This window comes from Stegastes partitus, unplaced genomic scaffold (genome assembly GCF_000690725.1).
Source record: "Stegastes partitus isolate 25-593 unplaced genomic scaffold, Stegastes_partitus-1.0.2 Scaffold668, whole genome shotgun sequence".
NCBI classification, from domain to species: domain Eukaryota; kingdom Metazoa; phylum Chordata; class Actinopteri; family Pomacentridae; genus Stegastes; species Stegastes partitus.
In genome coordinates this window covers 188,234-314,469 of record NW_007578399.1, presented here as the reverse complement: position 1 = coordinate 314,469, position 126,236 = coordinate 188,234, and the positions used below count along the sequence as shown (strand labels likewise).

General features: G+C 42.6%; 4 protein-coding genes and 1 non-coding gene across 5 annotated transcripts; 2 read left to right on the top strand and 3 right to left on the bottom strand.

Moving 5' to 3' along the window:
- Nucleotides 1-24,647: 24,647 nt before the first annotated feature.
- Nucleotides 24,648-49,179, bottom strand: cog6 (component of oligomeric golgi complex 6). The gene is made up of 19 exons (XM_008290367.1): nt 48,998-49,179; nt 48,399-48,542; nt 47,009-47,080; nt 46,729-46,787; nt 39,874-39,985; nt 38,677-38,759; nt 38,408-38,478; nt 37,312-37,405; nt 34,917-35,045; nt 33,213-33,304; nt 32,908-32,972; nt 32,724-32,815; nt 31,679-31,796; nt 30,712-30,843; nt 30,424-30,591; nt 29,810-29,917; nt 28,059-28,112; nt 27,892-27,971; nt 24,648-25,340 (listed from the first exon to the last, which is right to left on the bottom strand). Exons 1-19 carry the CDS (start codon nt 49,130-49,132, stop codon nt 25,193-25,195), a joined length of 1,956 nt encoding a protein of 651 aa, XP_008288589.1. The 5' UTR covers nt 49,133-49,179; the 3' UTR covers nt 24,648-25,192.
- Nucleotides 49,180-51,810: 2,631 nt separating this feature from the next.
- lhfpl6 (LHFPL tetraspan subfamily member 6) lies at nt 51,811-94,326 on the top strand. Its single transcript, XM_008290366.1, has 4 exons — nt 51,811-52,129; nt 53,127-53,646; nt 90,375-90,473; nt 93,446-94,326. The coding sequence occupies exons 2-4, from the start codon at nt 53,262-53,264 to the stop codon at nt 93,562-93,564; spliced, it is 603 nt and encodes a 200-aa protein (XP_008288588.1). The 5' UTR covers nt 51,811-52,129; nt 53,127-53,261; the 3' UTR covers nt 93,565-94,326.
- Nucleotides 94,327-106,746: 12,420 nt separating this feature from the next.
- On the bottom strand, nt 106,747-106,819 carry trnak-uuu (transfer RNA lysine (anticodon UUU)). Its single transcript has one exon. It is a non-coding gene; the product is annotated as a tRNA-Lys (tRNA).
- Nucleotides 106,820-108,746: 1,927 nt separating this feature from the next.
- nek3 (NIMA related kinase 3) lies at nt 108,747-113,977 on the top strand. Its single transcript, XM_008290365.1, has 13 exons — nt 108,747-109,008; nt 109,367-109,460; nt 109,569-109,666; nt 109,750-109,833; nt 110,195-110,262; nt 110,358-110,444; nt 111,299-111,353; nt 111,615-111,815; nt 112,079-112,193; nt 112,374-112,541; nt 112,630-112,761; nt 112,944-113,061; nt 113,560-113,977. Exons 1-13 carry the CDS (start codon nt 108,892-108,894, stop codon nt 113,624-113,626), a joined length of 1,404 nt encoding a protein of 467 aa, XP_008288587.1. The 5' UTR covers nt 108,747-108,891; the 3' UTR covers nt 113,627-113,977.
- A 9,507-nt stretch (nt 113,978-123,484) lies between these two features.
- lpar6a (lysophosphatidic acid receptor 6a) lies at nt 123,485-125,984 on the bottom strand. The gene has a single exon (XM_008290364.1). The coding sequence runs from the start codon at nt 125,195-125,197 to the stop codon at nt 124,103-124,105; it is 1,095 nt and encodes a 364-aa protein (XP_008288586.1). The 5' UTR covers nt 125,198-125,984; the 3' UTR covers nt 123,485-124,102.
- Between the last annotated feature and the right edge of the window lie 252 nt (nt 125,985-126,236).

Sequence of the window (126,236 nt, the reverse complement as noted above, 5' to 3'; positions counted from 1 at the left end):
CTCATAGGCCCATATGCCCTTCTAGTTGGTGCAAGGGCCCAAATGTTGAGCTCAAGTGATCTCAAAGTTGGCCCGAGCACCCATAGTTTGCCCACATGACTCTCTACTTGACTCAGGTATTTGATTAGACTGGTTGCTAAAAATGTCCTTCCGCTTGGTCAATGTGCCTTTTCTAATTGATCCCAGTATACCCCTCTGGTAAGCTTAAGCGGCCTTTCAGTTTGCCCAAGTGCTCAAGTTTGTCCACAGGCCCCTTTGGTTGTCCTAAATGCTCTTCCGAATCAAGTTCCAGTTGATGGCTCTAACACCCCCTTTGGTAAGTCCAAGTGTTGATCACCCTCTGATTGGCCCTTGCAGTGGACCTATGTGCCCTTGTAGTTATTCCATACACCCAGCGTCTTCCTACATGCCTCTCCAGTTCAACTGAGGATCTGTGTTGTTGGCTAAAATACTCTTTGGGTTATCCCAAATTCCCCTTTGGTCGGCCTTGATTCCTTTCTGGTTGTCTCAAGTGCCCTCTCGGTTGGTCCAAATATTCCTTTAGTGAGGCCAAGTACCCCTCTGGTTGGCACGGGTACTCTGCTGGTAAGCCCAAAGTGCCTCTGCGGTTTGCTCAAGTGCTAATCTATTGTAATCTTTGGACTAAACAAACCATAAACCTAAACACAAACCTGCCCCTGTGCACCACAGAGGTACCACTGTTTTCCCTGTCCTTAGAAAACCTGTACATGCCACTGATTAGATGATTAGCTGTACTCCAGCGCAGGACATCACGTCGACCTGTACCGAAGCGGCTCCGCTTTTGGGGCCAACGAACATCGCTACGTAACAGCAGATTTCGGGAGCGGGAAGAGAGAGACGGAGGGAGAAAGACACGGGGGAGACGGAGAAAGTAAAGGAGAAACAGATGTAGCTTAACTGTTGGGTAAGTTGAGAGGAGGCAGCCCAGCCTGGGGGTGTGATTTGTGTCCTGACTTGACCTCTCCTGCGGCACTGATAAGACACCCAACAGGCAGGACGCTCACACATACACATGCTGATCTGATTCTCTCTCTGTCCACCTTCTCTTTTTTATTTTTACAGTTCCTGCCCGTGCAGCTGACCGTCCCCTGTTCTTCCCTTTGTAATTTATGCATGGCTGGAACCGATTAGCCCCATATGACTTTAGCTTCCAGGTTAGTTACATTCCACATCAGTCTTTGCTCCATGCTGCCTTTGTACTGTCACACGCTCTCGCTCAAGCAGCCCTTGTTAACCGCCACTGACATTATTTTAGTATCTATCATCGCAGCGCTGGATTTATATCCCGGAGAGTTCTATTTATGCCATGTGATGTAAGCAATCTTGGGAAATGGAGCCAGACAGAGCAGTGCCAGTGAGTGTTTTGTCGAAGACCAAAGAGTGTCAAACTCGGCCCACTGACATCTCAAGTGAGGTTCATTAAGGGACTTTTTCTGTCAGGCTGTCAAACCCTGTGGTGCTGAAGGGATTGAAGTGAAAACGCAGAGAATTTAAAGCATTCACTTCTGATAGCTCGCGAATTGAACTTGACGGCCTGGTAATATCTCATGACTAACTTCCCGATGCACGGGAACAATAAGAGCCCTTTTCCCAGCTATACCACAGGCAATGGCTACTACAGTCTGCCTTTGTGTTGCTCAAAGCTGTTACTACATGCAATGGGAGTCTATTTGTGGCTCTTCGCTCAGCCTGGCAAAGGCTCGCCCACAGCCATATTCCATGATTTATATGAAAAATGCCCCTCTCCACCCAGCTTGGGTTTGCGGTTACTGTGACTGGCACGCGACTTATGGTATTTCCTCCAGAATGATAGTAAGAGAGTCACACACCGGCACTCTCAAGAATAAACACGGTCTTGAAAGGCGCACAGGATGTAAACAATAAAGTTTCTATGGTGAAATTACAAGAGCACAAAGAGGGGAAAGAAGAAGAGAAAAGCAGCAAAAGGGCACGGACAAAGTAAAACATAAACAGAGAGGAGAAAGGAGGAGTGAGGTGAGGCAGGTTTATTTGTGAAGCCTCTTTCAAACAGAGGTAGCCTCTTTATGTAAAGCATAAAAAATGTGTTAAACACTTCAAAAGACAATAAAAGAAAGGGAGGGAAAAACACAGAAGATGAATTAAGGTGAAAATACACAAGATAGTAACAAAAGATAAAAGTTGAACAGGCAAGACATTACAAATCACTTTAGGGAGAGATAACAATGCCTATTAAATCTATCTTAGAGAAACTACAGTACTTTAAATAGCTCTGATATTTCCTGTTTACCATTTGTAGATTATTCTGGTGATTCATTGAGGCAGGCATGTCTCTAACCGCAGAGCCAGGACCCCACATTCTTTGAATTTTACCTTTTAAATCCACTATTTCTACAGTATGTTATCTGCAACGCAAGTGAAACAAAAAGAAACACATTTGTTTCAGTTCTTCTCTATCAAGACATTCAGATTTTTACCAAACAGATCGCAGCTGCACACCTCCACGGGGACTAAAATACAAAAACCACAGGATGCTGTAACTGTACTTTCCTGAGTTGCAGCTTGTGGTACATTACAGTCCATTGGTTTGGAACAATAGCAATTATTTGCATGTTTAAGTGACAACTTCAGTCCACTAAGCCCACAAAGATTGTCTGCTCGCTCTTGTCAATGGAGCTGCGTCAGGATGTTTTCATGACTGACAACGATCAGTAGTGGTTCTATGGTTTTTCCACTGAGGGTGCTCATTTTAACAATGGCCGACTTTGGAATCTGTTGCTATCACAATCTCAGCTTTAATTAGTGACAGAGCTGCCTTTATTTTTATCTGTGAAGCAACATATTTTTCACCAGCCCTACCTTGGCATTAGTCGCCAGTTTCAATGACAGAGGATGGGACAAGGGATCCTGCTGCTGCAGTGGGTCATTCAGCCAGCGATGCACTTATTCATCAGTGTATTTGATTCTGTGTCCCCTCTACTCATGCGTGTCATAAGGTGTTTCAGGCTTGTTTACGTTTTATCCAGGAACATATCGTTTACCTGAGCCCCGGCCTAATAATATGCATCCAGGGTACATGTGGGCGAGCACCAAGTATCAGCAGGACATTTGAAAACAACACCATCAACAGCACTTCAGCGGCGGCTGACAAACACCGATCGCTGATCCTAACCAAGCAGCATGTGTGTGTTTGGAAAAATCTGGCCCCGAGCTGCAGGTGGAGGCAGTTCGACTCTGTGCTCAGACCACTGGATTTATCTCATCACTGTTGCGGTAAAAGATTTGCTCTTGATAAAAGAATCAACAACACCATTGTCTGGTTTCTGGTTTGAGGATTCCGCCTTCGTGTCCCGTATTACATTTGCTTCAGAGTGTCTTATCATGAATTCAGCTTGTTCTTTTATCCATACAAATTTAAAAAAGGGGATATTTTCCAATAAGCTACCTACATTATTCTGATTCTCTGCCTTTTTGGCTAATATTTTATCCTCCCAAAGCCAAAAAGGCGACATAATATAAGTAAAAAAACAGGCAATCACACAAAAAACCAGCAGTGATACACCCAGCGGAGAACAAAGGGAAGGAAATGGCAACCAAAACCCCCTTTTTAAAAAAAATTTATGGCATAGATTCCATTTTCATCTTTCGAGCAACCAAAGGTTTTGTGCTTTGTCTCTGCTTTGTTGTGGTAAACACTCTTGCATTTTAATCCAACTTATCACTTATTTTGTAACCTTCCCCTGAAATTTATTGTCTAAACTTGTGTTTTTGAAGCGCATAAAGAGGCTATAAAATGTGTTTATGTCTCGCTACGGGGATAAACATTGAGACAAAATGTTCTGTGTTTGTCTAAATTGTTCCAAAAACAAAATGTTCAGTTTCCAACTAAATGTATGACTTGATTACTGCTTGCTCTTTGACTTACTTATATAACACATCAGGCTCTTTTCTGATTCTGTGATTGTCCACAGCGAATAGAAAAATAGAAATTGTTACCACCTAATACTTAAACACCCTTTATTAACCATCATCATCATAATACAGATAGTGCCACCTACTCACTGGTGCTTTTACAGTGTTTTTGATTTGACCCAAAAATAGCATCACTAATCAAAACCCACATTTTTCATCCCTTGGCTGATAAATGTTAATGTTTATTAGCTGTGAGCAAACAGTACATCTTTTAGTGACTTACTGATAGAGGCTAAAGCTTAAAGGAAAAGAAAAAACTGTACTTGGGCGACTCTGAAACCAATAACTGTGAGAAAAACAATAAAACTGAGATTAAAAAGCTAAATAGCCTTTTCAGTCTAGACTTGAGAATGACCCAGAGACCCCTGCCTAAGAATCACACAGCGCAGCTCACAGGGGATTAAACAGTCCAGGATTGGTTAAACTCTTAAATCTTTCTCTGCATAACGCACGTGTTGCGGTATCGACTGGCAGCGTTCTTTAAATAAGAGCCAAAAAGAAAAAAAAAAAAATCCTGCCAATACTCTCCAAGTCCTTTTACTATTGCCTCTAACAATGTTATGAGGTTAGCCCTCTGCGGCTGGCCAAATGTGTGTGTTCTGAGCTCCTCCGTTATTGACATAGGGAGTTCAGGGAGGAGCTCATGTCAATAAGCTGGCCTGCCCCATGCTGGCTGCACCATATGGAGGTCTGGTTGTAATTCGTGGGACAGGCCAGGGCATAGTGCCAGGGAATTAGAGAGGCGGGTGGCAGGAGACATTTTAATTTGTGCTGCCATGTGCAAAGGCATGCACCTCTAGCCTGGGTCGGTTCCTGTGATTAGGCAAGCCAGCGTATTCTTAGAAGAGAGGAGGAGCAGAAAAACACGGGGAAATGAAACAAGACCCAGGGAATGCTATTGATTGCTTGACATGAAGCGTCTTTGATGTGATGCGGTCTTTCGGCAACAACCCGACTCCGCCGGCGTCGCAAACGTATCTGCTCAGGCTATATCGTCATTATATCCGCTTTCATTTGATTACAATCATCAAATTGTCTCATAAACTCATCTGCCTGTAAAGCATTTTGGTCATCGGCTGCAGTTAAAGACAGATTTATCCGATCTGTAATCTAAAGTCCAATCTGCAATCTAACATATCAGATCACATCAGGTTACGCAGGTTTTTGTGTAAAGAGGGACTCAGCTGTCGTCTGTTTTACACAGATCATCTGATTTAAAGCTCCATTGATCAATACTTTCATGTCAGCAATGTATAAAATCTTAAATAAATACAAGTCTGTTGGTTTGGTGTTTAAAGGGGGCCAATCATTTAGTGAAACTCAAAGAGAAAATCAGCCATTATTGCAGCTCCTTCAGCTCTATGAAGATTTAAGCACCTTTTACCTTATTGTTTTTACCGTACCCCCTCAGATTGTGGTTTCACTGAGCCTGTCTCCAGCAGCAGCAAAAAAAAACACCTACTGATGAACCACAAAGCAAATGTTCTTCCTCCAGAGTTAAGTCTCTGGCCACATGATGAATGTTAAGTGCAGCATCCATTCCCTTTAGCTCAGTTCTTTTTTTTTTGGTCTTTACCTACTCATGAGGAAAAATATCTGGCCTTTTTTTAGCTGATAAATGCATCACCAGTTTCACCACTTAGCCCGCTGAGTTGTATCCATCTGCTGTTTTGGTGGGGAACAGGTAGCGTACAGTGGGTTTTGAGAGCTTTTTCATTAAAAAACAGCTGTCTGATGTGGCCAGAAATGATGCTATAAGAGCAGCGACGGTAAAGTTGTGGGCCAGAGTTGTGTAAAGTTGAGGGGAGTTTTAGATCTGACTTCCTGCTGGTTCACATTGTTTTGTATTTGATAAATTGTGTGGATATATAGTTTGTAGCCATTTTCTTTTGCTGTTGCTTCGGGGGGTTTTACACTTTTCCTCCTCTGTGCCTGATGTATTGTGGTATTCTACCTAAATTTACTCAGTTTAGACTAAAACAATATTTCCTCAGCCATGTGTCGCTGCTTTCGGAAACATAAAATCCACTTTGCATCCTGCAGGAAAGCATTCATCCTGGGACAAAGAGATCCCATCACAGGTGTTTAACTTATTGTCATTGTTAATGAATGAGAGGCTATTCTTTACCAAATAACGGGTATTTATATGTAGTGCTTCAGAGAATGGCTTTGAAACTTTAGTTATACATCTTTTTCTCACATTTTTACGTTTTATTTCCTTTGCTATTTCCATCGTCGGGGAAAATTGTGCAGGATTTGTTAGTTTACTGGCGATATAACATGTAGCTCACCGCTCAGGCAAACACGAAGGACATGAATCTGTTTAAATGTTTTTGTGGTTTTTTTGCTTTCCCTCTCAGGAACTGTATAATTGTCACGGAGCAGTGTCGCGTTAAGTTTTACATCTCTGATTATCTCATCATGAAGAATGAACCGGTGTAATTCTGAGGATGGATTCGGTCCGGTGGGATGCGTCGCAGTCTCTGCTGGCTCTGGCAGTGAGGGAGCTCATTCACATCTCCACGGTGACAGACTCCCATGAAAGGAGCAGAGCAGCGAACTCAACAGCCACTTGACACGAAGACTTTCATTTCAGAAAACAAAATCTCATTATACCTATTGATCAAACTGTAGAGCCACTCAGACTTAATAATCAATCAACACACAGGATTCAAACCTGCACAATACGCACCTATTGGACGCAATTAAAAGTGTTTCACACACGTAAGCTACTTTGAGCTGAACTGCACTGCGACATCTGAGGGTTCCTGCTCTGAGCTATGATTTATTCTCAGTAATTCCGTGTGGCAACAGTGAGCTAAATGAATTCACAGGAGGTTTGTCAGGTATAAAGCCGTGCATTCCTCTGTTTCCTTGGCAATGGGATTATGGGCTATAGACAGCGAGATATGTCCAAACCTGGGGCGGCCTGGGTGTGAGGAGCAACCTCGGCCTCATTAGTGAGCTGGGAAGAAGGTAGCAATTACTCAAACACTCTGAGTCCCGCAGGAAGACAGTGGCAACTCTAAAGGGTCTGGTTCAGTGATACATTGTTTGTAAAGGTGATGCCTTGCCCTCTGTTAGAGAGGCTGCAGTTCGTGGTGAAGCGTGATATTAACTGCAAGATAATTCAGGAGACTCAGGTTATTTTAATTGTTGAGCTAAATAATCGGAACTTTCACTTCAGTCTCCAACTGTAACAATACAGAATGATGTTGTTGAAGTCATAATGAAACTCGATTTAAGTCAAGTACTTCCAGCCATGCTCACATAACCACATGTAAACGCACTCATCTGGCCTCACGGGAGCAAACTACAGCGATGCACATTCATCTTTGTGTACTGCTTCATTGTAAAGTGCTGCAAAAGTTTGCATTCAAGTTAATTGGCGTAACATTTAGGGCACAAGGCTGCAGCGAGTGATGTACAAATAAAAATACAATACGAGAGTTGCTATTTCTTGCTCAAGCTCGTCGCATCCCTTTACTGTCGTTTACAACCTGGGTGTTATTTTTATGCTCTTGGCCATCATTCACTTCAGTTAGGACACTGTGTTATTCATTACATTAATTGCTGGAGAATAAAAGATGCGGCATGAGAAAGCAGCAAAAGCAATCAGACAGGTTTGAACTTTGAAGTTACTCAGATATTGTCCAGATTAACCTTTTGCTAATGTCCATTAAATTTTACAACTACTCTGTGGTTTAGCATTGACACACTGTACCGCCATGTGTGGTAAAGACACTTCCATATTTAAATTACAGGACAAAGTCCAGGTAACAGGTAGCAAAGTCTGTTGTTTTATGAACTGATATCATAAAATAACAGAAATTTATCCCCCATAGACACAATATTAAATATTTGCAAATGTCTATTTATTTATTTATTTATTTATTTAATTAATTTAGATGTACAATTTCATAAGAGAAAAATGTAGATTTTTTTAACCAGTGGTACCCCAGCAATTTATAGACAATGTCCTGCTTTATTATTATTATTATTATTATTATTACTATTATTATTTGTTATTATTTTAACCATAGATATATCATTAAAATACAGAAAATGCCCTGTTTTCATATATATATATTTTTTTTAATTCACTGTGAACACACTGTTAACCAACAGAAAATGCTGACTTTTTTTTTTTAATCACTATTTTGAAATTGTAATATGATTATACATCATTATCTCCCAGTACCTCTTCTGTACTTTTACAGACTTTTTTTTTTTTTTTAATCTATTTATTTATTTATTTTTTACAGTGTACTCGACTGCTGCAAGCCTATCACCAGAAAAATCTTTTTCTGCTGCTGTCAACTTTCATTTGAGCGTGCGATTGATGGACCCTTCCTCCACCCCACCGTATTTATAGTATCCATCAGCATCCATGAGTGCTCCAATCAGAAGCCCTGCCTCACAGCTCATCCATCAGCTCCTCAGTCTTACTCTTCACTTCCACCACCAGCTTCTATCAGGGGGTATTTTCATGCAAATCTCCTTAACATGATCATGTCACAATGGGCTCTGATCACCAAAGGCTTTTCCTTAATTAGCCATTAGACTCATAAATGAAACTTCAAAAACAGCATAATTTCTGGATCTGTAGCGGTTTTTTTGTCTCAAACAGCACATTACACACTGAGGACGTAGAAACCTGGAGGTGAATTATATGAATGCTGCCTGAGACCCACTCGTACATTAGTGGTAGTGTATTAAAAATGTGTCCCCGTGTGCGTTCGTTTTGTGAGAAAGAGAGGCTGTGCATGTGTGTGAGTCGATTCAGTGTTGCTAATGACCGCCTTCCCTCGAGATTAATCAAAGATTTGTACATTTAATTGCTGTCAAGTCAGCGCTCGCCACCTGCCACGGCTTGCCACACGTGTTCACCCCCTCTCTGGGAGCATTTCCAGCTCCATCTATCATCCCTGGCTGAAGGCTGAGACAACACAGCCTGCTGGGCAACCTGTACTCAGCCGTCCAGCCGGGCCCGGCCAGGCCTGCACAGCATGGACCCAGTTAGCCTGCTCAGCGTGGAGGGAGGTCTGTCAGCACCTGGACCTCACAGTGCAAAACCATTCCTCACATTATTAAAAACAGACTTGCCTAAAAACTGACACCGAATAAAGTCAGCGAGATGTACAGTATGTTTTTGTTTTCTTGCCTTTGCCGAGGCATTCACACGGCCGCGCGCAACCTGGCCGTGACATGAGATACGAATCAAAGCAACCGGAGTTCTGTGAGGCGCCGCCAACCCAGGCAGGCCTCACACCTCACTCTCAGGCTTACAGCTATCGCCGTGCGTGTGAGAATCGGTGGTCGGCTTTGTCCCTCAGCGCGGTCCAGGAAGGAATGTGGGCTTGATCTGTTATCAGTCTCAGCTTGTTTTCCCAGCTGATGCCCACAGGGCCCTGTGTATCGCGGCCACCCCTCTTGTGCAAGAATCCGCCGCGACTGTTCGTTAATGCCTCGCACCTTTTGGATTTGTGGGACTATTACAGTTTGCTTGACAAGACATTATTAGTCCCCAGAGACCCGAGTGTCCCAGAGAGCTGCAATACAAGACAGTTTGCAGCATCAGGTGGATTTTACAAGCGTGGGAACAGTTCTTGGTAATGCTTTCATATTTGGAAGTCATTCGGAGGGTCACATTCACTTTTAGCGGATAAGAAATCACTAATAAACAGTACCACACTTTAAAATAAAAAAAATATAGATAGCAACCTACAACTAAATACATAAGAGACACTTGACTGTTGATTAAAAAGTAATAAACTTATGATGATTTCTACTTTCTCTTTGACAATCAAATTAAACACCAGAAAAAAATAGTGAGATTAGGCCGCGGAAACCAACGTGCGATCGGTTTCCACACATAACCAAGCTACCTACACAAGCTCACATAATGCACGGTGGTGGCTCAGGTGTTACAGTTAATCCAATGTTATACTCATCCTTGAAAGTTCGCTAATTATCCCATACAAGGCTCCAGGCCGTACACAGGAAAACAGGCCTGACCTGTTGGGTTGGAGTCAGTGTGACTGTAAGCCGGCAAGTCTGGACAAGGCTCTCGGCGGCCCGACGTCTCCTGGGGCTCCAGGGCTTCGAGCAAGGAGTGATCCGAACCTGCTCCCGCGGGTGCCAGTGCCAGGGAGCAGGTGGAAGGTTACAGCTGCCTTTCTGACTCCCTGAGCTCATTAGTGCCCCTGTATTGTCACTGACTAGAGGATAATAGGTCTTCCAACATGGTTTTATTTCCCTCGCATTCTTTCAATCAAGGGATTTCTTTGATGTAGATTCAAAGCTGTATTGAGTCTTTTATGTTCGGCTGAAGAATACGATTTTTTTCCCCCAGCAATAATAATAATCACGTTCACGGCCACTTTGCTGCTCTTAAGTTCAAATCGGAACTTTGCAAAATGAGCAATTGACCCTTGCATACCAAGTGTAATTTATTCTTTTTATTCAATAAAGCGCTCACCGCTCTGGTACGCAGAAGCGGTGGTACAGGAGTGTGTCTTAAGGGCTTATTGTCGCAGCAGCATGATGACGTTGAAGCTCATTACAGGGTTATGAATCAGATCGTTTGAACGCAGGAACATTTGATATCTGCTCTGAAAGGCACAGCAGTACAAAATACATTGAATTAGCCTCCCCATGAGAAGATGAGAGACTCTTGTTTATGTATACAGTGATGGAAACAATTATTAGACCACCCTTGTTTTCTTCAATTCCTTGTTCATTTTAAGGCCTGGTACCACTAAAGGTATATTACCTCAAGAATACAATGAACACCACAAAAATGAAGCTGATTACATAATACTTTATGTCCTATTTGACATGCTTAAGCTTAACCCCTTAAGCCCGAGAGGCCCCAGAAAGAAATAGTGTGAAACAATGCACTCATCATGAAAGAATATAGTGATGTTATACATCAAATTAAACAGCAGAACCTGGGCTACAAGCATATATCCGCCATTTCTACATGCCTCAAACACAACTTAAACACCAACTAAATGAATTATCAAATACGGACATCGCTATAGCGCCACCACGTCAACCCACTCGTCACATTTCTGGCTCTGTCGCTACTGTACGTTATGAAAGATGCACAACCTTCCTCTCAAAATGAAGCAGAGAGCCCCCAGATTCTAAACATATCCATCAAAGCTCTCTAAAACCAAAGCATCAGCGAGAAACAACCCAAAGAACAGCAAAAACCGAAACCGCTTCGTCAAACTGTAGTTGTAAAATGTTTCTTACCTTAGCTGTTTTGCCGTTTATTTTATCGGTAAATCCACACCGGAATCAGTTCGTACTACTTCCTGTGCCACAAGGAAAACACGTCACGTATCTCTGGGAGGCTGTGTGAACCGTAGGGCACTAAGACCAAGTGGACGAAGGAGCTGATTCTGATTGGCTAAAAGTGCTGTCAATCTCGTTTTGGTGGCATTGGCTATCTTCTATTGGCTCTAACGATTCGAAGGAGGGTTCAATCACCGAAATCGGCCGATCCGTCGCGGAGCTGGAGCCGCGCGTCATCGAGCGAACCTCACACCCCTCCAGTCGCCTTTACGCACAGGCTGCGTAAGGCAGACAGCGGTCTGTTCGGACTTAAAAAAAAAAAGTAAAAAACTGCTGTATTTGGATGTATTGAACACCATTAGTAATATACAAGTGAAATATCTAGTTTGTACATAAGTACACTCAGATGGTCACCAGTGTGCCAAAATGTGCCAAAGTGTCCAAAAATGTCACCTCGCCTGAACTGTCTGGATTAAAAATTTAGTAATTTTGTTCTACTTCACTTTTTCAGAGTCAACCTTTGCAGGGAGAATGTTCACATATTGTGCTATGATTTTGGAGAGGTTTAGAGCTGCAGCTGGATCATTCCAAAGAGATAATTATCCTGAAACTGCTTCTTTTTTTTTAGGCGAACCTGAAATTTTTTAAATTTGTGTGTGTGCCATCTACATTTACTTTTAACTAGTAACATATATACTGAAATGTACACATCTGAACAAATCTTACAAGTGTTCCTTTTATTATGACACAAGAATTATTCAAATAGACCTTGTGGTTGCAGAGATATACTGTTTTTACTATGGGTATGTCATTTTTGAGCAAAGGCCTGAAAAATAGCTCAGGGCTTAAAGGGTTAACTGTATTCCCAGGTTATACAAGAGGCCGTTTCATGTCATAAGCAGCGCTGCACATGCAAAGGCCTGGAGTGGTTTCCTGCTTATTATGTGAAGCCACAAAGGCAGCCATCTTGGTTCTGCTGGAAATTGGCATGAGTGAGAAACAGGTAGCGAAAAAACTGAAGATCTCCAAGTTCATTACACCAAGAAAAAACAAGCCCAACACGGTACTAGCTAGCTGGTGATGGCAGGAAATGTCTTTCTACCCCATGAGATGACCGTGCACTCATCCGTTCCTGTGTCAGGAATCATCGTCAGACCTCCAGGGACCCTAAAAATGAGGGGGCACTGTCGAGAAATGTGACTTGTTTGAAACCGACTTCTTGAAGCTGGTCTGAAGTCACACAGGACACGAAAGAAGCCCTTCATCAACGAAAGGCAGACGAAAGCCCGGTTGCTCTTTGCTTGAGGACAAGGGTTGGACTGTTGATGATTGGGATAACTTTCTCTTCAGTGATGAATCCAGTTTTCTGTTGATGCCCACTCCAGCCAACTTACTGGTTAGGAGGAAGCCTGGAGAAGCCTACAAACCAGACCGTCTTGCCCCTATAGTAAAACATGGGGGTGGATCAGTGACCATCTGGGGTTGTTTCAGTATGGGCAGAACAGGGCAAATGCAATTGTGTGACGGGCGAATGAAGCAGGTCATGCACAGGGCTACTCTTAAAAACAGTCTTCTCACTCTCACTCTTTCCTGCCTCGAATGACACGACAAAGCCAGTCACCTTTAGTTGTACCAGGCGTTAAAACGAACAAGAAATTGAAGAAAACAAGGGTGGTCTAATAATTGTTTCCATCACTGTATACAGAGCACATACAGCTGCCTGGACCCTGATCCTATGAGTGCACAAGTAGATTTCCGAGGATAGAGCTTCATTTTTATTTTTTTTTTAGCCTTTAAAAGCTGGAGCAACAGCCGCAGGAAAGGAAAGCGGTCCTACGACTTCCAAAAAACTGATGGATTCTCTGCAGGTTTGTCTAGAATCCAAAATACTCCAAAACACCGTTCAGAGCACTTTTTTAATCCACTCTATGAGACATCGCAGTGGGCAAAGGGCCAGATAAGACAGTAAAACATCACATATTTTAGTCTACACTGAGAAAAATGAATGAGTTCCAACATGACATCTGACATTTAAAAATAATTTTTCATAGATAAACGGGTTTGTCTGTCTATTGTATTGCAATCCAGTTGCTTCACCCGTATAATTTAAGCACCACAACTGACCCAAGGAATGCAAAAGTGTTTGAGAACAACATGCATGCATTAGCTGGTTTGTTGTTCCGCTAAACTCAAATTGGTTTTCATTTCTTCTTGTAATTAAGACTGAACCACTGTCCTGAACAGAGCAATCATCTCCCACTGGACAAGCCTGTACGACCGGTAAAAGAATCAACTAGTAGCTCAGTAAAATGTGTCACGTTACTCTTGTGTTTTTAATTCATATAAAAATAACTTGAATTACCACGTCCAGTTTGTAAACCTCCACCCACCAATTAAACCCCAGCTTTCATCCACTTCCCCCTTCTGCTGAATTTTGGCATTATGGCGTCACAGTGACCTTACAAGTGTCTTCACTTCATCTTTTTATCCTGTTGCACAATCGTTTGAGGTTTTGTCATGAATTGCATAAAAACTCTTGTCCAGAAATGTGTCGTGCGAGCTCACGGTGACCCTGACCTTTGACCTTTGACAACAAAAATTGAATCAGTTCATCATCTATCCAGGTTTAGAGAATCTGTCTGGAGCCGTCCAAGTGATATTCACCAGAATGGGACAAATTACTGGATGCACGACCAGAAAGCATAATGCCACGACTGCTGCCGACACATGAAAACAGAAAAGACCTCAAATGAAAAGGTGAAAAGCACAACACTTCAGCTCACACTGCTGCGCTAAAAACAGCTCCACTGATGTATTGATTGATGTATAAAAAAAAATAGAGTTTCATCATGTAAAGATGCTTCCTCTGTGCCCTACAGCGAAGAGGAAAGTCTTCTCGTCAGGACTGAAGTGGCTTCGCTTGTTGAAATCAGACATTTACGGGATTCTACTGCTCACCTTCTTCCAGAGAATTCAATTAGCAGGGTGCTATGAGACTTGTACGGCTGCAATCCAACACCTATTGTTCCTTCCTTTTTTACAAAATCCTTCCCTTTTCTTTTGAGCTAAACCTGAGAAAACCAAATCGGAGTTTTGAGGGTTTCACCAGCTGAAAGGAGGCTCGACCATATGGCCTCTCTTCAGGGAATTGAAAAAAAAAAATACATAGAGTTCACAATCTCTCATATCGTGACAGCAGATGCAATGTGAGTGGTCTATTTCGCTGACTCACATGTTTGGGCCACCCACGTATGAGAGCGCCAAGCTAAAATCACACACTGTTTCCACGACAACCATAATTTATACCTTCAAAACAACTTTTTCTTTCATCTCGCACAAAAAAGAAAAAAGTGTAATTAGAAACTAACTTCTGGAGTCACAATGTCATAAATACTACTTTTTTTTTTTTTTGCTCCATCTCAGCAGTGTAACAGAGTGTTCCTGCGCTCCGTCGGGCAGGAATATTCTCTGCATAACAGGTAACTGCGATGAAACGAAGGCCTTTGAAAACAGATGCTGGGGACAATTTGGCACGTCGCCTTTACAGATGTTGAAGCCAGACAAAGGCAAAGGCAACAGCACAAATCCTCATAAATCACGCAGCCAGACGAGTGGAAAAGCGGTTTTGTGACGGTTTGATCGTCCATTCTTGAATTTTTATCTGACTTCCTACCGTGATTTCCTACTTTGGGTCAAACACAACTTCCTAACTCTTGATCAATCCGGAGAATTTCACATGTCCGAGCCAAGATGTCACTTAAGAGAAAGTCAAGACCTTTCGGGCGAATGAATGGGAGGAAACGGCTGGAGAGTTTACCCACCGGGCCAGTCATTTGATAATAACACCCTTTCTTTGCTTCTGTGCACTCAGGTTAAATACCAAAGCTTGTTTTCTCTGCATGGATTTGATTTGCTTCCACGATTTGAAAGCGACCCCCCCTCCCCGCCTCGCCTCCCCTCTGTCTCTTTCGCAAAAACAGGGCCCGATCTGGCCCCGGCCCCAGCGCCCGGCTTGTTGGGACAGCTGCTCGGATGATCTGGGCCCTCTGCAGGTGCCGTGATTCACTTTCTGAGTCAACACAATGAACTTGAGCTGCAACCTCAATGTAGCTGTGATTCACAGGCAGATTTGTAAATTTGAATGATTACTCAATTTTTTTTGCGTGTGTGTGTTTGTGTATCTCACAGAGAGGCGGTGAAAAATACACCAATTATTATTTTTTCCAAAAAAAGAAACACGACGGGGTTTGGATTAATAAGAAAACATGGAATGAGACTCACTTTTCTGCTTTTTTTTTTTTTTTGTTCTAACCGCACCCAGGACACATTCTGCCTCTCGTCACAAGATTTGAGTTTCACCAATGATTTTGGGATAATAAGGAATTTTGTGGTATGTTACGTGGATAATTATTACTGATCTTGCAATGAGCGGAGATCAGCTGAATCAGCGCTACAGCTGACGGTGATGCATGTGAGTTCTATTACGTATAAACTGATCATTTGTCTGTTGTTTATCAGCGTTACTGACGAGGGAAAATCCTGCTGCATCCCATCTCTAATGGAAAAAGTCTTTTTCCTTTAAATATTATAGGTCAGCGTACATTTGGATGTTCTTCAGCTGTATTGTGTGACTTTTTACCAACATTTGGTGTTGCTTTGGCTCATTTTTGTCCTTGTTTGACTCTACGTACGAAAGGAAAAAGCAAATTAACCACAGAGGGCTTTTATTTTTTAACCAAGTACATCTCAATTGTACAGATTTCTATAATCACATTCAAGCAGCTTGACTTGTTACTGAATCCTGAAACAAGCTTGGTGAAAGATAGTTTTGGTGAAACAACTAATTTAGCTTATTTTAACGGTTATTCCCTCATTTTAAGATTCCCACACAAACAAAGACAATAAAGATGCATCCATGCTCGATTTAAGATCGTACTGTAAAATCAAGGACTAAAAATGAGTAAATAACTTTTAAAACAAGTCAAATTATTTATCGTGTCGAAGAATAAGATTTTAAATCTCGACAAGTGCCAAATTATTTGCAGTGCAGCTGAACATTTGATCTCATTTAATCCACTTTACCTGCTTTGTCTCTCCCTTCTATCAGTACAGTTTTAGCTCCATTGCAGCTTCATGCCTCTACCACCAGTGTTAAAACCCCTCTATGGCTTCCTGGGGGGGATCTTCAATTGGTTGCTATTTATAGCATTTTATCCTACACATGCAGCTATTCAACGGGGTCGACATCAAAGTCTTTGAAACAAAGCAAGCTTCTGCATTCCTGCCAACTTGTGTCTCCGCTGGTTGAACTGGTTGAAAAGAAATGTCACAATACAAAGTTTCAGTCCAGCACTTCATCCTTGATAGTTATTTTGTGATTATTGCTATTTAAAAAGCTTCACAAGGTTCGTAATACTGCAGACACAAACGTGGTGCTTTCACAAACTGGCTGTGCTCCAGTTTTTTTTCCCCCCTTTTTTCTTTTTTTTTTAACAAACTGTGGGGACTCCACTGATGCCTGGACAGTCACGAGTCGCTTAGAGTTCGTCATCAAGACTTCTCCTTTCTATCATGCGGCCAAAAAAAAAATTCAATAATCCATAAAAAAAAACAGCACAAGACTCCTCTAATGATTGATTAGCAGGTATTTTTGGAAACTCTATGGGCCCAACTGCTTAAACATGATAGATATGCTTCATTTTCACTTATTTCTACTGTTTTTTTTATCCATGTACTCTATTTTTTAATCATTCAATAACTTCAAAGACATAATGACATTGCAGAAAGCACCCTCCTCTTTTTTTTCTTTTTTCCAAAACACGGCATCACCAGAAAAGCTCCCCGTCACACCCATGCGAGGAGGGAACAAGTAAAAGTTTCAGTGTGGCTGATCTGGATCACTCTGGTTCTGCCGCTCGCCCCGGACTGATTTAGCAGCCCGTCTTTCAGCCGGTACCTCCCTTACCAGTCTGGCGTGGAGAGTGTGTGGGCTGGGATGGATTAATGATGTCAGGCCAGCAGTTTTGTCACAGCCACTCCCAGTCTGCGTATAAAGCCACTAATCACCAATCTACCTTCTGCAGACTGCGCCGAGTTCCCTGCTCATGCTAAATATTATTGTTGTGAGTTGTAGGTCGAGTGACTCATATTTTCCATCGACATCTTACTCATTCAGCTGCTACAATGGGAAGGAGTGGCTTTTTGCTGACACACATTCCCACACATTTCTCCAGCCAGCCACACTCAACTGCAGTTTACGCTTCATGAATTTCAGTCGTACTTTAAATCCACATAAGCCTTTATGAATACTTTACCAGTGACTAATTAATCGCAACAGCTAATAATTAGGCGACATTCTCGAAATAAAAAGAGCTGAATCGACTACAAAGTGAAGAGAGAGAAGGAGTGAAAATGATAATCGCGTCAGTCGCTGGAGTCGTAATCCCGCTCGGATCGGGCTTGTTAACGTTCATAGCTGTCGGGTGAAAGTCGAAGACGGTAGCGCCTCGAGACGGAAGGTTGTTTTTCAAAAAAAGACCAAAAGATGCAACTCCTCATACTTTCGGGTTAAAGTTTTAAAAGCTGCAGTCAATTAACAGCTGACTGCTAACAGACGTGAAGTCTAAAGGCAGCGTGGAATGTTTTAGTACGTCTTATTCCTCCTTTTTAACAAAGGGAACAAGCATTTATTATTCTAACACATGACGTCTTTTCAATACAATGAACGTCATAAAACAACCACGTATGTAATACACTGGTAAAGATAATGCCCTGATCAAGAAACTAGAAGTGAGAGACGAGTCATACGTCGTCTGTGACGCAGAGAGGTAATGAGGTTGTCAATGCCAGCTCTCTAAATGTCATCCCACTCTTCCTAAAGGGCTTGGCGACAGGATGGAGTTGTCGGACACGTCCATCCAGAGCTGTCTGAAGCGGTTCCTTAGATGACAAAAAAGGCGGAGTTGTGGAAATTCAAGTGCTTGGCTACAGCCCTAACTGACATCCAACATGCCAACAACACGCTCTCTGCTTTATCTTGTCACCTGTGTCATCGTGTTCAGGTGGTCTTTTATCATCACCGGTCAAAGGATTTTCTGTGTACTGGTCACGGTATCTTATCGTTGTCCTTTAGAGCCACACCTCATGTGTGGATTAACCTCAAGAATGTGTCACCAGCTGACCATTTAAAAAACTTTTTGTGCACAACTTTTCCACAATAAAATCAAGAAAAATGTGACTCTCTAAGTCAGACAAGAAGGCCATTTGCATACTCTGTTCAGTACAGTTTCCATAATTGCACACACACCACAGGTGAAGTGACAGTCGACCACACGTGGCCACATAGCACCTGACAGCTTGGAGCCGTCTGCACCCTGAAACGTGTGAGCATGAGTTTAAAAAACCCAGAAATGTCAGCGCAGTGTGGTAAGTGATGAGTCATTAGCGCTGACCAACAGCCAAGTTCAGACCTAACAGATACAGTGTATTCTGTTTATGTTGCGGGACATTCAAATGAACGCAGTCAACCTTTTAAGCTATTTCGCTTCTTTTGCCGTCAAGGGAAATTTCTACTTAATGCTCTCGTGTTTGCTGCTGTGATTCTCTCACCGGCTAAGCTTTCTTAGTGTGTGTGTGTGTGTGTGTGTCTGAGTGCACACTATGGGGAGTCAGCATACAGGCTCGCTTCACGTGGTTCGAAAGGTGAAGGGCTATTAGGGGAAAGGTGAGTACGGGACTGCTGCTCTGGGTTACTCAGTAACTGGGGCTCTGTCCTTCCCCTCTCAGGCCTCTACTGCTGCTGGTGTACATCCACCCCCACAGCTCCCACCCATACACACACACACATGCAGCTGCATCAGTGTGTTCTTTCCTGGGATCCGCGGAAGAAAAAGTTATGAGGCAGTACATCAATTCTCATATTTGTTTTTCAGTTGCAAGACCTGAACGTTTGTGTTCAAGTGTAATGAAAGTTGCCAAAAAGTGCTAATGAATTGCTCTATAAATAAATTTGAATGATTACTGCAAACTAAAAGTCTCCATCACTGTCAGGCCTTTATCAACAGGACTTTATAACATACATGCAACTGTTCAAGCTCAAAATCTGCTAATAACTGGTTTGGGAATCAGTAAAGTAAATTATATATATATAAAAACACTTCCACACTAATCAGCATGACATGAAGCGGAATCTTTGTCCAATCAGAAACAAGGTCAAGACAAACTAAAACATCTACGTCATAACAGCAAACAAAGAGATTTATGGGAAATGTGCTCTTCAATCCGAGACTTTCGTTTCCTTTATTTTTAGGAGTATTATGGCGCTTCATGACTCAGTCGGGACAACTTAGCTCACTCAGAAATGTCATGATTTGGTAAGCAGATCTACATGTGGAATCCTGCTAAAAGGATTTCAGGGGTTATATCGAAGACACACGCCAGTAAAACAAACAAAAAAGAAAACACAGCAAAAGTGACACAGTCCAAATGTTAGTCTCAACTAAACTTAGATGGTAGAAATTGATCTGATAATAATAAACAGATGCCGCACATTTTCAACTAGCACATCAGCGATGGAGGGGCGGATGTTGCCACCTGTGGCCGGATCAAAGCCTCCTCTGGTTGCATCACCGTCCAGGCACTGTGGTGTCAAAACAGAGCCGAGTGTAATGCGGCTAAAGCTGGTGCTCACAGCCCTGTTTGTTTACCGTCCCTGAGCAGGGACTCACGAAAGTGGGTTGACTGGGTCTGTAGCCGTGACCCCTGCAACAAGAACAACCCCAGTTCATATAATCACTGTCTTTCTTCCCCTCATGTACACACACACACACATAGAGAGAGAGAGCTTGGCCCAGTTCTTTTGCTTCAGGATGGGAGTCACGGGACTGTGCTTTGAAGAAGCGCACAGCATGGACGTACGCGGACCAATGAGGGCAAAGACAGTGTTCTCTGTGTGAGTAATGATTGACAGCATGTTGGATTACTCACAGAGGCATTAGTCATGGTAAATTTGTTACATGTTCTTGTTCTCTCTTCTGTTAGTGTGAATAGGTCTGTGTGTCTTTCAAGTTCACGGATTCGGTCGTGTGCTGGTGCCAAACCTGGCGTTCTTTCAATAAGTTTGACAAGAACAGCATCTAGAGCCTCTTTAGTTTCACATATTCAGGAATAATCACCGTGAATAAGTCCATGTGGCGAAAGAAAACAAAGCTCACTGTCATGCCGTGCACAACTTTGTAAAAGATTTTATATGCACGCAAGCAAAAAGAATTAAAAATAAATAAATAAATAACAGCAAGAGATTTTTCACGGGTGACTAAAATCCAACAACAACACAGGAAAAATCTGGTCATTAGTGACACAATTTGGAAAATCGCTGAACGTGCTTGTGTTCAAGCCCGGGACTCTGTACAAAGTGTTTCATACCAGCAAAAGCAAACATGTTTCTGCTGGGAGGAAAAGCTTACACAATGAAGTATCGCAGCCACACGCAATACTGTACAAGCATTCTGGGGCACCATCAGGGGTTCCAACCTTTTCTAACAGCGTGAGGGCAAAGCGGCTCCGTCATTGGCTAATCTTTGGCGAGAGAGAGCCAGTCAGCTCTGTGCTCTCCTCTCATCCCACAACTTATCCAAACACTGTGCTGTTAGCGTCTCTGATATGCTTTGTTTATCAGGCCACCTGGACATGCATCTGGTCAGTCAGGGAGTATGCCTGTCAATAGCAGCGCCAGATGGATGTGCATTAATAACTCGGTCTTATGTGTCAAAATCACGAGCGGCGAACGCTGACTTCTGAGGCGGTTTATAAGTTTCCAAAGCTGTGCTGTGTTGAGCGGAGTGAATGAAATGCTGATTAGGGTGATGGGAACAGCAGACAATCAGAAAAGAAAATTAATTAGTGTGCACTCAGGTTTCAGGTCAGTACTTCACAGTGCTCCCCTTCCTGTGCTAATAGACAAATTACATAATAGGCTCCAATGAGAGAGAGATTTGACATAAGGTAACCTTTTCCAAATAACAAAAAGGATGATGAGAAATAATTAGAAGTAGTATTGATATGATAGAGGAGATATTTCAGGTTCATAATAAGATGGATGACCATAGCCTTCGCTTGAAGCAGCGAGGACACAATACATGGAGAGCGAGTTACATAACTAACATCTTTAATCTAATGGGCTTAATAGGAGATGTTAGGAGTGAGGAGGGATGAGAGGCTCAATTCAAACCAATCATTTTGCTGACGTGAGGAAATCGAGAAGCAAAACCATTTTCCAAGTATTGAGCAAGACCATGTTACTCATAATGACCGATAAATTAGTTTTGAGGGGATAAACAATTCCCTTCCTCAAGCAGAAAGTTTGTGTTCAATGTTTAACCAGAGAGGAGGCCGTGACGCAACCGTCGGTAATCTGCAAGTACAGCACAGTTTGTGAAATGAAGAGCCTAATCAAAACAGATAATTCATTAACATCGTACACTGTAAAGTCTGCTTACTTGGTAGTTTGCCGTAACAAAGTCCATTATTTCATCATTGATTTCCTAACAACTTCCTGTTGGACACGACGTTATCTGTGTGGGAAGATTAGAGGTGCAAAGCAGAAGAAGGCGTTTTTCCTGTACCTTGGTGGCACTGCTCAGAACCATGTCAGCAGTGATAAAGTCTGCTCTTTATCATGTAAGTCCATCTGAGGTAACCAGTAGGTCCTCTATAAAAAAGAAAAAAGCAGCTTTAATATGAGAGCCTGACCGATATATCGGTTAACTGACTGACATTCTCACGTCACAGATATATCTGTAAGAGTGTCGATCAGATCAACATACACAAAACAAACTTTTACAAAACTTAATGCAGAAAAAAATAGACTTTTAGAAACATGTCATCACATTGTTTGTCCAGCAGAGACAATTTACTCAATTTTTACAGTAGTCTCAGTACTGTTTGCAGCACATGTAGCAGAGTACGTATCATGGCTGAGCAGACGGTGCTGGAGGGTTGAGCAGTGTCTTCATGGTAAGTCGCTGCATAGTTTGTAAAAATGCACTGCTGGAACGATCATGAACAATAAGCCTTTTCAAAACAACTCTACTATAATGTATATAAAAATTTGTATCGGCCCACAAAATCGTATATCAGTCAGGTTCTATTTAATTTTGCTATGAAAGGAGGTGCAGTTATAGAAAACAGAAGTTAGCTGCAGTGGCAGTTGACCTGGAATCTCCACAGATATGTTATGTAACCCGAATTAACAACGTGACGTCAGCATTTAATGTATCATGAAGCAGTTTTCTACATGTATGCAGACGATACTGTTTTATATGTACCTGTTAGACAGAACATCTCCTAAGTTTCTCTATAAGAGTGTGCTTGCTATGGTTGCCAGAAGCCAATCAGTCGAAAATTAAAAGTTTGCTGACAGTCAAACTAGCTTGGAATGAATATTTGTATGTTGTGTTTTTGCCCGACACTTGACAACTTTAGTTGTTAGAGACTTGAATACTTGACCCATAACACTTCCACCATCGTTTCTCATTGCAATGACATACAGTTAACATACAACTTCATGAATTCACCGCAGTTTCTATGATTTGAATAAACTAATTATGCAAACCAAAATTTTCATTTAATGCTACAAAGGTGTCACGACAAAGCGATTTTAGATAGAAATTATTATAAATGTCTTCATAGATTTGTTAAATATATAGACAGTGATGTATATATATATATTACTCACGTGATGAAACCTTTACACGATGTGCATGTACAGAAAATACAATTAATTTGAATCTGCATGTGTAGACGATACACAGACGGTACACATGTTTACAGACAACATAATCTGTGAGCCATAGACACAAAATTATTTGTTTTACTGCAGGGACTGATATTATAACTAGTTATAATAAACTAACTGCAGCCTTTCTCCTTAATTTAACTTAACTAATTTCTTTTTAAATGCAGGACAAAACCATCACTCCTACAAGTTACTACGTCATACTTTGAGCAGATGATTCATTTTCATGTGAGGAAGCAACATGTGTAATTTCTAAGCATAGCCATGCAGTAAGACGTGATTTCCAAAGTGGCTAGAAAATTTCTCAGTTCCTTTCAAAGTCTCTGAGGCAACAGATAAGACTAAAGTTGTCATCTGTAGTTCCACATTTATCACCAGCCACTGGGGCAAGAGGAAGAAAAAAGAAAACTCAGTACTGCTGGTATTATCCTTTAACCCAGATTCCTGCTGGTTTCATGCTTCAGCGGGCAAAAGCTTGGTAACTGTTGTCATATGGAGCGGATGATGGGATGAATGTTTGCCACTGTGCTCACCACTACCTGCCTCTAAGTGGTGACTCCATCACCTGTCACATCTGTTAACTCCTTAATACAGCCACTGGAAGGACAAGGCTCTCACATGCTGAGCAGTGCAGGCCCACATGTATTCGCAAACAACCCGATGTGCAGCTGAGTAAGTGAAGGCGTGCACTGTGTGTATTGTTACACATGAACAATGTGTTGTTATTCAATAATCCTGCCTCCTTAGCATCATCCCACTTTCTGCCAAAGATTGCTGAGTAAAACCACTCAAGACCCAGTTTGTATCCGACCGTAGCCAAGCAGAAGTAGAAAAGAGAGCCGGTCTATTTAAAGGACTTAAGAACGCCGTCCAGATGCTGAACTTTGTGGTATTCCATTTATTCCCAGTACTCAATGTCCTGGCCAATGATATCTGAGTAACATCCGGTGAGCTGGGGAAATCCTGGGACTCAGTGCTGGCAGTTCTGCCAAGATCAGGCTCGCTGCCATGAACCTTGATGTCAGATAGCAGAAATGAAAAGCTGCCTCTCAGTCCAGAGACCATAACGACGCGCTGGATCAATATTCACTTATCTTTACAGTTTTACTGGCGTTTTATTGGGGATTATGTTGGCTGGGCGGTATCAGATTTTCAGTGATATGATATTATATGTCAGCATGTCACAGATGTCCACTGCTGTGTGGCTTCAGCGAGATATATGGAAGACACTAACTGTTCTGTGTGGGCATTTAGAAATAACGTGAGTACAATCCCTTTTGGCATGTGGTTTGGTTCTCCTAAGATTAAAAAAAAAAAAGGTTTGGGTTTTGTAGACATAGTTGCATCTTCATTGTTCAAAAGCTAAATATTGTCTTGCAAAGCCCAAGCCTTTTATTTATACCTTTAATTTAAGGAAAAACATTTCTGCTTTCCGACATACTAAATCGTGTTTTAAATGTCATCTGTCTAACGCTACAACTTACGGTAAACAACTAAACCCATTCTTATTAAAGTCTCACATTCACATTGTCGTCCACGTGGTAGACATTGTTACAAAAAAAGCCGACTGTGATGGTAAGACTGATTTTCCATTTTATCCCTACAACCCAAAACAGTTGGATAAAAATAAACATGACGTTTGTACTGAAGCCTCTGAGGTTCCCCTTGGCATTGTCGCACAACTTTTCCCAACCACTTTTAAAAATAAGACAAGCCTCTTAAATCCTGCGTTTCCTTTTGTTTTATATAATATTCAATTTTTTCAATAAAAAGACTTTGTTTTCTATAATTACGGAACCCAAAAGGGTTGCATTGTGTAAAAACAAATGGAAACAAAGAGACATGTATGCGTTACAGAGAGAAATAAATGCAAACGCCTGCAGCAGTGAAAGTAAGTGCATCACATACATGTAATGTTTTTTCCCCCTGGCACACACACGGCTCTATATACACCCACATCCCACATTTCCCAGAGAGAACCCCACCTTTACATCAACTTTCATATACATTTGTGTTATTATACTGTACAAATTACATGGCTCTTTAAATAACCTGCAGCCAGTCCTCCGCTGGGGCTCGCCTGCTGCCTTTGAGATCAGCGAGGTGGCACAAAAGTGTCTCTCAGGAAAGCAAGGTCTGAACCTGCTGAGGGGATCTGGGTAGCAGGTTTTCAGGGTCCTTGTAGGCGTTTGTTGGGCTGGTCAGAGCCGTGTAAACCTCCCCGTAGGCTCTGCACACCAACTCTGTCGACTGACGGAAAATCTGCTCCCTGCACAAACACACAAAAACGCTTTAAAAACGTACGCTCGCTAAACAAAGCCGGAGTGATGAGTGATTCACAAAAAAAATCAGACAAGTAGTGCTGTTTTGTAATTAATCACTAATCAAGAGCTAAAATGCCTTGAGTGAGAATTCACTTCTTTTTGCTCAGTGACCACTGTGTGCCCCTGCTGTATGAAAACAAAGAGTGACAGTATGTGGTGCACACTGCCATCTATGGATGCATATTACAGCACTGAGGCACAAGAAGCAGGAGACTTTCACAGTAACACACATTGACATAGCAAAACAATATCCAACAAATGAGAGATTTTTTTTTGACAACTCTTAAACTATCTTAAAACAAATGTCTGTGCATACTGAATTGCATGGGTTTCTGTCGTAGGTTTTTCTGTAGCTTTCTTTTAGAGCAGCAACAATTCACAGGTTCATAGACTAGTTAATTGGAAGAAAACAAATTGGCTGCTAATTTGTTAATTGTTCGAGTGATGTGACACATTTGGTGGTTTCAAGCTCTCATGTGATAATTTGCTGCTATGCTTGGTCTTACAATTTAGTAAATAAAATAACTGGGATTTTAGAAGGTTGGTTAAACAGAAAACGATGTCTGAAGATGTAACTTTAAGCTTTAGGATAGTGTGATGATCCCCTTTTTATGTGACATTTTTAGATCAAACTATTAGCTGATTAAATCAAGAAAATGCTCACATTTTCATTTCAAAGCAACATTATTTTATTGTACCCACCCACCCTTGTTTACATGGATTTCTTGTTTATTTTAATGCCTGGTACCACTATATTACCTGAAGGATACAATGAACACAACAACAAATGCAGCTGATTACATAATACTTTATGTCCTATTTGATATGCTGAAGCTTAATTGTATTTGTGTGAAGGGCGAATGAAGCAGGTCATGTATAGGGCTACTCTTGAAAACGGTCTTCTTCCATCAGCTTGAAACCTCTTCCCTGCCTTGAATGACTGGATTTTCCAACAAGACAATGCCCCTTGCCACACAGCGAGGTCAGTTAAAGCCTGGATGGAGAACCAGAACATTGGAACCATGCCATGGCCTGCTCAATCACCAGATCTCAATCCAATTGAAAACCTGTGGAAAATCATCAACGCAAAATGGAGAACCACAAGACCAAAAGCAAATTTGTTTGAATTTGTGCAACAGGAATGGGCCGCTGTGACAGCAGAACAATGTCAGAAGCTGGCGGAGAGCGTGCCAAGACGCATGGCAGCCGTCATCAAAAACAATGGTCATGCCATCAAGTACTAACTCCTGTGTGTATCATGTGAGTAAAACAGGCAGAAAAGAAAACATGGATGCCTAAAAGCACTGTTTTTGTCAGTGCAACGCCATAGCTACTAATGTGAGAACTTAAGTGATTTTGGTTATTATCAAAAAAACCACGGAAAATGGCGAGATATCAGGTCTTAAATGAAAATCTTATGAGCTATTTTTGTTGTAATCATTATATTTGTCCAAACAAATGTACATTTAGTTCAACCAGGCATTAAAATGAACAAGAAATTGAAGAAGAAAGTCTAAAAAAAAATTTCTATGTCTGTATGTATAGATAGATATATATATAATACGAGTGAAATTAAGAACATAATGTGAGTATTTCCTGCAGTGGAGTACAACTGGAGGGTGCATCACTTGGACTGAAGAGCCCAGTGAGAGGCCTCGAGGACACAGTGGGAGCACCTCGGTTGTATCCCACTCAGGCTCTTGAGAATCCATATTTTTAATTGGCCCGCAGAGAACATGGTACCTCGATGCTGTGTATAACACCTTACTCCACACCAAGTGCACTAACACGAAATGTGAAACGAAGGGAGTCTAAAATCGCATTCCCATTACTTGTGTGCACCAGGAGTGTTTTCAGAGTGCTGGAGGGTGTTTTTTGTGTATTTAGGTGAGCAGAGAAGCAGACGTGAGAGACAGCGAGAGAGAGAGAGGAGGGGGGAGAGAGAGAGAGAGAGACAGAGAGGAGGAATGATTTCAGGGAACGAGTGTGAGTGAGAAATGGACCAGAAGCTAATTAATGGCGTCCTGCCCATCAGTCCTCCCATGTCCATTAATAGAGAACATTAACCTGAGGTACAAAGTGCTCCTCAAGCCTGCTGCACTTCCCAGTAAACGTAACTCATAGAAAGAGCCCTCCAACGTAGCAGCTGGATTGAGCTAAAAGCATGTGCATTTTCTGATCAGTAAGACAAATACAGGCAGTCCTGCCGACCGTGCTCTCGATGTGTTGGTGGGCTCGGCAATTTAGCGTCCAAACTCCCCGTGCATTTAGTGGAGTGTTTTGTTTAGAATGCAGTAATGACCGCATTACATCTGGGAGACTAATAAATGTTGGACATTATTGGGTTGACGCTCTTGTTCTATTTTTATTCGCTGTGAACACGCTCTTAACCCCATTATTACACCACATGATAAAGCAAACATCTAACTACAAGTCTGAATATTGCATGTATGCAGTTCTTCATGGAGAACACCACAATCAGCATCAGGGACTCACTTGATGGCTGCACTCAGCAGGAAGTTGAGCTGCGGCATCACAAGCGTGTCGGGCGACGACAGGTATCGATCAAACTGGACCTGTTGTTTGTGTGCGAAAGACGGCGGCAGCATTAATCAGGTATCTGCAGATAAATTAGCTCTATTAATAGATGCACCGCAACTCACCATCGCTGCTTTCACAGAAGAGCTGTCCATGCTGGGGAGGAGGGACAGAGGACCCTGAGACAAGAAAACAGAACGTCAGCTTGGAATACAACTCAAGGCCACAGTGTCTAAACAGCACTGACGCTGAATGTCAGAGCAGAAAAAAGTAGCTGAGGTTCATTCATGTCTGCATGCAGCACTGAAAAGTAGATTTGTGCTATTTGTCTATGTTGCCGCAAGCAGCTGCAAAAAAGTAGATGGAGGTCAAACTGATGTCTGATTGAATGCTGCTACCTCTGAACAAAACTTAAAAGGTTTTTTTTTTTTTTTTTTTTAAAGGGCATCCTAATTGTGTATGTCTCTCTTACTTCCTCCAGTCCTTCAAGGCAAACAACTGATTTACACTGTAGCTATACGATATAATCTAAGCTCTGTATCATAATAAAACGTCACATTTATCTAATTTACTACAACTATCTCATGCTGGCCTATTTTTAAATGACTGATTGGGTTGTTGTGGCTTTTCTTGGTTTAAAATAAGATTCAGACAAGTCATGTCCTGAAAATGGAGCAAATGTAAGTAAGCAAGACCTAAATTTGATAAGTCTGGTTCATCATTCGGTGCTAAATCAAAGCACTGCAGAGATTTATTGGCAAAAAGGCACCGATCAATATGATTCATGCTTTTTTTTTTTTTTACAACTGAGCTTGTGTGTTTCAATTTGTGAATAAGAGAAATCTCCTCCCTAAATCCTGACGTTAACTTGGCAGAGTAAATACACATCTGACTTTGTGTACACAACAGCATGTACCTCTAAGGCAATTAGCTGTCACTGATTATCCAGAATGGCAACATTAAGACAAGCTTAAATGCCTAAATTGCCAACATTAAAACCGGCAAATAGAAGGCAGTGCAAGGTTCAAAGCAGCAGTGCAGCACCTTGAGTGGTTTTATAGGGATATGGGCACATTAACAAACATACTATGAGCCAACAAACTCATCTGCAGGTTACTAACCCTGTTAACGGTATCGTTTTAATGCCCGTTGTCTTGCTCATCTAATGTGTCACAGAAACCTACTGCATGAACTGTTACAGAGATTGTGGAAGTAAACCGAAAAAAAGTCTACTCCAGAATTTTTGTCAGTTGCTGACATCTGGGATGTCGTCAAGCGTCGAGGGATCGACTTAATCTTTTCAAATAGACGACCATTTAAAGAAAAACCCAAGACAGGCCACCCGGGGAGAGAGGCAGTCTGCAGAAAAATGACAGTTTGTGATTGAGCTTTGCGTTGAGCTGCAGCAGCAGCAGCAGCAGCAGGGTGTGGTGTGTCCTGACATGAACCAGAGTCAAGACTCGCATGCTAAACCACAACTATGGGTCTCAGTTAGCCCAGTGGCAAAGTGTGTTATAAAGAGGGAGGAAGGCTCTAGGGCATCAGCTCTTATCTGCACAGGACAATTCTGCTGAAGCCAATATATTTTAATAGAGCATGATACAATCTGTCTTTCTCTGTCCCTTTCTCATCTGAAAATCTGATAGAAATGCTATTATGCCCTAACAAAGACATTGGTCATGTGGTAACCATAGCAATAGTAAAGCCTACAAATACTGGTCAAAGCCAAAGAGGTAGTGTAAACAATACTGTTAGGGCCGGTGTGGTATAAAAACACCATTAACAGGAGAGATGTGAGGAAAAAAAATAGTCCGCAGTTCTATAACTTCATGAGTGAGTGCATGCAAACATGTGTTTCAATTGCTCCATTTGAGACCTGCTCAGCGCCGTGCTGCTGGACACAGCTGTATATGTAACTCAGCCCGGCTCTGGTCAGCACGTAGGACGCCTGCTCGTTGATTAGGGTGTCAAGGTGAGCCTCGATCTGAAAAATGTGGGAGAGAGAGGCTTAAAATGGAGTCCAAGCCTGCATTGTGAACCAGTGGTACTTGTGGCTAATGGAGGATCACTGTGCTATTGATACTGAAACTTCTACAGGAGCTCTTGTGGTGCTCAATTACAAAAGACACGCTAAAAATAGGAGGGATGGATGCAGCATTAGAGCATGAACAACAATACATGACGCACACCCTTTTGATTACGGAGCAAATTAAATCTTTTTAATAAAAGATTTGGGCTCTATGGGTTTTAATAGAAGGGGCAAGAACAATGAACTATTTTGAATGAAAAATCTGGACAATGTGACGACTAAGTTGAGCCTTTATGTTTCGTCTTTCATAATCTAATTTGCCCTTGTTCTACTAAAGTGCAGTCGATTATTAGATTAATAGCTTGGACTATTACCTAAATGTAAGCAGATATCTACAATTACAAAAAAGAATGTCTAATTTACTTTTAATTTGTTGATAATTATGCACAATTAGGTCAGACCTGGAACTCGAGCATCTCAAGCCTCTTGTCAGTGAACTCAAAGAGCGCCAGCGTGGTTTTCATGACATACAGCGAGTTGACCATGTAGGTCGCCATGTCAGCTGTGCCGAGGTTACTGGCTGACACAGTACACAGCTGTAGGAGGGGATCCAAGATGCAAGATAGAACCTGGGAGAGACAAAGACAGAGCCTTAAGCGATGAGAGAAATGGCACCGGGTTTTATGAACAGACAGAAACATTCTGAGTGTTTCTCATCATCTATTATTTGATAGAAAATGTGTGTTTACCTGAGCAAAGTCAGCCTGGCGGGCATCCAGAGGAACTACGGAGGAGTCGTGGGAGGCCAGCACCTCCCTGAGGAGGGACAGCGTCTGAGTGAGGGAGGCTGTAGGTCCCAGATCTGCAGGTGGCAGCTCCACCTGCCAGGCAGACAAGGCCAAAAGACAAGATATAGGAGGAGGAGGCGCAAACAAGGAAAGTTTTGCAGAAGTTAGTTGTGTGTGACAAAGATAAGTAGTCCTCGTAGCGTCATCAAAGCAAACATCTCTAATGAGCAGCATGACGAACCAAATCCTCAGCTACTCCCTGCTGTTACTCTGAGCCTCAGTCAGGAGCTTTTGTAATGAAGAGGGTTTTGATTTCATTGGCCTCTGGACACACAATGCAGAACTGAGCATGGACACCTTTGTCCACCTAATAGAGCAAATTATGAGAAAGCTGTGTTCCTGACATTAGCTGGAATTGACACCAAAACCCTGAGGGCCTCCAATCTGATTAACACTGAGCTACAGGGATAATTCTTGTAACTGCTATTGATCGGGACACAGCTAGCCTGTAATGTGGAAGAGCTCGTGCTCGTGCTGATGTATATTTGGATGCCAATTTAACTAAATGGTAACAAGTCTGCTGTTTCTTGGCAGCTAGCGCCATTTTGATGCTGTGGCCAACAGGCCAAAACTGTTTACAAGCACAAGGGCTTCAGAAATAGCCTTGTTGTCTTTGAGGGTTTAGACGTAGCACTGAAATACACAATGTGTGTCCACAGGGAGCAACGGAGAACTACGCTGCACTGTCATTTAAGCATTTTTATGAAAGAACATTGCGAACCGTCCCTACTTTAAAAACAGGCCTCCTTTCTTTTATCGCCTTCTTCAGACAAGAATGTTGTTTTTAGCGCTCACTTTCTCACATTTGCACAAGAAAAAAACAATATTGTGAAGTTTTTAAATGAAAATCCTCCTCGTCGCACCGCACCTTGTCCATGAGTCGACTTGCATGAAGGCTCAGGCTGTTGAAGAACATCTTTTTGCTGAGGAAGTGCATTTCCTCAATAGTGATGAGCAAAGAGGCGGCACTGGTCCCAATAATGGAGCTGGACAAAGATCAAACGGGCAGGTAAGTCAACTGGGCCACGTTCATCATTACTTGATCAGTTATCTTTTCCTTTACAATCCAACAAGAAATGCATAAAACCTAAACATTTTAACAAAAAGTTTATATTAGTTTATTGAAGCAGCAGAATCCAAAATGTGCAAAGACAGAACGAAACATAAAAGAACGACAAACAGCTTAAGTGATTATTTAATCCTCACAATTGAAATTGTTGCCTAATAACTTTCTGACACCGAAAAACCGGTAAGAAAGGCAAGTAATTAAAAAGAAAACTAACAAAAAACCAAAACAACACCACATTTATCAGAGCCAGAAACTGTAAAAACAGACTTTTAACTTCAACGTCCTTGAACTAATCATCACAGGTGATTAGAAAATTAACCAGATCCAAGATTAAAATCACAATATTTTATCAAAATTATACAATTCTACATCTTGACATTCACATTACCATGATACTATAATAAAAAATTCACTCCTTGTCATAACAATGATGCCATTGATGACTCAGTGAACAGTTGACAAAGATTCAGGGACTTCTCAGCTGAACTGCAGGCTGTGTTTATCCAGAGCAGAGACCATGGAAACAAAACAATGTGCAAGCAGTAAAATATCTACAGTATGTGAATGGGTTTTTTTTATGATTTATGGCATTATACTTTATTATACTCCACAAAATACATTTTGAATTTCTTCCTCTAGCCAAGGTTTTGCTGTTTCCCAAGAGGTGCAGGACTTTAATGCAGTGAAAAATAAATACACAGCAAGAAAAAATGTGACAGCAGCAATAAACGCCCAGAAACTGCTCATGGCTCAGACGGTTCAGTTGTTGTTGATGATTAAACAATCAGTCATGTTAGGTCTAAAGTCTCTGTAGAGTTATCATAGGGAGTGAAATCTGAAATACCTGACGGTGTGGTGGTAGAACTTCAGCAGGTTGGACAGCTTGTACAGCAGGACAGCACCCGGCTCTGCCACGATGACCTGTTCTATCCGAACCTGAGGAACAGATAAAACACAGCGAGTGAGTGCACAAGCAAAACACAACAGAGATGTTGGTAGTTTTTTTTTAAACAAATTTGGTTTCTCACTTTCAGCGGCCTGCAGACTCCCTCTGTGATGTGTCCGACCACCTCCTGCATGTTCTCCTCCACACCTAACGTAAGGAGAACGAACACACAGCAGAGCAAAGTCATTTTTGGGTCACACATAAATCTCCAGTAACAAATTCACTGACTAGAAAATAAAGACACACTGTTCCTAATTCATTCTTGTTGGATGATGACAGTAAAGTTTAGATACCACAATGTAACCATACAGATATATCGCTAACATGCAGGGATTATCCGTCACTCTTCACATGAGATAATGGACACCACTGTGTAATGCATCACACCTTGTAGAGTGACTTGTCTCAGCAGTGCTTCCAGGTGCTCCTTCTCTGAGGCAGTGGCTTGGTGCAGCCAGGCCAGCATGTCCCCAACATACCTGAGAGAGCAGCAAAACAGCCTGTATGAAACAGTTTGTCATCACAGGGCCGAGCCGAGGGGGCTAATCTTACCATGCTGCGACCACAGCGACATCGAGGCATGGGCCATTGTGCTTAATTCCCCTCACACACCAACACACGCAGGACTTTTGGCATTACATAACAGTGGAAAACAGCAAGGTTGAACTTAAATTATTGTGTGCGAGTGTCTGTGTGTGTGTGTGTGTGTGTGAGGGTGTGTTTGTGAGTGAGTGCGAGGACACAGTGAGGTGAGAAAGAACTTGATGTTCTCAGAACTGCTGATGCCTTCCATAAAGTGGAGGTGATTTTGTGTTAAACACATGGCTGGTATTCTGAGAAAAATCTCCCATCTGGCTCCTGGGCACAGGAGAAGGAGGGAAGAGAACGCGGTACAACAGGAAACAGAGGCAACAACCGGACACTCTGTGATAAGTAGACATTTAACGTCTTCCTGAATTGGATTTTAAAGTTAAAACTCCGGGGTGACAGGAACAAAATCGGATCTATTTATACATCAGGGACAAGCACAATCATAGATAGAGGAGATGTAATTTAGCATGCACATATCTTTGGTACCTATTAGTTGTGTTTTTGAGGAACAGCAGTGCATTTCCTGCCACGACTAGAATGATACAAACCAAATGCATCTGTGTAAACTGAAGGTCTGATAAGTAGTTCCTTTATTTGAGGCAAACGCTTTCTCGTGATCACAAAATGGGATTTTATTCAGAAATGTTTTCTCATGAGCAAGCAAAATTCTAGGAACTGCAAAACAGCCTGGCACTTCTTCTTTTTCTCTTTGTTTATTTGTATTTTTTTTAAACAATATATACCATATTTTGCCAACATTTTTGCAGCATTATATAGATGTCCATCTTGCAGTTACATCAGGGAGCATGACAACAGGCCCACACATACTGTCAGAGTGATGAAGCACCAACTCCAGTGACAAGAACAACAAGGAGTTCTGCAGCAGATGGAATGATCCCCCAAAGAACCTTCAACATCATCAGTCAGACGCTGAGACAGACTAAATCCACAGAACTGAAGCAAGGTCTCTGAGATGCTTGGAACAACCTCGCTGCCAAATACTGTGAAAAATGTGCGCAAGTGTACCGAGGAGAATTTGTTTTAAAAGCCAATGTTGGTCCCAACAAATACAGATTTTTATCTTGAAGTATATATATTTTTAAAGTATTCGTTTTAGTGCCTTAAACATTTACACAGTGCTGTATATTATGTATTCGCTTGCTTTAGCTGTGCACACATGTAAAGAGGAAACAAGTCTAAGATTTGATATAATTTCTTCATTAAAATTAAAATAATGACTCTATAATTACTAATACTTGTGGTTAGCTATTTTTAACAGGGAGCTTTAGTTTCATTTTACAGCCATCAGTTAATTGAGCTAAGTTATATTGACCTAGTTATTCAGCTCTCATTCAAACCTAATGCACAGACAAAATGAGTTTCTCCAGCTCTAAATACGTCCAAGGACAGCTACAAGTTTTGTTTCGGTACTGCATGATTCAGCCCTTGCATGAGATCCAAGAATAGAGGAATTGCGCTACAATGGGGTTGGAGATGTACCTCATAGGGTCGTGTGAATGCATCTCTATGGGGCGGGGAGTTCCTCCCGGCCCACCGCGGGTGAGGGCGTCGATGAAGCCTCGCACCACGGCACACCTGCGTGCCGTCCCAAACTCATCCAGGGTGTACCTGACCAAACAAAGGAGAAACACGGCAACGTTCAACACCCAAACCTCATGTGAAAAGCCAGCAGCTACAGCGCTGTTGTGTCGACTGTGTGTTGTGGTCAGTTGCTATGATCAACACTGTAGGCAGCTTTTCCAAATGGAAAGAGTCTGAGGTTGTTCTGATGACTTGGCGGTGGCAGGCTCAGTGACAGACTAAACAAAAGATATTGTGCTGAATTAAGATTCCAAGAACGCTGGTATCCACTCCGCTCAGCCTCAACATACCCAGCCGGAGCCAGAACACGACCTTGGACGCTTTGTCGGCGCCGAGACAGGTGCATTTCTGAGAACGCGGGGCAGACGGAGGGAGGGTCTGCCGTGAAAACGTATTAACTTGTGAAACTTTCACTTGTGTTGGAGTCCATTATTTGTTCTATTTTGGAATAAATTAACCTTCTCCTGTACGAGAAGCTTCACACTACCGACACAGACACTGACACATTCAGTGCTTTTGAAATTGTGTTTATCCATTTTCTTTGTATTTCCTGTTTCAGCCAGTACCTCAAAATAACTGTGAGTAATGGGCATTAGTGTTATTGACTCATACTGTCTAGATCATCAAGTATTTGGGCAGCTACATTAGCTATTGCTCTTCAGCCTTTGTGTTTCAAGACATTCAAATTGAAATGAAACAACCAGTGTCCATAAAAATAGGAAATTTCATCTTTGTAGGAGACTGTTCAAAGTCTAGAGGTCCATATGCACATAAAGTAGATAACTCTTTCATCCTATCATTCAATATTTTGTCAAAAATTCTTTGCAGCCAACAAAGTCTCTGATCCGTAGACATCACCAGTATTTGTCGTGTGTGTGTATTTGGCTGAATCTGAGCACACAGAATGCTCCTGTTGCACCCATCCTGCGGTTTCTGTCAGCAGCGAAATCATCAATAAATCCCTCTGTGCCAGTTCTATTGGCAGTCTTACAGATGAAAACGTGTAAACGTCTAGAAGTGTTGACAGTCTCGACTGTACGCACTTCAGGCGTCTGAAAGCACTTCAACATTTTTAAGACTCGGTAGCACATAATGAGAAAGCGTGTCATGATTCTCAGATGGATTTAAACTGTTTGAATTGAAAGAGGTGAATGAGGATTGAAAACAAACAGACAAGTTAAATTCAGGACTGACGCAAAGCTTGACATCAAGCTAATTTTCGGCTATTTACACTGACGAGCAGAACTGTGATGAGCGTGTTCACACATTATTTGTAGCTTGTGCTCTATCGGCATGTCACAAGCATGAACTATTAATGTTAGACAGACTTCTGCAGACTTCAATAGGGAGCGATGAAAGAAGAGAAGAATGCTGCATGTTTGTGAGCAAAAAAAGCAATGCTGTTGTTTAAAGGAACATAAAAAGGCTTGCAATAGATTGATAATACAGTAATACCTGTTATGTTGAATGACGGAATGTATTGAAGGAGTTTTGTAGGCTTCAGGGACACATACAATTAGCTTTGGAGAGGAACATTTAGTGTGAACAAAACTGTGTATGTTCACCATGAAAATATATATAAATACGATAAATCTCAAATATGTTACGCAACATCTTTACTGACTGTAATTTAAATTGTTTTTGAATGCTGCTTTATTAAACCATGAGCGACTAAATTTGGATTAATTGATGCTAAATATTCACTTAAAATGTGCATTACTTATCCAGGATTTGTCAGAAATGTACAGACACCCTTAGATTGTTTTCTTTTCCTCTAGCAGACCTGCTCTTTCCACCTCTATTGGCTGCATAGTGGCGACATTTTCTGTTGCTTTAGGCTGTTTGCTCTGTTGTTTTATAACCAAGAACCTCTTTGCTTCTCTCCGCAAGAACACAGGGACAGGAATGCCCCCAGCTCTCGCTGTTCACCTGTGAAAGCCCAACGAGGACTTGCAGCACAGCGAAACACAGGGGCCTCGCCATCGCTGGGAAAACAACAGCTTCATTTCGAATTTATCACACATCTGCTCCTGTAATGAACGCTTGTAGCTATTTGGCAAAGATGTACCAAAGCAAATAGTTCGAAAACCTTTTAGGGCCTGTTTACGTGCTATTAAATTCCCACAATATCTCAGCCACATTGATCCATTGTTTCAGGATACCTAAAAAACATTCATCACTGCAAACAAGCTGACATAAAGAAAACACTAAATCACAAAATGGACAAAAGGATAAAGGGAGGCGGTATTTGGTTCAGATAAATATGTTTCTGTTTGTGAGCGTGTGTTGTTACTTGTAGAGGACGGGTCGGTCCTGTAAGGCCTCCATGGCTTGAGTCAACACAGGGCTGATATCACACGTCTCCTGGGTCAGTCCTCTGCATTCATCTATGCGGGAAATAGAAAAAATAAGACAAGACATGTATCTAAAGCAGTATCACCCAACTGATTGAAGGGTCTAGTGTTGTTCTCCGCTCACTGCTGCTAAATGTTTTGGACCACGATAACCGTGTTGGCGACAAGCGAATCAAAGCACCAAGGATGTTTTTCAAATCACATTTTCCCATGAGCTTTCACCAAGAAGTCGGTCAGTTTGCTTATGTTTCGTACAATACAAACAGTGGATACACAGAGGCCAATCTTCCAGACAGCGGCGGGAAAAAAAGGATAAACACACTCAGCTGTTGTCGATCCCACCTAATGCTAGAAATAAATGTCTACTTTGAAACATGTGCAGTACTATTTCTATTTTTTTTTGTGTTAAATGTAGTTGTCCCTTTTAAACAACTGCCAAATTCATAAACTATAGACCCTTCGCAATGTACATTAACTTTCACTACATGAAAAGAAAATTACCAAACACTATAAACTACAACTCTTCTATTTTTCCATGACCAAACTTTCACTTGATCATTTCTGGACTTCTGGGCAAATCTAAACTACAGCTAAACAAGTGTCTGGAGAGCAACTCGTATTTTAGTAAATGGTTTCAGAGTTTGTTATTTCACAATTACACAAATGAGGTTTCTGTGATCTAAATGGTTTACTTCCATTTTGATTTCAACGACAAAAGCCATGTCTAAAGCTGGGGAAAGGTTTTGTTTTCCGGCATTCTTTTGGCAAAAACAGTCAGAGGATATGAGTCACACGTGTCCTTAAATGTGTCCTATACACGCGATTACTCTCACTTGAAATAACAAAGCTTTGTAGTTAAATAAATAAGAATTAAAACAACTAACAAATCATCACCAGAGACGAGACGAGAAACTGACTCAGAGCCCTCGCGAGGAAAGCACATTTTTCATTAATTTTGACAATATGCTTTGTCCAGAGAGACTCACGGTGGGTCCTCTGTGTACTCGTGATTGCGAATCTGTGTACAGTACTCACTCTGAGCCCAGCGGTAGAGCTGCTCGTATGATGTCTCCTGTAACACTGCCATCTGCTCCATGATCTCTAACCTGAAACAGGCGCACAAGCCAGGACCACCACATTACATACTCATGACCTGCAGAATAGCGTCAGACGAATACTAAACCTGGATGTTATTTTCCGTTTGTCTCTACAACCTTTGAGGTTCATTTTAAATGCCATGAATTTAGGAAAGAGAATTAAAATAACTGCAAGAGAGACTCTCCCACTTTCACTGGAACACTCACCCTGCAGTTTGCTGGTTGGTTCGCAGGAGGATTTTTACGTCCTCGTGGATGTGCTTCACCCGGCTGAGGGCTTTGAAGAAATCCTGAGAAATTTAACAACACACAAATTAACATATTAGGTACAACACGGGTACCAGAATTGCACAAGTCAATGTACCTTTTTTTGTTTGGCAAACCACAGATTTCATAAGAATGTATTGAGGCATGACCAAAAACAGCATTTCTAGCAATTCATACGATCCGGCAGATCGATTTGAAGCTGACAGAGGTGTGTCACTCTACCTCCAAATTTCTCATCGTAACCATCCAAAAAGTTTAAAGATTATTAATGTGTGTTTTTGCATATTTAGAAATGTATATTAAAGTCATTGGAATGATAGCTACTATTATTACTTCTGCCTCAACATTTTAATTAATGGACTTAACTACAGATTTACAAAGACCAGAAAGACAAGTATGGAAACAAATGAAAAATGTAAGTAGTAAAATATCTGTACCATGTGGAGTCACAACATGTGGCACAAGTTATACCATGTATATCTGTGTTTGTGTCCAATAAAGGCCTTGAATCCTTGAAGCTGATTCCAGGTTTTTTTCAATTTTTGTACAAAAGCAAATTAAATAAAATCAAAGAAATTTGGGGTGCCGCTATAGGTCACCTGGTTGAGCTGGCCTCCTATATACAGGGGCTATAGCCCCCGACGCAGCGGTTGTGGGTTCGAATCCCGCTCATGACCCCTTGCTGCAGGTCTTTCCCCCATTCTCCTCCCCCCAACTTTCCTGTCTCCCTCTCTCTGTCCTATCCAACAAAGCCGAACAAGGCCAAAAAAAATCTTTAAAAAATCAAAGAAATTCTTTTGTTTTTTCTGTTTTGTGATTTACACCTTAATAACTCTCTCCTTCTAGTCATGGTTGTGCTGTTTCCATGGAGGTGCCGGACTTTATAATGTGGTAAAAAATGTACCCAGAAACGGCTTCAGAGGAGATAATACCCACATCTAACAGCACATTAAATGTAACAGAAGCTGTGGTTGAAGCGCAATCACTGAGGATTTCAGAAAACTCAAGATAAATGATACTTATTGATCAGAAAAGCAATTATCTGTACTTGATACCGCATCCTCCCATTCTGTGGGTACCAATGGGAGGATTCTTCACATGACTTAATTCGCTATTATACGTGGGAATAGAGATTACCTCAGAAATGGGAGCATCCCGAGCCCCTCGCAGGGTGGCCATCTCCTCATTAGATAGCTGGAACTTGGCGAGAAAAGCCTGCGCGACCTGAGCCCTCACCTCCAGGCGCTGACTGAAGGGAAAGAGATAAATAATAATTAACACAGCTTCTACGGAATAGTTTTCTTCTCTCTGTGCGTTTTTATTCAGCTGGGCATTTTTCTTGTCATCGTGATTCGTTCTATCTTGGAAAACCCTTGTGGATCTTTATCTGAGAAAAAGTACATTTTCTTCAGTCTTTCATCTTCGAGTTTTATCACCGTATTTCATCATTCGGCTCGTGCTGCTGTGAAAATAAAAAAAAAAGTCTGGAGCATTATATGGTTTCTTTTAACGAAAAAGAAAAAACAAAACCCAGTGCACGCTGTCAACAAGATGCAATGTTCAAATATCTACAGCAGATGGCAATCACACTCCTCACACACACACATCGGCTCACGCGGTGAGCTGAGAACGAGGGTGGGACACAGGGTGAAGATATCATGTGCTGCAGTAAGAAAATTAATATCAGAGGACGACAAGAGAGACAAAAAAGAACACAGCGCCCGGATACTGGCCAGGTTTTGTCACTATCAATAACAGCCGAGCGATCATTATCTGTGTCACTGTAAGTGTCTCAGCACAATAGTGACCATGGCAACCGCCCCAGTCAAACAGGGAACTCTGTCACGGGATAGCAGAACAACAGCGAGTCCTCCCTCCGTTCCCTTCATTCCATCCGAAACCACCTCGTCTATATTCTCTTCCTCATGGCGAAGGCGAGGCAGGATCAGTAAATCACCAGGTTATTTTGGTGGAGCGGAGGAACCCAACATTACACAACCATTGTCTCTCACATGGCTATTACCAGTGCTCAGCCAGCTGAAAGTAAGGGGTTGTAAAACTGTTACAGGAGCCTATGATTCAGTATTTCTCTGCCTCACACACACACAATAACAGGACCTTAAGGTTTCTTTGCCCTTTGTGATTCCGTGTGTTGCGATTTTCCTCCTTCGCACAAAAGATGACAGATGCACAGAAAGGCTCGGGGAGTACACTTTAAAAGACGACTTCATTCCGGCTACATCACCGAAACGACAACAATAACAAAATGTTTTCATTCTGGAGAGACGCCTGCAACTGCCCAACCCCGCACATGTGTAAAAACTGCACAAAAAAAATAAAACACAGAGGAAAAAATTGAATCAGAATTGATCGGAGTCAAAGCATCATCGAGGAAACACAAATTAAAACAAGAGGCCCTGATATCCCGCCATGATTACAGCGTCATATAGACAATAACACAGTATGCTAATGAGGTCATTAATTAAACTGAGTGATGAATAAAATAAAGAAACCATTTCCGTGTCAACATGCTTGTCTTCAAACAATACACGAGCAATATTAATACCGAATCTGCAAACCCTTGTCGAGCCGAGGAGCTATCGCTGTCTCAAGAAAAGCAATTTTATCACAAATATGCAAATTTATGCAGCAAGCATTTACCAACAACTAATTGAATCATCTGTTCCATAGTCTAGAATAAACATGGAATTTGCATCATTAAAGGTTGTTGAGTTATTATCTTCACAAGAGGAGAAAAGAAGAAGAAGAAAAAAAAGGAAACGCACAACATGGCATCTGGGACAAGCAAACAATGAAAAAAAAAAAAAACTCATTAGCAAGTTATGGAGAGAAAACAAGGAAACTTCCATGTTTATTGTCACTCATCTTGCAACAGTGTTCTTATGGGTAAACCACTAAGTGTGTAATTTACTCAGTTGCACACGTCAAATACAATCTGGCCTAATGCGTTTCATTTTAGGGCAGCGCTCGTTCCCGGTTGTTCCACTTCCGTAATTTATTTTCTGTGTATGGACATGTTTCGACTTCGCCGACCTGGGAGCAAGCGGCAGAGAAAGCCTTCGCTCGCACGTCGAACTCGCAACGGATTCACCTCTAGGAGAGCAGAAAAATGCCCCCCTATTTCTCACATCCAGGCCAAGAGTGACAGACCTGTTCCTCCAGGATATAAATCACAACAAAGAGACAGGCTGCACACGCCTGTACAAGGTGAGGAGAGGGGGATTGTGGGAGCTCCCTTGCAGAACAAGCGAGAGCAACAGCAACGGTGGAACAGCAGGATCATTTTCTACAGCGCTGTCAGGACATGACACATTCTTCTCCAGACTGCAATCACTGAATACCAGAGAGAGAGAGAGAGAGAGAGGCAACACACTCGAGCGAATGTGCAACGTCACAGCGTAAAAGGCGAAGCGTGGAGACTGTGGACTCGTGGTTCAGAGGAAGTCAATGATGTAAGATTTTCTTGAACCATGCCTGCAAAGTGCAAAAGTTAATTTAGATCCAGGGTTATATGATGGGGTGAAAACAAGTCACCGAGTGCGTTAACGGTCTGTTTCTTAGCGTGTGTGTGCTCAGATTTCTCAAGTAGCTCAATTGATTTTGTCTGTTCAAGCACAGAAATCGTTTAAGCAATATAACACAGCACAAGCTCATAAACAGCTCTGTCAAAGTGAAACACTGAAATTACCAGTGCCTACTTAATTACCTCGCAGAGCCAAGCTGATAAATCAGCACCAACTTTATAAAAACTGAAAGCTTTATTACAGAGAAGCATCTACCGACCTCGCTTGCTTTTAAACAAAGTGACTTAAATACTTGTACTGGAAGACTGTACAGGACTTTTTTTTTCTTCTTCTTTTGTTTCCATTTTGACTGATACAGAAGGAATGGCAGGCGACTGCCCCAAACATTCAAATGTCCCATCGTCTTAGGAGTTGTAAACCATGTGGGTCGATTATCCATTAGAATCTATCAGGGGGCCCTTTCAAAGAACTGCATGGAGATTTGGCATTCACAAAGCTGCTGGTTAGCCACGCGCCACTGATCACAGAGTGCATGCAGTTACATCAGACTGCACAAAAGGCATACTCACAGCCATATCCTCATTAGCCGCTAGCTGATAATGCTCGAGTGTCATTTTACACAGGTTGTCATTCACACTCCCTGATTGTTCTCTCAAGGGTTTCGGCACTCTTGATTTATTAATGACCTACACAGAAGTCCTCCTGAAATCATTTTTTTCCCCCCATAAAAAACAGTCTCAATGACGCGCCGGGGTCCGGGGCCGATGATTCATTACCTGCTGCATGACTTACTGTGGGAAATGTGTAGCCACCACAGATCAAATGCAGCTAAATCTTAGTTGTGGTTACTAAATTTATCTGAATTGCACTTTGGCAGGCAGCCAAGTAGGCCTACTATAGCTGCATGAGTGGTTCAGTAATAAGTGGAGGACTAGTCCAACAGTCCCTCCCCTTCAGCTCTCAACAGAAACATCCGTTAGTGAGATGTCTCGACCTGTTCAACATGATGTCATGTCACACTAATGCAAAGATTACACACATGAGAACAGGTGGGCTTCATTACGTTTCATTATGGAACGACACATAACACCAATTTAGTGCTGTTGCTGACAACATCTTTGAACAGAGGCAGCGCAACACAAAAGAACAGCCCGTCTGAAAGCCAGCGGACAAACACAGGTCGCCTGCACTCGGCGGCTCACCTCGTCTCCCTTTGCTTCGGCACACTGTAAGTAATCTGCTGCTACTTTCCGTTTCATTAGAGGTGACAAATGACACAGTGCCACTGGCAGATAAGACAACAAACAGTTGAGGACAGGCCTCCTCTGCCAGGTAAATACAAATCAGGAGCATCTGCAGAGCTTTGAAAAGCTCGGAGTGCACTCTCTCAGCAGAGCTGCCCTATAAACACAACTGGTGAGATTATGCTGCAAATGTCGCACTGCTATAATAAGTGTCAACGGGACAAAAACACCGAAAAAAAAAAAAGACAGTGGCTTGGGACTGCGGAGGCTTGTGTGACCTGAAATAGAGCTGAACAAGAAGACTGGAGTGGGGAGATGTGGTGGCCAAACTGGTGGGTGGCTGAAAGAGGACAGCTTGACTGCACACTTCCCCTGGCAGCTCTTCTGAGACAAAATCACTAAAGACAAGGTCAAAGCCCAGCGTGCACACACACCATCCAATCTGGCTGTGGGGTCATTGTGGTTCTGCGCATGAAAATGTCACACAGACGGACAGCAGGTCCCAGTGGGGCCGCTATGCAAAGAAAAAGACAAGGCAAGAGGGCCGCGCAGAAGGGCATTCAAGTAAAACCTCTGACCGCTTACCTTCAGCGAGACCCCCTTTCACAAAGCGATACATTGTTTTAATTCATTGCCTGCGTGCACTCACTGATGGCTTTATCCCCACTGGTGTCTTTCAGAATCAGAACTCATCTCCTTCCTCTTCAATCTCGCCGCTTCCTCTCCTATGTCACCTTTTACTCAAGGAGGTCCTGAAGCTCTGCCAGTGGAGCATGGAATTGCGGCTGTACATCACAGCTGTCAGCAATGTCTTTTGCCAGAAATCTACATTACGTGTACCCGTGGCCCTGCCTCCATGTCAACTCGCAAGGTCGCTAAGCACTGAGGTCACATCTGCCACAAATGCTAATGAACCCCACCCCAACCTCGAGCTGTCAGCGAACGCGAGCAGGTGTTTTATTTTCATATTGCCGTCAACACTCTGGTGGACAAATTCATACATTAATGATACCCAGATTAATTTTATTGAAAGCCTTTCAACCAAAAAATATCCGTATTCTAAGCGATGTGGATGGATGAGTACCCAAGATACACTCTGTGTCTGCACTTTGACTCGGTGTCATGATGAGCTGCATATTGAATCTGCATATCCGATGGCGCTTAATATGTGTTGTCAGCAAATCTTAGCGCACACGCTCACATACAAGAACGCACTCGTGAGCTGCTCTCCAGCTGTAATCGTCTGGCTTCAATAAGATCAGGGAGTAGTGCTGTGTAAACAGGAACTACTTTGATGTATATCTCAAGGCCAAACATCACAGGACAAGACTAATAAAATAAATAAAGTTCTATTAATGATGATTGCTGCCCTCCTTATGCAAATAGACAACTGCAGGAGAAATATTAACCGACCTCATGAATCATTTATCCCTCCTCATCAAAAATAAAGACATGCTTGCCAGGATCTCCTGCCCTGCGCTAAAACTCTTTCAGTTTGACAGATTAGAACTGCAGCCTTCAACTCTTAAGTGTTTTAACCTGAGGTGTCATATCTATTTGTGAAATATTTAAGATGATCAGTAAAGATTTTGTAAAACTACCTGGTTATAAATAAATGTGGAAATCCCCTTTGACAGATCACTGTTAGCCGCAAATCCTGGGAAACAAGGAAGTGCAAGCACATTCAGCCAAGTCTGTTCTTTCAAACAACATGTGAGCAATAAAAGCTTATCACTTTCAAAGTGGACCATGATATCCCTGCTGTGGAGTTTGACTCAAATGCTACTTGTCTGGGGAAACTTGCCTAAATGGAAACTTGCCTAAATGGAAACTTGTCTAAACGGTGTCTCATCTCTGTCAAAATGAGACTCTGGCGGGAGTGAAATGATGGTGTCTCGCTTTGGACTGATGAAGATGCCTATCAGTGATAAATGCGACACGTTTCCAAAAATGACTTTGCTTCAGAGAAGATAAGCGGAGAAAAAACGGTTTGAGATTTCTTTGAAATTTCTGCAGATAATTTTAAATAAATTGGCTACCCTATCTCCATGAGTTCCCTGACATTCTGAAATGTCAGTTTAAAGGCTGACAATGGCAGCCCCATCATGTGGTCCTATTTTATGTTTCAGTCAGAACTCGGTCGCAGTCACATCCTGATTAATTATCACCCAAACGCTTTCACGAGGGCAAACAATGCTGAGTACATTTGTTCAGTGTAATCCATAACAAGAGAACACCTCATATAAAAGGTTCACTGTGTATTATGTATACATGCAGTCAGTGCTGAAACTTGAATTTTGTCCGTCTTGTATATGAAGCAAAATATATTTTTTTTACAAGTATTATATTTTGTTAGGGCTGCAAGGTGGTGGGTGGTTAGCACCGTGGCCTCACAGCTAAAAGGTCGCCGGTTCACGTCCCAATGGGGACACCTGGGAACTTTCTGCATGGAGTTTGCATGTTCTTCCCGTGCAGCGTGGGTTCTCTCCGGCTTCCTCCCACACAGTCTAAAAACATGTTGAGGTTAATTGGTGATTCTAAATTGTCCGTAGGTGTGAATGTGAGTGTGCTTGGTTGTCTGTCTCTAAGTGTAGCCCTGTGATAGACTGGTGACCTGTCCAGGGTGTCTCCTGCCTTCACCCTGAGTCAGCTGGGATAGACTCTAGCCCCTCCGCGACCCTAGTGAGGATTAAGTGGTGTATAGATAATGAATGGATGGATGGATATTTTATTATCTATTGTACCTTAAATATTGCAAGTCAATACAAAAATACCAAACTGCAACTTCAAAAGTTACAGTAGAGCTGAATTAACTCCTGACTAATAGACTGCATGCTTCAGTTAAACAATTAAAACACTAAGTTTCTCATGGCTGCCAATAATTACCGTGCAAAATTAGATCATCCCGGACTTTCTACTTTTCTCCATGTTCATGTGAGTGCAGACCACCATTATATAACATATACCCTGGAATGTAAGATATATTTATTGTGGAAATCTCTATGACAATATAAAGACTGTCAGTCAGCAGAATCTCTGGACCACAGCTGCAAAGGTAACTGGATTTACTATTTTACTCTTAAGAGCATTTTCTCATTGATTCCTGACAGCTATCTTATATCATAAAAAATATAAATGTATATGCGAAGAAACAAGGTTAACTTCCACACACATAACATTTCACCCATTTAGAATCAACTTACTTTTCTCCCTGCAGCTTGTTGGTTTTCACGATGAGGTCTTGAGTTTGATCTTTCGCAGCCTGTAGAAGAGAAGTTACCGTGTTTTTAAAAGATGGTTTTAAACATTTAATTTTCAAAATAGCCTCAATAAATCACTTTAGTGAAGCGACACACATCATAATTGTTGAACAGCATACTAATATCAAGCTTACATGAATATATTACTCGTGAATGAATTCTGATGTTAAATAAATTATTGTACATGCAGAAGAATTTTCAAACGACACGTGGAGTTGATTACCTTTAATCTGCTTGTCATTTCTTCACAACACGTGCTCATTGCCTGGACATCCTCGTGGACACTTTCAAGCTCCTGTGGAGAATGTGAAATCACAATTACAACAGCACGGACGCAGACATAAACCTGTCTAAACAAACAAAATCTACGATGAGAGGTGCGACAGGCCGTGTGGAATTTATGGGAGCGTTGGTAAGTTTGATGTAATATTAATAACATTAATGAATACGTTTTTAAATAATAATGGCTCCGTGTACAGCCGGAACTTCATACATCATAATCAGTCGTGACAGAACATCTAGTAGCACACTAATAATGTGGAAACAAATATTTGCAAGCAGTCTGATGGAATCACAAGCCATCAGGTTCTCTACTACATGCTCTGGTGTTGTTAGGTCTGCTGTTGTTAGTTAGTTAGTGCAGTTTAAGTGGCGGGTAGCACCAATAAAAGGGGGAGGTGCGTCTGTAATCTACATACAGGGGAAACACAGGTTGAGATGTTGGTTCTGGCCGGTGGATTTAAGAAGGTTCACACCTAAATCCACACTAGCATGCAGTGGAATGTAATTAATGTATTTCTAACCTGTTTTTGTTTGGGGTAGAAGACCGCTAGCAGTCAGCAGGATGATAGTTCAACATACCATTTTCAAATTCAGTCATGTAGTTAAATAATATTACATTTGAATATTATTTTAATAAAAGGTTTTAAAGATTCTTAATACCTGCAAAACATTTCAGGTCCATTAGCTGCTCTTGCCGTGGAAATTGTTTTTTTCCTGCCCTAACAAGTGAGCTGATGGCAGGCACAAATACGTGGGCACTGCCTTCAGTGCAGACAAGTTTTCTTTGCTTTATTTATGCTTGTTTGTTTTTGTTTGTAATTTGCTTCGCGCACTAATTGCTGACGGTATCCCAGTCAAATCCCAGTCAGGGGAGGCTCATGAGGTGACTGGTAATTGCTGTGACAGAAATCACATGAGGAACTTTGGAGTTCTAATTTTGTAGGCAAGGTTTAAAGATTAGCATGTGCTGTTAGTAACAGCTGGTAGGTCAACGTGGAGTTTCTGTAATAAAGAACTTTTTACTTCTTACCCCCACCTTCATTGCTACCTTGGTTACCATTCCTTAGGCTAGTGAGTTGATGCTATACTCACACGCACATGTGAATTTTAAACTGCATTCAACGCTCCAAACTTTAAAATGCACATACTGAAAATAATTCTATCAATCTAGTAGGAAAAGATCAGGACCAATATGCATCACTTTGTAAAGTACAGTTTAAAGATGGACCAACAACAATCACTGTACAGATGCTTTGCCTTGTTATACTGAGACAGATCTGACTGTTGTTGGAGGGTAATAAACAGTATTTTAAAGCAAAACTGTGCATTACCTCTTTCACTTCTTTAAATATTCGTGCAAACTCCTCGTTGATGGTCAGACTACGCCTCTCTATGTCACCGCGAAGATTTCTCCTGGTGCGTAAACTGTTCTCGGTGAAGAACACTGACAGCGCCTTCAGAGCCTCCAGCATCTCCTGGAAGCACAAAGAGGACATCACAATGACAGGTAATGGAGGTGCTGCACGCAAACCATAGTAACCCACACTTGATATTACATATGAAATTGGAGCATCTTATGGTGGCCTATATTTCCATTTGCAGCATGCTTTCTTGTATCTATTGAGCGACAATATCGGGTTTTATCAGGGAAAAGTCTTTCTGATATGACACAAGATCAAACACTTGAATCTACACAGTGCACAATGAAGGACTGCAGCAACATGCTAACCGCTAACCAGCTAAATATTTCATCGACATTATCACCGTGTTCTCGCACAGCCAACTCTGTTCACTTGTCAGCTCCAAATGATTACTTCTCGGAGTGTTACAGTGCTGCAATTATAATATTACACAGCTGGAACGCGATTTACAGCTTCCAGGTTTAGCCATCGCTAGCCTGCTAGCATCAAGCTAACCTCCTTTAGCTTACCTTGTCGTTGTCAAGTCTCGTGTCCAGTATTTTGTTAAGTTTCCTTGACAGCGGGTTATTGGGCTGAGAAGACGCATTTGAATTCTGCATTACATTGGAGCTGTCAGCCGAAAGTTCTACTTTTGTATCAGCCATTGTGCACAAATAGGCTTCCACGTCAACTTTCGGAAAGATGTTTTGGTCCGTTTGAAATTAACGTCCGGGCGGAGTCTATACTCGCGGAGGAAAACGACACATGGTTCCGCCAAGTGGTTAATCATTTCTCTTTATGGAAGGTGTTGTTTTTATTGAATGGGAGGGAGCCATGGATGATTATGGTGATTATAGTAATGACATTACAAAACTGTAACATTTCTTTCCCTCTTTTGGCTCCTAATTTCTTAAAACTACCACAAAGACTATAAAAAAAGAGAGTCGTTTGGATTTATTCTGTTTCTCTGAATAATATAAGGCTGGTAGGTCTTGACCTTTGTATGTGAAGTACCCTGAGATAACTTGTGTTGTGATGTGGAGCTATATAAATATCATTAAATGCAATTCAATTGAAAAGCATTGAGACTGTTCTATTTGGTTATTTTAAAGGTCTACTGTGTGTTCATACAAGTTACTAAATAACAAGAGTCCTGGAACATTTATGAGTTTACAGGACATGTGCTAAACAAGAGACACTTGTGGCTCAAGTTGCTCCTTTATTTCCACTTTACTGGGTCAAAAACTGTGTCTGATTAACTAACTAAAAAAAAACAAAAAAAAAAAGGATGAGAATCGAATTTAATGAGATCTCCATAAAGCTTTCCCAGAACAGACTGTAGTAACTTTCTCTATGTAGCTCTTCCTTCCCACACTCACACAGGAAATATTTAACGCTGATAACAGCGCTGCATTCAAGTGTTGTGGGAAATATGGGCCACTTAAATCATTCCAGCAGTAACACAGAGCCTGCTCTAATAATTCATCCATCCATTATTTATACACCGTTTAATCCTCACTAGGGTTGTGGGGGGCTGGAGTCTATCCCAGCTGACTCAGGGTGAAGGCAGGAGACACCCTGGACAGGTCACCAGTCTATCACAGGGCTACACTTAGAGACAGACAACCAAGCACACTCACATTCTCTAACAATTCATGATAAACTAATCAAAATAAGCAAACAAGTAACAACATCTATGAATCACATGAAGCTGTATTTTCCATCTGCACCTGTTTTACCACTTCAGACTTGAAATCTCAGCACAGTAGCAGCAGGCAGTTTTAATGTGGTGCTTTAGTTCGACACAAACAATGTGGTGGGATGATCCTGTGGTTAGTTTGATGGTTTCACACAGAGCTCAGTAACCTGTATTGCTATGAATATCCTGCCGGAGCATTATAGACAAACAACAATCCCACTGACGGTCCACACTTAAATTGTGGGTTTAATAAGAAAATGACATCAGATTAACTATATTTTTAAAAAAAGAAAGAAAGAAAGAAAGAAAAAGAGAAAAGAAAAAAATGACAAACTATTTAAAAGTGTTTTTAACTCATCATTTAAACTTGTCGTAAATTAAGAATATGACAGCTAAATTACAAATACACATATTAAAATAGGTTTTTGGATCATTAAACTTCAGTTTATGTATTGCAAAACCAAAATCAAGTTATATATTTAACCCTGAAACACCATGCATAGTTGTCAGTTAAAGCAAGCTAATACATTTCCCTAAACACTGTATTGCTGTGAATTGCAAATATTCAACCATTTTCTGACCATTTCTTATTTTTCTTACAGTTCTGGCATCTTCTGTTCCTTCAGCTTTTGCGCACAACAACACCTCGTCCTATTTCACGTTGCCAGGTTGTCCAGTTAATTAGCATTTTGCGCAGGGCTTTGTGTAGGCGGCATACGTGTTAATACACTGGGGTACGCACAGTGATTAAAGCATTTGATTGTGCACAGCTGAGAATCAACACATCCTGTAATTGTGGCTATTTGTTGAGTGTACAAAACAAATTGAATCCAAAATATGTCGTATGATTTCCAGTGAAGATGTGCATTACAAATGCAGAAAACTTGCACAGATAGATGCATGATCATGAACCATGAAAATGCAAAAATACTTCCATTATAAACACCTAATTCTTGTGAAATAAACTAATTAATATTTTGTAAGCTTGTGGCATATAGAAGATTTTTATCTGATATCTTAAAATTTAAAAAATACATAGAAAAGAGTCTAAAATGACTTGAAATGATGAAGAGGTTCATTCAAATTTGAGGCAATCTAATGACTTAAAGCATTACATTCAAGTTACTGCATCAGGACTCTTAAGGATTTACTACATCCTTATTTTCTTTATTTGTTTTATTCCCTTTTTTTGCACTGCTTGGAATTTTAATTTGTTTATTTCTGCTATTTCTATATCTCTCTCTATATATATATACATTCATATATATATATTTTTACTTCTCATGTGTTTTATTCTTTATTCTTATTTATCTCATTATGATTGTTTCTGTGTTGAACAGGTACACAACGCATTTCACTGCGCGTTATGCCATGCATAACTGTGTTTGTGACCAATAAAAGACTGTGAACCCTTGAAAAACCTTAATAGCTAGATCACCTTTTTTGGGCGACACGGTGAGTTCTCAGTTATCCGAGGCGTCCATGAACGCAGCGGCAGCTTGTAGAAATGATAGTAGCTGTGAGTCCAGCCCCTGGGTGGGGATTTGCGTGATTGATGGTCACCTCCCGAGAGTGCTTCACGGACTCTCCTCCTCCCCGCCTCTCCACAGTCTCTCTCTCTCTCTCTCTCTGAGCAGGAATGTGGAAACAGGAGTCCAGTCAGTCAGAGCTGCACGTTTCTGCGCCGCACCGGAGTGAATAATTGATCATCGCCTCGCTTAAATGCATTGATGAAGAGGAAGTGATTTGCGAGCGGATCCTGCAGTCACTTTTTGGGGGATTTTTTTCTTTCTTTTTTTTTTTTTATTATTACATTCTCAGGTCGAAGGTATTGCTTTTTTTTTTTTTTTGACTCTCTCTTTTCCTCGACTGAAGGAAAAAGTTTGCATTGAGAGCCAACGCAGCTGGAGTCCGCAGATGGAAAAAGCCTCTGAGTGCACACCGAGCGCACCTCTCCCAACATGTAAGCTTCACCCTCTTGCCTTCTCTGCGCTTCTTTGCCTTGTTTTCCATTATTTTCATTCCGACAGTGTAGCATTGCGATAATAGGCTGTAGTGCGCTCCTTGAGGTCACCCCTACCGAAAAAAAAAAAGAAAAAGAAATCCCTGTATGGTCCTGAAGTGGCTGCTCCTGCAGGGACTCGGTGTGTTTCCTCTGTTTCCACTGGTTTTGTGGCTGATTCACACTCAGTTAACATGTCAGAGAATCTTTTTTTTTGCATTGCTCTCTGTGTGTGTCATTTCAAAGTTAATTATGTGGATGATAGGGCTGTTGTTTCTGCAGAGGAGTTAACATTTTCATTACTATAAAATGAAATTCTCAGCAACTATCCTCAATTACAACTAATTGTTCCACTAACAGGGCCACCTAATGGGAATGGTTATTATGCATATCCAGTGCTGCCTCAAGCGTGCTTAATTCTGTGAACTAATAACTGTGATTTCTCTCTCTTTTTTTTTTGTTATTGCTCAACATTTCTACATCACAATGAAGAGAAAAGCCTTGAAAAGTATGGAAGATAGAGAATAATAGTTGCTCCTTAAACTTAAATTGATTGTTTACTGGCCTTGGTTTGTGGTTACAATTAATATTTGTTCACAGTGTAATTACACTGAATCTCTTTTGAAGCATCATTCAGAACCATTTTCTTCAGAAAAACAAAGCTGACTAATCAATAATCTTCCCCAAAAGTTGATGAAGCCGTACTTGACTGATCATGTTATCACTGCTGATGCTTCTTTCTTTCGTGCCTGTTTTCACATCTGTGGTTCTTGCTATTGTTTTTGTGTGTGTGTGTGTGTGAGTGTTAATCATGCATTTATAATGACAGGGGAACAGATTCCTTGTTTTCAACCCAGCAAACTGAGATTCTTCCTGTCATTTCAAAAGCCAACAACTTGTTTGCACAGATGATTTGTGTGTTAGTGCTCAGTCTGGATGTTTCTCTTCTTCCTGGCAGGGACCCGGAGTCACTGAGAAGGTGAAGACTGTTCGCGTTAAATGCTCACCGCGAGGCTTCCTGCAACACAGCAACTGCTCGTATAACTGCTGTTAGTTCGGTGACTGTGTGAACCGTTTTCCCAGACTGTTAACTATGGCGTCCAGTCTGACATGTACGGGTGTCATCTGGGCCCTGCTGTCCCTGCTGTGCGCCGCTGCTTCCTGCGTTGGCTTCTTCATGCCCTATTGGCTGCTGGGAACGCAGATGGACAAGCCAGTGTCCTTTGGCACGTTTCGCCGCTGCTCCTACCCGGTGAGGGACGAGGAGAGGCAGGCCACGGTGATGCTGGAGCAGTGTGGGCGGTACGCCTCCTTCCACGGCATCCCGAGTCTGGAGTGGAGGATCTGCACCGTGGTGACGGGCGTGGGATGCGGCCTCCTCCTGCTGGTGGCGCTCACGGCTCTCATGGGCTGCTGCATCTCTGACCTCATCTCGCGCACTATTGGTCGCGTGGCCGGCGGCATCCAGTTCGTCGGAGGTGAGTAGCTACGTGATGTTTTGCTCTGTGGTCAACCCCCGAAACCAACTTCTGAAAGTGGTGCTTCTGTTTTGACTGAGCGTGTGCAGCGCCGAGGCTCTGATCGCAATTCCAGAAAGATCTGGGAGTTAGCAGTCAGATCACTCGTTCATTATGGTTTGCCTTTCATTCACAGACTGCAGATTCTCTATAACTCTGGAGATATGGATGTTTAAAAAGATTATGGGGGGATTTAATAGCTGTAATCATCCTCTCATCAAATTTGTTCACTGAAACAAGACATGGAACAAAATCACACTGCTGAGAAAACAAGGAGGCGCAGAAATCTTGACACTTCTCTTGGCCGACAAACCTGCCGCCAGCGCCGGACAGCCTCAGATACTCTGGTGCACAGGAAATGAAAAGTCTCCCAGTGAGATACTGGCGCCCGCCTAATGAAGTCGGGTCATTTTTACATTGTTCACTGTAAAGTTTAACAGCAACATTCACTCTTTTGCTTATTGCTGTATAGAACTGGATTGATTTTTTATAAGAAGGTTTTAAAAAGTGGCACATAACAAACTGGATTGTTAATTTCACATAAAGTGTGTTGGTGCATGAGGTGTTTGTCAACATTATGTGCTCATTGTGTGAATGGGTTCTGGCTGTGTGCAGCTACGGTCTCATTTGAGAGCTCGGAATGGGCTCGCGTATTGTAAATATAGTGGAACGTATAATTTGATGAAGGGAAAAAAAAGAAAAATCTTCAGAGCTTGGCTGAGTTTTATAATACTTGCCTGTGTTTTACTCGGACCAATCATTTTCCTTACGCTCCCTCTTGCATGCAGCAGATGTTTGGCATCAATTCAAATCTTTTGTTTGTACTTTGACTGCTGAAATGATGGAAAATCATTTGTGCTGTAAACATGCCCAAAATATGTCAGTGCGACTTTCTGCTTGGCGTTTGATACAGAATTCACCCTGTAGTTTCAAAGAATCCCACTGCCTTTTGTCTTTTGATAAAACAGAGCCCTGTCAGTGCTGCAACCTCGCCGCCACCACCACCACCACCCCCCGAAAACGCCCTTTTATTTGTTTGTTTGCTTACAGTAAGTGGACACAGCTCTGCACAGCAGCTTTTGTTTATGTGTCCTGTTAGTTTTCGCACATGTGCATCTCTCGGGACGTGAGGTCTGAGGGAAGACTTCCATTGAAGCTGCAAATTTCTCTGCCCTAGTTTAAGAAGCTGCGGCGCTCCAGCCCTCTCATTAACTGAAAAACATTCGCTCGCATACTGTGGCTCACCACTCGGCTGTTTACAATCCCCCCCCCACCCCATCACTCCAGTTTGGCTTTAAAAAGTGATGTGACAGAGAAGCAGGTTGCAGGCAGATTTGACGGAGCTGCCAGGTTTTTCCGAAGGATAAATCTACAGAGGACCACCACAACGCGCCATGTCCTAATTCTAAAAGGCTTAGCTACTTACGAACATCGGTATTAATGATGTATAATATGGGGGATGATTAAGGTGAAGGCTGGCTGGTTTATTCAGAAATGTGCACTTTTATGTAAGGAAAGCCTCCTTTTAAGCTCACAGCAGCAGCAGCAGCAGCAGCAGCAACCCCATACATACAGCGTTACAGCAAGCTGCTATTTTTGGTTATAGGATTAAAAAATTCCTGTCTGTCTTTCTTGCGATTTTTCTCTTTTCTTGGACTCACAAATCCAGACACGCATGACTTTAGATGGTGGGACAGTGAAGGAGGGCAGCGAACAACACAAAGGACGCCGCTCAGATCTTTTTAACTTGAACGCTGGTGAGCCAAAAGGGCAGAGATGTCTAAGGAGGGCTAATTGGAAGTGACACGACTGGGAAGCTCAGTGGGCTGTTCCTTGTTTTGTCTTCTAACACTTTGAAAAAGCGTGTCGAAATATCGAGGAAGGCAGAGGAAGTTGAGAAAGAGAGAGAGAGAGAGAAAATACCTGATGAGAGAAACAATCAGCATTCACGTCTTATTAACCGAGCGGCTTGCTGAGAAATAAAGATGTGCTGCGGAACGACTTGAACGGGTGCTGAGGAGTGTGATCACATCTCGGTAATTAGCAGGAACAGGGAGAGGAAGTCGACGCGGCGATAGCGAGGTGAGCCTCACGGTTCAACGTCTGCTCTCGGTGTCGTCCTCCTTTTGTGTTTCCTGCGATCCTATTGTGGGCCACTAATGAAGAGCATCTTGCCAGCGAGGCCAGGGCCTCTGGGCCGCCACAAGTAAAACATCCACTTCACATCGTCCTGTAATTTATCTCACTCCCACCAAACAGATCAGAGCTGAAAGGTTTTATCAGCGCTTTATCTCGTTAGCCGCAACCCCCCCGACAGAAAGGACTTTTAACAATAACTATTATTGTTGCTCGTGTTGTTGTTTACCTCTTGTAATGCTGTTTTCTTCCCAATTCACTAAAGGCAAGGTTGTTCCAGAGCTTGTTAATTGCTAATGGCACAGACCCAGATTTCCTCCAGGACAGAGAGTCTCGGTTTGAGAGCATGAGCGTGTTCTGGCTCAATAATCAAAGGTCTGAGAGCTGCAGACTTGCATGAAACAACTGCCTTCGCTGGAGTTTCTCGTGTTCGTTATGCAGCGGTGCGGACTCTAAACGACTGTTGCACAGATGAGAGGCTCAGACGTTAAAAGATTCTTGACTTGGATTTGGTTGTTAGGGATTTTGTGTCTCCCCCCTGCTGAGCGTTGCCTTGTCTTTTTGGGTGCCTCAAGCAGAGATGCACACAGCGGGAGGAAAGCTATTTAATGTTTGTTTTCAACATCCATGCTTTAAGCGCTCCTTGTACCTTTTTTTTTTTTTCTATACCTCGCATTTAGCCTCAGCACAATAACCTTCATTTAAACTGTGCTTTTGTTTCCAAACTGTGATTGGATAACTAATCTGCTCCGTCAGCATTTAGATATTAGGGAGAGTGATGGGAGCCTGGGGCCAGGTCGGTTTCTAATGAGCTTTTTTCCTAATGAGATGCTCCATTCCCTGTTTAATACTTCTGATTGGCAGGGCTTTAAAAAACTGACACCTGATTTTCTCACTGGATGTTTTCGGAAAGTCTCCGGGATATCTCGCAAAGACGAAATCGCTGCGGTGGAGTCGGGGGTTTGAGAAACAAGACTACATCACTCCCATGAGCTGAGAAGGAGACAATGAGGACTCGATGTCACTTCTGAAAGAGAGAGTGGCTGGGAAATGCAGATTGCAGTGGCCAGAGATAAATTATAAAGGCCCCTTAAGATAGCTATAACTAGACCGTGCTCTGTTTGATGCTCTCATTATATATATTTTATGGCAGAGATAAAACTATCCCATAACCTTGAATCTGCTAACATCAGGTTTTTGCTTTTTTTTTTTTTCTTTGTGATGGATTTTCTTGCGCTCTCATTGAAAGTGTTGCTTATTGTTCTCCAACCCTGCCTTATGTGTCACCGTCACGCTACAAAAGTGCTGCAGGGTCCAAACTGAAGAATATGTTTCAAATCTGCAGATGTCTGAAAGTTCTCTATCCCCCCCGGCTCAAGGCTTTCCCTCGGACCAGATTGAACTTTGAGATTTCAGCGACCGCCATGTGCTCCGAATTGGCCCCCGACGTCAAGGATTTTGTCTCAGATCTCTTGTCTGAGACGGTTTAATTCAGGCATTGTGTGACTGGCTTTAAGGGATTAATAGGCTTGTGATATAGCCAGATGCCAAACCCGTCTATAGCTTAAAAACTAAAACCTCAAAATCAAGTTGAAACCGGGAGGAAAACATTGCAAAGATGCCAATAAGTAGAGCGATGTGACCCAGTTTTCATCACACCTGATGGAAAAAAAAATCACAGCTTTCTGGTTTCCAAAATAACAAAGCGCTAATTAGTGTTTTTGTTGTTTTGCAAAATAAGAGAAGATAAAGGGAAGATGTTTCTGAAAGAAGAGACAAGTTTGAGAAAAGGCTTTGTTGTAGAATAAAATGCTAGAAAATGTGAAGACAGAGAATATTGTTTTGGGAATCCGCTTTAAAACATCGCTGAGGTCAAGAGATAGTTTGTTGATGTCCATTTAATAACCGGATTTGCAAATGAGGACCCAGTTTGTCACCAAAACAAAAAAAACCCCTTCTGGTGTTTTTTGATCCAAAAAACCAGCTTTGATTTGCACCATTGAACTTTAGCAGTCACATTAGGAGAGGCAGTGATGAATTATTGTTCCAAACCACCGTGCCCAAAACCTCTCCAAATATTGCCTTGACCTGTGGAGAATGTCAGCGGGATTGAAATCATTTAAACTCTTGATAAAAATGTCAGGAGATATAGCTGCTCAAGGCTGGAGGGTGTAAGCTATATTTTACCGAGGAAAGTGTTGAACTGCTGAGTCCTTAAAGCTCAAGGTGAAATAACAAGACAAACAATGCGATGCGTGACGGGCTGCACTTGTCCTTTTTCGCAGGGAGTTTTTGCCGGGACGGTGTGTAGGATACAAGACTTCATGCGAGCTTCTGCTGTTTCAAGAGGAGGTGCAGACCCGTGAGGCGTAACATCCCCCAGGGATGTGAAACAAGTTTGAAATAGCTCAACGCAGCATTTTCACTGCGATAAGGGAACGTTGTGGTCAGCAAGGAATCCATAGTCTAATTTTGCAAAAGTACAGAGCGCTCTTCGCAGTTTTTGCAAGAAAACCCAATGTCATCACTGAGGGAGGGGCTAAAAGCATTCATTATTGATTCGAGACATTTAATGTCTTTTACATTAAATATTAGCTCTGGGTTCTGACAGTTCTTTGATGAAATGAGATCATAAAAATGTGAGTTTTCACATGCCTCTCTGCTTTGTGCTCCCCTGTGAGGTCTCTCCAGAGCTGGATGACAAACTTGTAATTTATTTGACATGTATTTATCTTCTGACCGCTTATTCCGAGCGTGGATTTTTTTATTTCTTCAAAGTAGAATTAAAGAATCAGCTTCAAATGGACTACAAGTACAAACTGAATTTAACAGAAGGAGATGAAACCGTATTAGGCTGGTTTGTCTGAGCAAAAAGGACGCGTTTGAGGAGGGGGGGAAACAATGCGGAGCTCTGGATCTCGCCTCAACCGTTTGCACAGACTTTCTGGCCGCGCTGGTTGAATACTTCCCACACCAGCCTCCACTGACGCTGCAGTTCATCTGAAATATCAAATAATTGGCTGTGTTGCCTTCTGGGAAAGCTTCTCCATTTCGTTTTCTGGTTGATTGGCCGTGTTTACACCTCTGTGCCAGCTACTCGTTTGCCCACACTGGTGTGGAATGTCAGTAAATGAACGATATGAAGCCACACAGAGGATGAAATTGGTCTATTCCTGCTAAGTTTGCCAACAATAGTGTATCACTTCCTCGAGTAGCTCCGTTGTTCCCGCTGAGGCGACCTGTCACACACAACATGTAATACAGTATCCCGCTCATGTTCCGCTCAGCCCAGATGAAATTAATTTCGCCACGTCCGCCTGCACTGCCTCTGCAGCTCAAAGGGTACGTGAAGGGCACGAGCGCGAGCGATGCATTTAAAGACATGTAAATAAATTACAGATGGGCGGCCCTTGTGGCTTCCATAATGTTGCCAAGGGCTATTTGGCACAGTCTCGTGTTGTCCTGTTTCAGAGCCATACCAGCACAGCCAGGAGCTTTGTCCTTGTGTCGGCTTTGTGAGTTCTTGCCAGCTGGAACCGTCCCAGTCCCAGAATGTGTGCTTCCACTCCCCTATCAGCACCAGCACTCATTTTCAAGAGGTACAACAAAATGAAATCACATCCATATGAGGATGGCTTCGGGATGAAGAGCTCATCTTTCTAAGGGGAAGGGGGGGGGGCGACGGACGCTCTGTCTGGAACAGTGTCTCTTGACAGTCATTGTTTAATGGTGTCGGATCACGAGACATTTCCGGGGCGATGGGTAAATATATCCTGACGTGCCGTGTTATCCTTTTACTTCCAAAACCTATCTGTATTCCTTCCTCTTCATGGGACTGCCAGTTCGGTGTGATGATGATGGACTACACTGTCTCATCTGTCATGTAGGCATTGCATAAAACTAATGAGATAGCACCGGCCCATATGTTTGAGAGGAGAAAGCCAGGAGTTCTCAGTGCGGACAGGAGCCTTGTGTAATGGTGTTTAGAGCGCTGCCTTGCTCTTCATTGCTTACGTTTCCGGCCTCTGATGGTTATAAAGTGGATGTCTCTTCCTGTGGGTTGATTGATCACCTAAAGTACAGACCGCTGTAATACTGTAATACGCTCACTCAGCCCAGCAGCTTTTTTTTTTTTTTTACATTTTTTTTTCTCAACATGCACTTCCTTCAAACCCCCACCAACCCCACCGAGAGGGTGTTGGGAGTCAGAAAGCAGCGAAATGTAGCCGGTGCACCACAGGCAGTCTATTCTCGCCAGCGCTCGGGTCTATCTTTCTCCTTCACCCTTCACTCTTTCCCACTCCTCCCTCCCTGCCCTTCCCCTTTTGGGTTACTCCAGTATTATTTTCAGTGCTCTCAGTCTTTAACTCTCTATTTCAGGCTTGTTTCACCTTTCCCCTATTTCTGCTTTCTGTCCACCCATCTGAGTCCTTGCCCTCTTTTTCTCTCCATCTCTTTCTCTCGCTCTCCTCCTCCTTCTCCTCCTCCTCTTCGCAGTGGCTGAGCAGATTTCTGTGTGCTGCAAACAGGGGGAGAAAAAAAATAGATTGGGCCAGTACCTAGTGACCCGAAGAGTGGACCTGGGCTCAGCCAGAAAGAGAGAGCAAATGTAAAAAAACAAAAGAAAAAAACAAGAGTGAGACAGAAAGGGAGAGAATAGGGCGGAAAGCCCAGCATCAACAGGGATTTAGTTTTGTCAAACAGGAAGTCTGGGGAACCAAAGGACAGACAGAAGGGTTATTTCTGCCTATTCCTCTGTTAAGTCATTGTTTTCGCTGCTATAGGAGCAGGCGTGCTGCATATCAGGTTGTTTTGTGTCACTGGGAACAGAACTGTTCCAGAAAACGTGCCTGGTTTGTCTCCAGCCGTGTCTGGCATTAATGTAGCTGTAAAAACAGGCAACCGGGGAGCCTGGCTGTTGAGGGGAATGAATGGATTCAGGGAGTGAATTTGGTAGCGATTAAACTATTAGCTGAATAAATGATTTACAGAAAAGTTGGGTGATCGGGTAATTTCTCAATGGTAATTTATCAGAAATATACCAAGGAACTATCAAAGCTGTGTGTTTTTTCTCATTATCGTTTCAACTTATCCTGTTTGTTGGACAGAATCAGTAATTTTTTAATAAATTGTGTTTTCTAAACCATTTTCTGCCTTTTTAAAACCTGACTAATTTCTTAATCACAAAGACTAAAGTGCTTTGAGCCGCTCACAATGACAATATAATAAGATGCTTAGCAGGTATGTTTACCAGGTTCCTGAATTTGCTTGTCAGCACTAACTACTAGGGATGCATGATAATACGGGTACATCAAGGCCTTTAAATGAGCACTAACAGGCAAATACGATGCTGCTGTGAAGCTGAAGTGGACAGTTTTTGCTTGAAAATGTCACATAAAAATACACATGGCATGTTGAAGTAGGGTTTTTTTTTCAGTGCTGTCCAGCGAGTGTGTACATCGACGTTCTCTGCATTTGGGTGAACGTGTGCTGTCATAGGCAGCGAGACAGAAAATATTGACAAATTGGATTTTGGTGAAAATCCAATATTGCGTACGCCTACTAAACAAAGCGCTCAGCTGAGGTTGATGGGATGGTCATTGGTTATGCAGGTATTGACCAAAGCATGTACTGGATGGATTCAAAATTTGCCTGAATGATGGCACTTGATGAAAAGTCGAGGGATAGCCAGAGTCATACATCCTTCTTGTGAAATTTCATGGAAATTCATTTAATATTTCAGTCTGGGCCAAAGTGGTTGGCCGACCTACCAGCGCTGCCTCCCTTGACCCATGTAACTGACACATTCATGGCTATTATATATAGATTATGTAATAATTGTGAGGTGTGTCTCGGAACTGAAGCACCTCATCAATGCCTTTTGTAAAGTTTTCTGGGACTTTCTCCTCCACTTTAACAGAAAAGGGCAAAGCAGGCCGAGAAGTAATTGTTAACACACATCACATCTTTGCTACCGACAACCTAAAACAGTGAATATGTGTGATTGGGTGAGTCATTTGGTTAGACAGATGTTTAACAGATGGCGGAGGCTCCGCGTTTCTGTATCACTGGTGACACACGCTGCGGAGGGCATGTTTGATGTCAGCGCCCTGGCCCGCGCTTACAGTGAGCAACACTTTAGTCACAGTTTCAAGAATACACTCCTTTCATTAGAAACACAAATAGAAAACACGGGAACGAAAAAAAAAAAAACTACCTACATCACCGCATGTTATGTCTGATTAGGAGTGAAGAAGACGGAAAGCCCATGTTTGACCCGTTAGACATCTCGGAGGGAGTCTGAGGCCATGACTTAGCTGAATAAATGAATAAGTATGGATTGGATGGATTGGGTCTGAGCCCTGTGGGATAAAGCAGTTTGCTCAGTATTCATACCCTGTTTTACAGTCTCAGAGGCACCGTGCCTTTAACACTACAGTTAATTATACCCTGTTCCTCCTAGTGAGGGGAATGTGGGGTCAATACTTCCTTTGTGCTGCCCTCTTGTAGGTCAAATAGCAGGCCAGTTGAAAAAATAGAATACGGGGCTGAACGTATGGAGACGACTAAAAACGGCAGCACGGAGAAGAGAGAAGTCCACTTTTGGTAAAGACATCCTCGGTAATGCGTTTCTTTAGTGTCTGCTCCGTGAAACTCCAGACACATAACATGCATTGTGTTGCAAAAGTTCCATTATCCTAAAAGGCAATGCGAACACCCACTCAGGAGTGAGTCATTTTCTCCTTTGACTCGGGGACGTCTCATTTAAATTGCGTCCAAGTATCTCCTGCATCTCAGCCCCCCCTGAAAGGCCAGGAATAGCATTAAGAGGAAGAGCCGGAGCTCTCGTGGTAGGTAATGTGTGGAAGAGAGTCTCCTCTGTCTCCGGGAGAATTAGATCAGGGTCAGCGTACAGCTCCGGGAGAGAGAGAGAGAGAGAGAGAGAGAGAGAGAGGCCCCCTTCGAGCTCAGTGGGTCGCACATGTGGCCGAGCTGCGAGACAGTCGGGACAGGTGAGGACGGCGTAAAAGGCAGCTGAAGATCGGATCAGAGGAGCGCCGGGGTCAGCTGTGCGCCGGGCGTTCGTCTGTCAGGAGGCGCCTCGGCTCCGTTAAAGACCCGCTGACAGTATCTGCATGTGCGAAAGGGACGTGTGCTCTTTTTAGGTGTGAATTTGCTGCTTCTTGTATCGCTCTGTTTTTCCAGGGAACGCCCGCGCATTAGTTTTTCGCGTGTGGCCGAGTGTATTAATGTCCTGTCTGCTGACGCCCCCCAGCCTGCACATGTTGTCTGCCTTCAGGAATGCTGGGAATTTGGGGTAAATATATTCTGTTGCCCACCCCCACCACCACCACCACCAGCTACGATTTTAATTTTAGAGGCTTTTAATGCGGAAGAGAAAGTGTTGAAATTCTCAACTCTCCTTTTTGTGGTGTAAAATCTATATTTAGCGTGTGATTATGAATGATAACAGAGTCAAGAAGTGTTCCATTAAAAATTCTGTTTATATAAATTAGAGACAGCGAGACCCTCGAGATTGTTTGTGTGTTTAGTAATCAACAAATAATTCTGAAGGAGTGAAATGTGCATATTTTTTTTTTTTGAAGCCCTGCAGAAAAGAAGCACCAAAGGCACCTTGGCGTCGTAATAAGCAAAATGTCACTCCCATCATTATCATAAAATGACAACCCTGTAATTGTGCCTCATGAAATTATGTCTCAGCGAGGGGAAAAAAAAAAGTGCATGCCTCAGTTTTTCATAAGGCTGACACAAGCTGGAGAATAATCTGCATTTTGTGGCCCACAGCTTCACTTGTGGAGCGTTTTGAGTGGAAGTTAGTTTTGCTTTCCTTCCCAGACTCTCATTCCAGCTGGTCAGCAGTAGTTGGGTGGGCCTTTTCCCCCATTACAGGATCTGGTTTCCACAGCAGCAGGGGGTGGCAGACCCAGAGGAAAGACGTGGGGAAAGAGAGCGAGACGGGAGAGAGGGAGAGGGTCAACATTTGGAGAAATCCCCGGAGTCTCGTCGTTAGGGGTCTGCTGCTTGAGATAAACGAGACGAAGCTACAAGTTGCCTTCAGATTCACGAAGCAACACTCCGCCATATCTGCTGATCGTCGCTTTGGCTCTCAAAGTCTATTTTTACCCTCCGCGGGCAGATTGCTGCCAAGCCTCAACAGTTAAATGGCACCTTGTTGACTGGCCTTCAGGTGAACCCGATAGAGAGGAAAAAAAAAAATATCAGCAACAACAGCGAGGCATAAACAAAACCCAGCATGAAAGAGTCGAAGTCAGGCATTTATCCTCTCTGGCTAACAGACAAAAGGCGGGGAAAGTGTTGCGGAATAAGAGGCCCCTAGATGGGACGCCCCATTCAGTTCAGAGTGGCTGGTTGTATTTTGAGCCACTCGGTCCAAAATGCAGCCTTGAGAAAGCATAACACAAGGTCTGTGGAATGTACAAAGTAAGCTTCATCTCGGGGAGAGTTAGAGGAGGCTATAAACAGGGCAGAAGACGACGGCTCTACCCATATTAGTATGCGTTTATGAAGATCAGTCAGAGCGGACGGCCATATATAGGAAAAAAAACACTGCTTTGTAGAGGAGCTGTATGGAGCCCTCTGGGGTTAGGGAGCTATTATATAAAGTGTCATAGAGAAACAGTTGTTCTAATAAATACAGCGGCATTAGCAGCTAAATCAAGGACTCGTCTTGACACGTTGGGTCAGGTGCAGCTTACAAATAGCTGTGCGGTTGGTGGGGGAGATACTGATATCAGTCGTGATACCTTATCTCATTCCTCACCTGTTATAAGAGCAGAGAACATTAGCGAGGCAATCTGCCCTCCGTGCCCGCTCCGCCTCCTCCTCCTGCCACTTCCGTGCACTTTTATTGCCATTACTCACATATTCTTCTTTACCGCCGGCTTTCTTGCTTCACTCATGTCTGTGTTCCCTCTCGCTTGAACAGAAACAAAAATGTCACAGAAAACGAAAAGTGAAAGCTGAGAGTTCTGCTCCTTTCCAAAGGGGGGGAACATGGGAACAAAGGTAGTCTTTGATCCGGCAGAGTGACTTTGCCGTCTGCTCTCTAATTCTGGGATCCGACCAGTCTGATTCCCCCGTCGGTGTTGCGCTCCCATTCCTGCCAGCCAACTACACCCAGTTCCTAGCCCCGTCGGCTCACTGGTGGGTTCCCCATGGCAACGGCAAACCTGGCTCCGGTTACATCAGAATACTACAGAAAGTTTTTTCCTGGGTGTGATTTAGAATCGTACTGTGACTGAACTCGGCGTTTTTTTTTTTTTTCTTCTTTTAATCACGTATTCCAGCGATTGCGCGAGCTGGATCGTGAGTTGATGTCTCTAGCGGGAGATGGTGTGGATGAATTGAAATGATTTAGTATGAGTTATTCTGGGGCTTTATAGACTCGCCAACATAATGAAAACACCAATCTTCGCTGAATAGCTCCAAGATAATGCAGACACTGACCACCATCGTTTATCTCCTTTGTGTTGTGCCTTTCATTTTAAATAAAGCCTCAGAAGGCGGAGTAATCTAAATCCATTCAAAAGCCAAAATGGAATCAAATTTATTTCTTTTTTTTTTTTTCTGGCAGGGTCTGCACTGTTCTAGTAGCGGACATATGCACGAAGTATAGATTTTCCGTAAATGAAATACATGAACCCTATTACGGACTCCACGCCTCGACGTTATAGTCCGACTCCACCTGCCTGTAACCACCATTACAGCGGCAAATTAGAAGGAAACCAGAAAGCTTTTAACAGAGACAACTAAAGACAAGGGTGTCAGCTCTTAAGGTGAAGCAGAATGGAGAGTTTGTAATTACAGAGTCATTATATGTTGAACCAAGCCTCTGGGAGCTGAACAGCATCGCTCCACTGCCAGTGATATCCGTCACATCTCCTTATCTCCTGCACCGCCAGCTAAGACTTGATCATTACTGAATGTGTCGCTATCACCGCTGTTCTGAAATTGCTACTCCTGAAGCCTCCTTTTCAGATGTGCGCTGGTTTCTCTGCCATCTGAACTTTTTTGAGCACTCTGGTTACTTTTCTGTAGAAAGTCAGAATAACAATCTTCGCAGGCCACACTTTCAACGAGTCTGATCATTAATGGATTGTCACACACCAGCCATCTGCTTCCAAGTTGTGTGAAGAAATGTGGGGAAGTCAATTTCCACATTGCAGCACCAATATTGGTCCAAAACCATCACAAAAAAAAAAGACAAAGTTTGTGCGCCACAATCACAAAACCACCTCTCTTGTTCAATTTGCTCTACGATCAGTTACAAACTAAAATGTCCATGAAAACAAACCAAAGGTCGCATTAGAGACTTGCCAGTAGGAAATGTAATCCCAGTTTAGACAGCAGCTGAAGTTTAGTTTGTTGCTCCCAGTTGTTTGTTGGACTCTTTCCTTTGAGTTTATTAAATATCTGCAGCACCAAACAGCAGCAGGATCCACGTGAGCGTGTCCAAAGAGAAAAAGTTTTATACATGTACAGACATGGAACAGCAGCAGTGTAATTATTATAGATATAAATAATTCCCAATATAGAGACGGCATCGTTTAGGAAATAATGGCAGCTGACACTGTGTGCTTTTCTTGACGTCACACGGTCACGGTTCATCAGCTGCAGTTAAATCATTAGAAGCAGAGCTGTTGTCCTCAGGTTGAGTCATGAACTCCACAACGACGGTCTGGATATTTTTATTCCACTGTTGGCAAAGTTGGATTATCATCATATTTAGAAAATCACTTACACGGTTATTAGTTATTTGGACAGTTTAATAAGCTTGCTGTTAGTTGCGATTTAGTCTTTCGCTTATTAGTGCATTATTATGCATTATACATGACTAGATGCATTCTCTAATCTGGCATGAAGTACAAACATCGTGTGCACACCGCAGCTCTCTCCATCGCTGTGGTGGGTTTGTCTGAATGAAAGCTTGAGGAACATTAACGTAGAAGTGACGTGGCATCACAGATTGATGAAGCAGCAATGTTACGAATTCCACGTCTGAATAAAGCTCAGTCCTTTATTAGCATTCCCCTCAGAGCGCCCCCCGCGTCTTCCTCCCGCTGCTTCCTCTCACTGCGAGACAATGGAATTTGCAGAAAAATTTAAGATACTTCCCTCAATGAAATTGAGTTTATTCACAAAGCGTGCGTTTGATGTGATTATTTCAGGGCTAAATTACTCAAATAAAAGAAGAATCGGACGCCTGTTTGTCATCGCAACACAGTTTCAGCGATCGGCCAAACTGTTCTGACAAAGGGATAGCAGGTTAGGAGTCAATGTTATTTTTCCTAACATCACTGAATCTTTGTGAGAGCTGCTGGATCAGGGATTGAAATCCTCCAAAGCCGTTCTGCTCAACATGTTTCAGCTTGACCGTGATGTGCTTCACCATCTGACATTTGAAGATAACCACAGAGCAAGCGGCTGGACAGAGCGTGGGTGTGTTTTTTTTTCTTTCTTTCCCTCAACAGAGCACTCAGCCTCGCTCATGATGGATGCCGAACGGCTCGTCATGTGCAAAAAGGGAGATAATAGAAGCTGAGGAGTCACAGGCGCTTTGGCCTGCTGATAACACGGTGCAGACTGCCAATCACACACTGGAGTGGACAAAGTGTAGGTTGTACTGTTTTGATTGCCAGCTTGATATCAGATTTTTTGATCTGGTGCTACACCGGCGTCTTTCTCTGTCGCACGGAAATGAAATGTTGCACTGTGTTGTTTTCTTTTTTCTGCCTCTGTATCTGCATAAACTCTCCAAAGTGGCAAAATGGCAGCGATTGCTCTTATATAGGTTGGTGAGTTTGACATCAGTCATTCTGTAGTGACACTGAGCATCACCCGTGGCCGCCGGTGACATCGAGGTAATTCTCTGAGACATCTGGTAAACTGAGTCAGGCTGCATGCACAAAATGTCAATAAAAGCGGAGGCAGCTGTGTGGTGCACAGAGACCCTGCAATATCCCGCTGGGTCGTAGCTAGTAAGTGTCCATTATTATCTCAGCATCTTCTCCTGCAGCCTCCAATGTGTCTGGAGCTCTGCGATCGTTTAGCGTCTACTTTCCCGGGCGCTGCAGTTGGAGGCGAGTCGGACGTTATTTTTGCCCGTTAAAAAGCAGAGAAACAGCTGAAAAGCATATGGACTGGCTGGCTGCTGATCTGTGCTGGAAATGTCCTCTAGGATATGAGCAGGACTTTATTAGGTATCTTGGCAGATGCTTCCTGTATGATTAGACCGACTTTTGGATCAGACTGCGCAGAGCTGCATTTCTTGATGAAAATCAGGTGGCTTGACAGACTTCTTTGTGGAAGAAACTGGTCTGTCTGACTGTGTGATTGTTAAAGTTGGTGTAAAATGTACAGATACGAGCCCCTTGATCTTACCTTCTTCTTTTTTTTTGCCTGCAACCAAAACCCAGTGTTTACTGCGGATTCAAACGCGTTTCATCACAACACTGAATATATCTTGACATGCTGCTGACCAGATATCCACAGAAATTAAAAAGACGCATCACCTGAACCGACCTGAAGATAGGGAAGTTTCTCTTTAGAGTTGCCAGCATGCTCATAGCCGCGTGAAGTATTAATGTGACTACTTTTATCATGAATTCGGTGGGTTTAAAATATGTGGTTTAACATGACAGGAAAAACTGTAGAGACAAACGGTGCGGAATGAAATGTCAAAGGTTTCTAAGGAAATCTGACAGCTTATTATTTTAAAGGATTGCATTCCCGTGGGTTCGGAGCTTTCATGTGCTGGTGTGAATCTCACACTCCCTGCCTCTTCTTCACACTTTCAACCCAAAGGAAGAGAAAAAAAAAAAGCTCATACTAAAGAAAAGCTGGCAAATATATGGTTTGCTGGTCAATCCACAGCTTTGTTCTCTATCCTTTAAAGACGCTCGCTGTGAAAGACTCGAGAGGAGCTGAGCACTTTTTCTTGGGCAGTTTGCTGAATGGCTACTGGCAACTGGTGCGTGGAGATCTCCCCCAGCGGCGTACATTCACTTTAAGGAGACACATTTATACTACACAAACGCCACTCCGAACGTCAGACGAGAAAGGCGCTGGGGCTTTACAATTACTTTCAGCGTGTGTTTTCATTTTGCTGGAATGTGATGCTAGTCAGTAAAGTAAAAAAAAAATCTGTGTGGTTTCATAAAAAGGAAAAAAAAAACAAAAACAGATACACAAGTGGGACAAACTAACTCGGGCGTGGTCGCTGTAAACTTCTTTGGGCACACGTTTTTGATTTCCTCTCTTGAAATCTTGTCAGAAGCTCTCCTGGGTTTTCACAAGCATCCTTCTTTTCTTGGAAGCCAACTGAACAAAAGAACAATTCAAAGCAGACAGCTTGTACGCACGTATCAGAGGTTTAAAGAGGTTTAAAGGTTTGTTGTCATTGAAGGCGCAGCATTCAAACAGTCATTCTTCCCACTGCTTATTGATGGGCTCTCAGCAGGGTGTTTGCTGAGTCAGGAAGACACCTGCCCTGAACCACAGCAATCTGTAATCATGATCAAAGCTCTGTTCTGTCAGCTGGGAACCCACTAGTGTCCTTGCTCTAAGCTTTGTTGTTCTGAGCTCGCTCTACTCCCCTCGGCAAGCCCCGTGGGCAGCTACACAGGAGGTGAATGGGAGTTGTGGGAACAGTGGAGGGTGGAGACGCGGGCAGGATCCAGGCCGGGGCTTGTGACAGCGGCGGCTGCGGGACTTATTGATCTGTGGAAAGAGAGCTACATCCTCTCCTGAGCTATCAGCGCACCACTACTTGACATTTGTGGTGGTGGTGAGCAACTCTTTTCCGCCTCTCTCTGTGTGCTCCAAATACGTTTTATATTGTTTCTCTCTCGATGCTCTTTCTCAGCCATCTCAATTCGCGGCATGCAGCGTTTGGTTGATCTCTCCCTCTGCTATCTGGCTATTGAGCTTCTTTTGTATTCCGTCTTAAAAACCCACCAAATGATTGATCCTGTGCTGCACGTCTGGCAATTAAGGATCCCCGACTCACACCTCGGTTAAACATATCATCCTCTAACACGCTCCTCTGTCTCAGCTCTTTGTGATAATTACCCCGTTGTTAGACCTTGAGCTTGAGAAGTAACACCTATCCAAGGGCAGCGTGTCGTGTGCAGAGCGGGCCCGTGATTCATTGGCATGTATATGGCCGGCTATATATCTTCTCGGGGGATGTAATGGGTGGGGGTGGTGGTGGAGGGAACATTGGAAAATGGGCTTCTGTCACTTGAGTGGCTGCTAATGTGGTCTTTCCCGTGATAATATGAACCGCTTGGAAAGGCGATCTGTTATTATTATGTTCTAATGGCCTAAACAATACAAATGAAACGCCTAAAGCTTTACATCGGTTTTTCATGATCAGTATTGATATGAACGGGGATGAAACTCATTTCCACGGCACAAGGTGATGCCCAACAGTCCATTACCAAAGGAAATTCCATTTACAGTGATATGAAGCAGAGAGACGCCCTTGCAAAGATATAGCTGCTTAATAACGCGAACCATTTATTTCATATCAATCGTTGATTGAATGATTGATTATTTGTCCAAGCAGTAGATACGTTCATCCTTTACGGTACGGTTATAAACTTCTCAAACACACAATCACATGGCAACTGTGTAAAAAAAAGCAGTGAAGGAAAATGCTTCACACTCTCTCTCCACCATCCAATTGCTCTCTGCCGTGGCATGTCAACTGCGATCCAGACCTAATCTACCAACCCAATAGTGAGGCACCTACAGGGAGCCCGGGGGCCCCCAGGCCCTGCACCACTGCCTCATTCGTCTTCAAGACAGGCTACAGGCAGCAAACAGTCTCACGCCTATCCTGTTGTGCCTGCATATGCAGAGCTACGTGGGGACTGTGAACCCCGAAGCCTTCATCTGGTCACCAGGTGTGCACCGGAGCAGCAGCCTGTTTCTTCCCCCCCCACGCTCCGTCGGTGAGCATGGATATGAAAATCGGTGAAGATGGCCCTGCTTTTGCCCGCGGGGAGCGTCCAGCCTCCTCAGAGGCAACCAGCAGGCGTGACCATGCCTGCACACTGAGGCGACGATGAGCAAACAGCATGTGGAAGTTTCACTAGCTGTTTGTGCAGTTTACTGTTTTATCACGTCTGTCTCCGGGTTTGTTTTGGAAGCTGCTCACGTATGGGCCATAAATGTTTGCTGAAACAACATTTAATATTTTTGTTTTCTTCCTGTTGTAAATGTCAGTCAAAGCTTTGTCACGTTGGCGGGGTTTGGAGCAAACAATTGGCCTCGCGGTTAGGCAAACACATGCACATGGTGCAGGAGCAGCCAAAGATGCTCAACATCAGCGTGTTTACTCTCCATTACGCAAAGATTTTAGGGAGACAAAGAAGTGTTTGCAAGTCATTTGTGTGCTTGTTTGCTTGTGTTTTGTCACACAATGCACTCATTGGACTTTAGTTTAGAGGCTTTACAGTCTGTTTTAGCAGCATTGTGTGACTCTAAATCTATGCAAAGCAATAGATGAACAGTTTTGCATGGAGTCCAACTACATTCAAATTAAACAGCTCTTTTTTCAGATTTGAAACTACATTTAGAAGAAAACCAAATGAGAAGAAATCGAGTCAAAACTGAACCCCATCTTGCCCAAACTGTGCATAATACGACATTAAAGTTTATTGTGGCAGACAGACGGTCAGCCTTATGGTGAGTTGTTTACTCTGGCAAGTACACTCAGAAAGTCTTGCAATTGTGGCAAAATGAATGACATGTCGCGCCTGACAAAGCTGCTAGAGGCTGTGCTCTTTGTTTGTTCCTTTCGAGAGGAAGTCAAACACAGCTTCAGCAAACTTGATGCCTAAACGCTGCAGCAAAGGAGTCAAACGGGCGGTCAGAGCCGAGGCCAGATGCCGATTAAATATCAGATTAGAAATGATCCAATTTGGGCTTCTTTTTTTTTTTTTTGCAGAAAATAACCCATGAAATGAGGCATTTGTGATAGTGGTTCATCTTCAGCCATCCCTTCCCTCATCTTTCTCCCCACTTCTCTCTGCACCAGCACACTGAGTAAAGAATACATTAGAGGGTAATGAAATAAGGACATTTAAAGATTTGAATTGAGTGTCAGTCATGGGTAGACGATCACATTACCAGTTGTCCATTGCAATGACTTTCCTTCCCATTAAGAGGTATTATGATCTCCTCTAAAATGTAATTATAGCGGAAATGGGCTGATGTCTGTGCTGCAGGAATGGTCAGAGAAAACTGCATTTTTCTCCTTTTTTTTTTTTTCTGTTTTTGATGCATGTGTGTCAGCATTTGGAGACTTCATTATATCAGGCAATCATCTTCAGGCAGCTCGACTGTCCCGTCCTGTACATTTTAACGCATTTACATGAAGGAAATTAGTCGTTTTGGGTAAAATATCCTTGAAAGCCACGCATTTCATTATTGAGGAAAGAGATTCAGATGTTGAAGTCAGAGGGTAAAGATGGTTTTTAATGTGCTGCTTCCTCTTCTACTCCCCAAACCTCAGCTCTGTTACCTCCACTATCTCCCTCCCCTCCCCGTTCAGGGGCTTGCTGAAGGTTGATGGGAGCCGAGGCTGGGGGGAGGGTTGTGCTGTGCAAGAGGGAAGGGGCTCTGGAGGCCGCCTGTGGAATCTTTGCATACCACCAGAGAAAGTGGGAGGGATTTTTTTTTTTTTTTTTAAACCCCCCTCCCTCCCTATTTTTTTTTTCTAGCAACCAGCATCATAAACTGTGCAGCAGCAGCTGGTGTCAGGGAGAAAGACGGAGAGAGAGGAGCGACGCCCTGCTATCTCACTTACCATCTTCTTTAAATAAAAGCCAGTAAGCATAGAGGTGGTGGTAGAGGAGGTGGGGGGGAGATTACACAGAAGAGACGGAAGATGTGGCACCCATCCTACAGCAAATCACCAGATGGAGCAGATCTAAATCAAGTTTCCCCCCCTGCTATAAATACAATGGAAAACAAGCAGACACAGGGAATAATAAGCAGCAGCATATGCCGTGGTCAACCTCTGTGGGTAGAAACGAGTGCTACTCTTCCATGCTTTGCATTTCTCCGCTGAATTCATCCATGAAGGCTCTCAGTTTAGCACAGCAGAAGAAACCCCTGGCAGCAGGACATGCCAATCAGACCGGTGGCCCCTTTATCTGCACCGAGGAAAAACAAGTTATACCCAATGAAAATTAACTTGAGCAATATAACGCTGCATTCACCTTTATGGTCCAGCAACTGCTCGATATTGCAACGGTGCCTTATATCTCTGTAATTAAATGTTGAACAAGAGGGCTGGTTGGGTTGAAAGCTGCTGTAGTGGGGTTTTTTCTTTTTTTTTTTTTTTTTTTCTTTCCATGTTCCTGTTGGGTGTCATAATGTTTGGATGGGTGGAGGAGGGTTTCGTTTGTTGGCCCACGAGGATCAATTAAGCCATCAGGAGGACGAGACAGTAATAAGATCTGTAATGGAAGGTCCTCCTTCCTTGGGGAACACTGTTAAATTCATCACCACCTCATGTTCACACATTTATCACTGGCACATTACAACTTGTAATCAGTCACAGATGTCACGGTTGCCGCTGACTCTCGATCACTCCTCGCGTCTTGACACAAGTATCAGTTACTACATAATGCATTTAATGTATATCCCCGCAAGCCGTGGAGTCCTATAGCGGCGTCTCGCGTGGACGGATTGAATTAACTCGATAGTGTTTGCAACGTGTAATTTTCTTTGATTTGTAAATAAAAGGTTGTCAGAACAAACTGGAGTAGAAACCTCAGCTGTGTTTCCTGTCGACAGAGGAAAAAATGCAGCGGCGACACCTTTCCATTTGAACCGAGCTTCCAGTCGAGAGCGCACTCGACACATGAAGTGTGATCACGGGGCAAAAAAAATGTTTCATCTTCACATTATAACACATATTCCACATGCCTGTCTGGCCAGCAGGGTTGGGTAAATCTATTTGCAGCAGAGTTGGTTTCACACTTCCTTCCACAAGATGGTTTCATTCCTACAGCTGCTGGTACCAAAATGGCACAAAGCTATTTGTCAGAACAAACTTTGGGGCAAAAAAAAATTTATATATATTTATTAACTGTTTGATGTTCCTTCCAGCCAATCGTAAGACAGCTCAGCTCCCAACCTGAAGAGATGATGAGCAAGTGTTGTGTTGCTAAGGCGAAGTGCAAAAAAACAGTTTGTGTCCAGCAGTTCAATATATACCGAGCGAAATACTGCACCTTGTAATTTCTGTGTTTTGGAATAAATGGTTTGCAGCCACTGCCAAGCCACAGCTTTCACTTTGCTCATTGCGGCCTGGCAGCTATTTCAACCGCACTGTACAAGAGCTGACTGACAGTCACTCATGTATCATTACAAAGGCTGCCTGCACCTGACTGCATGAACACACCACTCAGCCGGCTGTCATTAGTCCCTCTCTACCTGATTTCCAACTGAACTTAAAACTTGGAGAGGAAAAAAAAAATTGCCGCAGTTACTGACAACTTTCTCATAAATTAGCCTGCAAAAACCGGACAGAAATGAGACATACAGCTACAGATTCACTCTTCATTTTATAACCGAGTGGGGAAGAAGTTGCTCCCCAGGTTTGGGAGTTTTTTTAGTTACATCATCTAAACTTCTCTCCGTTGTTCAGTGATGGGTTTGCCAGCTGTCAGTTTACAAGCTGAGTTGTAGCATATAAGGGACAAGGCTTATGGGAACCTTTCCGGGAAACTTTTTACAGATGACTTCATTATGCTTAACAAGAATTACACAGCAAACCCGACTTTGGACTCTCTGTCTTCGGAATCTAGCATATGTTGATATATTAAGTCCCACTCCAGCATCTTGTTTCAGTAGAAAGCAATTTTTGGGGGAAATTGGTTTAAAAAAAAGACATTTTATTTTTCATCCAATATGCACATTTTTTTTTTTAAAAGCAGCTTGTGCAGCGACATCAAATGAGTTGTAGCGATTCATAGGTAAGAGGTTCTTACCTGCAAACCCTCCGGAGGTTATAGACGCTGTGACCAGCATGTGCAACAGCATGTACACACCTTATCTAACAAGTGCATATACATTCTCATCTCTTCCTGCAAATCCCTGCCTTGCTGTGGTCAGATATCTGTATTTGCGATGCACAGTCATAAGTCCTACTGTACTGAAAAATAAATAATAAAAACACGGAGAATGGAGTCGCTGTTAGAGTCTTGCAGAGCCCTGCCTGCCTAGTTGGCCTTGCCATATGGTGTTGGTGGAGGAGCCAGCGCCTGGGGAGGATGCAGCCGTATGGGAGCAGGAAATACACAAACACAGCAGTATAGCAAAACAAGACAGAGGAGGAGAGCAGGTCTCCTTTCTGCAATTCACCCAGCAGACATAACATGAGTACATGCAGCCTGACAGAGACAAATGAATGAGGGGATGAGAATGGAAAGGGTCAACGATGACCTTCAAACTGAATTAAAATGTGCAAAGCCAGTCATTTGTTCTCTTTGAGAATTGATGTCTTTTATACATCCCTCCGCATCTGCATCTTTTCTCCCTTCTTGTTAAACATCTTAACAAAGGAGCTCTGATAAAATCTGTTTTCGTCTGAAGTGCCACGCGCTGCTCGCCGAATTCAGCCTTTGCCTCGATCTCATCAATGACACTGTGAGTCAGGGCCGCCGCTGTTTGACATTTTAAAGGCATTTCTGTTCCTGTCTCTGTTCCACACTTGAAAAGAGTGATTGTGGAGCATTCAGAGGATTGATGAGGGACTAAAAGCCCAAGCACAAGGCAGCCCGAGGAATCTGTTAGCAGCGGTGAATGGGCGGGTGAGTAGATGGGGGTGGCTCTTCTGTATTTTGTGTGACCTTTTCAGAACGGCTCGGAGGATTTTGGTGCCATCTGTGCCCTCCGGGTACCACTAATCCCATTGCTGCTACACTCAGCAGTAATGGGTACCTTAAACCTTTGCAACATGCCCCTGATCGCACTCACACACTCTCTCGGGGACACACACATTTCTCTTTGTGCAGTTTCCCCCTGAATCTCATACCTCAACCATTGTATGTTTTTTTACTTCTTGCTTTTATGAGTCACGGTTTATGCTTGGGCTCTGATCTGTAGATATTTTGTCAGAATAGTTTTTTTATGAAAGAATTTGCCATAAATGGTAGAAATTACTTTTCTATTCAGTTATTCTCCTTGCGGAAATATCAAAACTCCCAAGTACAATTTTGACATTTCGACAGCTTTTTCCTCTTTCTGACCTGAGCTTGAATGCGCTACAGATGTGTTTATTGTTGCCGCCGTATCAGTTTCTCGCCATCTCAGAATGCATTTTCAGTCAGCACGGATTCCTCTTTATTCCTCTGTATTTTTACTTGACCCCGCAGGCTGAACTTTGAAGTACTCCCTCCTTCCTAAATGAAAGTGCGCTGCCTGGGTATGTTTATTGACTCGCTCGCGCTGTCACGTTCGTGCTCATGTGTCTTGCATGCCTGGGCTCTGCAAGGAAGAAAAAAAAAAAAAAAAGGGCATCTTCTGAGACAGAATGCTCTGGTCCCTGCTGAGAGGAAGTCTATTTTAGCTTTGGCTCCGTAACAAAAAACTGAACACGGTGCACAAAAGAATTTCAATCCTGCACTGAACAAAGGAGCCACAAATAATGATTTATGAATTAATTTTCAGTTGCGAAGCGATACCTCGTAAGCACACGCACCTCTCCGAAGTCAGCATTATTCTTGATGTTTGTGATCTATCCTTGGCATTCTCTCTCTCTCTCTGTGGCAACTTAATTTCCACTCATGTCATGACAATCCAGAGACCGTGCGGTGTGTCAGAAGGATTTTAGCAATTTGTTTTGTTTGACACTTGCTTCAGAGCTTTACTTTCCTGTCAAGGGGGGCTGCAGTTTGCTGGAGGTTCACCGCTTTCTCTTTTTCTGACTGTTCACCTCATTTTCTTCTACTCTGCATTCCCCTGTGTGGAAAAGCCAACTCTCATGCCCAGACTCTGTTTTCCTCTCCTCTTGGTAAGTGAGATACAGTGGATGATCAAAGTCTTTCTTCCTCATTGTAGTGCGGAAAGGAAAAAAAAAAAAACCCAGCAGCTTCAGGATATGACACAGATTTCTCTCAGGGATATATAAGCTGTGGCCTTCCACAACAGTTCCTTCATAGTATTCGACTTTTTTTTTTTAATGGTAATTAGTTTTACTGCGAACACGTTGAAATTGGTGCAGGCTAAAAAATCTTTAGTCAGCCATCAAGAGACCACTTGAAGTGAAACACAGAAGCATAAATTGTGATATTAAGCCCTGGGGAAGTGTTTGTGCCTCGTGTTTGATAATTCTCTCATAATTTGAAATCATTTTCAGCGATAAGAGGTGATGACGGAGAGATTCGCAATTTGCGCTGCGAGTCAAAATGATAACAGCGGGATGAAGGGAGCACAAACGGGATTGACAGTCCAGCAGTGAGCGGGAGAGCTGAGCCAAAAACGCTACTGGATTTGTGCAGCGTGGCTGTATGCAACGCTTGTGATTTATTATTGTGAAGCTTTCATGCGGGACAGGATTTTTGGGTGTTTTTTATTAAACTGGCTCAAGTGTGTAAGTGCTTCCCTGAGGAATGATTCATCACTGGGTTGCCAGGATGCAACCAAAGCTCGCCTCCCTAATGTATGAGCCACTGGAGCAGCCGGAAGAGTTTGTCTACGCGGTGTCCCCCTGGTTCCTGCTGTTCATTCATCTCTACATTGATTTTAATAGTCGGGAAAATGGGGGGTGGGGGTGCAAGCTTTGAGGGATGGATGGGTTGCAAGTTACAAAGTCTGATCTCATTTATATTTTGTTGTAGCTTACAGAAGGGAAACACTATATTATACCGCTGAACACTCCCTCCTGCGTGATGAATTGTCGTCCACTTTAGGGACAGTCAAGCCAAAACGCTCGCATTTACCTTCTTTTTCTAGTCGGTGCAGATGTTTGCAAACGCAGCATGTGCAAATACAGATCTTAACACCTCCCCAACTGCTGTGGGACTCTGATCATCAGATCATTGGCGAGAGTGAGGACGTGGTGACCTTCAGGTTTGGGGGATGGGGTTGAGTTTTCGCTCTGTGGGGACTTACCCAGTGGGCTGAACTCAACCTCTCCTCCATCAAGAGTTCCCATGTTCCCAGACACCAGCAATTGTGTCTTAATGAATTCACTGAATACTAATCAGGTAGCCTAAGTCCAGGGGGTGGGGCAGGGGCTTGACACAGACAAGGTCTTGTATAAATATGCAGAGGAATTTTTTTCTCTCTCTCTCTCTCTCTCCCGCCATCGTGGCATTCCATTTAGAAAAAAAAGTGAAATGCCTTTGAGATATATCTTTTAGCGTACTCTGTCCTGCTTCATGTGTCGGTTAATACACTTGTTTGCGCCATAATGGAGTCGCGACAATTCTATTTAGATTTAGCTCGTGTCCTGGGGATACCCGCTGATTGTTTCGTCCTCACCGACTTCAAATCACTCCAATTTCGGCGCGCGTACATTTCGCTGCCGAGACCCTGTTTGTATAAATCTCCCAGCCCTACCGGCCAGAGGTTATATCCTCTAACATTAATCAACACTCAACAGACTCCTAATCTTTTATCCGAGTCCTGTTAGCCCCACGGACAAACTCTTTATGGCTCAATCAATCAGCCTGACTAGCTCTGAAATGTCCAGTGGTACATTCCCAACAGCCCCTTGGCAGGCTATTCAGTCACTGCGTGGCTGCCATAACAGTGCTACAGTAATCAACAGCCAAGAGAAGGAGAAAAAAAAAAAAAAATCATCATCCCTGAAAAGCAAAGTTTGCACATGCGCTGACCTGTGATCTCGGACAATTCAGACCTAATTTGCGAGCTGGGAACAAGCCCCTCCTGCTCTTGTGCAAAGGCACTCGGATTGATTCGATCAGGCGCTGCTCTGTGGACGAGCTCTTCTGGCAGCGAACGGGAACCTTTTGTGGACATCAAGAGAGGCCAACTTTTCTGCCTCGTCACCAGGAAGTCCTATAATGACACAAAGTTAATTTTTGCAGCAGAATTTTTACAGTTTCATTCCGCAAAGCTGATCTCTAATGCGTCGTCAGTGTAGCAGACCCAAGTTTTATCTCTGGTTTTAAGCCTCTGAAGACAGTCGTTCATGTTCATGAATACTGATGGAACTTCATAATGGGACTCTACAAAGCTCTGTTTGTACGGAACTAATATGAGCCGAGGTTGGGAAGTAATTTGTATAATTGAGGGAGATCGCTGATGATTCTTAAATATGAGACATGGTTGTAATTTAACACCTTCCGCCCTGCGGTCCCAGCGCCGGGCCGCGCATTTTGAGTTGCTCGCCGAACTCTCCGAATGGCTAAAAATGGAGAAACCGCCGAGCGCTAAGACGACAAAAGTGAATATATTATTGCATTTTATTTCTGCTGCATCAAGCTTTGATAGAGCTGCAGTTCAGAATTTCAATAGCATCCGTGCCCACTGAGTCATTGTTACAAGGCTGCCACTCTCTAATTTGGAAATGGGATTAGCCAGGAGAGAACGTCTCAATTTTTGCATTGTATTATTGTATCTTTTAATTCTCCCGAGTGTCTCTTATCCGTAAAGCCCAAGGTTGTTCATTTTGGTGTCGCAGCCACAGAAAAAAAACAAAGCGCTAAGCATCTCTTCCTCTGTTACGTGCAAAATTGTTGCCCTTTGCTATAAAATTGCAGGGAACGGTGAAAACCCATACAAGAGGGTTGCAATTTTTTTTTTTTCAAGTTTCAATCTGCCTAATGACAAGCTATTACAAAAATCATTTCCTTGTCCTAATGTTTTTCAAATAACACAGAGGCAGACGCACTTTACCTGCCGTTACCTCATTTATCGAGCATTAGGGCAGTGTTACAGGAAATGCACAACCACCATGACTGTTGGAGGAAACCGCCGGTGCTTAAGCAGCATGGTTTCCCACCACATCTTACTGCATGTGTTTGTATTCTGATTTCTTTTTTTTTCTTCTTTTTTTTCCCCCCCTCCCGCTCTTTGAAATAACTCGATGAAAGGCAATTTTGGAAGGACTCCGGGAACTATTGATTTTCATTCGTCCTTGTGCCTCCGCTATAATCTGTGGATTCATATGATCCACTGACTCTTACAGCATGAATTCCTGCTGCTTGATTGAAGCCATGTGTTTGTGGGAGGCAGAGGTGTAATAGAGGTTTTAGGTCTGTATTATCTGAAGCGTTGTAAAAAAAGAAAAAAAAACAGAAGTCTGGCCGGGACGCCAAACTTCTCATTTTATTAAAACAACGTCATGCTGAATAACTGCTCCATTGTTCATTCCGCATTACATCATGGTTTTCCACATTTTCCTCAACGGACGACGGAGCAAGAAAAAGGAAAGCAGCGGATTTAATTCACCTAATTGTGTGTGTTTTCTGCATTTTCTACAATTACCCATATAAACTAGTTCATTTTCAGCCTTCCTGCTAGCGTTGAGCCCGTTGGGTTTCGCTTTGTCAGAGTTCATACTCATCCAGCTGGTTTCATTTCTTTACCTTAAGTGTTTTTGAATTAGTTCGCCTGAGGGCTCAACTGACAGACTGTTTATCAAGATGAACATTTTTAATGAATGTGCCTGTCAAAACAAGACTCAAGTCGTCACATTTAGCCAGTCCTCTGACCAAAAAGAAGAGGCAAAATAATCGCCGGTTTGGGAAAAGCCCTCGGGCGCTCCGTATATTTCATCATTGTTTACCATATCAGACATTTTAACACCAAAGTGTTTCCAACAAGCAGCGCTGTCATGTCTCTTTTCCGCTCGCTCCGAGTTAAGAAACTGAGGTTATAGATTTTCTGTTATTATCGATGGCTCCAAAGGACTCCGCTGTCAAGAAGACAAGTCCTAACAGGAGGCTGTAGTTTCATCTGTAGCATTTACCTCGACGAAAACAGCGTCAGTTTACTCCAGCGCGTTCAACTATCCTGACAAAGATGGCATAACAACATGCACTGACACACACGCACACACAAAAAGACAAGCATGATAATCATAAATCTTCATATAAAATAGAATCGGTAGCCTTCTCTTGACATCTGTTTGGTTTCAATCTGTGGAATCATTGGGGCAGAAATGGCTTTTCATCCTTGAGCGGACAGGATAAACCAGATATTATATGATTATAGGATCACAGTACCAATTCAATATCATACAAAATGCCACGAGCGCACACACACACAATCCGCCTCGACCTGATCTCTGCCTCTCCTTTGTGCTGCCCCATTGTGTTGCTCACAGATTACTTGACATGTTACATAATGTGTTCGCATTGGCGCCGTTCTCTGCCTTAAAGGCTCTCAAATGTCATGATAACAGCAGAAAAGAGGAGTCACTTGAGCTTCGTCATGTAACCTTTCTCCACCAGTGCATAAGGTGTAATTTTTAAAAAAGGTAGCTTCCTCATGGGTTTGACATTTTTTAATGAGCTTTTTCCGACTTTTTTTTTTTTTGCAGGAAGCTAAGTCGATTTCTTGCTGCGATTTTGTATTATTACACACGTAAGAGTGAGAAGAAGCTGAATTTCTTTAGAAAATCATCAATATTACATCTGCTGTTAGTATCGAACCAACACGCTGTTATGAAACTTGAACAAAAATTCTGTTTATCCCGCTGCGAAAAATGTATTCGCCTCTAAAAATGGCAGTTTTGTTTTGGATGCACTGGTGTTATTTGTAGGTTACACCCTTCTGAGGCTTTGGAAATGGCCTCGTGTCCTAATGAGATTTCCTAGTCTTTACTGAACGGTTTTCACATTACATCCGCACAATGAAATCCGAGGAAATAAGAGTTGACCTGTTGGTTTAGGGAATATTTGGGTTTTTCTGGGAGCAGGGTAAGGCTGCTTAAACTCAATCCAACTCAATCCCCGGGGGTAATAAGCCAGCCTGGTGTGTGTCCCAGAAGACAGCGTGAATGCAGTGGGCCGGGACTTTAAACACAGGCTATGGAGTACTTTGTACACTTGGCAGTGGGAGTCAGTTTTTCCTCAATCCCTGAAGCGTTGCATTGTCTTTTGAAAGGAGGCTCTTTGTGTTTGCGGTATGGAGCTGCTCACATGATGAGCCCCAGTACTGTCGGAGAGGCAGTTTTGATGTCTGGCAGTGTCTATGTGGAGGATACTAAAACATTCATTGCATATTTGAATGCTATTAACATGAATATTACAGCGTAGATTGCAGCGTCTTTGATTTCCCACTCCCCCAGAAGGCCCTGCGTTAGCATGCTTACCGCTCATTATAAAGGGTAATTACGACAGGAAAGCGCTGCTGTAGGTATTCGCTGACTTTTGGACACGTGGCCCCGCTGTCATGCTTTTCTGTCAGCCTCCGTCAGGGGGGAGGAGGAGGAGGAGGAGGGTGCTGCTCAACACATCAGACATGACCCAGTTAGAGGAGCTACACTTGTAGCACCCTATAAAGTGGATCCAACCCTGAGGAGGATTTCCATAGGCTACCCTTTGGCTTTGTTGTTCTCATCACACGTTTTCTTCCCCTCACTTGCCTCTCTGATGGATGGAACAGCCACCACTTTTTAAATTGAAATTCCAGACTAGCAAGCTGACAGACATTTGTGTTACAGTTTGGTGTAGATGTATATATATTGTTTTTTTCATGCCTTCCGCTTCACTTTTGTCGTTTGAATTTGCTGGAATTAAATCTAAATGAGGCTGAAGAAAAATGTTGCTGGGATCTCCTGTGAATTGATTCCATCTCCGTCATGTGCAAGTAAAGGAGCTTATTGTCACCACCACTGCCACCAAGCCTCATCGTGATAATAAGTCATTAAAACGTGGCGAGATATTGCAAAAAGCTAATCTTTTCTTTGGACTGTGGTGGAGAAAAAAAAAAAAAAAAGGCAGTAAGTTGATACAGTACAGTGAAGTAGCAGTCAGGTGATCTCTGCACTTCTTTTTTTTGAGATACTAGAACACCCTCGACTCACCGTTTTCATGCTTTTAGCACAGTTTAGCCCACGAGTGACTAGATTTACAAGAGAAAGGTCAAAGTATGCGATGCATTTCGGAAAAGCTAGAGCGGGGGAATTCGCTCTGGATGCTGCTGAATTCTTTTCCTTGTATTTAGCATGCCTCTTTTTTTTTTTTTTTCCCCCTCCGAACTCAAGGGAGGGGAAAGAATGTCCAATTTGCAATATGAGATCAGAGGAGACATGGTTGAGGTTGCAGGGGAGGCACGGGATTGACGCTGGAAAGAGTGAGACAAACAGAAAAATATCTACGCCCTTGTGTGAAAAGCTCATTCTCCCCACACATCCAGAAGATGTTCCCTTTTCAAAGCTATTCGCTTCATATTTAACACACCCCACTTCCAGCTTGTGCACGTTTTTTTTCTGCTCCCGAGCCGTACGACTGAGGGGGCTGTTTTGACCGCTGCCTAATGAAGCAGAAGTTAATTTTGCTCTTGTAATTGGTGTGTTTATTAATTACTGGTTGTAGTTGGAAACTGCGTGACAAATGAATGGTGTGATTAGATAAGACCAGCTCTTGACAGAACGCCTGTAGCAAAAGCAGTGAAACAGATCAATACAACACAAACTGCTCTTTCCGCCCAGGGCCAGTGATGGTGACTGATGGGTGGACACGCAGAGAAATGAGGACGTGTTACAGCAGAAGTGGCAAAGGCCGGCTGAGCACATACTCGGCGTCCTTTTGGACTTAGTCCCGGCCTGTTCCTTGGAAATATGTAATCAAAACTGATCGCATTAGTCATTAAGTAGTCTCATTTGACAGTTTTCCATTTAATGCAACCTTTTCACAGCCTGAACTTTAAAGTACTTGATAAATGATTTACTAAGTTTTTTTTCCCCCCCTCCCAAACATTTCCAAACTGGGAAAGTGGTCAAAAACGTCGCCCAGTGCACTGCATCGTGCCCCGTTTGGCAGTTTGCTCTGCTGCTCAGTGTTTCGCTGTGTAGGAGTGCACTAAACAGTCGTAGGCCGTTTTTGCATTCACATTTGCTTAACCAACGACAGTTAACAGCACTGCTGGCACCACTTTAAAGCGCTGAGATTTAGTATCACCTCCTCAGATAGAAGCTCTCTGCAAAAACACGCAGAGAGCAACTGCAATAAAAAGCAGAATACGTGACAACGGCAGCATTACAGTTTGTTAAACACGTCGTAAAAACGTCTCGGCTGTTTAGACTATTAAAGTATTCTCGATTTTGTTAACACAGTATTGCAATAATATGTCATTTAAATCTGAGTTAATCCAAAAGCCAAAACAAAACGCAGATTGAAATCAGTAAAATGTTGAACCGGGATGCTGCTTCATGGATGCTTGAAGCACCAAAGTTCAGTTTATTATCAGAAAAAAACAAGCGATACAGAACGAAACACTGCAGGATGGCACAAGACCACAACCACGCAGACCTCACATGGACCTGACCTAATAATGTGAGATAAAGGACTGTTTGGATCTGGTTGACCTTTTCATGGGCCGGCGATGGCAAATACCAGAAGGGGAAAGAGGGAGGAAATGTGTCACGGAGATGATGGTCACACTCGGAGTGAACAGTCAGCGCTTGTTTGTCATAGAGCTCGGAGCTTACTGGCCTGGTCAGTAATACGGTTTCCTGTGTTTGATATTCAAGTTGCAAAGCCAATAAATCGCGGAGAAACAAAAACAGAGCGAGAGGCTGTAGACTGGCACTGCTGGAAACACACATATTTCAGTTATTTATTGAGGAAACATATGGTTTATCCTCATCGTAAACACCGTTCTTGTCTCTGGGAAGAGCGACAACAGGAGCAAAGTAATACCAAGTTGGGAAAAAAAATGAATATTTAACAAGCTTGATGTAGCGTTTTTGTACAACAGCGGGAAACTTCAATGCGGAGACTATAGAGTAAATGACGCTGAATGCCAGTCACTGGCTGCTGCCAGTGTTTATATGCTCCACTGTGCACATCACATATCACACATACTTCACATACTCTATTTAAATCCCTCCTTTCTCCGCATCCCCCCTCATCCTCCATCTCGCCATCTCTCGCTGCTCCTTTCAACAGAATCTCCAGATCCCCACATTCTCGCTCACGTAAGAAGAAAAAAAAAAAAAGCACCAACTGTTCACAGAGGAGTAAGCCCCTCCGAAAAAAAAAAAAAAAACGGCAGCGTTGATCTCGACTCGGAGAGAATCAAGAAACGTGATAAGAAAAGCGGGCTGCACAAGTTGCTATGTGCCTTGTGTTTCAAGTGAAGAAGGAGGAAAACGGGCCTCAGCATGCAGGGAAGAGGTCTGCGGACAGATTAGTCACACGGGCTGTTTAGGCTGATGTGACACCGGGAACCTGTGGCTGCTTTTGATTAAAGCTCTGAAAAGTAAACCGGCGGAGAATGAGAATGAGGTTTTCGCCATTAACATGTTAATAATATCATTTTAAGTCGCTGCTTGTTTCGCGTGGCTCTCCGCAGAAATTACCCCCCTTTTATCTGTGGCTCTTTCTGCAATTGTTTAGAGGAGGGAGAGAAAAAAAAAAAAACCAACACATTTCTGAAACTGAAAAAGACCAACGGGCGTGTAAAGGTAGATTTTTGGAGGCTGCACAGGCCTGCCTCCCCAGGTGTGGTTGCTCTTACATTTCTCTGCCACTTTTAGATGATCCTCCAAGCCCAAAAGGGAATGTCTTACATTAAGCCAGCTCATTCAGGCATATCCCCACTCCAATTCCCTGGCCACCAAAATTCTCTCCAGCTTTAGCGGCAGCTTTTTTTTTTTTTTTTTTTTCCTCTCTCCCCTCTGTCCTCTTTGGCCTCTTGAATGATAACCTTGAATGGTATTGTCTCGGGGCATGAAGGAGGGTAAAGAAATTCCTTGGGTCTTGACAGAGAGCAGGAAGGCTTGACAAAAGGCATCAGCTCTCCCTAAATCAGAGAATGTGGGGGGATATGAAAAGGGGGCAGTTTTTCATTCAGGTAAAAAGCGTTGACAGAAAAAGGATGGGGAACAATAGCTCAGCCCTGATGGAATAAAACACTTCTCTCTGTGCTTTTTAAACTAGCGAAAAATGTGATTTCAAAAGTGAAACCCAACTACCATGATGAAATCTGAGGCAAGGAGAGGTAGAAGAGAGATCACTATATTAGAGCAGATTCTATGGATTGAACAGTGATATGTGGGACTGATTGTATTTGGTTGAGTCCATTTAACCCAACTCTTTCCCAGTCTATAGAAGAGGCTTTCAGAGAAGCCATTAGGCCTCAGATAGTCATTCTGATAACGACCACATGGAGATCAATTGAAATTCAATCTGTGAATAAGTTGCCCGGCCTCTTATATTCTGCTCTGCACACTCTATCCGACCCTCTTCCTCCTCCACCGCTGAAGACTTATCAAGCATCAGCTGGCTGCCATGGCAACTGAAACAAAACTCCGAAAGGCGCTAAGGTTTTACAAACAATGGTTGTCGGCAAAAAATGCAGCAAGGTAAACAAACAGACCTCCCAGGTCTGTGTGGATAGAGCTGCACTTGAACCTCGATTCCCAGAAAGCTGAGTGAGGGCATCTTTAAGTTTGGCCTGAAGGCGTGATCGAGGCTGCTAAAGGAAAACTAGTTATTTGGTTTCCTAATAACCTCCGTGGGCTGCAAACAGAGGGCCTGTGGATGCCGGTGGGAGCAGGCTTTGCACGTTTATGATCTTTTCTGTATGTCTGGGTTGTTTTTTTTTTTCAGTGTCGTGTAGCTGCTGCAGAGCTTCTGTAACAACCTTCTGGTGAATTCCACCAACTATCCTCACGGCAGCCTCATGGAGCACTGCAATGATTTCATCATGAGACGCCCATCTGTTGTTCATACTGTCTGAAATTGAAGATTTCCTTTTTGTGCTTTGGGACAAGCTGTGAAATTCACAAAAGACCTTATTAGTTGGAACTGGAAAGACTCTGAATTGAAGATTTTAAAAATTCTTTGAAAGATTGCAGTTCGCAGCACAAAAGAAGATGAAGATTTCAAATCCATTTCTATAAAGAGAAATGCTTTATAGTGAACATCATGCCATAATTAGTCTGGATGCGGGTGTGGGCCTGCCATGTCTCCTCCCTTTGGTTATCTACGTGAGAAACAAAAACAACAACGTTCCACATTGAAATTGGGAGGATTTGGATCATGCAATAAGTGAATCCAGCTCATTTCGATGCAAATGTTCCACCAAAACAATTCCTCCTGTCACTGTTTTGCAGGAACACTGTTGCTGCATCCTGGGCTCAGCTCCATCCAACATTTTTCTGATTTGTTTAAAGAAACACACACAAGCAGGGTGTTTTATTTTTCCCCTACAGCAAAGTGGTAATGAGGTGCAGTCAGGCCATTCTGCAGGATACAGCATGCTGTAATTAACATATTCCTTTATGTTTTCTCTTAGGCTTTTGCTATTGCTTATTCTGCTAGAACGCCTCTATTTTCCCAAGAGAACCACTGGGTTTTATGGTGTTTTATGAAGTCTAGCATGCAGTTTATTGCTAGTGTTTGTTCAGTTCAGTCGTTCTCAGGATGGGTCACAAGACATGAGATTTTAGTTAAGAAATGAGGGAGGAATCCACAAAACTGTTTATGCTGGAAAAAGAAAGAAAAGAAAGTCTGTGATGGAAGGTCACGAGGAGGCTTTACTCTCATTTAAAAGGTCAAAAGCCGAAAAAGGTTGAGGAGCGCCGCTGTAGCTGACAACCACATGCTAAATGACACAAATCCCAGACTGTCTGTTTGTGCAAATCGCAGTGTATCTGTGTCAGCTTAGCAAGTAAGAAGGACAGGAAGTATCTGTCTACAGCAGCATGCATGCAGAATCAGAGCCCGAGGTAGTTGCTTCGCACAACTCCACACTTCTTTCTAGCAGCTCGCCTCATAAACATTATGCGAAGGAACGTTTTCTCATTCTTCTTAATCTTTTTCCCACATCCCAGTCGCCAGCCTCCCTACCTCTGGTTTTCAATAACCCACATAGTGAGTGTGGAGGATGGGATTTGATGGAATTAAGCATCCTGGGAAAATAAATAAATCAAATAAATAAAAAGCCAAACGAGAAACGTGGGACAACATATGATACAGAACTGAATTACACCTTAGCTATAGGTTCGTATTTTTTTGTTCGTTTTGCTCCCACGGTGATTTTTTGCGGGATCTGTCCTAATAGTGTCAACATGTGAGCGCTCACGTTGATTTGCAGGAGTTTTATCCCCCCCCAAAAATAACAGAAAACAGTGACAGGGAAACCTTTTGATTTTTAAGAAGGTACACAGTGGAACTCAGCTGCTGTCTTTGTTGTGGCTATAATTCCCGTCTTGCCTGTAGTCTTAAAGCAATTTTCAGCGTTCACTGTCATCGTCACAATCTGACCTGATGTGGAAACTATGCACCGAAGTCTTTCTTTTTCCCCTCCTACTCTCCGGTGCCGGCTCCACGGCACAGCGGCTGAACGTTCTTGATCGTCTTAACAAATGTGTTAATCAAAGCATGATTGAGAATCCCCATAAATTGTGATTTTCTCAAATGGAAATATAACACTTTGCTGGATAGAATAACAATGTCTTTGGGAAACAAAGCCACTTTTAGTCTCCCTTCCATTTTGCTGCAAGGAAATTCAAATTGATTACATGCTGCTGTATCTCTGCATTACACAACACTTGAAAGAGAATTTTAGATTTTGTTTAATATTAATCATGAATACATTATCACGCTGGCATGCTTTGCAGTCTTTACTGTTACAAATTTGAATCAAAACACATTCGATAACATTATATAACAGGGAATATTTAAATCGCTGCACGCATGCATTCTCGCTCAACCTCGCCTGCGTTCTTATACCTTGTAGAATCGTGGGTTTTTATGTTCATCAGGGGTCCACGGTGACTGCTTGAACAGGGATTTACATCAAATACTCCTGTTTTACTTCTGCCGTACTGCTCTGCTAAAGGTAGTAATTTTAGGTCTGAGGCAGAAACTCGTCTGAAGTTCTCTTAAGGGTCTGAGGGGGAAACGGCTGAGTTGTTGCGTATGAAAATCCCCGGATCCCCTCTGATCCTGAGCTGTAATGACACAGACTTGGTCAGAGCCTTTTTATATCCCTTCATTCTCATCAACATGCCAGAGTTTCACTGAATTGATTTTCTACCACCAGTGCCACAGTCGGCCGCCCTATTTTTTCTCACAGAACTGCACCAGTGACATTCGTTGTCCTTTTAGAAAGGCGACGGGGGAAAACGCAGATGTCTTTTTCACTTTTCCTGCTCCACCTCAGATGTTAGCCAGTTTGTCTAGCCCATCTGCATTAGCATGTGGATTAATTCCAGCTTGTTATCTGGTCGAGATGTAATAAGCCAGTCCTGGATGGCACCAGTAATCAGGTTGGAAGGCAGTGCTTTCTTGTCTCCTCTTCCTCTGCTGCCATCTTCACATCCCAAAACTGATAGCAGGGCAGACACATCGGAGGGGATTAAGCTAATGTGATGGCGGAGCCACCTACCAGGGGGCCCCACAGGGTAATTTTAAGAGACAGGCCTTGACATCTAGGGAATAACTTGTCAGGACCTGGCTGCAGGCAGATATTGAGGATATTAATCCTTAATGTAATGGCCTTGACTAGATTTTACTCTTGTCTCAGTGCGCAGCTTTAAGCACAGTCATAAGTCTCTTTAATCACTGACATAAAGCAGTCCCTCAAGGATTTTCCAGAGTTTTACAGTAATTATTGCGTACCAAAAAATGCTTGTTTTTTTCACTGTTGCCTGTGTGAGAAATTGCCAAGCCATTTGCATATGTTCGTTGCTTATTTGTAGCGGGTTTATGAGCTGCTGGCAGAGGAGCGCTTTGTTTTGTTGCACTGAAATTGTGATGAAGTGGGTAAAATCACTATCCGTGTCATTGTACAAAATATCGTGGCGCTTGTTCCGAGGTAAAACCGTTGGAACAGGTCGGAGCTGCCTCGGCTGGAAACCGACGATAAGGTGAAATGTAAAATAAAACCATGTAGGTGAGGTCAAACGTATATCGCCGTTTCAAAAAGAAGCGGCTCATTGTCTTTTTTCGCCGTTTTAATTAAAACATAAAACCAAAAGAATGTGAAGGAATCCGCACAAAAGCTGGGTTTAAATTCATTTCACCTCGCCGGGTATCTGGATGGGACAAAGTAAAGAAACCCTGCTTTGCATTTTTATTCACGCTAATGAAAAGATTGTTAAATTATGGAAGCCAACAGAGGCGAGGTCTCCCACAAAACATTGCAGACCTTCTGCGAGGAGCCCAGGGAGCACCTTGACGATGAGAGTTCGTCCTTGCCGCAGGTCTCCCCTCGCAAGCTGCGCCTTGTCAGCCTCCAGCCATGTTTTGTGATATTTTTGAACCCCCAGCGATCAGTCATGTTGCCGCAATTCCCTCGTCGCCGACTGACTCTCCTCCGTCTCTTCGTCTCGTCCTCAGGTCTGCTCATAGGATCCGGCTGCGCTCTCTATCCGCTGGGGTGGGACAGCGAGGAAGTGCAACAGACCTGCAACAACAGCTCGGACCAGTTTAAACTAGGTAAGACGTCTACATGGGAAGATGCATCACACACTCGCAGCCTGACAGCCTGCACACACACACACACAGGGCCCTTAAATGACACACAGATGGTGCATAAATTAGTCCTGTGTTCGCGGAATGCTTCGGTCCCAGAATAGAAGAATCGATGAAAACATGTGAAGCTGAGAACAGACTTTTATGTCTGACACTTGACATTCTGCCTTTTTCAGCGCGCAGACACAAGACTCCGGTTCTGTCAAATACTGAAGAGATATGATTTCTTGGTGTTTAAAATGCAAGATAAAAAGTCAACAGAACCTCCAGTAGCTGGCGATTTCGAAAGTGTTTTATGGCTATAAATATGTGCTGAGAATAAGCAGGAGCTCGATTTTTGTGCTCTGTATGCAGCTGGCATTTTAGGACTATCTCACAGACAGTAATGTGCTACTTTATCAGACACTGGGGAGGTGGAAGAGATCTTCATACTGCAGCTGCTCCTTTATTTGATGTTAATCAAATACCGTTTGATTCTTTGCTGAAATATTTTGTGGACGTAAATTAACATTATTGCCAGACATCACAACAGTGTATTGACAAGTTATGTGGTGTCAGTGGGTTTTAAAACACTTCCTTAGATTTCCCTTTAAGCCTGACTGATTGTGTTTTGTTCAGAGCTGACATTTTTGACCCGAGGATGGCACGCGCAGAAAACTCATGCGGCGTTAGAAATGAGAAGGCTCATCCTTGTGGAAACATGAATTTAGTCAGCGGATATCAGCGCAATCTTTCCGATCGATTTTGACGTTTGTCATGCACAAACGAACACTTTCACATGATGGCGGTGGTTCTATAACAACAGTGGGATTCATCAAAGACACAAGGGAGCGTGGATATCCGCAGCCAACTTCCAGGAAATTCAATTGTTGGTTTGTTATAAGTTTCGACCCAGCAGAGGCACCGCATCGACAAGAGATGGCAAATATCTGGATTCCTTTTCACTACAATCTGATCGGTAGTTGTTAAGATACACTGATAAACCGGAACAACGAAACAACCTGCATAGTTCACCCTGGTGCGGCCAAAACAACCCGGACATGTCGGGGCATGGGCTTCTGGAGGTGTGGTTGGTGCAAATATCGATGCCATGATCCAAGTTTTCGATGATATTCACTTCAGCTGTTTTAATATTGTGGCTCATGGCTGCGTCTCACTGGATAAATGGATGAAAGACAAACAAACATCAACATCCTTTTGAAACCGCTGCCAACAAATCAATGAATATCAAACAGGCAAATGTGTTAAGAACTATCTACTTTTTTTTATTGTCAGAATCACCAGGTTTTGTTGCATCTTCTGTCATGTCACTCATGGATTCCAGCTCCGTCAACGTCATGCAAATGTTCCCGCAGCATCTAAATCCAAACCATTTCCACATAATTCAAACTGAAGTTATTACGACTGATTTAAATTCCTAAACATCTCATCTTAAACATTTCAGAGCGTGTCATCAGAAGCAATTATGCTGGATATCCAGTTTTCATATTTTCCCCCTGGTTTCCCTTTTTGAAAGAACAGACTCTTGTTACATATAAATTATTGTTAACAAGCGCGTTTGCATCAGCGTGCTGTTTTCAGCGCTGCTGGCAAATTAAATTTCCTCGTTGAAGACCACAGCTATTGCGGTTTCACCTCACTCTCTCGCATGCACTAGATGGTGATGCTCTCCCATGCAAACAGTGGACTTCACACCAATGACGCGTTCCTGCCTCGATTCGTCTCTCATCCATTAATCATGAAGAGCGATAAGTTCGAATGTCGCTGCAGGACGCGTTGACTGTACGCAAGTTCAGTCTGGAAATCAGCATACTTACGTCAACAGATTGAAAGCATGAAAAAAAATCCAAGTCGCTGCTTTGACAGAACGTGTTTTTCAAACGGAATATTCCCGTCATTAATTTTAATTAGTTAATAGATCAACTACATCCACGTTTCTGTGAAGAGGGGATGTCAATTTTCATTAAGTGTGACTCAGAGAAATAAGTGTTTTCAATTTTGGCTGTTAAATCCGGTTTCCACAGTGACAAGACGGATCATATGATTTGTGTGATGCCTCCTCCTCCTCCCACCCACCTGGTAATTAGATAACTGTATTCCGTCGTATTTTCTCATAGAAATTGATCGTAATGAGAGGTCCTGATGGTCATCACAACATTTTCCAAAAATCAGATGCACGTCGCATCCTGTTTAATAACGCACATCATTTTTTTATTGCATTTTTTTCTGAGGGATTATTGAAAATGTGTCTTAAGGCGGCTTAAGGACTTACGTTTAATTTGAGGTTCAGCATTTTGTGTCCCCTGGTTCCACGTTGCTAAACATCCGTACTGCGCATTCAACACATACCGGTGAAGTTAAACTATGTTCTGTGCCTTTGGTTTAACAATGCGAACGCTTTTTTCACAAGAAGAAGACAAATGTAGTAGCCTGAGCAGAAATGTTAAACAGTTCACACACCGTTCTCTGTGCTTCAACACTGATGTGCTACCGTTGGATCTAAGGCGGAGGTATATGCTGTATTCTCATGACGTATTGCACACAGATAGATTATGCATTTCAAATGAACATTTGTGTCTTAAATGATAACACTTAAATTATCATTCCAGACATGGACGAGCTGTTGGATCCAATTTTATATCCCCCTGCTGTGCATTTAATCTCAGTGGAGTAAACACTGAAGCTCTTTTTTTTATTTTTTATTCTAGAAGTGATGTGAGATTTATAAGCAATATTCCTACTTCTCCACTTTCCTTCTAACGCTGATTCTTGTTATAACCAGAATCGAATGAGGGATTCCTTGGCCAAAGGGCTTATCTGTTCAAATTTCATTTAAATCAATTCATGGGATTTTGGAGATATCCTGACACGCAGACAGATAAAAAATAAAGGGTGAAAAGATTGTTTTCCCTAAATCCTCTTGCTTTCCTCTGCAGGTTCCTGCCAGATCGGCTGGGCGTATTACTGCACGGGGGCGGGGGCGGCGGCCGCCATGCTGCTGTGCACCTGGTTGTCCTGCTTCGCGGGGAAGAAGCAGAAGCAGTACCCGTACTGAAGGCGGCTTCAGAGAGACGGGGTTGCGGACGGACGGACGGACAGAGACCTCGGGCGGCGTACGACAAAAGGGAGAGGACTCTGACTCTGTGGACTCACACCAGTACAGCACATCAGGCACCAAAGACACCAAGTCATTATGGTGCTCTGCACATCATGGGACACTACTCATCTGACAACTGCAGGGACTGTTTCATAATGCAGCACACACACTCGCACACACACTCACACACACACACACGGCTTTGAAAACTGGTACTTCTCTCAAAACCTGTTCTTAAATGAAAAATGTATGGACCAATCCTATTTGTAGACTTGTTACATGACTATTTCTTTAACGAGTATTCTCTGCTTTTTGTCTTCCTTTTTTTTTTTTTTTTTTTTTCCTCCTCCCTCCGGTCATTGATGTTTATGTGATAGTGTTCCCCTGTGACGAACAGCAAAGTAATATTGCCTCATTGTTACGTGAAGTGTTTTGCTTCCCCCTCTTCATGTTTCATTCTTGCCTTAAACACAAAACTAAAATGCAATAATCCCTATAACGTACAGCAATCCAACACTGGCTGCCTGCTTCCTCGACTCAGCCTTTTCAGATTCCAAAAAAAAAAACAAATCTAAGCATAGTTTATTTAACACATTCATAAGATATACATTGTGTATGGTAATGTATTTTATCATATTATCACATGTTTTGTATTCACTCTTGAATTATTATTTTGTCATTATTTTGGTTTTGTAAATAAATGTTTATTGAAATACTGGATTCAGAGTGTGTTTTTCTTCCTTTTTTTAGCTGTGGACTTTGCCCTGAAGCAAAGTGAACCGGCCTGCACTCGCATTCCTAAAACGCTTTTCCCATGACTTCTTGACTTTGCAAAATGCTCGCTACATGTGGAAGTCCTTTCTTTACCGATCAAGAAAGAAAGATAAGGCCAGACAGTGCTGTGAATTAAATTTTTCACTGGTATTGATGAGGTAAATCTCGTGACCTCTAGTCGGGAGTTTTTGCCTTTTGATCGGGTTTCTGAACTTCAAAAAAGCTTCCAGACAAAGCCTGAGATGCAATCGCGCCCTGGGAAATTGAGCAGCTCTGCATCCATTGGGCCATCAGCTTAATGGCAAAGGGTATCTCATAGTTCCTCAACCTGCCTTCGTAGTGTGAATAACAATAATGCTAACCTTTTTATTTAGCAATTACCACGGGCTGCATGTGTGCCGTCAGAGGCGTGAGCCACACTCAGCTTTTCGGTTACTATTTTTAGCCGTCGGTTCGTCTCCGCTTTTTTTTTTTCCTCCTTTGATTAACAAACACCACATCCCCAGCCCACAGTGTACAAAGTCAGCTCATTTACAATGCAGCTGTTCTCGGCGTATTTGGCCCTCATTAGCATGCCCATTTTCTCACAACGTGCAGCATTCCAGCAGATAATGGCAACGCCTCCTCCTCTCCATCTCACTTGAGAAATATCTCTCACGCAGTAGTTGCTCTGTCTAATACGTTAGCGCGCCTTCTCTGCATTCTGCTCCGTCTCTCTGATCTGCCTGCGCTGATTGATATCAGCGGTGATTGTTACAGAGTGTCAACCAGATGCCTCATCAGCACCGGCAGACACATTGGGGTCAAGTTGGAGTGCTCCTTTCCTTCATATCAAGCAGCCGCATCTCGGAGTGACAGGGTGTACCGTTCAATCTGAGCTCTTGTTACACGTAGGCGGATGGTTGTCTTTAAACATGCAAAATGTGTGGTAACTTGGGCGTACAGCGGCTCCCGTCAGCGGCTGAGTAAAGGGGTATTACAACTTGTTGTAACTGATGTGAATTCAGACTGACTGCTGCTGATGTTCTCCGTGAGTAGCATGATTTTTTTATGGCGTAAGGGCTGATTTCTACTTAGCTCCTTTGTACCGACATAAAGGCAGAAATCTTTGCTCGATAAACCTGCAAATGTGTGCGTTATATCCCGGAATTTAAAGAGCTGACGTACAAAGAATGGTAATTTTAAACCCTAACGGAGTCGGGGAAACAAAGACGTTTGTTTCAAAGGCAAAATATTTAAAAGACGGAGGAGAGAGATTACCTGATGGATCCGCTCTTTGGAGCATTATTATAATTTCACACTGGAAGGTCAGCTAAAGTTTATTCCTTAATTCATTTTCTTTAACCTTTAAGGAAAATGCCATAAGAGATGAAAACAAAGTTAATCAAACCACCAACTGAACTGCTGTTGAAATCACAGGCGCTCAAAAATGTGCAGCATCTGTTAGAAAACCCCCGAGAGTTCAATTTAGGAAGTCTGTATTGTCATTTTGGTGAAGATGTTTCCTTCAGTTCGCTTGCTTTTTGTCTGCCAGTGGTTGCGGCGTGTTGCGCTCTCGGGGGCCGCTTTAATTATTTAAGGACGAAAGCTCTGAATCACCTTTGCAGGGTTCAACTTTGGCAGCCAGATAGATCCAGCCACATCAATTAATTCTTTCTAATTATTATTTTTTTCCCCCCCACCCTGATAGTTCCCTAGTGAGATAATTGCTGCCCTTAAGAGCAGCTCTGCTTGAAAAAGGTTTTGTGCTACTATAACACCAATCTCCATAAAGATATTGCATAATGGATATTGCTGCGGGATAGCAAGATAGTGAGCCCTGTCTGCATCCACAGAGAGCCTGCATAGCAAGATAGTGGTCTGTCGCCCTCAACACAACTCATTAACTGTTATTTTGTTGTGAATATGCAGGCGGTGGCACAAATAGCAGCCATATGACGAATTTCAATGCTGTAGTATACGCGGCACAATAACAAACGCAGCTACACCAACTCTGCCTCCACAACATTACGCTCCCATACAACTGAACTGCATTTTGTGAGAAATGTGATGTCATTCTGAAACAAACGTACTTGTGGTGCAGTAGGAAAGGCAAATAACTGTTATTTTAATACGGCATATTTTAACTGAGGGTCAATGAGTCAAAGTGCTTTCCAGTTGAGAAATACAGGTTCCTGCAGATTTATTAATGATGGGAATTTCCATCCATCCATCCATTATCTATATACCGCTTAATCCTCACTAGGGTCATGGGGGGCTGGAGTCTATCCCAGCTGACTCAGGGTGAAGGCAGGGGACACCCTGGACAGGTCACCAGTCTATCACAGGGCTACACTTAGAGACAGACAACCAAGCACACTCACATTCACACATACGGACAATTTAGAATCACCAATTAACCTCAACGTGTTTCTGGACTGTGTGGGAGGAAGCTGGAGAACCTGAAGAGAACCGAGGCTGCACGGGGAGAACATGCAAACTCCATTATGTGAATTTGAGGAAGTAATTTAAGTTTTGGGGCTAAAACTCTCCATAATTATATGAAATACAAATTTAACTGACTACATAAGAATATAAGGTTAATATATAATGTATATAATAGTGACACCAGTGCCGTCCACCAGCCTGCCTTATGTGATCTTTGTGCTTTTTCACTTTTTTTTTCACTTCAGCATCAATAAAGTTTTGTCTTATTTTATCTTTTCATTGTTTTTAGCTAAGGAAACTTAACTGACTAATTTAAAAACATTAGAAATGGTGAGGAAGAACAACCCCCAGCAGAACCAGGCTGGGAGGGCAGCTGTCTGCCTCGACTGGTTGGGGTTGAGGGTAAAGCAGAGAGAAAAGGACGGCAGAAACAAAAAGAAAGCAAACAAGAGAACATAAATTCCGGGCTTCTGGTTTGAAAGATCCACAAAGTTCGCATACGGAGGTCAGAGGGGTCATCGGCCAGGCTGACCTCTGCCTCCCAGGAGACCGGCGCTTAAACTTATTAAGTTAAGCTGGTATTCACTCGCTGTTTGTTTAGGTTTAGGCACCGAAGCTACTTAGTTAGGCTGAGGAGAAATATCACAGTTTGGGTTAAAATATGGCTCTTCCACAACATGCTTGTTTTTCATTTTCCTGGTTAACTAACTGATGAGTCCCACTCACATAAGTTTATTTGAAATATGTCACAAACAAATGCAAAATATATTTGTCTCAAGACATAATCAAAAAATGTGGTGTAGCTGTATAGGATGTTTACATTTTTTTTGTGAAATATTGAGCGTAGATTTGGGTTATCTGAAAAAACAGTTTAAGGGCTGTTGGAAAGTTAAAAATCTGACAAATTTTTCTGTTTTTACAGCTTCTGGCTGATGAATGATGTCATTTTGGGGATTATTTTTAGAGAAAGTGAATGTTTTGGGGTGTATAAGGTTAAATAGGATTGTATTTTCTGGGAGATTAGCTTGGCTACGGCCAATGATCAGAATAAAAGCCAACCTCGGGTGACCTGATGGTTCCTACTACATGGGTGTGAATGCCATCAGTAGTGAGTCCCTGGTTTGAAACCTGGCACCCTGACAGTATGGTGTTCTCTTTTCTCGCATTTCTTATCTATCTTCATTCTTTATCTAATATCAAAAGGCAAAAATGCCAAAAAAAATAAATACAAATTTTGAATAGACAAACACAGGAAGTGTTTTGGACCCAGCGCTTTGAAGTGACTCCATCGTGTTGATTTAAAATATAATCCCAATCACATATTCTGTTCTTTGTCGCCCACTGTGCTTCCCCAGTCCCCGCTCCACTTAAAGGAAAACTGCCAATTAGCTGCGAACGTCTGCGTTTGGAGATCTGGCAATTACCTTGTTAATATGGACGGAGAAGTGAAGGGAATTCGTGATAAAATACGACAGACAAACCGCATCAGCAAAGAGGATCAGAGGCTGTTGCTCAAAGCTCACAGACAGGGATAGATGGATTACAGCTCAAGGTTCACTGGTTCACCCCCAGGGATGCAGGGAGGCAGTGGTTAGCGGGCTTTCTAAATTAGCAGTTTGTTTGTTCTCAGGAAAAGGTAAAGCCCATACTGGGAGGGCATATTTGAGCAAGGGTGAATGTCTGCTCAATATTAATTGTGCCGCTGTTTGCCTTTTAAAGACCATGTATGTGCACACAAATACAGGTGTTTCCAATCCTGCCTGATTCCACCTTTGCTCGGGTTCAGAGCAGGTGGCGCTCTGCCGCTCGTTACGTGAGGTCGCCGGACCCCAGAACAGGCCGGCGGGTATTTTCACAGGCGATAACATTAGCGATGGCTCATTTGCATTCAGGTGTTCCGGTAAGCAATGACAGCGTGACACCTGTGCTTTTCCTGCCAAAACGTCACCGGTGGAAATGATTTTATGTGTCCGACGCACTAACATGTGAAAGCGACAGAAGGCAGGAGAGTCTGGGAGATGTTACACCGTCCTGAGAACGGGTCTAATCAGCCAGAATAATTAAAATCACATGTGTGGGTTTGTCACATTTTTTTCCTCACTGTGGGCTCATTTTTCACTTCTCCATAAAATCCTGCACCTCTTTGGAAACAGCATCGCCGTGACTTGAAGTAGAGAGAAGTCAAAAACCTTTCCAGTGCAGCACAGTACAAAAAAAATGCCATAAATCACTTTTCCAAGTGTCCGCAGGTGTTACCGATAGTGGGAAAAAATGGTAGCTCTGCATGCTCGATATTTTACTACTTACATTTTTACAACCTTAACAAATTAGGTCTTTCTTCACGCTGCTCTTGAATTTCACCATGTTAAATGTATCTTTCACCAACTTCCTGGCTCGTTCCTCTTCTTATACCTTTTTTTTTTCCTTGTTGAATTAATTCTTACTGATCAAGTATATGTTATGGGCTGCAAGGTGGCGCAGTTGGTAGCACTGTTGCCTCGCAGCAAGATGGTTCGCGTCCCGGTGGGGGCACCGGAATCTTTCTGTGTGGAGTTTGCATGTTCTCCCCGTGCAGTGTGGGTTCTCTCCGGGTTCTCCGGCTTCCTCCCACACAGTCCAAAAACATGTTGAGGTTAATTGGTGATTCTAAATTGTCCGTAGGTGTGAATGTGAGTGTGCTTGGTTGTCTGTCTCTAAGTGTAGCCCTGTGATAGACTGGTGACCTGTCCAGGGTGTCCCCTGCCTTCGCCCTGAGTCGGCTGGGATAGGCTCCAGCCCCCCATGACCCTAGTGAGGATTAAGCGGTGCATAGATAATGGATGGATGGAAGTATATGTTATTTTTCTCCTAGTCTTTCCTAATTGCTTCCATACTTGTCTCTTCCTCTGCTTTACACATCCTGCAGTTCAAGTGAAAATGTTTTATATGATTGTTGGTCATCACTGAGCAAACTTTCTATTTTTGACATTTTTTAAAAATGAGACACGTAGGAAACGGTGACGTTGGAGAAATATGAGGAGTTTAAGTTCAGATTTGCTTCATTTTCCTGATGGAACAGCAAGTCACAGTTGAGTAGCTCCAGGACCGTTAAAAGGGAAGTTGAAAATCCAACAATTTTACAGTTTCTGGCTGATAAATGGCCTCATTCTGGTGATTTTTTTATCGAGATAACGTGCCCTTTCAAGCCCCCCCCCCTCGACAGGTTTTAAAATGAGTGTGCTTGGCCAAAATGTGATGATCAAACCTCAGAGGGACGAGGTTCATCTGTATGCAGGATGAAAGCTCCTCGCTGATATCCATTTTATGACTTTCCCCCTATTTATTTACTATGAGCTGTAAATCCCACAGGACAGAAGACAACTTCAGCGCTGCCCTCTATAAAAGTTGCACCTCTTGCCAGGCTCAATTAAAGTCGCTGTTTTCTGTTCGCTTTCAGAAGAAATGTGACTGACTTTCTCTGACTGGAGTAATAAAATCAACCTGTCGGCTATACGTCGCGACCGCTTCATCAATAATGTGTCAATTTCTCATTATGAGATAAACATCCAAATCTCAGATGACCTCCACGATGCCTCGCTCCTCCTCTTCTTCCCTGCTTCATTTCATCCTCTCCTCCTAATTATTTTTCCGGTAAAAGAAGACTGGCACTGAATGATGGGAGGAGAGGAGGAGGAGTGAGAAAGCTTTGGTTTCCTCCGACAGATGTCTTCCTTGTGTGCCGCATCAATGAGAAACTGTAGGATGCAGGTTGGCATCGCCTTTCAAGCGCCTTCAATTGAAGCTCAAACTCTGGCAGTTTGAGCTGGCAGTGTTTCCAAACCCATTGACAGTAACTTTATAGCTCCTAAAGACCAAAAGTACAGCTTCACAAATTACCAAAGATCTGAAATTATATCTGTAGGCATAAAGAAACAGCACGGCGAGGCTTGCAGAAATGGCACCGTTTTCAGTAAACGCTGAGCGAGGTTCTGTTGTACCGCATTTATTTCAGCCTTTTCTTTTGCTCAGAACATAACCACATATAGAGACTGAGCGCAACAGACAACCAACAGAGTGCAAACATTCCAGAGACCATATGGAAAACCTGCTTTAATGAGAGCTATACGCAGAGAAGATGCAAAGAGCAGCGTTCTCCCAGCCGCCTATCTGAAAATTGTCACAACACCGAAGTTGTGTTCGGTGTAATCAACCCTGCTATCAACACTCTGCAGTACACAAGCTTCCCAGGAGAAACACGCTGATTCTTTTATCCTTCACCAAGCGCTTGCGAGCAACGGATTTCAAATATGCTGCTGTTGTGATGCTGTTTTAAATTGCTTTAAACCTATTTTCCTATGTTAAAGATGCCAGTCACATGAAGTGCTTCACCTGTCCCCCTCCCCAACATGCCATCCCAGCTGAGCTCTTCCCAGCGGCCTTTTGATGAAGCGAATCCATTTTTTTCCCAGCTCCTCTTGCCACTGGTGGGATTTCAGTCTCTGGAAAATACAAGCTCCTTAAGAACACAGCCTTGATTCTTTAATCTTCACTGCCTTTTTTTTGTTCGAAAGGGTTTAAATTTGCAATATGTTTCGGGATATCATGTGAAAAAGATTGTCTACAGAGATAAACTCACAAAGATTCGTCACAAACAACTTCCAGGAAGCACGTTGTCTCGCCACCTGACCGGCAGTAAATGTCAGACCGCAAAATTAGTGAGTGTCTGCAGAGAAGAAGTTGGAAATCAAGCAGCTAAAAGAGCACAGTGTTTTTGTCAAGGGCAAGTGAGGACTGAAACGCTCTCCCATGAGTCAACTTCCTCCAGTATTTTTTATGCTCCTGTAAAGTTTTCCCCCTTGGCATTTTCGTGGTACTCAGAGACGTCTGTGGTACAATCCTGTGGTAAAGGTCCCGAAATACTACACAAGTCCCTGAGGGCAAGAATAGTACCTCAGGACATTGTCACATGTCTGTACATAGGCACCAGCAAGAGAAAATATATGGTGTTTTACCAGTATTTTTTGGTATTTCGTTGTATTTTAAGGATGTTCTAGTTGCTGAATTTAATTAATGCAGCTTAAAAGTAACTCTATCTTTTAAAAAAAATATGAATATATACTGTATATGTTTGTTTTTTTTAGCAAACCTGGAAACTCATGCATAGTTTTCTATAATCTGAACTGCTGTAACTCTCGACACTATCAAAAACCAATCTTGTTTTAAGCTACTGATTTCTGTTTATGTTGATTTGTTCAAATTATCCTCGTTCTTCCAATCATGTGTCTATATTACGAACCTAATTTTCACAGCAGTAGAACATTTTCCATTTCCCTCATCATCCCCGAAATGATCAGAGTCGTTCTTTCTTGCGGAGAACACGCGGGTTCAGACGTCGATGCGCTCCAGGGTTTGACTTGATTAGGTCATGTTGTCACTGTAGGTCTGATTTGTGCTGTGAAGGTTCCTGAAACTGCTGCAGAAGTTTTCCACAGCTAATTTCTATAAAGTTCATGGCATCCTGAAAGGTTTTGCTGATGCACAATGCCATTGTTTAGATGTGGAAAACATCACGTTTACTCACCTGCTGCTGCTTGAGTGCAGTTTTGAGGTGCAACTAATTACTTTGAGTGCTTCCCTTTGATGCTACTGTGCAGCTATTTTTTTTCTTTTTTTGCAATATACAAGAGCCATTTATTGTACATTTTACTTCACTATACCAATCAGTCTAGCTACTAGTTGCTTTACAAATTTCTGAGTTGTTTAATGTCATCTGCAAAGAGAAGATGATTGTTATTTTTACAGATATGCATATTGTGTTTAACCCAGCAAGTGAGTAAATGTGGTACTTTTCTTTAATACAAATTGCAGCATTTATCCCAAGTACAGATCCATCCATTATCTATACACCGCTTAATCCTCACTAGGGTCGTGGGGGAGCTGGAGTCTATCCCAGCTGACTTAGGGTGAAGGCAGGGGACACCCTGGACAGGTCACCAGTCTATCACAGGGCTACACTTAGAGACAGACAACCAAGCACACTCACATTCACACCTACGGACAATTTAGAATCACCAATTAACCTCAACATGTTTTTTGGACTGTGTGGGAGGAAGCTGGAAGACGGAGAACCCGCAGAGAACACACAGAAAGATCCCAGTGTCCTCACTGGGATGTGAACCGGTGTTGCTGCGAGGCAACGGTGCTAACCACTGATCCACCGTGCAGCCCACAAGTACAGATGTCACAGGGAAATCCGGAAAACAACCCAATGGCAGACAAAAAAAAGGAACTTTAATAAAGAGTAACTAGTGAAACAAATAGAAGGCGGCTGGTGATCCAGGGATAAAACCAAATTTAAAGTCCACAAAGTCCAAGTGCAATCTAATTAAACTAATTCCAAGCAAAAAAAAAAACCCACATGTACAAAAACACAAACCAGTACGAGGTACATGAGGTAGAAATCCAGGCAGCAAAGCATGAGATGGCTGAACAGGAAGGAGGCAAACAGGTGGAGAACAGGCAGCTATTCCAACAGGAAAATCCAGGTTGCAGACAGAAGACTAAACAGGACGAAGTCAAAGAGACAAAGGAAGACGCAGAACAATATACACACAGTATAAATGCACAAAGGACTAATCGGGACACAAGTCACAGGTGAAACTAACCGGAGCAGCCAAACACAGAGGGAGAAAAACAATGAAGTTAGGTAATAAAACGCAGAAGACACACAAGAACATAAAGCAAGAAATAAAACCAACTAAAACCACAGAAATCTACATTAGTACCTGGAATCTTATTTACCATCCTTTCATTCTTCAGTCATTTATTTTTCAGTAATTTGAATTAAATGTTATTTGTTTTATATTCATATGTCTCTAAATTTCACCAACATCAAATCCAGCCAGCACTTGATTTGCTTGTCATTACTGCCTAATCAACCAGCAGTGACGACTTCCAAAACCATATTACGGAGATATAATCTAGATTTATTACAGTCAAGCACAACTCGGAGCTCTGAGAAGCAAAGAAAAACAAATATCTCCCCTTACATGCTTCCTTTTTCTTTCCTTTCACTTTTTTTTTGTCCTTTTCCCCCACTGACACTATGCACTAATCATACTGCTGATTAACAACATGCACGACACAATACTTCAGCCTTATCTCGTATAATAGAGCATAAACATTTAATCTGATAGTCAACATTTCATCATGAAACTACTCTCTGATCTTAATTTCGGAAAAGCATGATCTGTAATCCGTCTGTCTCCTTTAAAATGACTGAAAAATGTCAAGCAGACTTTTAATGAGAACCCTGGACAAATATGAGCTCAGTAAATACTACCATCCACTTAAACTGCATATGAGGAATTGGGTGTTTTTCACAGGCGTCCACCGAGGCTTCAATATGCTGGTGTTTCTGAAAGGCACTAATTAAAACAGAGAAAGAAAATTTAAAGCAATTAGAAACAAAATGACTGAATAAGCAAAGACAAATTGGAAGAACAAAGCACCTGCATCAGTATTAATCTATCAGCTGCAGGGACTATTTTTATGCAGAGACTTGGACTTTTGATATTTTTTATTTTGCTGATCATACATGTGTACTTTTACTTCAGTGGGATTTTGAATGCAGGAGTTTTTTTTATTTTTTTACACCCCTGTAAGGATCTGAGTTTTGGGATGTGCTGTCTCAGCAAAAAAGACAGGCCGATCTAAATTCAAACCCTGTGAAGGATAAACCGATAAACAACAGTGAAGACAATGAACCGAGAACGAGGGACAAGGTGACAATATCCAGGATAATTATCTTGTGGATCAGCATCATGGTCTGAGGGTTGAGGACGGTGATAAAAATCTTTGTTTATGATGCTCAAATGGACCTTAAAATTCAGGTAAACTTTGAATGTGACCTTCGCTGCCCACACAGCAGCTTCACTCACACGAATATAGTTTAGCTTCTTTGATGCCCGAATTATCAGATCGAATTCATCCATTTCGTTTTAAATTCATTCTGTTTGAACTGCTTAACAATTTTCTGATCTGGGCTGTGATCCAGTGGTTTTGGAGCCAGGCTATATCTTTAATGTTTCCTCCGCGAACTGGCTTATATCAATGAACATCAAAAAGTTTTTTCGTAGCTTAGGCTGTTTTAATTATCTCATTTCTAACGGGGTAGACATTTGAAGATTTACTGCTGCATGTCTCAGTTTGTCTTGTGCACTAAAAAGTGTCACAATGTTGTTACAGTGTATTGCAACACTCTGTCATGGACAAACGCATTATTATTTTATAGTTAAGTATTAGGTATTATATCTTTCTCTTGTTTTTAATGGGTCTCTAATGGATGGTGGATCTCCAGCCGTCCCCGTTTGATGGCTTTCAAGATGATGTACGCCTCTCTTAGAAATTAGATTGGCAGGACATCAAGATTTTTTATGCTAAAAGAGATGTATTTCGCTTAAAATATCAGGCATTAAAATTTAAATTAGGCTTAAAAATGACGGATTTTGACACGGGGAACTTTCTTTTAAAATATATTACATTTAAAAAAAGCAATTCGTGCAGGATTTATCTGCTTTTTGTGGCCTTTGACCCTGTTTTCAGGCCTCAAATCATCATAGCCCCAGGAGTCTGAGACTTACCCAGCTACCATATGAACTTTTGTTTGTATTATTAACCGTAGATATCTTTAAAACCAATAAAAACCGCTAAATAAGTTGTAGAAATGTCTATATACTATGCTGGCCCATGGAGGATTGAGCAACTTCTACCTTGGATGATATTACTGTCATTTATTTTCAGTGTTTATTGCCTCACAGCTGCTTCACGTCTGTCAACTGTCATTTATGTAGCAGCACAAACGGGAAGAGTCACAGAGTCTGACTCACACCATATGTTACGAGGCTGCATTTCAATGTGTTCTCAGCAACACAAACACCTACATCGGTGCCTGTTCTTGTCGAAACATGATCTTCATCTCACCCCTATCACCTCGCAAATTGAATATTAAATCTGTGGTTGAATCCCCGGCTGACAAACAAACACACTAATTGGTTCTTGGGTCACAGACAAAAAAAAAAGTGTTTTGTAGGTTTTTTATTTTCACAATTTTTTTGCGTCTCTACTTTTTTCACCTCATAAATATCACCAACTAAAGGCTCCTCTTCTGAGATGATGAGCAATTTTATAAAATAAGAAGCCCTTTGTTGCTATCTTGCCTTAAGAAATAGTTCAGCCAAACTGTATCCAGCCCCCCGTTCCTTTATCAGTAGGAGCTCCGCTGAGGCTTCGTACAGGGCGTCTTTCCAAACTAAATGAGGCACTCCAAGAAAAGCACAAAAATTGTCCACCACATTTCCCCAAACAGCTTGTGCAGCATAATCCAGGAGCTGTAAACAATCTGTTGTACCGTGTCCAATATTTACCTCATTATTGCCTTTATTTTCCTCCTGTGGAAGACTATTTGCCGATAGGTCCAACCAGAGTGCTGCCAAAGAGCAAGAAGCAGACGGTAATGAAACAAATATTAGCCAACGTCCAGGCTGGTTTTAAAATATCACCATCATCTTATAATTAGATTTTAAAGCTTATAGATACGGGCAATAATGAGTGATGGAATAGATCACATCTGAGGAGAAGTGTAGTCGTTTTATTCATGAGTAGACCCAGATCATGTCCTCTGTCCTGTTACTGTAATCCTGAATGTAATATTTATGAGTTGTAAAGTTACACTCATACATTGTTCTGCTAAATGTTAAGTGTGGGTCAGTTTTATCGTGTTGTTGCACTTTGTTTTCTTTAAGAGGCACTTGCTTCACCTTGAAACACTTTTGTTAAACTGTATTTACATGCGTCGAACCAGGAGCCCATTCATTATGTCTGCTCCAGACTATACCCTGTGGTCTACAAGTGCACTGACCTCACTTCCAGTCTAACCATTGAGCAACTTAAAACTACACACGCCCGAACAGGGACTTGAACCCTGGACCCTCAGATTAAAAGTCTGATGCTCTACCGACTGAGCTATCCGGGCTCTGATGAAACTTCCTGGCGAGGTCATTTCGTCTCAGCCAATGGCATCGCTCTATTTCCATTTTGGCCTTAAGTGACAACCAATCACTTTGGCCTGTGTTTGAAGGTCACCAACCTTTTGAACCGATTAGTGTTAAATGTCACCATTTATGACGGCGCGACCGGTGGCAGTTTGTGGAGCAATTACTGCGGAAGCGTGGAACATTCAGGCACAACTCATTACTTTTCTGTCATGGCCATCACTTTATCTTTTCCACCGTGAAAAGGATTGTTTATTTTATAGCTCTGTGAGAAGAAGAGCTTCTCTTAGCCCATCTCAGTGTCAGTATAGAGTAAGATCACCAGTACTACTGACCTGGACCACTTTGGGGTCTGTTTTTTTTTTCAGGTTGCAGGAACTTTGCTCTGAGTCGCTGAGTGTAGATTGTGAGTATAAACCTGCCATTGTGGGCACATTTCAAATGCATTTCTCTTCCCTTTCCACTCTCTATGTATTACCTTTTTCAAAATCCCCCTCACTGCTGGAAACAACAACAGCACCCTACACGCTGAAAATCTCAAGTTTTGCCGAGGATTTGGCTCATGCTATAAGGCAGCCCTGTTATTTTTTTTTTGGTGGATTTGCCCTTTCGGGGACAGAGCTCACCTCCCTGCATGTAAATGTTCCACCAGAACAATTCCCCAGCCACTAGTTTGAGGGGATGCCATTGCTGCATCCTTGGCTTTGCTGCTCTTAATACGATTGTGACTCGAGTTTAAAGAAATACATACCAGCAGGGGATTAGTTTTTTTTCCCCGTCTCAGCAAAATGAATCTTCATGTTTCCATGCAAACGCACTTTTTATTTGTATTCTGAAGCTGCACATATGTTCATATACAACTGTATGTACATTTTTGAGCTACTCCAAGTCATTCTATTTCTGTAAATGTTCAGAAATGTCAGATATCCAGAAGTGAAACATGAGTTACACCTTTTTTTTTTTTTTTTTTGCATTGATGTTAATGCACAAAAAATGCTTTCTTTACAACAACAAGCTATATCTGTTTTTATAGTTGGTACACATTTTTACTACATTTTCATTTTTGACCATTTCCTACTGAACTTCTTTTAAACACTGTTGTCCAATTGTGTGAATGCACTGACCAAACTGTTGCTTTATTGTGTTGTAAACCATGCAATGCAAATAAAATCATTCTATTTTGTGATAATGAGGTGCAGCCAGACTTTTCTGTCCTGCAAAAATGGTCTGGCTGTGCAGGAACTCTAGCTATGCATCAACTCAAGATGAGTCTTACAGTTAGTCTGCTCAGCACCAGCTACATTTGCCAGCATATACAGCCTGGAGTGACAGAGCTGGAACTATGCTGAATTAGGTTTATGGAACCAAAATAACCTGAAATAAGTCAGACTTTCTGAAATAAGCCTGGCTTATTTGGTAAACTTACCGCTTGTTTGTATTATATACACACTCTATGGTCTGTATGAACCTGGTAGTGTAGTTTTTTGTTAAATTAATATAAGAAGAAATCTGGGCTGTCCCAAACTCTTTTCAAAATAGAATTTAATCTTCTGAACAGGTTAGTCAAAGAGGAAGGGCAACAAAAAAACACACACACAATTATAATAGCATTTAATGAACTGAAAATGTAATGCAAATTGGAAAGTGTATTGTCACATTTCTAATAATACTTTTATAATACACCACCATGAAACCATTACACGCCTAGAATACATTATTCTAACAGTATTACGGTCAGCGGGGGGACTTTCATTACGAGACTTAATCCAATATTTAGATATTGGGATCTGCCGCCATCTTGCGGCCGCGGCGCGCAGTGCGGCTGCGCCTCACCTACGTCATACCATAATAAGGAAGTGGCGGTCAAACAAGCGACACCGGTACAGGTGGAGGATATTTTGGTACATTTCGCTGTTGTACGCTTTGTAAAAGTCTCATTGTGAACACGGGGGGCTAAAACAAAATGTAAAGTGACGCCTCCAGGGGATTAGTCTCTCGTGGCTCGTGTTTTTAAACCTCTGTGGTCTCTCTTTGTGCTTCATAAAGAGGCACGATGGAGAAATACTTACTCCTGAAAGTCATCGGGGAAGGCTCTTTCGGTCGGGCTGTGTTGGTCCGATGTAAAAGCAGTCAGGAACAATATGTGGTGAAAGAAATCCAGCTGCCAAAGGTACGTAATATAGTGTACATACTGTAGCTTTGTTCCCACCTGTGTGGTGGGATGAGGAATTGACGTGGATCCCCTCAATGCAGCCACGTAATCATGATGATAAAAATGCAGAAATATTAAAATAAACATTAAAATATGATGATTTTCGACAGGACACATGGAGAAACAAACAGTCTACAGACTATATTTGAATCCAAACTGTGATGTTATAGCCTGAGGTTGGACATGAAATCCAGATATGGAAATGTTGTTTGTGTTTTGCTGATAACCAACCAGATTACTGCCCACATTGAGACATGGAGGCTGTTTGTTTTGCAGAAAAGAGAACGCATTCATGCTTGTATTTGCATTTTTATAGAATCAGTCCAAATTGGAGAACTCGAGGAGAGAAGCCATCCTGCTGTCCAGAATGAAACATCCTCATATTGTGGCCTTCAGGGAGGCATTCGAAGGTAATCACATGGGCAACGCAACCTTTAAAAGTTATTACAAGTTATTTTGGGACATACCGTTATAATTGTTTGCGTTGCATAATAGGAAATGTGATTGTGTTTGTTCAGCTGATGACCTCCTATGCATTGTTATGGAGTACTGCAGCGGAGGAGATCTGCTACAGAGGATACGGCAGCAGAAAACTACCCAGTTCAGCGTTGATAATGTAGGCCTTGACTGTTTTTACAAAACTTTGTTCCCAATTTCTTAAAAACTAGTTTCACTGAAATCTATTTTTTCTTTACCCAGATCTTGAAGTGGTTTGCTCAAATGTGTGCAGGTGCAAAGCATATCCACGATAAGCGAGTTCTGCACAGAGATTTGAAGTCCAAGGTATAGTGGAGTCTTGGTATTATAATTTAGAATTATTCATGGATTTCATGTAAATAATGTGCAAACACTGTCTTTTAATTAGTGCGTCTTCTGTTTAATTTAGGCTCCTTTATGTTTGTCCTCTGAGTCAGAACAAGAAGTCAATTATTTAGTTTATTGGTTGGTTGCATGTTGATAGAATCTCATCAGTGTGAGTGCAGGGGAAAGAATGAACAATGATGAAATTGCTGATCGAGATAAGATCACATTATCTCCCATTTCTGCATAATATCATCATTTTGCCATAGTTGGCTGCTCTTATTTTTATTTTTTATTTTTGCTTCATGTTAAATCATCACTTCTCTCTCATTTCCTTAACCAGAACATTTTCCTGGCAGATAATGGGACAATCAAGCTCGGAGACTTTGGCTCTGCGTGTATTCTTAACAGGTAAAGGAAGAGAAAAGATTTGCAATTTTAAATTTAATGCTTGGTGCTTCAATTATGTCTGTTATACTTGAACTCTGAATATAAATGTGTTGCAGCTCAAAGGCTTATGCTCACACATATGTTGGGACGCCATATTATGTGGCACCAGAAATTTGGGACAACAAGCCATACAACAATAAGAGGTATGTTATTGTGATTGTTTGACTGGTTTCTCTGTTTTCTATTAAACAATGTGAGGATGAATTGAATTCCTATTAACTACAGATCAGTGTCATTGTGGGAAACTGTTTGTCACTGCAAACATGAAATGTTAATAGCTAAAGCAAAACATGCGTGAGAGCAGAAAAATGCAAATATGTAAGTACATATTATTCATACAATGCACTGCCGAGGAACACACGTTGCTAGTAGATGAATATTTACTCTACAAATATTTACAAAGGAATCAACAGACTGTGCATATTTGCATGGACAAGAAACAGACCAGAGAGATATGCAGATAATTGGAAAAAAATCCCAACCACATAGTTTTATATATCAGAAGGTACATAGAAATATATGTATATAATGTGTCATTTTGAAGGTAAGATCACCTGCAGACAATGTGACACTTTGCTAACGTACAGACGACATGCAGAACTATTGTGTGTGATCCTTTCCAATGAGCACTGACACTTTTCATTTAAAGTGTTTCCAAGGAAACACTATACATGCATTTTATTCCAAAAAGCTACAAAAACATCTATGACTTTTCCTAAACTCCCATGCTTGCTTAGAGTTTCTCTCCAGGCTTGATTTTCTGACAAAAGATATGAACACAAGGCTCTTCAGTGGCCAACTGTTCAGTTCTGGATGTTGAAGTGTCAATAAACGTGTCAGCAACATGGCGCTTTTAAGACAGCCTGAGTTCTCGGCTCTGCAGCGGTTATGTAACTCACGCGTGGGTTAACCAGTCTTGTATCTCTTTGACTGTGCCAGTTTGTGACAAGTGTCTGGTGCAAATGAATAACCACATCTATCTCTCTGTGCTCTCCAGTGATGTGTGGTCTCTGGGATGCGTCCTCTACGAGCTCTGCACCCTGCGACACCCGGTACTTCCCCTTCCTCCACACTCCCATGCACCGAGGGTTTGACCGCGGGCCTCTCTCCAAATACTGTCAATGAATCATTGTGTAAAATACTGCTGCTGTCATCTTACAGCACAGTGAGATACTGCAAGGCATTGTTGTGAAATGATGGAGGCCCAGTGTCTTCAGCTGAGTTAGATTATGTGCTGTGTATTTTTTGTGGCTCAGATGTTGCAGCGCGGTTTGTTGTCTCAGAGATTCTCACAGCTCACTTTATGTGTTCAGTTCCAGGCATCTAGCTGGAAGAGCCTGATCCTTAAGGTGTGTCGGGGCGCGTACCCTCCCCTCCCCAACCACCTGCCCTACGAGCTGCAGTACCTGGTCAAGCAGATGTTTAAGACCAACCCAAAAGACCGGCCGTCCCTGCACACCATCCTGACTTCTCACCGGGTTTCCAGACTCCTGCGCACACATCTGCCCTCACAAGTAAAAAAAAAAAAAAACATGAGCTTCCTGCATGGTGACTGTTACTCAATCAGCTGAACTTGAAGTGATTTTATGGCTGCCTGTTCATCAGAACGACAAACTGACAAGACACAATGTCTGTGAGAATTTAAGCTCTTACACAACTTCCCCAGCTGTGGTAACCCTATGTGGAATCTGACCTTTGACAAGCTGCTGTTAGTTCAGATGGTCGCAGAGCTCATGTTATGTATTTGATTTACTGCAGCGCTTTGAATCCTTTACAGGCCACAGTGACAGAGGAACAGGGGAGCCGTACGGGTCGATGGAACAGAGAAGAGGGGCAGAAGGTGGCTAATCTTCTGGGAGAGAAGAGTTTAATAAAAACATCAACATATGAAGGTAGAGTCAAAGTTAATAATGTCGTCATGAAAAAGGATAAACAGCTGCGATTGTGGGAGAAGCACATCTCTAGAATATTTGTGTAAACTGCCGAACTTACATGTCTGTAAAAAAAAAATAATTTTCAATGTTTTTATCACCAACAAAGAATGTAACAAAAAAAACAACCCTTTACGGCAGGTGTGGAGCTTCCCTCAGGCTGCTGTGAAAGCACCGAGTCCGGCCCTCGGAAGCAGTGGGCTGCTGGACCGTCAGACACAGTCATGCAGGTGTTGGCCAATGCCAGCCTGATTTCATCTGACAGCATGGCATCGACGGGACAGAACCTCACCGGTTCTACTCATGAAAGTATGATAGGCAGCAGAATTTTAATTTCCTGAAATGAACAAAAGTAAACTTCAGAGAATGAAGTATTTCATCTGACGTGTTTTTCCAGGTGCGTCAGGGGAGCCGGAGGACGGCAGGCAGAGGAGACGGTGGGAGAAGGATCCTCCCGAGAGGATTCTGAGTCTGCTGGGGAAGGCACAGCTGAGGAGATCCTTCAGCACCTTTTTAATAAAGAAAGGAGGTCTGTTGATCTCTGCTTTCTTAATATAAGAGCTGAAGAGCAAAACAAACTACTGGAAATTAGAGACTTTTCATAAGCTTGCTAAAAGGGTCATTTCTGTCTCAATAGAAGCATGTCAGTGTTGTAAATGGTATAAAACTCTCTGTGTGGTGATGGTGGTGGTGGTGGTCACCACTTTTTAGATGATGACCCTCTGGTGGGGCCGCTCTCCCAGCCGCAGGGTGATGAGACTGACGGTCCAGAGCCAGAAATGATGGTAGACGAGTACCGACTGCAGCCGCGCTCTGATGATGAGGACACGTAAGTAACCGTGGCTCATTGCTGCCTTTAACACGGAGAACATGTGTTATATGATCACACAGTGTGTCAGCAGGACAAAAAGGGGAATACCTGAAGGCTGGCGATTTTATTTAGTTTTTAGTGCTGCTCCAGTGGTGGTCCTGCATGGTTTAAACCTCCATGTAAAGTCAGTGAAAGATGCAATTTTACAGTTTTTTTTAACAAAATATGCAAGAGGTAGGAATAAAAAGAATAAAATGCAAACAAGAAAGTCCTTTGAAACTTTTTTAGGCTGAAAAATCCAACGTATGTATGGCCTGCTCAGCAAAGTCATGAAAATAAACAAAATAAACATTGTTCACATTAAAATTCATATTAAATATTAATGTTTACAGAGAGCACTTTATGAATATGTGTTGAATGTGTGGAATGTGCTGCATTTGTATGATTTGTATATGTGACCTGTTGGTACGAAAACATAGTTGAAATGCGCCGTATTGTATGTCCTCGTCTTCACAGGGACTTTGAGGAAGAATCTTCTTGTGACTGGATGGACGAAGTGGAGAAAATGTTTTTGGAACACTGAGGCCTCATTCCTCCTGAGCCTACACGCTCACAAGGCCTTCATTGTTCATGTTTACATTTGCTAGAAACACTAACTTATTGTGCGCGCCAAAATGATTTCGCTAAATGTATAAAAGATCGTGTTCTGATCTTGTAACTTGGGGCCAATTTTTATTGCACAGTTTATCCATGTTTACAAAAATCCAATGAAGCTCAGTCAGCACCAGCAAGGCAGTTTTTTTTATAATTAATGTGTCATGTTTTGTTTTTTGGTGGTTTGATCACACTGTAAACTCTACTGCTGCAACAAGACACTAAGATTTGAACTGAATGTTGCTCAGCTTGTTTTCAATAAAAGTTTTTTTTACATTAAGATGCTTGAGATGCATGTGTGTGTGTGTGTGTGTGTTGTTTCGCTTTTGATTGGAACATCTGCTGTGTGCTGTTCAGGTTAACAATGATAACATTCCCAGCAGATTGAGGCCGTCTGGAAGCTGCTGTTTGGCTTGTCGGGGGAAGCAGGAAATATTAGACACAGAGAAGCCGGGTCTTCACGGGGTCGCACCGTTTTCAGCCCGCCTGCACCTTTTGAAGCCCGTTTCCTCTCCAATATCAAAAGTAGACTAAACAGTCTTTGGTATTCTTTATTCTCTTGATGAGACGCTAACAAAGCATACATCTGGCCTCCTTTAGCTGTTGTTCTGAATGTGCTGTGAAAACGGTGCAGACACAGATGATAGCTCTCGTCTCTCCTACTGTAGATGTTGTACCACTAGGTGGAGTTTGAAATCACTGATGTGAACCCTTCGGAGCTGGGACGGTTGGGAAAAGCTGCAGATATAATTAAAGTGCCCTGATGTTAAATACTACATGCAGTCGGATAAATCTGTGAGACCAGTTCTGCTTATATGTGAAGTTAAGTGAATGTTCTAGTTTGTTGGCACCCCGTAGAGAAAAAAAGACTTGTAATGTAAGGGAACAAGTAAAACCTGTTGCTTTCTTTGTTTTGCCAAATTAAAAGCTCGGAACGAAGACAAACAATAGTACAACCACATGTTTGGCAACGGAGGAATAAAACCCAAGCCTCGCCCACGACAGTCTGGGCCCAACAGGATGCAGATACTACAGACCCTTGAGTCAACAAAACCAGGCCGATGCTGATTCACCAACAGTCACACCAGGGATGGATTATCCAGCTGCCGAAGTTCCCTCCAGTGAGTGCAGCCTCCCATTGGCTGATGGGAGAACGCCACGCTACACTACGAGAGGCTTTGGGCCAAATATCTGCCCATGATATATTTTATTGAGGAAGCTCAGGGCTGCAGTTCAGCGCTTATCTTGAAGCCACAATGAAACCCCATCCAGGGCTCACAGTCCAGCCCCCCGGCCTTTTGAAAATTATTTTTAATTCCCCTCGTACCTCCAAAGATGTGCATGTTCAGCAGACGTACAGATAAAGCGGCGTAGCGTTACAACGTCATCGTGGTCTGTGTCCTGCAGATAGGAGGGTCTCCCACTAGTGTCAACGACGGACTAAAGACAATGTCTTTACAGCTGAACTGAGGAGTCTGGGGTGCTTGAATTTGTGGAATTCAATTTGTATGGTCTCAGTTCTTCAAGCATCAATGGACAAAGCCTTGAGCACCAGAAAGTCTGACTCAGATTTTTATTTTTTTTAAAATCTCGATTAGATGTTTATTCTTCTAAATCTGAATTTCTTTATGCTTATAGATTTTTTTTAACAATTGAAGTTCTTTATTTGATACCTACATCGAGTATTTTGCCACATTTGAGATGTTTCTTCATCAACTCAGGAATCTTTTATGACTTTAGATTATTTTTTCTCTAATTAAATTTCTTTATTACACACTACTGAGTATTTTTGCCACATTTTAGATGTTTCTTCATCAGAATCAGGATTTTTTTATGACTTTTTATCTCATTAAAGTTCTTTATTACACACTGATATTGAGCATTTTGCCACATTTTATTTGAAACCTGAGTTCTGTTTATGTTCCCTAGACTAAGGTGTCAAAAAACTTCTGCTATTTGGTTTGAAATTAACACACATCAAACAAGGTTATGTGGTAATTATAGGCTTTTGTTGTGAAGAGTCTGGTCTAAATGGAAAATTAGTTCTCCAAAAGATCGTCAAAATAATTGTTTGTCTTGCAATGAGAAATCTAAATTAGCCAACATTCACGACAGACGCACAGCGGGTGATGAAAATGAAACAACAGTTTTCATTTTATGTTCTGTGTGCCACATTGTAATCTCCTTTTCTTTTTTTCTCTCCCTTTGTTTTATATTATTCATCACCATAAAACTATAAAAAGGAGCCTCAAAGTCTTTACAACAAAGCGCTAGTGGTTTTTGCAGCTGTTTCTTTTATTTTGTCCACCTCCTTTGACTGCTGGCATAAAAGTGCATGACCTGGCTTGAAAGTAAATCCTGACTGAACAGTTACTGTACTTCATAAAACATAGCGCCGAACAGCAGATGAACAGAGGTTTCCTCTTGCAGGAAGGATGTGAAGTTCTGTCTGTTGTATCTCAGTGGCTATAAATGGGCCACAAAAAGCAATGTCTGTTTGAATAAAGTGCGTCCGCGCAACACTCCTACACCTAACGTTCAGCTTGAGAGGTCAAAGTGGAAACGCATCTGTATTTTCAATTCTGTTTTTGTTATGACTCAGTTTACTGACCACCGGGTGAAACTTAGCCGTAAATGATGCTCCGCAAGAACGTCATGTCACCCTCCGAGTCGAAACCCGTCACCTTTCGACTGTTTGTGTACAAGTGCAAGTTCAACCACACTGTCCTGGTTTTGAAGCTCGCGTGCAAGCAAAGTACCAAACACGTGCAAAAAAAAAATCTGCAAAGACGCACCAAGGCACACGTGGTGATGTAGCATTTCCCTTCTCGCTTTCTGTTTTGGACATTTTGAAACATCCTGTGTTGCACCATGAACACAGTAGTCACAGTAAAGTTGCGTTTTCTAGTTACTGCTGCACCTAATCTGAGGTCCTTCATCCTGCTCATCCTGGTGACCCGATAGCAAACAATCAAGCAACATCCCCTCTTATCGAACGACACACAAAAGACCTTTCATTTTATCTTTTTGGGACGTTGTCCACACACCTCGACCCTCGGCTGCTGTCGTCGCCCTTGATGAAATATTGGCTCATTATCTGCCACCATCTCTATTCCCCTTTTGTCTCCCTGCCTCCCTGTTTTCGTGGCCTGCTTTCTGAGCGCCCCAGTTTCACTCAGGAAGAGCTCTGCAGATGCAAGATGACCCAGTGATCTCTGTCTGGCTACCGATGCTTAGAAAGGCATTTTCTACCAAAATTCTCCTTTCTCATTCGGGGCAAACCGGCTTGTTGCATGTTTGCAGCATGTTTGTGATTTAGACGTACAGCTCCATCGGCTTCTATGCTGAGTTTTTAGCAGGCGTGTATAGTCTTCAGCAGTACACCATGGAACCTGTCACCATGACTCACCCAGTAAAGAGAAGTGCTGTTTATTCTTCATGTGGAGCAGCTCTTCCTGTTAATAACAAAGCACTTGGGCTCAGCAGTTGGGAGTCTCTTTGCAACTATAAATATGAGAGCTGTCATTGTTATGATTATTTCAAGCCCTCTGCAGTGACCCTCCATTGTCTGCTGCCAGTGTTTTGTGGCTCTGTATCAGACAATAGAGACTGGCGTGGCTTAGCAGGGTTTTTGTCGTGGAACTGCACAATTCATCAGCGGCTCAAAGTAAAAAAGGTCAGGAACAGTTAAATTTGGATCCTTGGTTCTGTGAAGTGGGACACTGCTGGCTCCACGCAGGGTGTAGGGGCCGTTTGCAAGATTCAAATGGCACTATTGTTTGAAGCTTACACACGCCTGCTGACTCCCGATGAGCTGGTCCACCTTTAGGCTCTGCTGGCTTTGCTGTCCTTCCTCTGGGCCAATAATAGAGCCGCAGCAGACGAGAGTTTTCTCTCGTGGCTTCGGTGCAGGTCACTGAAAACAACTGTTTCACAACTTTTTGAATGAATCAAGCATTTAAAAGATTTGTGTTTTTTCCGCTGTGTGGTTGTATCTCGACGGCAGCAATCTGATGGTGTACAATGTGCACCAGTTCCTCAATTTAACTGGCAGTCTTGAACTTACAAGTTTCATTTTCTCTCTTGTTGTGTCAGAAATAAGAATGAATTTAAGCTCTTGCGTCCTTTTCACCTCACTGATCGCATACAGTCCACCCCCTGACCAGAAACTTCAGCTGCGCCTCTGCTTATTGTGTAAAACATCTCACCCCCGCCATCTTCTCGCTGCTTATATTCTGTTTAAAGCAGCCTCGTGCATTGTGGTATGGTAATGAGTCTGAGATTTTTGCACCGGCTGCAAATGCAGCAAAGAAAACTCTGAAATGAATACACCCACAGTGTACATGACTTTTTAATTAGAAAGAGAACAGCATGGAAAGACTTTTTTTTTTCAAAAATAACTTTGAATTATCTGTTGATGAGGCACTGCATTTTATTTAAATAGCTAAAGTGTGTCCGTGAGACTCTGAATTTGCCTTTAAATGAGCTCCTGCATTGGGTTGCACATGAAAAGTTTCATCGGTCGGAAGGAAAATAAAGCTTCATTAAGTCACAGATTCATTCGAGCATGAAAAAAGATAGTGTAGCAGCGCCGGCTCCAGCATGAATCCCATCATTCAGTCTTGTGATTCTGTGGAGTGGAACAAGTCGTGTATCTCATCGATCACAAATAGTACACGCTGCTGCGCAAGTTCAAACAACAAAGAAGTGATCTATGGTGGGTTAATGGTTAATGCCTTTATCGGTCAGGCCGCTTTGACTTTGCAAGCGCTCAGAACATCTGCACTGTTTGTATCAGTGTGAAGGTTTCACACACTGAGGACTACAGAATGTGCTGCTCTGTGGTAACACATGCACCATGGTTGTGATGGCTCATTTACTAACCCACATGTACTTTGTATTATTATTTGCAAACTATTGTGTAGAAGCTGAGGTTCCAGAAGATGGTTTATCGTCCTAGAAAGTAATTATTTCTGACTAAGCAGCTAAAACTTGCAAATTGTTTCCTTAATGTGGATGCAGTGTAAAATAAGTGAAACAGCCCGTTTAATATATGATTATAGGTTCTCTCTTATGGACCATCAGGCTGCTTTATGGTACCTCTGTGTCTGCTGGAATTATCTCGGACCTATTAGTCTGCTACATGGGGCTAATTGTGTGGTTTGTTTTGGAGCAACGCAGATAACCTCAGGGGTATCAATGAGCCTTGTTCTTCCCACCCAGAGGCGTCAATTCATTGTCTCAGCAGGATCCCGCTTCAAAAAGGACATATTTGAAGCATGCCATGTGTAAATTTGACTCTTGCAGAGCTCTTCTGGGGGGAGACAGATCACTATTTAAAAACAGAAACTCACAGAATAAACGATGACTGTGATTAAATCTTACTAAGAACCGCGGCTTCCAGACAAATGTGGGCTGAGCGAATTAAAGTGTGATTTTCTGTGGCTCCAGGAGACTGAATTCTGCCGAGGAACTGAGGGAAAGTATTGTGTGGTCTGCGAGGCTCGGTGGAAATTCCTTACGGGGAACACGCTGACCTCAAGGCTGACCTGTAAGCGTCAGCTTTTATGTGTGGTTGTGCTGTGGAGTGTGCTATGGGCATTTGTTTATGAGTGTGTGTGTGCTGCAGCGTTAGCGGGTATCACTGATCCTGCCATGTGCTTTAGTGGAACTGCTGTGTAAAAAGTTGATTTATTTTTATTTCCTCTACATTTATCCACAGCCATGTACAGCGAGCAGGCAGATAAGGATTCAGCAAAGTTTGGAGCAGCTTTTTAAAAATGTGATAATATAAATTAAATAAATCAAATTATTTAAAATGAAGCTAGAAACACTTTAAAATGTGATACTGCAATACCACAGTATAATAAACAGCATTACTGCAACAAATCTATTTTCTACGGGGACATTTCACAACGTTTTTGTCAGTTTTATATCATTATTTGCTGCATGGAGGGATTTACTGGACGGGAAGGACATGTGGCTCTTGTGGGGTTCGACCTGGTGACCTTTCCTTTCTCTCATGAGGCTGTCAGTTGCACCAGTGGGCTGTTCGCTCTGATTAGAGGCTGTAACTACAGGAGAGGATTAATGTCTTCACATTGGCTGGTCACACATTGTTTAAAGCCTCAGGAGTGTCCACAGGAAGGACTTCCAGCGAAGGAAACCCCAACTTGTCTCATCAAGCAGAACACACCCAATCTTTGTGTGTGTGTGTGTGTGTGTTTTTCAATAGCCTGTAATGCCATGGTTAGTCAGGCTTGAAACAAAAGAATATTTGGATTTACTGCTATATGTCACGTGTATGGGAGACAACCTTCACAGCAGAGTGTCTTAATAGAGAGGCGTTTCCAAAAGATAAATCAAAAACTGTATTCCAACAGTGTGTGTCAGTGCACGTAAATTCCCAGTAGGTTCCAGATTTAGTCAGAACCGAGAACACCTTTTCCCACTAATTTCTCTCGCCGTGCTGGGACTTGCAGCTCCTGAGTTTGAGCAAACTACAACTGATATATTTCAACATTTTTCTTTTTAGTCACACCATCATCTCACCCTTCCCCGCAACACACACAAAAAGTGAAATGATGCCACAGTAAAAAAAAAATTCAAAGCTAAACTGCCGCGAGTCTTTTCAGTTTGAGCAATCTTCCACCGTGAATCATCTCTCGGCATAGGAAGTGGTTGGCTGATGCCACACACAGACACACAGAGGCTGTAACAGGCTTAATTCTCGCCTCGAGGTAAAGACTCAGCGATCTGAAGAATTGTATGAATTATGAGCACATTTATCTGTCAAATTTAGATGAAATATCCCAAATTTATTTCCTTGTTGCTGAAATACATTGGACGCCAGCATTGGCTTTGGTCCTCTTAGGAGACTGAACACTTTGTGCATGTTTTCATAGACACCTCGGTACCCTGATGAAGGGAGTGTTTGAACAACACGCCGCTTTTTGCTTTCTGCTTCATTCCTGAGATATTATGCAACCCCAGACTCGATGTGGTCGCATAACTCCTGCAGGGATTGATAAGACCTGTTTATGGTCGGAGGCGACGGGGGGAGTTTAGGAAGATTACACGCGACTGTTTGGCCGGTTATGTAGCCTACCTACCTCCTTGCAGACGCTGAGCCCATTCCAGAGCTCGTTATTAGTTCAGTGCTGCCTCTGATTTTAGAATGAGTGAGTCTGTTGTGCCAGCACAAACAAGATCATTCTCTCTTTTTGTTTTTTTGTCAAACCACATCCTGACAACTGATTACCTGAAGTAATGTTTAGTGTGTTTTTATTGCCTTCTTAGTCAGGAAAGTTATTTGGCAAGCAAGTCGTCTGCTTCCTACCCTCTCTACCCCCCCTTCCCCCCAGAGAGTGACAAACGCTCTATACAATAACACCCACTTTCCACAAAACCAAGGTGAGACTCGTTGTATCGGAGATGCTAAAGGAGGATTCTAGTGGGAAAATGGTGCAGCTATCCAAATGGGCACTTGCCATATCAGGAGTCATTTCCTACTTAATTTATCCTCTTAGACATGCAGGAAAAAATGGCTGATTATCCCCTGCAGAAGCCCCCCCCTTCCCCCCACATCCATTTAGAGGGATAGGCGCTTCCTTTGTCATGTGATCCGGAGCTGAATCTGAGGATGAGGACCTCAGCACCTACCCGGCCCAGCCTCTTCTTCCCCGAAAGCGCAAACAAACGGAGGTCTCTGTCAGTGCCCCCAGCAGAAATTACTCCTGACACGCACTGACACAACTTCAAAGTGGCTATTAATAGGTTCATTGGAGAAAATATGCCGGATTTATCACAGGAGAATACGAACCTGAGGCTGTAAGTCTAGATCCAGACTTGTTTTTGTCTCCACTAAGACTTGCAGGATGACATTAACTGCGCTGACCCTGACGAAGGCGGCTTCTCAGTCAAAACATTATTCTTCTCTTGCGCGGCCTTGGAGGATTCCAGCCGTCGTTAATTACTTATTTATGGGATGGAAGCTCTACAGGCGGGTTTATACAAAAAAACTTTGCAACTAATGGAAGTCAAACCTTCTTTAGATGTCAGAAATGTTTACTGCTGGGAAATTTATCGCACGACAAAATTTCACGGATCCTCAGTGCATCTCACACCGTACGGGAACGCTTTGATGAAGGCTCCCCCCCTCATCTGAAATTACAAGAGCAATGCAGAACAGAATGTATGCGATGACAAGCGGTGCAGCGTCTGTGTTTTCTCATCCTGCAGCCTGCTGGGAAGGAGAGGTCAGGCCGATTAGATAACTGTTGTGTATGCAGAAGAGCCTGCTGGGTTCACGTGAGAGGCCCGATCCCTGATACGGTCGCTTTATACAAGCATCAAACTGTAGCGTAAACACAGCTTCATGTTTTTTTGAAATTGAGCAACATGCTTATTAATAGAGGGGAAGCATTACTAAAAAGTCCGTTGATGAGGAAGGCGCAAAAAAAAAATCTAAATTCACTTCCCTTATTTCTCTGCTTCTGGTCCAAAATGAAAAGGTTTGGAAAGTCGCCATGATAATCTTAACTGCATTCAAAGTGCGACTTCTGTTGTTTGTCTGCATCTGTTGCTGCTCTGACCTTTGGCTGAGATGTCAACAGCCCCAAAACACCTGGCAGTCAGACCGTACGCGCAGAAAACGCAACCTAACTCATTTATACAATCGCGCATAGTGATGAATCAGTGATGTGTGATTTTCCTCTTGACACTTAACACGGTTCATGAGGCTCAGCGAGCATGAGGTCCTGTTGTAGCTGGCCAGATGAAGACAGCCTTCTGTGCAGATACTTGTTTGTTTTCATAACAGCCCAGGTCTTTAACCCCGTCCTTGACTCGCTCACATGGCTTCAGAACCGGAGTTATAGGTGGGGTGTGAATAAAAGTGCCGCCGACTGACCTTCGGGCTATGTCAATAAAGCTCCATGTGCTTTCTGTTACTCTCTCTCACATGCTGTGTTGACTCCTCGCTGATGCCATATCGCTGGTACATTTGTCCGCAGCGTGACAAATATTTCACACAGGTCTTATTTAATAAAAGTTTAACGCCGCGTGGCTTAGAATCGTAATCCCACGCGCATCAGAGGCCTCCTGATTTACAGCAGAGCGGCACAGACTGTACTATTCTCAGGCAGAGGAACGGTTAAATTTTCAAAACACCACGTCCTTGTGAAGGAGTCAAACAAAACGTTACAGGATGATAAAATGGAATTCCTATCTAGGTTAAGAAAAACACACACGGCACTGCTTTAACTCTACATAAGCCGATCCGCTCCAGCGCCGCCCCACGTCTCGCTTAACGCTGTTTTTCACTTTGGAGGGTTTACAGCACATTTACAAACACATTCATCTGCAGTTTGCCTCAAAATGTGAATAGCCTGTTTTTGTCAGCTGCCACTAATGACGACTTCCTCTCTCTTTAACCACTGGTTGCCACACAGGAAGCTGGTACTCCCCAGTGGCAGCAACACAAACTTCATCAGACTGTCTACTTCCACTTCTTTCCCTCCACATTGCAAGTAGGACAAATATTAGAGAAGTTCGGTGATGTGAAGTCACACTTGTTTGCTTCAGTCTTCTGATTTGCACACAGTGAAGGTGGAAGAGTAGTCTAATGAGGTTTCATTTAGTAAATAAATAAGATGTTGTGCCAAGAAGTGATTCAGAGTTTCAGTTTGTTATGTTATACTGAAAGTTAAATAATCGAAATAATTCATGTTCCAGTTTTTAAAGCATTTTCTTCATTCAAAAGACAAAAGGTTTCAGGTGCAACTGCTTGTTTTAGACAGTACATGACTTTTATTCATTACTATGGCATGAGTGCAGTATGAAGAACTCTGTCAGTGCATTTAATGGTCAATAAAGACAAAGAGTCTACAATGAAACGCTGCCAGAACAAAACAACAACAAGGCACTTTTGTGACCTATCTGTAATTCACGATTTAAAGCCCTGTACAGCTATAGCTTGATATAACTTTATGTTAATTTAATAGATAATACTCTAAAGTTAGCACCACAACTTACCACAGAAATGTACACATATACAGGCACATGAAGCAGTCAATATCATAACTGTCCCGCTGTTCAGTGATCACATTCCCTTCCAGGTCACTGGCAGAGTAATTGTGCTTAACACAATTACAGTATATTCCACAGGAAAAGGGAAATTAGTAAGTAGTAATAACAAATCCACAGATGTGAACAAAGGGTCATGTAGTAACACTGTGAAGCAGAGGCTGCCAAGGACACGTCCAGTCATTTGCCCTGAGAAGAAGACTTAGATAAGATAAAGCGCTCCAAAGGAAAAAAAAAAAAAAAAAGAAATCCATTGTCTCGTGGAGGTTTGTCTTTTTATGGATGGATGGACTTTACCTTTTATGCCGCGGCCCAACTGTCACACTGAGGACTCGCTGTGGAAGACTTTAGCTTTGAGATTCCTCAGGCTGCACTGCAGGTTGGAGCTGGATTCTGACTGCATGGCCTCAGAGAACTTGACGTCATACGCACTGTTGACCTGAGACTTCCTCTTGATGGAGTTCTGGATGGTCTCTGAGGTGAAGTAGTAAACAATGGGATCAAAGCAGCAGTTGGATACAGCAATGCAGAGGGCTATGGGGTAGATGGTTCGAACCACCGACTCCACAAAGCAGCCCTTTAAAGTTTTAGTGCGGACCAGGGCGTAGAACACCAAGTTCACGTTGTAGGGGATGAAGCAAAAGCAAAAAATAAAAAGGTGCACGATGATCATGCGCAGGATCTTTGTTTTGTTGATCTTCCCTCCGCGACTGACCGTCTGGGGGCGACGCAGAGTGTGCAGCACCATGATGGAGCAGCAGACGTTCAGCAGCAGAGGGATGATGAAGCCCACCGTCTCGATGAAGATCACCATTTTCGACAGGTGAGATTTCCACTGCTTGGACGAAAAGTTCTCGAAGCAGAAAGTGGCGTTTCCCTTGTTGTCATTGGAGGTGGTCTGCAACAAGAACCCCGTGGGGAGACTCCCCGACAGCACCAGCACCCACACGGCGGTGCACACGATTTTGGCGTTGCGCTTGGTTCTCAGCATCCTCGAGCGAAACGGGTGCACGATGGCCAGAAAGCGGTCCACGCTGATGCAGGTGAGGAAGAGCATGCTGCCGTACATGTTGGTGTAGAAGAGGGAGACGGAGACCTTGCAGAGCATCGCCCCGAAAGGCCAGTTCTGGTTGATGAAGTAGAAGACCCTCAGTGGCAGCGTGAAGACGAACAGCAGGTCGGACACCACCAGGTTCATCATGTAGGTCGTGGTCTCGTTCCTCAGCTTCAGGGAGCAGGTGAAGATGTAAATGGCCACGACATTGGTGATAAGTCCAATCACAAACACGATGCTGAAGACTGTGCTGTACAGCGGGTACTTGAACCCATCGTTCTTGCTGCAGGTTCCGTTCGCTGAGGTATTTGCAGACCATTGCGTGGAAGAATTGTCCATCAGGGTGGTCGTGTTGTACATTATGAGAGACAAAGAGTGGAGGGATGAGGGGTGTCTATTATGTAATAGCTATATAATGAAAGCGCTGCCCTCCACAATGAACTGACCATGAATGGAAAGCGGAGAACAGAACAGTCCAACCCTGGGATGCATTGAAACACAGCTGTCCATGTTAGAGAGGACTGCTGCACATGGTCATTCTCTCCCCTGGTCTCGATGGGAGTTATTTTGGGGGTTCCTTCACGTTGAAAAGACCCCTCCCAGAGGACAGAGATCCAGGCCGGAGCGTCTTCCCCTCCCCCTGCCCTGTCTCTCAATCAGGCTGCACCCCACAAGTTACAAGCTCAGTTTTTTTTTGTGTGTTTTTTACTCACTCAGATAAATCAGTCACCCAAACTTGCCTCCTTTTCACTCAAAAAGGTCCGAGCTGCTCAGTCCACACAGCGAATGATGACATATCCACACTCAGAGAGGTGTCCTCATGGCAGGATTCCTTCTCTTTGTCAAAAAAACTCAGTCCTGTATTGTTGGTTCTTTTTGTCCCTTTTTCAGCTCCAAAACAGCAAAGTCGCCAAAAACTTTCCACCTCTCACAAGGTCCTGACCACAAACCACCATGCTGCTTTCCCAAGACTGACGGCTGAGTGGATCTTCTGCTCTGTGTGACAACGTGAGTGTCTTTCACTGTCTGTCCTCTTGTTTCCTGTTCCCTCTCTTTCTGTCTGCTGCTAACTGAGCGGGTCACTCGGGGGCTCTCCGGCTCTCCTTCTAACAGCCTCGAGGGCTTTTTGCTCAGCACTCATCACACTCAGATGGAGTCTCCACTTCTCCTTTGTGCCGGTATCACAGGCAGTTTTTGTACTTTGAGTGGAAGGGAGAGCAGCTGTAGTAACTCCTCCCACCGCCCCTCGTCCAACTCCTCCTATCCCTTTGTCTGCTCTTTACAGTTTAAGAATCAGCCAGAACAACACTGCATTGACGGGGGGGGGAGCTCATCAAAACTTTATAGGTGCTCAGGATTTACTAAAGCTTGGCAACTGAATTCTTTAAGATAAATATTT

Bases quoted from the DNA above. Each gene is read 5' to 3' on its own strand.
- cog6 (XM_008290367.1), bottom strand. From the start codon at position 49,132: ATGGCTGATACAAAAGTAGAACTTTCGGCTGACAGCTCCAATGTAATG. The intron at 46,788-47,008 runs GTAATCAACTCC...TCTCTTCTACAG, and splicing joins AAATGACAAGCAGATTAAAG to GCTGCGAAAGATCAAACTCA. The intron at 38,479-38,676 runs GTGAGTGTTCCA...CGCCTGTTTCAG, and splicing joins ACCAACCAGCAAACTGCAGG to GTTAGAGATCATGGAGCAGA.
- lhfpl6 (XM_008290366.1), top strand. From the start codon at position 53,262: ATGGCGTCCAGTCTGACATGTACGGGTGTCATCTGGGCCCTGCTGTCC. The intron at 53,647-90,374 runs GTGAGTAGCTAC...TCTCGTCCTCAG, and splicing joins CGGCATCCAGTTCGTCGGAG to GTCTGCTCATAGGATCCGGC. The intron at 90,474-93,445 runs GTAAGACGTCTA...TTTCCTCTGCAG, and splicing joins CTCGGACCAGTTTAAACTAG to GTTCCTGCCAGATCGGCTGG.
- nek3 (XM_008290365.1), top strand. From the start codon at position 108,892: ATGGAGAAATACTTACTCCTGAAAGTCATCGGGGAAGGCTCTTTCGGT. The intron at 111,354-111,614 runs GTACTTCCCCTT...TTATGTGTTCAG, and splicing joins TCTGCACCCTGCGACACCCG to TTCCAGGCATCTAGCTGGAA. The intron at 112,762-112,943 runs GTCTGTTGATCT...ACCACTTTTTAG, and splicing joins CTTTTTAATAAAGAAAGGAG to ATGATGACCCTCTGGTGGGG.
- lpar6a (XM_008290364.1), bottom strand. From the start codon at position 125,197: ATGTACAACACGACCACCCTGATGGACAATTCTTCCACGCAATGGTCT.